This window comes from Helicoverpa armigera, chromosome 2 (genome assembly GCF_030705265.1).
Source record: "Helicoverpa armigera isolate CAAS_96S chromosome 2, ASM3070526v1, whole genome shotgun sequence".
NCBI lineage: Eukaryota > Metazoa > Arthropoda > Insecta > Lepidoptera > Noctuidae > Helicoverpa > Helicoverpa armigera.
This window is the reverse complement of record NC_087121.1, coordinates 8,960,253-9,104,431: the sequence shown is the minus strand read 5'-3', so window position 1 is coordinate 9,104,431 and position 144,179 is coordinate 8,960,253. Positions and strand designations below refer to the sequence as shown.

The following is a 144,179-nucleotide window of genomic DNA, read 5'->3' as shown; positions in this document are numbered from 1 at the left end:
GATAATAAATACCTATCTATCATACCTAATATACCGCGAAATATAATCAACATCAGTTCCTAGCATCTAATTAATGTTACTAACTAGCAAGCATGAACGCCAGAATACATTACCACAGAATTTTGGTAAAATTACTCCCGAACGTGAACAATTTACCTATTATTAACTAAAACTCGATAAATTTTAGTATCTATCGTATCGTATTATATCAGTTTAAATATAATAGAGCAATAGTTATAGAATAGCGTGTATTCATTTTGCGTTTTTATCTTATTAGAATATTTCAATATCCATTTGCATCCATCTGCATCTTTTCCCCAACTATTTTAGGGTCGGCTAAAAGTCTTAACCAGATGCAGCTGAGCAGCAGTTTTTACATGGAGCGGCTACCTATCTGCCTATAAAAAGGCGTGTTATCAATATCCTATTATTGCATACAATTTTGAAAGGCGAACTCAAAGTCAAGGCAAAAAAATATTGGTAAAATGTGTCTACTACACTTGCGATTTTTATTATTCTCACTGCAAAAAACAAAGAAAAAGGTTCAAATAAACCATCATTAGAAACAGCAATAAATTCAGTACGCTATCAAAAGCATCTGTTAGTAAGTACTTTGAATAAAATTTTTATTTAAATCTAGTCTCTTTTTGTACTAGGAATCCAGAGATGAAAGATGGCATTAAAGATAGTAGAAAAATATTTTATCCTATCTCTTGGAAGTTGCGATATGATTATTTAAGCGGACGGCGCGGCGGTGCGATGTGATTTCAGAAATAACGATGCTGGTTTAAGTAATTGGTAATCATATAAGTGATGAAATACGGGAAGGTTTTTTGCATTGATTTATAACAGCGTTAAGTAAATTAAAAGTTGCATATTAAATTTTATTTTGATTTGTTAAAGGTTTTAATATTTCTGTGAGGTCAATTTTAAGTTCAAACGTAGAGAACCTAGAGAACATACATATTCGTAAAAATCGTTGCTAATGAAGCGTAGCGTATTTAAAATAAGAGTGAAGGAATAGAGACTGCACCTGTGGACTAGTAGTAATGTCCTGCGTAGATAGCTGATGTCCTTACACGAGAACAGCCGCCGTGGCCGACAATTCCCTAGGAAGCCATTATTTAAAAATATCAATACTATCATAAGCAAGATCACTCATTTGTTTTGAAGTATCAAATAAGAACACAAGACAGCGACTACAAATAGTTATTCTGTGAACCAAAACAGAAGTGGGTATTGACCTCGCGTCCTGCTTGCATAAACAATGAGAGACCATTTATCAAAACTGATACCTACTGCTTTTGGCACGATGTCTAAGATAGTTATATGTTTATTTTGAATCACTTACAAAGGGTTTAAGGGTTGTCTTATAAACTGGCGTGGGTTTTGTGGTGTCACTCGCACACTTTATGTACCTAAGCAGTGTTTTATCCTAGTATTACTACTTACTTAAATACTTTAAGTATTTTCTGCGCTTTCCCTCGTGGTCTAAAAGAACTCCTTAGTTATGTTTTGCTGATGATAATATAAGATAGCATACCACTACCAAGTTTGATTAAAACCCGTTCAGTAGATTTTGTGTTTTAAATATCAAAAAGTGATACGATGACAATAGTATCATTGGCTCATATGTAAGCCAAATCAAGATTGAAAAGGTGGTAGTTCAGGTCATTGTAATTTGGTAGTAACTCAAAATCGAAAAGTCTGAATTATTTGACTTGACTTTTTTCTTCAAGATTTAAGAATTATACAAACATTTGAATAACCTCTGAAGAGACTTTCTATTTTCTTATCTAAAAGTTTTATCTCAAAAGCACACATTTCGCAAACCTTACCCAAGTGCATGATAAACATACTTATTAAGCCCTTTGTAAAGTGAAAGGGCGCATCAAATAAAAGTAACATAGTATCAAACACTACGAGTGTAAAAGGGTTTAATGGCGGTCATACGCCCTATCTTCACGACCTTTTTCCTCTGGGAGATGGGCAATTGAAAATTTTCAACATTATCAACGCAAAGTGCATTAGCATCACTTTGCGCCAAATGGAAATAAACATTCTTTACAAAAGTAGCATTTATCATTTAAGAAATTTTAGTGATACACAGCTTTTATTTTAAGATATTTTAGAGTTTAACGACACCTATGTATTATAAATATATTTTATAAAAGATTTATGACAGGTTACTGTTTTGGTGTAATGGATTTTTGATAATAATAAATTATTTGGCACCACTTATGATTTTATAGTTCGTTGCATAAAATATATATGTTACGGGTAATGCTAGAAGGTGGAGTAAACCTAGGTTTACCCGGGTTGACTTAGTATTACCCAAGCTTCTTGGGTAAAGTCCGAATAATAAGTAAAATAAAGTTTAATTCGGGGTTTACCCATGCTCACTTAGGTCTACCCAACTCTGACTGGGTAATGTTAAAAATTTGTCTAATAAATTAGTGAAATGAAAATCCAAGGTCATTTTAAACATTTATAATTTAAAAAAACATACACAGGCTATCGTAATCGCTTGAAGAGCGTAAACTTAATAGCTTTAATAGAAAAAACGAATAACGGTCGTTGTTCAAATTGAAATTATATATTTGAGCAAGATAAACTGCTGTGACATTTAGAATTGCATAATTTTCCTGCAGCTTTGCATGAACACTTCTTTGTGGCACATTATGTTTTGCAATTAAACCTTTTTAGAATAACGCCAAGTGCTCGAAAATTACGCAACCCCCAACATTACCCAGTCAGAGTTGGGTAGACTTAGGTGAACATGGGTAAACCCCGAATGTAAAATTTATTTTACTTATTATTCGGACTTTACCCAAGAAGCCTGGGTAATACTAAGTCAACCCGGGTAAACCTGGGTTTACTCCACCTTCTAGCTTTACCCGTAACATATACAATGTGACAAGCACGTAAAATAAATCGAAATCATTTAAAAGTATCAACGTATAATAATAATTGTATTTTTTTATTATGCTCACATTTCTTTATAGAAGAAAACTTGATGTCTTTGGGAATTAAATGTACAGCAAACTTTACAATGAGCCGCTTTTTCTTTTTATATAGGCGACTTGCTTACGCCCGCGGTTTCACCCACGTCCGTTAGAGAACTGTTGCACATGAATAAAGAAAAAAAAATGTTACTCTGAAAAAAAAAACTGCTGCCAACACAATTCGTTACAAACTTTCTCGAGCAAGAGAATAGTGACATGATATTCTATCGCATACTTCTCAACACCACTAAACCTATCAAACACCGCAATAATACAGCGGAATCTAAATAGCAAAATTACCAAGTACAATATCAAAATACCTGACAAATACTATCACTCAGCTATCTAGTTGAAACGTCAACACCACACGCCGACGATTCAAATCCACCACAAGAATTAATTATGCATTACTAATGAACTAAATTCATTATTATTTTGACGGCTCGCTAATGTTTTGATGCTAAATGTGTGATAATTGAATGAAAAAAATATTTGCATTGTATATTTGGAACTAGAATATCTTCAATTCTGGTGAAAGCGAACTGGCTGTTTATCTTTGTTTTTGTCAATTCTGTGACACATTTATTTTCTTCTGCATTTTTTTATTTAAGTATCATGCATGACTGTGCGCCGATTAAATATAGTCTATGTTCACCGGTGATAATATGTATAGCTTCCCAACAGTGACATAATTTCTCATCAAATAAAAAACAAACAATCAAATCTTTCCTATTAATAATAACCATTGTCCATACCTATATAATCTATTCTGTATAACCAGATAATGTATATAAGCACTCGTATATATTTTACAATGGAATAAAAAATCTGTTACATAGGGTGGACATAGGGGGACACACAGTCCTATCGCAAAAAGAGAATCTGTCACAGACAACCTTTGGATGGATTTATGAGCCAATTTCTTTGGAAAAATTCTTCTAGAATAAAAAGCTGCCTAAAATTAAATTGCAGTAGATCTTGTAGTCTGGGATCTTGTAAATACTATATCGACGTTTGATAGCTTTTCTATTCTTACAATAACAGAGAAGAAAACTGTTTTTAAGTATGAGGGCTTGTTATCTGTGGATCTACCAAACTGATTTTGAAAATCCTTCTACATATGAAATCAATGTTATTTGTGAATGTCATAAGCTGAATCTTATCCGATTACAGGAAAATTCCACGGGACAAGTAAAACCACGAAAATCGGTTAGTAAAGTAAATAAAGATTTATATCTTAAATATTAAACCTATTAAGTACAGAAACTTCAACTTATAACTTAAGTAAGCCAATTGTAAGCCCCCTCGACTTAAGTTTACAAGTAAAGTTACCGTAAATCATCTGTAACTAAACAGTAACTTGAAAGTAGACGTGTCTACTGATTTATCGCTTTGTTAAGTATGTAAGCGTTTTGTGTGTTACGCGTGCCTACCGAATTCTGTATGTCTGTGGATATGAAGATGTAGAATGGATGGATGTAAGTATATAGTAAGACACAGGATCTAATCTCATCTTTGTATTCCATAAAACTGTGTCTACCTCCTTGCTTGTTGCGTGCTTTATGACAACATATAGGCAGATGTACTTAATCTAAAGTTGATGTATATTGCGTGGACCTCATCAAGTCAACTTTTAATGAACACAAAGTTTACTATCAATCACTACTATTAAAATATACTCTCTATTAATTATTTCCATGTTATTTACTAACCTTTTTACAACATTTTGCACAGTAGCAACGTCAGGCGATGGAAGCAGTCTCTTCTATAAATATGAACTATTTCACGTACCTACCAATTATTTTCAACTACCGTGATAATGATTATTATTAATTAAATACTACTAAGAACACATCGATGGAACCACAACAATCTTCCCCCAGCGATGTGTAGGAGGCATGGCATTTGAACATCGTATCACGATACACATATAGGAATTGTGGCCTGCGGAACTATCGGATTTCGCGCGATGCTAGCTTATAATAATTTTACTTTATTGTGTCTATTATATTAACGAAATATTTTAAACCTATACAATCATAAGTTATTCCATTCTATTCTATTCAGATAATGCTAAAGCCTGTGGTCTGGCTCCCGAGAGAATTTATAGAGAAAAAATATTCTCTAGGTACTTAATTTTTTCTTCCAGAAACATCTGGTTTGCTTTCATTTTCATTCCATTTGTTTGTAGGTAGTACTTGTGATAATAATATTCTGAGTTCGATAGCTGCTAGATGTACCCACGCATTCATTCTCTCTTTGATGCTATTTCATCATATATCAGAGACGTACGGAAAAATAACTGAATGAACTCTCATCGCATTGCGTGTATTTGCTCTTTACTTCAGTCGCAATAATAATCTCCAGAGGTTCATATCTTAGTATTTAATATTCAGCCTTATTGCCTGCCTGGGTCCTCAAGATACGCACGACTTTTGATATTGTACCTTATAAGTATTTGTTTGGAAGTTCTAAGTGCCACTACAGTTGGTAGACCTAAGACTGAGGACTAAGTAAGCATTCGTCAAAAAAATTGCCTCCATTTTGGTAACAAGGTTCGTGAATCATTATTAAAAAAATGCTGTTTTGTTGTGCTTTAATAGGTTACAAACTGAAGTTTTTTTACAAATTTTTTGTCTTATAATTTCAAAAGAAAATTGCCTTAGTCTGTTACCTAATCTAGAAATCTAAAAATAAGCTCTAGACGTCAGTGGGCAGTAGATTATGAGATTAGAATTATTATTAGCCCATAATTTACCTTACCAGCATAGAAGTTGTCTTGTTGTTAAGTTGGCTTCAAATAATATAACCGACTAACTGGAAACATCTCGTAAGAACTCTCAGTTCATGCACCCGCACAAAGTTAACCTATATTCCTTGATAAATAAGCTATTTATCACTAAAATAATAATAAAATGGTTCCAGTAGTTCCTGAGATAAAAACGCAAAATAAAAACAGCCTTATACTTAAATATTTGTATAGGTATTATTATAGTAAGTATACCTTTTAAAATAAATCCTAATCAGAACTATAAACAAACCCTGTTTATTAGCAACATAATGGTATATTCTAGTCTAGAGCATAACGTCTCAATCTAGCAGCATCAGTCTAATTAATTAAGGCGCATACGGTTGAGCACACACAGATAAATCGACCGCACTTGAATACGACTGTATGTGTTGCTTATTAAGGCGAAGTAGGTACCTACCTTTATATATGTTATGGACCAAGTGATTAATTCGGGCATTATAAATAATGCCCGAGCATTATGAATAATGTCTAGCTTTATCGGGCCAAGTGATTAATATCTATCTTAACTTCATTATTTATCACATTGCACGGGCATTATTATACTGCTACATGAAAGTTGGGCAATTCGATAATAAAGCTATATTTCACAGTGGCAGTTGTTCTAATCAATAAATCCTGTTACTTGCTACATATTTTATGTATGTTCACCGATTACTCGGAGACGCCTGGACCGATTTGCAAATTTTTTTTTGTTGGATAGGGTTTGCCTCCCAGGTGGTCCCATAATCATCAAGTCAGGATCTGATGATGGAAACCCTGAGAAATCGAGGGCAACTTTCGAAAATTGTAGGCATACGTAAGGTAAAAACTTGATACTAAGGCGTATGTCTGATAACACTCTGCAATGGTGAAGGTTTGAAGCTGACCTGATGATGGAGACCAGAGAAGATCAAGGGAACTCGACAACTGAATACGTAAACTACCTCGTATTTAGGCTTATATTATTCGTATTGATGAGAACTTTTCACTTATGCGGATAGTGACAATGCTTGTCACTGAAAAGCTTAAAATAAAAAAATTTTAACAAAAAAATAAAACCGACTCCCAAAAACACTGAAAAGCAAAAAAAAACTATTCTTAGGTGCATCGGCCTAGAAGTCAGTGTCTATTGGATGTACCTGAAATTATACGCCACCGACTTATGGGCCGATGTAGCCTATAGCCTTCCTCGATAAATGGGCTATCTAACACCGAAAGAATTGTTCAAATCGGACCAGTAATTCCTGAGATTAGCGCGTTCAAACAAACTCTTCAGCTTTATAATATTAGTTTAGATTTTTAAGGCAGAAGTCCAAATCATGATGCTGATTATTTAAGTGGTTTAATATTTAGTTTATTTTAAGTTGAATGGCAATACCAATAAAAAAAATGAAATTAAATATGTTTGTATTACTTTGCCCAAAAGGTCACGGACAATATGTATAGTGCCCGGTCAATTTGATAATTTGAATAATTATTATCAAATTGCACTCTCATATTGGGCATTTTTCATAATGACCGGGCATTATGAATACTGCCCAATTTATCACTTGGTCCATAACATATATGTGAATGTGTTTGTGGGATTTTTATGTAGAGGTAGGTGCTGTAATAGCGTTGGTTTTATTGTGAGAATAACAATTTGTTTTTCTTTTTCACGATGAAACGAAGGTAAGTTTTAAGATTCAAGATAAATTAACATTTTTGTTTGTTGTTATATAATAAAAAAATTATAATTAGGGTTCTGACAAAATTTAGTTTAGTCTGACATGCTTTAGTTGGTTACTTAAGTAGTGTTAAAAGTTATTTTTTGCTTTTTATAGGGTTTAGCGTTTTTAACCTTTTGCCATACTAATTGCGTACTTTTTTTGGGTCGGGGATTTTTTTATATTACAGGTATGAAATTACCAAGGGTATTGAAACAAATATGCCCTTAACAAGTTATTCAAGATGGGATTTAAGATAAAACTGTTTAACAAAAAGTATGACTAATTAAACATTATCGCATAATTGATCTTATTTTAACATTATTTAAAAAAAGATGAAGCTTATAAAAAATAAGTCGTAATGGAGTCGGCTACCACAAAAAATTACTTAGGTATTTATGATAATTATATTCGAAATGAAAAGATTTCGTAATTAAGATTAGAATGAGTTTGTTTGAAAATGTAGATTTTTATGTAAGGTTCTACACGAAACAGCCCTCACACTAGTGTATTTTCCGCTCGATTCTGTCGGTGAACTTCCTGCTCGGTTCGGGTGAACGAGCAGACAATTGACAGGTACCAACATTATAGATTTATAAGTACTAAATAATATATCGTATGCTATGCAATGGGACACTAAAAATACTGATGATGATAATAATAACCATTTCACTTAAAATTACCAAAAATCAATTTATGTCTTTAATAATTCCGAACAAACATTACCTATCTATATTTATGTTACTTCCTATACTAAAATAATTCATGAAAATATCGAGCTATGGATAATATTCGAAACCATAAAATCCATTTTCGATAAAGCTGCACAAAATACATAGTTTAAAACAACACACAAACGGCTTTTAGTGGAAAATAAACGCGGTTTTTAAATAAGTTACTATGCTGATTTACTATTTCAAGCTATGATGCTTCTATTTATAGCACTTTAATGCTTAAACTACTCCAACAATTTGAGTGATACTGAAAATGAAGATAATCTAGAGCCTAAATAATATAAGCTCCTCATTATCCGAATGCAGAATGTTGTTAATGTACCATGCATGAACCGCGGGTACAACTATTAACAGTAATTAATGAAGCCACTAAAGATATTTAAAAATAGCTCAATGACAATGTGCCTGAATTCGATCTAAAACCGGTTTATCAATGCCACGCAAAATGCAATGAAAATAGAATAAAAATAAATGGCTCGTCGTTAATTACATACCGAAAAGCATGATACCTACTTGCTACAAAAATGTGGTCGAATATATTTTTTCCTTTTCTAGATATTAGGTACCCTAAATAAATACAAAGTTTACGTAACGTAATGAGACATTAACAGTGCTTTCACAATGGGACTTTTTTGGTCCCGCGTGTGTATCGCGCTTATACGCGCGATACACACTGAGTGGCACAAATCTTTCGTTCTGCTTTGAACGTCATCTTTGTACCAGTAGTTGTCAATTGTTTGCAATTACATGTATACGCATGCCACCCACCGCCTTGTTCGAACAGAGCGGTGTTACTCGTAAAAACCGAGCGGAAAATTCGCCAGTGTGTAAGCGCTGTAAATCGTTCTGTTCTAGTGGTCAAAGCATCAGCCTCTCGAGTACCTATGTAAGTAGGTATGTAGAGATTCCAGGTCAAGCAAGTACCGTAGCCACCTTCTAAGATACCACTAAGTAAAGGTGAAGGCTTGAAGAAACATGGATTTAAAATTTGAATTTACTCACCATGACTTTTTAGAGGCAATTTTAAAAACAATCATTTTAAGGCTTCGGACTCTTAATTGAAAATGGAACAATGCTATTTTATGAAAACAAAAAAAAACTTGGTGAAAGTTGTGAAATTCAGATAGCAACAGGAACGACCTTACATTTCTGTTTTTATCACATTCTATAAAACTAATTGTAAGTATTTAATTTAGAAGTCACTTTTTATGCATTTTCCACTTGATGCAAATAAAAACTTGTTTGTTAAAAGGACAATCACTTTTGATATAGATGTTCATCAAAAAAAGATGTTAATTTTATTTAACAATATACATATGTGTTCATTACCTGTACAGTGTATAGTACCTTTGTAGTACCTACCTACAAAATGTTTTGGGCCTGCCATTGCTTGTAATTTGTGCCTTTTTTAAAACGTTTGCCATAAAATGTTTTTCTTAAATAATAAGGTACAAAATTGCTTACTAGAAGAAAAAATAAAGTTGTGCGATAATTATTTAAATTTAAGTTTTGTGAGCCATTCAATTTAAATTTAGGTATTATCATTATGTTGCTTATATTAGAAGGTTTCATTCGAAGGTGTTTAGACGTATTTATTCTGCCTGCCTAGACACGACAGACAGTACAGTATTTTCGTAATATAGTTAAAAATATGTAGTTTTAACTATTTATTCAAATTAAATTAACATTAATTTTAAGATTGTATTATCGACAAAAATATTAACAAAAAGAAAATTGTGTCTACATGTTGGTGAAATTTTGAATAAAAAATGTTCAGGTATATCAAACAAAGTTTTTAAATTACAACTATATATTAATTGTTTGTTATGTCCTTGACCATGTTTGGTGTACAATAAAGAATATTCTATTCTATGTTTGATATTACAAATGCGGTTTGTTTCTTTATATAGTAACGAGGCTTGTATAACTCCAACGACGGGTGCAGGCCCAAGTACATTCTTGTCTGCTATTGAGTTTTTCTTGGCTGCACAATGTATGGTACAAACTAAGGATTGGCCTGTTGGGGCTGAACTTCAAGGTATGTAGAACAATGAAACCATTTTTTACTAATAATTATGTCATGAGACATTTTTTATATTCTTATTAGGTACAAAAAATGTAACTCAATTAAATTAAGATCGAGTTAAACAATGCAAATATCAAATGGCGAGAACAATAATTAAATCTTATAGTAATCGGCACGAATCTTGAGCTCTGGCCTACATCTGCGCAGAAGTGATTTATAAGCAAAGAACCAATCCCGAGTGACGGCTATGACGCGATGCACTGGCGGGCCAATCACCGCTTTAGCCCGCCCCCGCGCCTCACTTCATACCACAAAAGGGACCCAATAAATTACTTCTGCGCAGGTGAAGGTCAGAGCTCAAGATTCGTGCCGATAACTATACTACATTAAATACACTTTTTATACACATCATACTTTTGGTAAGTGAAGGATGTGATAAAATAATATTTTCCTTACAATTAATTGCAGACTCTGAAGAGTATGATTTCGTAATCGTGGGTGGTGGAACAGCAGGTAGCGTGCTAGCCAACAGACTGACTGAAGTTGATGATTGGAGTGTACTACTTATGGAAGCTGGAGGAAACCCACCCATAGAATCTGAGGTAAGTAAACTTATTAAGACAATAGAAATTTAGACACTGGTGACACAAAAACTGTCGTTACTGGCAGTCAAGAGAGTGACAAAAATTCTGATTACGTTTCTTACTCCATATAGTTTTGGTGCAGTTCACCCAGCTTTACCCAGTTGGACTTCTTGCTAAATTATATTTGCTTCCACAGGTTCCAGGTTTATCTACCAATCTATATGGATCGGAGTTTGACTGGAAATATGCGACTGTGAATAATGGAATAACGAACCAGGCATACAAGGGAGGAAAAGTACAATGGCCGAGAGGTAAAATGCTTGGAGGCAGCAGCGCTATGAACGTGATGGCTTACGTACAAGGAAACCCTCATGATTACCAGACTTGGTACGACGAAGGCAACACCGAATGGCATCCAGATATTGTCAGAAAATACACCAAAAAGTCCGAAAGTTTACAAGACCTTGTACTCTTGAGAAATCGCGTAGTTAAGAACCATTACGGTTGTTGTGGACCCGTAACTGTAAATACTTTTAACGTAACAAATACCACTGTGTATGACGGCTTACTCTCTGCATTAGACGAAATCGGTATGAAAAATGTAGCTGATTTAAATACAGTTGGTAATTTAGGTTCTGGACGCTTTAGATCTACAGCTAGTAACGGAAAAAGAGTTAGTACGGCAACAGCCTATCTAAATCCTATAGCAGGGACCAGAAACAACTTAAAGGTAGTTAAGAAAACTTTTGCAACGAAAATTTTGTTTCATGGTAAAAAAGCTTGGGGTGTTCGAGTAGATCACAATGGCACAGAGTTGACGGTAAAAGCAAAGCGTGAAATTATTATCAGCGCTGGTTCTATAAATACACCCCAACTGCTAATGTTATCTGGCATAGGACCCAAGAAACATCTTGTAGATAAAAACATTGAAGTTATACTTGATTCTCCAATGGTTGGCCAGAACTTACATGATCATACTTCTGTAATTATTCCAGTGTTTGCTGATGAGCCTGAAAAAAATGATGACGCCACAAAATATTTTGAAACTATAAGATACCTGTATGATCGTCAAGGTTATTTGGGAAGGCATGTCTATGGTGACATTACTGCATTTTACTCTGAGAAACGCAATGCTTCTTATCCTGACTTCCAAGCGCTTGTCTTAGTTAACAAGAAGAATGATGAAAGTATAAAATCCTTTGCTTCAGAATTTGTTGAATCAGTAGAAAAATCAATATTAAAGCAAAGTCAAAATAAAGCATTAATTCAGCTTAGGGCTACTGTACTGCATCCATTTACGAGAGGAAACATTTCACTGAAATCAAATAATCCAAAAGATCATCCTCTCATATATTATAACAACTATGATGATTCTAGGGATTTAGATCTTGCTGCAACTAGCATAGAAATGTTAGTGAAGATTGTAAATACGACTTTCTTCAAATCAATTAATGCAGTATTAGGTAGAGTTGACATAGATGCTTGCAATGATTATGAGTTTGGATGTACCGATTACTGGAAGTGTATCGCTATCAATTTTGCTACTACTGTTTACCATCCAGTGTCCACGGCAAAGATGGGTCGTGATATAAGTAGTTCTGTGGTTGACAGTCGTCTGAAGGTGCATGGTATCTGTGGGCTCCGCGTTGTGGATGCTAGTGTAATACCATCTATAATTAGTGGAAACATTCAATCTCCTACAATAATGATCGCTGAAAGAGCAGCTGATTTAATAAAAGAGGATTATAATAAGACAAGGCGAGTACACGATGTTTGAAGTGCAAATCCTCTTCAAATAAAAGCCACTCTAGCTTCATTTTGGATGGTAAAATTGTGAATAAATAGCATGAAGAGTTTAATTTTGTTTTCCGGATTAATTTATAAAGTACTTGTAATATACGTTACACAATATATTTCATGTAAGTAATTAAAATCATTTAATATTTTAGCAATTAATTTGGTTCGTAATTTTGTATAAAGCATTAAATAAAATAACAGTTCGGATTTTGCTAGTAGTATTGGTTAAAATATCTCGCATTCCGAACCCCGAGAGACCACCCAAACGGTTCGCTAAAAATATATCCAACTACAAACTAAAATAACTTAACCGTTCATTTAGAACTGGCGAAAACCGGAACTATAAAACAGAATTATCAAGCGAAAAACAATACCGTTGTTCCTATGGAATTTGACACGACAGTTTTTCGAGGTCTCATTTTTAATTACTTCCGTCATTTCGTCACAGGAGTCGCGGCGTGGCTTCGGCAAAATAAACAATGTTAGTACATTTGCTTCGCGTATATACAGATCCCACCCAAAACAAAAATGTGAAAGACTGCCAAGTTCGATAATATGGGAATGCTTCGCCTATAAAAGAAGTGAGATCTGAATAAGTACCAAGTTCCATACACATACCTCAATTAAAAATAGTTACTTTTTAATGATGTTACTTGGCAAGTTTTCATACACCTTGTTATAAATCTACTAAACGCAATGAATCAAGTATTTAATTTTCTATTAAAACTTGCCAAGTAACATCATTAAAAAGTAACTATTTTTAATTGAGGTATGTGTATGGAACTTGGTACTTATTCAGATCTCACTTCTTTTATAGGCGAAGCATTCCCATATTATCGAACTTGGCAGTCTTTCACATTTTATTTCATTTATTTTTGTAAGGTTGTTCATTTTATTTTTTCTTATGATGAAGTTAGTTAAAGAAATGTCTCATTTATACTATCTTTTAGATTTTTTTATATGCACTATGTTTCTTACAAAGAAATGAACTAGATTAACTAAATGGACTAGATTTACCAACTGACTGACATGACATGTTATCATATATTATGTTCGTGGATCAAAGTTACACATTCGTTATTTTCGAAAGTGATTCACACTTGGCCGTTTTCAGATTTTACTTTACTTTGACTAAATACAAACCTTTGTACCATTCGAAGATATATCATATAAATATAGATAAATTTAGTTCGTTTTAGTTCCTTAGGGGTATAAATTTACACCGGGTATAAAACACCTTCATTATTTTGAAACCGACTCACACTTGGCCATTTTCAGATTTTTCCCTTTACCTTGACATAAAGACCTACCTCCATGCCAAATTTCAAGTCAATACGACCATTGGAAGTGGTCTAGGTTTTTGATGAGTGAGTCAGTCAGTGAGTGTATAGTAAAAATAGCGATTTTCTGACGTCAATATCTCAAGACCTACAATAGGTACATTAATGAAATTTTGTATTTTAGATAAGTGAGGGGGTCTCAACAGATACTAGAAATTTGATATGCGTAAATAAAACAGATTTTGAGTTACAGGGGGGTCGAATTTGGCCCGAAATGGTTCGTGTAATATAACCCACGGCCGGTGTGTCGCTTTTTTTGCTCGAACTTGGCGGACACACTGCCGTGTGTCTAGATGTAGAAGAACAGAGCCGTATTTCACTTAGAAGACGGGAATTGTATCTGGGGAACAATTGTATTTTGCTTGCGCCTTTTTTCTGCGTTCTGCAGTCTTAGCTTCGAATAAACATCGCCATAAGGCCCTTGGGTGTTGTAAGACGAACTCAGGAATTAAATCATGATGATGAGTAGGAACACTAAATATGCCAGAGAGAACGCAGGGAAATAAAATGGAGCACTTTTAGACGGTTGGAGGAACCAGCCATGAAGTACAAGATTGATTGATGTCTATGGGGAGCTCTGTGTTCAGTAAGATAAATTGCCAGTTGATATGACGATTTTATAGGTCCAAAGTGGTGTTACCTATTTTCGACAGCGATATTTTTCAGCATCATACCTATATGCTATCACATCATATAGCTTATGTGAGGATTGTAGAATTTGATGAATCATTTTGACTTTCCTTCCTTATTTTGATATCTCATAAAATACTTTGCGCACCTGAATAGAACAGAAGAACATTTTATTGTAGATATAGAATAATGAGAAAACTTTATAGCCTAACCATGTAGAATTAATTGTGTTGTATTGTTTTGGGACTGTGTATTTATCATGCCGATCTACAACGACTTCTAAACTCATCTACCTCTAACAGTGGCCACAATAATGATGACCAAAAACCAACAAAACAAGTACCTATATACAAAATAAAGTATACACTAGAGCACTTGCAGCCCAAAAACACAGATGCGGTTAGCCAGGAATTGTATTTTACTTACAAGACGACAACTGCCAAGGGAGAGATCGTGTTTCGTGTCCTGAATGTTTTTTCCCAAGTGAAGCAGGATTTTACTGTTCTCCAAAAGTAGTTTTGGCTTTAGAATGGAGCTTTGCGTTTAGGATAACATTTTGTTAGTGTTTTGGTACATTATTATATTCAACTGGAACTTTATGTTTGAGTTCCATTCTGAGAATTCGTTCTTGTAGTATATCTATCGCAATATTATAAAATGAAGAGTTTGTTTGCTTGCTAATGTCGGGCACTACTAAGTACTGAATATCTCCGTGTTAAATAGCCCATTCGACGTCATCGCATTTATGTCTAATTAAATTCAAATCGGCAACAAGCAAAGTATCTTTTCCGTAATAAACTTCTTAATAAGGAAACTCCTAAACATTGTTCAAATTACATCTTCAACCACTGAATGATTTCAGCTATAATAAGCAGCAACAGTAGTTCACTTAATAAGATTCAAAATTATGCCTAATCTTACCCACTTGCGGCTCTGTCGTCGACATTGCGCATTACATAACTAGCTTTATTCCGAGGAAATAGTGGCGACATTTGCTTGTAGAGTTTTGACAGGCGCTAACGAAATGTGCCGCCAGCGATGCATGCGACATCGTCAGGGGAAATATGCTTGTTGATTCGTACAAAGAGTGAGACTTCATGATGAGCAGTTCGTATGCTGTTTTCGGTTACCAGAACGACGCGAGTAGCATGAAATTTAGCCACTTTTGTGTATTCCCATTTTTAGAAAACGCCTTTTCATTGACCTTTTTTAAACCCTGAGAGGACAGCAGGCAATTTTACATTCCACTTTTTTCCCTCTACCGCCAAAACTTATTTGGAGCCTAAAATGCTTTTTATTTTGAGCTCCCGCTGGTGTATTACGAGGAATACATAGCGGAGTGTAATTGGGTAACCGGCGAAGCCAAAATAACTGTGTACAGTACTGTCGTAGTTAGTCGTTGTCTTAATAATGTTGGTTTACACGAAAATAACTCGGAACAAAAGCTCGATGGCTCAGTGTCTGGTTTATTTTATTTAGTTTTACATTAAGGCGTGTTGGTTTTCGCTAGTAATTACTTAAAAATGTTGTTTTCGGTGGCCGCTACTACGAGGTTTTTAGGGATTATGATTAATTTCAGTTTAAAAGGTAATGTTTTACAGAGATTTATGTCGTAGTCTCCATAAATGCTAAAGATTAGTAAAGTGCAAATCCACGTTTCGGTGTATGTCTAGCAAGGCTTCCGTTAGACGTTTCGCCAAGAGTCAGGTGGTAACGAAATAGAGATTTTTTTTAGACTCATATAGCAGTAATTTTTCACATAATAAGGAGGATTAGCATAATAGAAGATATTTATATGACTCGACTTCCTTAAATACGTTCAATGAAATCAGTTCTCTATACAATGTTATGAATTAGACTTCATTTATATAATCGTTTGTTAAAAAAACTCCTAATGAAAATTATATGAACTTGAGGAAAAATGCGTAAAGGTTCATTGGCCTAAGTATTAATGATTCAAAAGTTTTTTTTTACATATTGAAAGTACCTAAAACTATTGATGTTTTTTATTTGTTAATGTAATATTTGGCTCACACAAATCACACAGTGAAAGTTTTGGTTACTCATTAGAGAACCATAACGACACCAAACTCGCAATTAATTCGATTACCAAAGCAAGAATGGCACCATAGTAGTGGCAAGTTTCAGTTTGCTCTTAATTATAAGGAAAGGAAGGGTCCATGTCGCCATAAATCAGGTTTCGTGACGAAAATGCGGCTTTCAAACAAACCATTAAATAATGGATAACGCAAACATTAGAGGAATCATTTACACAGTTTATGTAGTTCGAATACATTTGGAAAATTTAATGAACGGCATGGATTTACTGACGTCACATTAGTCTGTGTGAAATATGAACTCGGCGTGCTTTTACATTGCTATGCTTTAATATTGGGCCAAAGAATTTAGATTTAATTGTTGTTTATTGAAACGGAGGTGGGTAATTCGTTAATGAATGGTTATATATGGAGACTAAAGCATTTACTTAAATATGTAAGTACGTCATAAGCCATCATCGTTCCGTAGAAAAACACGACATAAGTTAAGCGCTACGAGACCAACCACTCTGGTATCATCTAGTTTGAGCTTCCACGCTCTTTTTTACAGTTACCAAAGAAAAATCCGGACATACATAAAAAATTGGCATGTCGCTAGAAGATAATAAATTGCACAAAAAATCTTTTTCCACACCTCGTGCGCATATTGATAAATTACTTTACGGCGTCCCACAAAATCTAGTCTGTCCCGAAATTCGTTGGTGTCCTGTGCAAGATTTATTTGAAATGGTGTTATGTCCGTAGTGAGAATTAAAAAGATGCTTTTTGAGAAAGGTATTACGTATCTACCAGGGTATTAGAATACGTTGGTAGTGGATCCCAAATGCCGAACATCGCCTGAATTCAAGACACCCGATAGATTTATGCTACCCTAGTACTTCTCCATGACAAATGGAGGTGCCCATTGCCGTGTCGTGGCTGTTACGTACATTCAGGATATATTGGTTGAAATGGGAATAAATAGATAGATGGACGGTAGAATAAAAGTATATTTATTGTGAATTTGTACCTAAGTATCGGCAAAATTGTATGCTAATTGATTTAGGTTTTAGCAGGTGCGGTTGACTTTTACTTGTAATATTACTTTGAGGAAAATAGGTACTTGTAGCCCGAACAGATTATTATTTACTTAAAGTACCGAGTTGTTTACCTAAAAATGATGAAAACAACAAAAAATAAACATATTTTTCAAAAATAAGAAAGCAATTTGCCGCCTTATAAGCATAAAACTAACAAGTGCAGAAGCACAATGGCTCTGACAAAATATTTTGCGCGAACAAAGTCACGTAATAACACAGAAGCTATGAGGCATGAACTATTGACATGAGAAAATGAACAACTCACAGCAGACTTCGGCACGATGCCAAATTTTAATGACGACCGACGCCTCCCGCGGTCGGAAATTATTTGCAAATAAATGTTAGCCTTGACTCTTCGCTTGCAAACTTAATTTATCCCTCCAACGCTGTAACTGACAACCCTACGCTACAACCTCCCCTTCTCCTCAAAGAATAAGGCTCAAAATAACTCAGCACTAGCGTCTCTTAGGGCTGTCAACGTAAATAAGTTCTTGTATCTTGGCTCCAATCTAAAAATCGATCAAATATTACGTTCAGATGATTGTACAGTACACCATTAAGTAAACGTAATAACAATTTTCATTATAAATGTGCGAAACGAGGTTCGTTTGTCCTTAGAGACCTTTCGGTGATCGTAAATGTCTTGTATTTTAACTCGGCGGGCCATAAAACGAATTTTATATTAAGTTTTCATGATACTGATAAAAGTAATGATTTTAGTGTTCAAAGTAATGGGTTATAGAGCGTTTAACGCGAGTCTAGAAAATAAATTTCATTTTTCGTCACCAGCGAAGAAAGATTTAACAGGTGATTTTTCTTTCGTCAAAGCGAAATTCTAATACCTGTAACTTTAGTACAAAATCACGTTTCTTCCCTCGTCTATTTTTAGTTCGAGTTTATTTCGAGCCCTCAAAGAAGCCAATCTACCAAGAAAAGATTTGTCTTAAAATATCCGCCTTAATCCATGGTTCATTTTGTATTGTTATTCGAAACGCCACCAGTACAAAAAGCGCAATGGACTGCAGATTTATCGAATTTCCCTTGTATAGTTTGGTCCTAAAGGAATCTGCAAACGGATTCGGTGACTTGCGAAATAGGAACATACAATTTATTCGTTTACACTTACGTACGTGCAGCGATTTCATGATGGCGCCCAACCCGGTATTTCTACGTTATTAAAATTGATCGCTCAATGGAATTGTTAGAACTCAATAAAGTAGAGTACATGAAGAAATATGGGCAAAAGTATTGTGAGAATTTCCTTTTGATGTCGAGACTGCTATGCGGGACAAAATGTTTTTTTTAACAGCATCCATAATTTCTTAGAAAGGACCTCCGGAGCTTTTTATATACAGCATGAATGCGCTTTTGTGTGTCTGCAATAGTTTGCGGATTTGCTTTTTCATGTCAGAATATGATTAAGCTTTGAACTAGGATAACAGGCTAAGAAATAGAATACTTAGCTATATTCCTATCTGTGGTTATGGCTTTTTACCATCCTTTGTTGGTTTAATGTTGTGAATCATAACTAGAGGGTCTATTTTTGTATTATACTCGTATAAATGTCTGAATAGTGAAGTGGCTTTTGCTATTAAATTAGATATAATAAGATACATGTAGCGGCAAATTGGAATACTCTTTCACCAGCGTTCCGCATAATTATCAGGAAACACACATTTTTATTTCCAACATAAAATACATAGGTAGGTACACAAAATGCTTGCTTTTTAGCTATTGTTTAAGAACACAAGGTATATTATTAAAAAAATGTTTAGGTAAATAGAGGTAAAAACTAACTAAAATGAAATATATTGTACGATAATCTACAGTGTAGATTCTACAATGATAATATAAAGCTAAAGAGTTTTATTTGTTTGGTTGGTTGACTGAGCTAACTTCAGTGACGACTGATGAGGTAAGATACTTTTCTTAAGTGATAGATGATTCATTTATTAAGGAAGCTTACTTTATTTTCAAATTCAAAAAGTTGTTTATACAAGACGCGAGAGAAGCTGCAGGCGGAAACTAGACTCGCAAATCACTGATACAAACAATTGCAAAAAAAAAGACTGGTAGTATTCCTAAAGTGCTATATTATACAGCGAGCGTTAGCACAATAAACAATTTATTAACAACAAACTATTGAAAAACACTATAAAAACCAAAAATATACGATTTCCAGTAGTAGTGAATAGAAAGTCGGTCAATGCAGTTAAGAAAAAATATTACAGCTATCCGCAGTCGCATAATGGCTTTACTGAATACCCAACTCTTACTACCGGATATATTTGGAACACCTAAATAGTAACTATTAACGGTTTTAACCCATCAGTATTAAACATTTAATTGGCTATATAGTACGAAATAAATGTTTGAAATTCTTCGTGAGCACGTGTTCTATTTGCCAATGCATAGCAAAAGAGTTGCGTAAAGGGTTTTTCTTATAAGAAGTACCTATATAATCTACTTAAGTAGGAATAGTCATAAAATAGCGTTGCCATCCCAAAGTTTGTGACTATCATTTTTGGTAATCAAACTGAATGAAAAATAATGCTAATATGTTAGGTTACCATAAGATTATCGCGTTGAGCTCCAAAAGGAAGATATAGATCGTTTTCTAATTATGTACTCAAACTACGGAGTATGTATAAATAATGGTTTGTAGCTATTATTAAGATTACTCAAGATTTAACTTTATTCAATTTTGACTTATTTATGTAGAGACGAGCCTTACATAGTGCTCAAACCATTTGCCTACAATATGATTCTCCTTGCAAGATCTATGAAAACCGCTGCTAAGCTCAAACCTGACTGTAAACTACTGTTAAAAATTCATGCTTACTCTGTCTGGAGCAATAAACGTAAACACTGTACAAATGCTGTATGCTTTTGAGTTAAGACCCTCTTATTTTACACTTGCGTGTAACTTTTAAACTTTTGAATAAGAGATTAGTTATATGAAACTAGGCTGCGAACTCATAAAGTCAATAATCTTAAGCTATAATTTAAGATCCTACATTTAATTTAAAAGCTCAAGCGGGTTTGACTCCAGGCCAGGTAAGATGTAGCTTTCTAAATTATCTATATTTTTTTATTTTCTAAGCGTATTTTGGACATCAATGATCAAATATTCGTGAAGGAAAATATCTTGATGAAACCTGGCATTAAAAGCCTGAAATCACCAACCTGCATTAACTCACATTAATTCTATGAGAATTAGCCCGCGTTAAAGTCTTATAGTAGTAAATGGCTTATAGGGATTTCAACTGATTATGAAATTATTATATGTAAATAACTATATTCTGCTTCGCAGTGAAAGAACTAATATTGAGAATCAGAATGGGGTTAGTTCAATAGTTTTACTTTAGGGGCCACTAGAGCAACGGTGCACTTCTGTTCTGTTAATTAGCTATTAACATAACTTTGCAGTTTTAATACAAAGACAGGGGTACTCTTGCCTTTATTTCGCCAATTAAGATTTCTAGCTGGTATGTAGACAAGAGATTTTATTAATTGGCACTAAAATAAATCCAGAAATCTAAGGCAGTAAGTAGGTACTTACCTATAATTGTGTATTGAAGGAATAAGACAGGTCAGGCAAAAAACACACAAAGAGAGTGCAGAGTACATACGAGGAGTACAGAAGAAGAGTACATAGAGGGAGTATATAAGAGAGTACATAAGAGGAGTACATAAGAGAGCACATGAGAGATCACATAAGAGAGTATATAAAAAGAGTATATAAGAGAGTACATAAGAGGAGTACATAAGCGGATTACATAAAAAGGAGTACATAAGCGGAGTACATAAGAGGAGTACATAAAGGGAGTACATGAGAGGAGTACATAAGAGAGTTCACAAGAGAGTACATAAGAGAGTACAATATAAGGGGAGCACATAAAATGTTTATTCATCCCTTTTTATATCACGTACTTAAATAACAACGTAAATACATTGATATGCATACAAAACAGTTCAACATTTAAACCAAAATACGAGTTTATATAACGTACCAACGTTTTGCAGTTATGACAGAGTTTAAGTTACAAACTGCTCGGTTTACGAGTACAACCACACTTACACGCTTTTTATTTTGACCAATAAAATGTAACAAATCAAATATATTCGATGCGTTCGTTCAACTGCTGTTTTTATGGCCACTATATTTTACATGTTCATATAAAACGTACTGAGTATACCACAAATGTATGTAGTTTGTCCAGAACTTTAGATACTGAATATATTGTTAGGTTTTGCTGTCTTTAAAGAACTTTATAATTTATTTTAGTAGCTGGCTTGCAGATTTTTGAAGTCAGGCCTTATGGAATTGACGGTGTCTTTCTTCACCATTACTTATTAATTCTAAGACATACTTACCTTAGAAAAGCCTTACCTACACATACATAAAAAAAGATACATTAGTAACTCTCCGGAATCAGACTCGCTTACTTACACTTGAGAGGCTGGCGTTTTAACCACAATGCCACCACGACTTCCTAGAACTGTAATATGTATTTACAATAATAAGATCCACAATAAATCCCTCTTCACTGCGCTAAAAGTTCGCTAAGTTGGATTTCCTTGAAATTGTCTTCAATTAATTCAGAGATCCAAAGAATTTCTGATCCTGGTATTAGATACACGTATTCTACATTAACATGAATTAGCTCTAAGCACGTTTTTACAGAGTTCTTCATTACAATTCGGCAGCTACAATTATCACTTTCAGTAATTGTGAAGGGTATCAGGCTAATTTCCTTAATGCAATTAGTTACGTAATTCGGAACATGTCAGTCCTTTGGGAGATCTAATTAACTTATATTCCGGGTTTTGCCAAGAGGAATTTTAATTAGATTATCTTACTTTTTTATTTATGTATCATTCCCTCCGTAAAATAGAATTTTAACCTTATTTTTGATATATTTTAAGCTCTTCGTACATTTCAGGCAACATTTATATTCTATTGACAGTAATACGAAATAAGGGCGAATAATTTAAATCCCTGAATAAGGATGGGACCATTTTGTACCACAAATAAGATATTTACTAAATCGGCTGACCCTACTTATCTTCAGATTTACCTACCGTGAAGGTAATCAAATCGCAGCGCTTGAACCCTTTGCACAAACGGTTTTTCTAATTTTATATTGGACCCCTGAAATTGCAGAAATCTATTAACTCGGCTTAGAGCTAAATTAGACCCTCAAAAGTTACTGAGAAGATAATTTTAAGCTCAAAACAATATATTCGTAGATGTAATTTCTGAAAGTTTGTTACAGGACATTTCGTAATAATTTTGTAGCCATACTTCTCCCAAGATGAGTAACAAAAATGCGGAGGTGTCAATAAATAAATAATTTTACGTGTCGGTACAAAAACCAGCATTTTATTTACCACGGCGATGACATTTACTTCATTAAATCGTCGCTGCATGAGGTTGTATATTTTTTATTTTATTACTTCACCCGCTCGTAAAAGTGAAACGAGGGCTTTTTGACCTTTCATTGCATTTTCGCACAGTGTTTTTTTTATTATTTTAAATTTTCTGTATTTAAAAAATGAGGCAATGTATATTAAATCTAACTCTAAAACGTTAACGTCCATTCTAATTGATTGTATGTCGCTAATTATGATATATCTTGACAAACAACTTAAGTAGGTACTGCTAGTCTAAATAAACAAGTTTTAGTTTTTCATGATTCACAGCTACTACTTTTTGCACTAGGAGGTAAAAACAGCTCTCTTCCCGGATTTTAATCTAGATTCCTTCACATCCAATCTTAACCAAACAGCTAATTATTTTAGGCTTAATTAACGGCCATTTAGAATAAAAAGTCCAAAACATCAGTATGTATAAAAGAAAACAATATAATACCGTGGCTTCGTTCATCAGGTTAAAATGTTCCTGAATAATGTAAATGACTGTAGACATTAAACTGTTTATATTTTAATATCAAATGTCCAATATACATTACCTTTGTTGTGCAATAGGCGGATAGAATACACACGATTTTATACCCTATCTTCATGAAGACAGAATCATATTTCGAATGTATTGTTTTTTTCTTTGCTTGCAGACAATACGCTGGACATTATTCCTGTTGTTTTATAGATATACGATACTGCAATTGGAAAGCTAATAAAATATTGCATAATTAGTAGTATTTTTATTAAAAATGGCAAAAAATATTTGCCACAGTCTCGACTAACATGCATTCTATAGTACTTGTCAAATAACCGTACTTATCCGAAGTTGGCTACTAATGACTTCAGGATAGTCAAAATAAGGTAAGATATGTAACCTTCAAGTGCAAGAGTGATCTCTAGAAAGACTTGTCTATGTCACACTTTATTCGAACTGAGACCAAATTGAATAAAGAACTAAATTCATTGTGACACTCCAAAATGCATCATGCATTCCAAAATTAAACTCTTCATTGTCCCCTTTGCCCAAAGTGTCTCATAAAGACATCTTCTAAGAAACAAATGAAAAAGACATTGAAATAAAGTGTACAATGTTTATATTACTGTGTCAATGACTAATTTTCAAACAGTTCTGAGAATGTAGTTAGGTATTGTAGTGACTAACTCGAGACGAGTTGGGAATATTTGTTCAACTAGCTGGAACGTAAATACACTTGATGACATTAAATTGGGACGGTTATGAGTAAGAATTTAACAATAACTATTTTTAACTCGTATATTAAGCACTTTGGTCACAATTATATTTAAGTTTTTCAGATAGGGCAGTCGCTCCTAAAGCACAGGTACTCAGCTACACCCGGTTAGACTGGAAGCCGACCCCAACATACATAGTTTGGAAAAAAAAATCGGAGGATGGATGATATTTAAGTTTTTCGCTCGCTTCAGTGAGCACATTTGTGTACCAACATTAGGCAGGTATACATACTTGGAAAAAAATGTTTAATTTTATGAACAATCATTATTTAATAGAAAGTTAGTCAGAATTCACAGTTTAATCGTTGAAGATGAATTCGCTAACTATTATACAGCTGTGCTCACCACGATTTGAACATGAATAGGCCCCACTAATTTACACATTAGAAGTTTAATCAGAACTTGGTTCATAGAGATTCAGCCGGATCAATTGAGAATAGGTCATTGATCCGTGTAGCTGGTAAAATATTCGTGATCGTCGTTAATTCAGTATTTGTGGTTTAGTTCACCTATATAGAGGGTTATTAATAGTGAGAAATTATTGAATTAATTGTCAAAACTAGATTCTACAATTTATTTACCTACGTCTTGAGTTCACCTCTGATAATTGAAACCTTTATTGAAAATTACAAAAAAATATCCATTTGCTTCCGAGAAAAAAAACAAACGTACTTATACTCATAAACAGTAGTATTATTAGTGTAACACTAATGCTATATGATCAAAGTACCTGTGTATGATAGGTAGACAACTGAAGGAGAGGACGAAAAATACTCCAGGACAGAGGCTACGTAACTGAAATTTTCAGCACCAAAAAGTTTTTACACCTACATAAAAATACATCAGCAATCGATTGGAGACAAACAATAATCAACCATTGAAAACAGAACATTGAGGAAAACATAAAGCCTTCAAAAGGAAAAAAAAATAAGCGAGTGTTTGACACAAAAGTATTATTGATGTTTGAGCCTTTTGTTAATGTTTGTTACCTCAGAGTTTTTTTGAGAAAAACACGAGTATCGGCCTATGGATGATTTTGATCTGCTCCGCCGTATTGATGCTTTGTTTCATCTTTCTTTTTTGGAATAAAATTGTTTCCATTTGGTGCCGATATATTTTTGACACAATACATACAGATCACTGAATACATAGTTATTTTATAATTGAAGTTGTAACCCCAGGAAACATACAAACGACTTTAAACCTTCAGAGCTTGTCGTACCTGCACAATATTAACACTTACTTGTATTGAGGCCATAGGTAGTGTTTGATATTTGATAATTGCATTTGTCTATATTCTGTAAGTCAACATGTAAATAAACATAATAATAGGAGACCCGTCACTTTACGCAAAGAGACTTTTATAGCACTTGTTTATTTTGGAGACTTACTTAAAAGTCAATGGAACACGGATTTACTCAAAACAATATCTGTATAGTCCTATAGTTAACGCCCAGTATAGCAAATAATCTGAGGATGAATTCAAACTATTCGTAACAACCACGCAGAGCATTTTATTAAGATGAGCGCCGCTTAGTTTCGGAACTATCCCCTCCAACTATGAGCTATGCGAAAAATGTTCCACTATAGGGGGTTATTAATTAACATACAGGTGATCAATTTGCTCGCCTTTTTTGTTCTATGCTCACATATTTTTCTGGTTAGTTTGATTTATCGAATTACCTCTTTAGTAAGTAATTTTGCTTTTAAGGAAGTCGGTTGAAAATAAGACGAATATTCTTTCGATTGAATCACAAATTAGACAAAGATTTTGGAGTTTATCATAAAAATCTCATACTTTTTAAAAAAAATCATTATTGCTAGCAAAACCATTATTTTTATTAAAACAAAATATCATTAAATTCTCCTGCTTCTGCGTAAATGCCGACGAACCACAAAGTACCGCGCACCTAAGTACCGTCTACGCCGCGTGTTTTGGCTTGGCTCCGGTTTGTATCAGACTGACCCATCAAATGGATAAGTGCTATTAAGGAAGCCCGTGCATGGGTTGCCTTAAACTAATTTGCTCGTTTATATATAGGTATGTTTTATGGGGTTGAAAATTGGTCCATTTAAGGTGGGCGGGATCTGTTTGTAAGTTAATTTTGCAACAAAGAATGTTATCATTTTTTTCGACAATTTATTTATTTAAAAATAATCTCACCCGTCCCTTATAAAATACCTACTCTTAGTTAGCTTATGTTGCAAAATATGTCAAGTTTGTAGTGACCTTAATACTTTACAGTTATACCTAAATAGAAAACGTCAACACAATAAACATTATTTAACTTAATTTTAGATGAGGCAAAAAATTTAGAGAGCATTTCTAAAATCATAAAAATGTTACTCTTGATTAAGTTACAAACACAAAAAAAAACAAAAACCAATGTAGATTATTATACTGTAGATCGAAAATCTACAAATAAATTGATGTTTATTGTAAGTAATAACTATTGACTTAAGAGTCGATAAAATATAAAACATTATTACACATTACATTGCTCTTCGATCATCTCCGCCATTTGTAAAAATAAATACAGAGTGTTGTTAACTTGCTTTCTGTTTTCGAGTTTCGTTTTAGCTGTTAGCGCGCGATTTATTAGAGGCGATCGCCTTTAAGACGCGGGTGACAATAAATAAAGAATTTATTTGGACTATTTTTCGTGGTACTTTAATCTTATGAATATAGATCTCTATTATCTTTAAGTATTGTATTACATTCTCAATTTTAAATTCTTATGAAAGTTGTGCTCAACCTATAAGGATTGTTGTCTCTAGTTTGAATGGTGAACAATTTTTATACCAATTTCAAGATTTTGAGAAGAATCATAAAATTAAATTAAAAATAAATAAATACCTTACATATTCCAGATCGAAATGGAATGAAAAAAAAAATACAATACTTATGGTCTTACAACGAATAACAATTTCAATTGGAAAGCTTTACATAAAACAGAAAGTGAAAAAAGAGAATAAGCAAAGATTGGTGATAAGGCCTTGAATTATGGGAGTCCCGAAATTCCGCAGTTTCATTGTATCCACCCTAACATTGTAAGTTGGGCGACGGAAACTGTTAGTGCCTCTGCACTGCCTCTTCTTGGAACCCAACGGTTAACTTATTACTTTTACTTCGGCTATTTATGTAGGTATTGGTTCCGGTTTCACTTTGCAACCCGTTTTATGGGTTAAGTCTTTGAGCCCACGAATTTTCGGGCTATTTTCGAAGTTTTCGGCGAAAGTTTTTTCATCATCCTGTATGTAATCAATCTGGCTGTACTTTATCAAATATTAGTACTTGGAATGACATTTATGAAATGTGATCTCAATGTATTTTATTTTACTTACATTTTTGTCCATACAGGAGCAAAATCAATAAACATAGTTATAGAATTTACTTAGCACAAGTAACAATTATGTTCCGACATCCTTAGGCTTCAAAATGATTATAGTATTTTTTAATAAACGAGTGTTCTCTTCCGATATGTTTAATCTTGCAAAGTTTCAAAGAAGTATGTCGTAGGTACTAACCTTAAATAAGGTTAATAAGTATTAAGTATCCATGACCTACTTATTGTGATTATGTCAAAGAAAACCTCTGTGGGAGTAAGTATTAAAAATATTTAATTTTAATACGACACTTTGCTCAGATGTTCTTAGAAGTCAACACCTTTTACAAGATCCGGATAATTACGTTTATAAAGAGAAAGTCTTTGGAGTCATTCCGCGAAACACTCAACTAACTATACAAAAAAATGTTCAGAATAAAACTGTTCGCTTGAAATTATTTCTTTGAGAGATTTATAAATTATTTTTCGCGCAAAAAAAAAAAAACGAAGACTTTACTCAATTCATTATGAAAGAAAAATAAATATTTCGTTTAAGTTTCATTTTAACTTTTGTTGGTAATTTTGTTTGCTTAAATACTGTGTAATTTAATCTCGAATCTCGGAGTGTTTATTTTTTAATCACCCGCTTTTTTAACGGATCTGAGTATGCTGCATAAATTATGTTTTGTTCAAAAAGTTTATAAGTTTCATAACTATTTTCAAATTAGATTTTTTAAAGCAGTCATAAAAATGATTAATTAATTTTGTTTAATCAAGTGTTATTGAATTTATTTAACCTTCATAGGAGAGTTATAACCTTACCTGGAATACCAATAGGTGTAAGTATTTATAAACATTATTTTCATCTACTTCACACAAAATTCAGTAAGATAAAGATATTTTATTTTATAAAACATAGGTAGGACGAAGTTAACTCTCATCCTACTAATAGTACAAAATTACGCACGCACCCATTTTCTTTTATTAAGACAGGCTCAAAGTGAGAGGCCCAAATTAAATTTTAAGATATTAAGTCAAACAATTGTTTGAAGAAATTCCAGTTTTATTATAAAGTCTACGTAACATGTTGCTAGGAGTATGAGTGAAGTCTAGAAGTTTCGTGTAAGTACTTACTTTAAATGTTCTGCTAACATATGACAGAATTGGAGTGAGGCGTCAGAGATTTTGAGTCTTTGGGAAAAATAGAATTAATCTAGGTATTTATTTGTGAAGGGAAAATCAGTACTTCAAGAAGGGATATTGAATTTTTGTTAGGAATCGATAAGGTACGTCGTTGTTCATGTTTCAAAAATAAATCTTGTTTTTATTTTTGTTGTTGTTGGCTAATGGTTTGTTAAAAAATAAATAAAATGCCTAACTAAAAATTTCATAAAATGTTACTTTTTCAAAATACAGTTAGTTTAGTTAGTTAATTTTAGTAAATTCTGTTAAAAACAGGAAAAAATCTCTGACCTAACACCTCTACAACATTCACCACTGCAACGAATCCAACATTCACAAAAAATATACAGACCCACTGAAAATAAACCAACCTTTACGGTTATCCTTGCCCATACTATACTAATGTGTTCCCCGGCCTTCGTTATGTCATGGCATTCAATAGGCCGCCTATACACGGTCAGTCAAGCCTGCCAGTTTTGTATGATGATGGCAGTTAGCCAAATGGGGTAGGCTTATTCAGAAACCTTGTGCAATATATTTATGGAAGTTTGCTGATAATTACTTAAGCGGGTCAGTGTGTTGGGGATTATTTGATTTTAATTGATTAATTAAATTGAGCTTAGCTTGTTTCAGCGGCATCATTAGTTTTATGGTCATGGCAAAGTCCATATTATCCGTATAATTACATAAATATGCCTTTCCATTAAAACTTAAGACATTTGCTGTCTTTTAAAAAACTTTATGGCACCGTCGTTTACCTACATTAAAATATAGCAATATCAATTCACCCAAAAATAAACTTTCGCATCTGTAGGAGCTATAAGTACAAGTAGGGTTGTTAAAAAGCATAATAAAACGTTTCTATTTTTAAACAACAAATAAGAAAGCTCTTGCAATATTATTTTTCAATTCGAACATAAATCTAAATTTACAATATCAAAGAAAATTCTAGATCAACGGTCCCCGTAGTCGTAAAATCCGAAAGCTAATTTCGAGTAAACCTTTTGAATGTCAAGAAAATTGATGTTTGCTGAGTATATCTGAATCCAGTGCCTCCCTGAGGGCCTGAGGTGTTTCCAAAAGACCCACGTAGTGCTACGTGAGATCTGGGGTAGGCACCCAATTTCTAAAGGTATTTTATAGTCGTAACATGTTAGTAAGTTCGGCTAAGAGGTTGAATTTGCGTATAGATATTTTCTGTTTTGGGTATACAGATTAGTATAAATTGAGGTTCGGGTTCGAATATATTGAACACGGTATTGCGTTCGTTTCTAGCGATATTCTTTGGAAAATTGGTAAGTTTTGAGAATGATAATAACACTCTTTCCAGGTTGTTGTTATGTAGCAGAGTCTTGTCTTAGAAGCGTGTTGTTTTAAGCAGAATTTTGTTCAAGTGAAAATTCCGTAGAACCAGGACTACAATTTACAGCTTCACGAATTTTCCAATTTCTTGTAGCTTGTAAAAAAACATTGGCAACATCTCAACGCAGATTTCGTTCTCTAAACTTATTAAGTTACTGCTGCTCAGTTATTCCAATTTCAGTGCAATATCTCAATATCAGAAATTCCTACAACTCGCATTTTGCATCACACAAACGTTCAAATACCAAAAACTTCCATATTTCAGAGCATTAAATTCATTTAACCCTGTCACAGCTCTGCTAAAAACCAGTTGTCACAAGCATTCGAGGCACTTTGAAAATTCCTGAAAGAGTACCCGCATACTGCAAACTTTTAGTCGGCCGATAGTTTGTTTGGGCTCATAAATCGGGATGCACTTGAATGGCACACATAAATACGCACATGACAAACATTAGGTATTTAGCCAGTATCAGACCGACCATTACTTTGATCGGAATCAAGATTTTCGTCGTTCTTTCGTAACAGCCTTTTTATCGTCGCACTGCTGGGCACAGGTCTCCTCTGAAGGTTTGAGCGTTTTAATTAAAAATGTTTTTTGTCAACTGTTGGCCGACTTTTTAGTATGCAGTCTGCGGGTATTCTAAGAGGAATAAGTTTAGAAACGTCAGGTGGTGGTAGATCGTACCGCGACCTCGTTCCTTGCAAAAAGTACAATGACACGATGAATAACGGTCTAGAATTTGCTTCAACTTAGTCTGGGTAAGTTCTTTTTAAGTTGCACTTCTGGGTAACATGTTTGATCAAATGTTTGTGATGGTGTTGGTTTGATGTGATGCTCATTTTTTTGTCTTGTGGTCGGCTTTTCTCGAGTGTACGTATACATGCGATACATTTCGAGCAGCAAAGCTCTGTCACTAGGTTTCAAATGTCATCTTTTTGCCGGGAGTTGTCAATTATTTGAGTACAATATGAACTGAAAATCCGCTGGTGTGAAAACGCTGCAAGCTTTTACGACCTAGCTTTCGTCCTATAGTCGATTTGAACTAAAATCAATTGTGTGTATAGTCCTTATTTAGGGTATACGTAAGGAAATAATCGTAATGTAATCGATTGTTATACCTACATTTCGTGTATTGGACTTTGAAATATTTGTATATCGTGGTCAGAATATACTGTGTATGCAAATATTGTGTATTAAATGAATAATTTATGTATTCCTGGGAATCAATATACTTATGGCACTATCAAAAAGAAACAATCGCATGAAAATGTACGCACATTGGTTAAATATAATATTAATTAAAATTGGTAACAAGAAGCAATAAAATCCATTCAACATTACTTCGAATTAACAAGTCCACCAGAAACAAGCCACAAATGTATTTTACATCAACATATTAAAAAAAACACTACAAAATTCTGGCTAGCCCGGGCGCCTTGCCAAATGGCTGAGACCAGGTGTCTTCTTAAAATGGACAATTCACTTAATAGCCCTCCCGAGCCAAAGGATTGCTGAGGTACACCCTTAAATTAAAAACCGGCTAAATGCGAGTCGGACTCGCGCATGAAGGGTCCCGTACCATTATTTAAAAAACGAAAAATAAAAAAATGTTGTATGGGAGCCCCACAAAATATGTATTTAGTTCTAGTTTTCAGTATTTGTTGTTATAGCGGCAACAGAAATACATCATCTGTGAAAATTTCAACTCTCTAACTATCACGGCTCATGACATACAGCCTGGCGACTGACGGACGGACGGATGGACAGAGGAGCGAAAACAGTAGGGTCCCGTTTTATCCTTTGGGTACGAAACCCTAAAAAGCATATGTTAACACTTACAGTGGAAATACAAGTGCTTTTAACAAAAGTTTTACTACCAGCCATTTGAATTCTTTAATGTAAAATTAATTGAATTCTTCGCAAAAGGAATTAAAGCGAGTAGTGAAATTAAAAAGACTTAAGTGGAAAAGGGAGCGTGACAAATGGCCACCGAGTAGTTTTAACCACAAATAGAATTGCATAATGAGTTCTGTGACGTTTCACTAGTTTCCGACATGTATAATTACTGCTGTTACTAAAACCGACAGAGTTCCAGTAGTTCTGAAGTAAAACTAGAATACTTTATGGACATCTTCATTTTTTTGCTAAAATTATGATGCATTAAATCAATTACTGTTACATAATATCGAAAAATACTGAATCGTTTGGTCCAAAAGAAACGTCGAATAATAAATCGTTCAACTGTTCTCACTTCGCGAGAAATATCGTAACTTCAAGACTTAGAAAAGCTAGATAAACAATCTTAAGAAACCATCTAACCTCTACAATACATGTGGTATCAGTTCTTATTAGTTATTAGTTCACATCTCGATCGAGAACTAATAAGTCTAACTAGACATCAATACCCTTGGCTTTTAATGAAATTAAGACACGCACATGTAGACAGCAAACATTCAAATTATAGCAGGGTCCTCTATATTGACAAATCTTACCACAGAGGTCAGTGAACCGTCTCCTGAATAAGGTCTAGTAGGCCAGACACCTTTGAATTCGTGATATGAATACACAGATAATACAGGTACATGTACATGTTTGAAGATGTCTGTGTCCCCTATAAATAAATACCAAGAAGGTCCCAGTTTTTAACCCCCGACGCAAAAACGACGGGGTGTTATAAGTTTGACGTGTCTGTGTGTGTGTGTGTGTGTGTGTGTGTGTGTGTGTGTGTGTATGTGGCATCGTAGCTCCCAAACGGATGATCCGATTGTAATGCGGTTTTTTTTGTTTAAAAGGTATGTCAGTCGGGAGTGTTCTTAGCTATGTTTGGTGGAAATCGGTTCAGGTCTTCAAGGTCATCAGCTCGTTTGCTAGATGTGATAGGAATGTTACACGCTCATTTTACTTGCAAGTATATGTGGGATCTGAAATTTGAAACACTAATGTCTTCTGGAACCACTGAGCTGGTCTGCTGTTAGGGCACGAAGGTAGGAGACGTAACCCTGAACTGCCTTTTAGTAAACCCATCGAGTTTGGGCTCGTTGAATTTGTCTTGACGAGTTCTCTTCATATTTCTGATTGACGAGAACCTGATGCTGGAAATGGGATGTGGCGGATGAATCCCTGGAATGCCGGAATGAAACGGATAAACCGATTTATATTTTTGCTGAAAATCTAGAATGTCCAAAGGTTAATCTTTATTGTTTCTCAATCTGTGCAATTCTCCCAGAGCCAGTTTGTCATGAGGATTGTTAAACAGCTTCCTTTGGCCGAGATCGCATATAGCGACCCCATCTTAAGATAAAATAAATTAAATGAAAGAAGGAAAAATTAAGGAGCTCCTTTAAAAAGCATGAAATAAAATTAAATTATAAATTTAAAAAAACCCCCGACCCAAAAAAAGTAGGCAATAATTATGACAAAAGGTTAAAAACGCTAAACTCTATAAAAAGCAAAAAATAACTTTTAACACTACGTAAACTAAATTTTGACGTGTCGGGGGACCGCTTTTTACCTTCATAAATACTTACATAAATCAAATGATACCTACCTAATTACAACATTCGTTTAAAAAAAAACACGTATCTAAAGTAATGAATTAGAGCGGTCCCCCGACACGACAAAATTTAGTTTACGTAGTGTTAAAAGTTATTTTTTGCTTTTTATAGAGTTTAGCGTTTTTAACCTTTTGTCATAATTATTGCCTACTTTTTTTGGGTCGGGGGTTTTTTTAAATTTATGTAGCCAGCAACGGGCTTGATTGAAGCTTTTGATTATCAGGTCTTGTTACTTGGTTCACATTTGCTTGATGATAAGTTTTGAGAAATGTGGAAACAAGAAATTAAAATCCATAATTTCGCCCTTTACAACTTCTTAAAAAAAAGGTAACTCACCTAGTTATCGAACTATGTCAAGAAGAATCACTTGCTATGTAAGACTACATACTAGAGCTAAGACGTCTTCTACATAATTAGCTACTTAATAACATAAGATCTAGAACAATATTTCAATGGAGGGAATAAGGTTAAGTACCTACGTTATTTTACTGTTTATAGGTACTGCAAACAATCCACTTAAATCTAATTGGTTATCAAGCTCAAAATAGAATTCTCGTCACAAGTGTATTGAAAAATTTACAAAAATAATAATCACCTGCATTTCTCATTGCATCTTTAGAGACTTTTTCTATACCAACAAATGATTCTTCACAAACAAAAAAGAGTCTGGAAGTGTCATGCACCCCATTACGTTTTACGAACTGCGCTAATGCCCCTTCACACGGTAACAAGCATGCATCCGAATTGCGTATTATACCTGACGGTGTTCTTGCTTCAGTACAAAAGCTGTGCAGTGTATAGTGAAAGGCACTTGTGTCTATTGGCATTGCTTTTTACGCGCAGCTCGTGTGAGTGATCCTTTACATTATTCCCTCAGTCTGGCTTTCGTGATGGCAGAGCCTGTGTAGACCATGACGCATGAGTTTTTACGGGATTTAAAAGTACAGGCCGTGCTTTGCTTCACTAACAAAATATTCACAAAAGGGAAAATATCTGTTACCTATACCCAATATTTTTTTGGGCTTGTGGTCTTGGTACATAATTATATTCTGTATAAGGTCAGTTCTGTAATTACGTCATAAGCAAAGTCTTGTACAGCCCACACTTTGATAAACACGACTCCCAAAACATTATCATCAGAAATTACTTACGTGTTCCTTGAAGACGAATGGCCGATACGTGTGGGCGTGTAGCATGTTATTATTCTGATTTTCTCCGGAAATTAAAGGACACACTAAAAGCTTTTGCTAGATAAAAATAGATAAAATAAATACCCATCTTTCTATTACAATACCACTAATAGTATGACATTAAGGAACCCCACGTTTCATAAAAAGGACAGAAAGGAATAAAATACATACACGTCTCATTGAAACTTTTGAACCTGCACGTTATACGGATCACATAACTACCCAGGATGTCCTCGAAAATAATGAGGAATTCGCAAAAAGCATTTTATACGATCCGACATTAAATATTCTGGTTCTTCCTAGCATATTGCGTTCCGTTCGTACGTCGGGTATACTGGTCAAGCGAAACCGCAATTTAATGATTTTTATTAGTCCGCCCTTCCTGCAAGGGACGGGAGAATTTACCTGACCGACCGGCCCGGTCACGTACAATCACATTATTGAACATTTATTACGTAGCGCATTGGAAATTACGACCCATATACGGTCAAACGTTTAATTTTAGACTGGGGACTGTTTCTATTTAGGGGCTCGTATTGTACATTCAATTTTCGATTATTCGTCTAGTCGACCGACTGTTTCGTGATTTCTGTTCAATTGTAACAAAGATGGCCGTTATTTGATTTCGATTGATGATTTGGAATGTTTGTAGGTACTATGAATCGAAATAGTTCGAACTGATTTTGTGATTAGCAATACAATCGCTTATTGTTTATAACAATTTTGATTTCAATAATTTGCTAACAACAACATTTTGTGGATTATGTAATGTACAAATTAATTATGCAAGTTAATATAGTTTCAATCAACAATACAATTTACTTGTTATTATTATTGTTTAGCTACTACAAACACGTTTATCGCTGGAGCCTATTTAGATGTTGTGCTATCTTTCCTAATATTATAAACCTGAAATAGACTATGTCTGTTTGTCGCGCTTGAACGCCAAGACGATTGAACCTGTATACATAAAAAAAATCCATTTTGACACAAATTGTAACAGTAAAATGGGGATCAGGGAGTACCTCATCTTTCTTTGCATTTTATTTTCAAGTCAAAATCTTCACAAAAATATAAAAGAAAACATACTTACGTATGTACTACATTTCATTAATATTTTCCCCGAAATCAAAATGAAGAAACTACCAGCTTCTATCTACTTAGTGTATTTAAAACGAGTGTTTTCGAGCGCCGGAGCTCTTTCCATAATTAATGTATATTCCCATGTGTTTGAGTTACTTTCATGTCACCGGCCAGATGATGTTTTACTTATTTTAATATTTAACTAGGTATATTTTGTCAACAGAAACTACCGCTTAGATCTGCATTTTCCTTTCAGTTGGTGTGTGTTTTAGTTATCAATAAAGTAAGTCCTATGGTATATTGAGACACTGTAATGTTTTATATAATTCAAATAAAACCGTGCTATAATCTGATCTATTAGTAATAATTCAAAGGTATACAATTCAATATTTTTTGAATTGATGATGATGATGACCTCCTAGCCGATTATCAGCAACGGCGGCTGTTCTCATGTAAGGAGATTAGCCAACTGCGCAGGACATATTATAGTGCACAAGAATTTGCGCAGACACAGGTGCACTCACTATTCTTTCACTCTCTCAACTTCCAGGCTCCGGGCTGCTTTGTGATACTCTTCTAAAACCCACAAAGCGATTTCGGCCTGACTCGGGAATCAAACCCTACAGCTAGACCAATGAGGTAGTATTTTTTTATTATATTTTCAATAAGCCTTAATAATTTTCATGAAACACACCCCATTTCTCCAACGTTAATACAAATTACTACGTATAATATTGTTAAGTACTCACTACCAGCATCCGTTTCAAGGCAGAGATAAACAGGATGCAAATCATATACATTGATTTTCTGAAGTAATTGCCTTGATGTAAGTGGTTCCTGAAAATCGGTAATTTAGGTCAAATGGATATAATTTTTTTTGTTTGATGTTATAGATGGGCATTTTTCAAAGACTATTATAGCCTGGTATCTGTTGATGAAATGTGATCGTAATAAAAAGTGCTTAAATGCTAGAATAAGAGCCGTAAGCTGCAGTTTTTTCACCACGGTTCATCGTTTTAACGTTCACGGTTCATCACTCACAGATCACACATTATTCTGCAGGTAACTGTGATATTAATTAAAACTATCAACCATGTCTCATTCATCACTATACATACTGATTTAAGGCCCCGATCAAACCACAGGTTTGGTTTCAGCTTTATCACGGTTTTGCTATTGATATTTTGATTTGACGACCGGTACTAAAGCTTTCATAACACTCTCAAAAAATAAACATTCCCACAAAAGAACCAACTTCTAACAGATCTCCGCCTCAAAAGTTCTTAATCAAGTTTGACAGGATTATTTTCTTCCCACTTTCCTGAAGCTATATCGAATTCAAATTACTTGAACAACAATAGGATAAAAACATAAAACCACCAGGTTTCGAATTTACGTAAAACACGAGGGATAATAAATAAAACAAAACATTTTGGGCGAGGAAGCGAAAATTGTACCACAGAACATTATCTTCGAACTCAGTCGATGAATATATTAAAATATTTTACAGAACAAGTTTACGAATTTTTTGCAACTTCCCTGCACGCTTCCTCGTAACGCATTTGATTAGTCACCATTGTTTTTCAAAACAAAGTCAACTTTTCCTTTTTTACGTAATCAGTAAAGAAACACTGACGGTCAATAATATTTTCGCTATTCTTTCTATTAAACAAGAAGACACACAATACAATCTAGAAATACAAGAATTTGGTGCCAAACATTTTTGTTTCATCAATTTAAAAAATAAACAAAATCTTTTGTCTCCACTGAAAAACACGCCCCGACTTCAGTGACCGCAGAAAACAATAAACCCTAACGCACACCGTACGCGTCACGGCTAATAAATTATAAAGACAAAGATACTAAGTTCAAAAATCGAGAACGATAATTTCACGCTTGCAAAATGCAGCTATAAATTAAGATAGCGGTGACCAAGTGATTTATGAGTGTGAAGCAAGCTTTATGTTTAAAGCTGTTTCCTGGCGCCAGGACAAAGAGTGTATCTTGTCGATATAAGTTACGTGGTTCGTGAAGTAGTGTACCTATGTGTTTATAGGTAAAAATATACGCGATATTTGAGGCTTTTTAATAGTTAAAATTTTTGTTTTCTTCCTTAACCTTATCCGTTCATTTTGACACAAAAGAACTAAAAATAGGTATAGCTACATTGCATTTCCCAGACGTGGAAAGAAAATGTATCTTCTACTCCACGTAAATTGAGCACAATAAGTATATGAGCTGACATTTCAAAACTGGAACAAGCACAGTCTAAAAATACAAAATGTTGAGAAAATCGATGTTGCAGCCAAATTCCTATGAGTATTAATACCTACAGCATTCTCACATTTGCAAATTGTTTGTATTTCTAGCTACTTTACACAATTTATACCTAACTGTCGCAATATTATCTATCAACAGTCACCACCTCTTTTTTCCTGCATTTGAATAAATATTAATTTCGAACTTATTACCAGAATCATACAAACCATCTCTAAAGCCGATAGAGGATAATCGCCACAAACATCAAGGACCTTCAAGTATCCTCACTCAAGCCCTGTAATGTTAGCTACATACCACAGCTCCTGACGAGACGGAGCAAACCTCCACCAATCGGTAAATTCCCCTTCCTCAAAACAATGCACCGTTTTACGGCAGCACACAAAGTATTTTCGTATCCAAGACAAGCATGTCTTGCTTCCGAATTCACGGAGAACAAAATGACTTGCGGAGATGTCATAACGCAAAATCTTCGAAGAAAGTAGCACGTAAGTGAATGCGGGTGTTCTGGGGACGAGGAACGTTACTAGCTCCATGTCCGTCAGCTACGTGTCTTCAACGGAAACCCCAAATTACTTTTTAAATAAAATCACCAATCCATCAAAACAATCTTTGATAGATTGCGTTTGATTTGTTAGTTCTATGAATTGATCACGCCTACAGCACGTTGTTCCAAAAAGAAGGCGCCTGACCTACCTTCCTCATGGCATCTCCGCTATCTTTCCTCCCTCTGTGTTCGGATCCTCAAATACTGGATGTGTCTCCGTTGCAAATACTGCAGTATACGGGTTTAAGTTATGGCTCATAACTAGTTTATCGACGCCACCGTTGAACACTGGATCAGCCGTATCCCTTTACGTATTCGTATCTTGTATCTCTTGTATACAAATATTGTCATCACAATCTGCATCGTAAATACATGTTACTGTTCCAGCAACTTTGAGTACGTTGCTCGTTTATGTTTCGTCGAAATTGTTGATGTTTGCTGCTGTGTATTGATCTGATTTGTTTATGTACTCTGTTGAGTTCGTTGTGTCTTAATTAGACAATACATTTCGAAGAGCCTAATAATTTGGATGTGTTGTTTCCGAGGATAGTGCGTTCAGAAAAAATAAACTCATCAGTTTTGAAATATGAGCGTACTACGTAGTAACTATTATATAATCTCTGGCTATACGTAGATTACATTTGACCCGTAGGTAGTATATTGAAAGCTCCATATGAAACAAGTCATCAAAAATTGCCTATCTTCATTAGGTAGGTACTAAATGAATACTTACGAGTACATTAATTATCTTAAAGCCATCCTTTTGGTGTTGTGTCACTTTCAGATTACTCGGGAGCTAAGAAATGGGATGTATAGAAGCCGGGAAAAGGACAAAGGTTAATTACTATCTCAGCCAAAATAGAAGTAATATCTTTCAGATTTAAAGGGAGTAGTTTTGGAAAGGAAGATATCCTATGGTTCCTGTGGTCTTGGTCCATAAATAAATAAAACAGTATTGTAATGTGCATTACTTTAATATTAAATCGATGTACGACATAAAAATTTATCTGTACACAGATATTTATTAGTTTTACAATTAAAAATATTAACTAACGTGATCTGGATAGGCTTTACAGTCAGTCGTTTTGAAAATAACATATTTTTCTCGACTGTGTTAATTTAGGCTGTAATTATATTACAATCATCATAAATACATAAAACATGTCTTACAAGACCTAGATCATAACATACATGACCAGGCTACTAAGAATAAAATAATTAGACTCAGGTGTTCTCGGAACACTCTAGAAGGAATTTAGTTCCTCCACAAAATCTACTAACTCATAACGGTATAATGCATGTGTTCAAATTGTCGTAAAGCAGAGCTATGTCGAAAAGTGATTGCCTATGTGGATTTATAATTATCTGCTTTGTTGTTTGTAAGACATATTTGCAAAAATAAATACAAAGACTAAAATAGTCTCAGCATTTACCGTAACCTCATGTGACAAGTTGGAAGATATATCTCACAATAAGTATTACAGTTTTAAACCAATATGCGATCACAAAGTTCGTTTCACACAAAAGACGGCGGCTGAGCCGAGAGCGGCAATAGGGGAGAATTGGATTTACAATCCAAGCGCTCTAATCCTCAGTATTATCTCATAGGTACGTTTTATCTCATACATTTATCATTCGCTACTTTAGTATGGAGAAAGATGGTTATACTGCGGTTTGAGTGAGAATTAAGGGGGTAGTTGCTCACATTTCAAATTGTTTGTGATTTTCGGAGACGGGTTTAACTACTGATACAAGATTTTACTACCCAATTGATGTTACAGATTTGATAAATTGGTGAATGTAAACATAAATCCGAAGCTAGACTAAAAAAGAAAAAACGTGAACCGATAAAATCTACCATCTGAAGCAGTACAGCTAAAGCAATTTCCTGGTTCCCAACAATTGGTACGGCAGCAAATCTCCGTTTAGAAATAATCCACTTATTCGGTACATCGCCGTCGTTAGAGTCACGGAGAACATTAATTGGTCTGTGAACACTGAACACGTCCAAGTCTTGTACGCTGGGCGAATCGGAGTGCCTCCTAATTTGTGACGTGACATCAACTAGCCGGGTTGTCGGAACTTTGTTGCAATTTACGAGATTTTAATTGGATTGTCGCGATAAAAAGCTGTATGTGAAATTGTTGAGACGGAATTTTCTTTTGTTGAGTAAGATTTTTGTTAAGTGTTAAGACTTGAACAGCGTTTCTTAATTGAATAGAAAGTTAATTTTTAATTGGGTCGACATGTTCTTTTTCAAAGAAAGATTTTTAGCTATTGAGCATTTGAAAGTTAAAGAAACAAGCTACTGTGGGAACTGTGTGAATCCATAACCGTGGTAATTTTACTTCACACGAATTTAATTATCAAGTTGCTAGCGTCAATGTCAGTTAAGAACAGTCAGCGCTGAACATCCAGATCCTTAATCGCATGACTGAGTTTACAAACAAACAGACCAAACCGAAGTTTGCAACAAGCGTCCACAAGACACATGATATAGTGACAACCAATACCAAAATGATCGTAGAACACACAACTGCAGATGTATCTCATCTCGTATTAAACCCAAGTGTACACTTGCATGTCCTTATGTCCACAGATGTAGAGTAGAGAATAGAATCTAAACATGTTACAGACAATGTAAGTGTTGTCCTTACGTTTTGTGTTTCTGAAAGCATGTTTTTGACTTTGAGTATTATCATCCACCACAGGCAAACAACGCCATCCTCAATTGCTCATTTCACTTCACACAAATTTTAATGATCAAGTTGCTAATGACAATTTCAATTAAGGATACAATTCTAAACATCCAAACCTTTTAGCCAATGACTAAGTTACAAACAAGCAAACTTAAACAAGGATTGCAACAAGACACATGATATTCTGACAACCAATACCAAAATGACCGTAGAACACACAACTGCAGATGTATCTCATCTCGTATTAAACCCCAGTGTACACTTGCATGTCCTTATGTTCACAGATGCCGTGTCGAGTTAGCGTTTAGTTAGAATAGAATCTAAACATCTTTGATCTATGTTACAGACATTGTAAGTGATATCTTTAGCTTGTGTATTTCTGAAAGCATATTTAGGAGAACTATTAAGTTGCAGTGTAATGAAAATGTTTGTAGTGTCTGTGTTATGTTATTCATCGGCTATGACTAACAAAGTGTATTTGACAAACAGTGTTGCAATGTTGCGTTGTAACTTGTGACAGACATTAATTATAAAAAGATATTTTAAAACATGGCATTGGCGATAATGCGGCTATGTAAAAATATCTTCAAAAAACTAGGACGTGACATCCTTAGAAATACGAAGATGCTTGTAAATTGTAAAAAAAAATAACATTATTTAAGCCCTAAAGCAGTTTTAATTTTCGAGTCCAAAATATAATGCATTCATCGCCCAAATATAGTCTACCACAAAACAGCTGTTAAACGAACCTTCTATCCTTTTTAAAGGCCATTTTACTGGAAGTGTCAAAGCAAATGTGACTGGACGTATTATCATAAATTGTCCTCTCACATTCCGCGTTAGGAGTTCACAGCTTGTCACTGCGGCTACTAACGGCTACATATCCGTGGTAAAATTAACAAGCCTTATTGCTTGCGTGTGAATTCATGTTTTAGTCTGGTTTTCTGATTTCATTGTATGCATCTTAACTAATTGATTTTGTGTGAGGACGTATCTGAACTATGAAAACAACAATGATGTTGTAAACTTTTTTAGTCATTTGAATTTTGTATTTGTATAAAAATCATAAAAGGAATTTAATTCCGAAAAATGACTTCTAAAGTCTAAAACAGGTAATATTTGCCTTACATTTTCAATGTTTAGGTACTATAACGTTACTTTATTATGTTTTTCACGGCTTACATCATACCACAAGAAAAGGGTTCTCTGTATGTTTAACCCAATTAACACAGTCGAGTAACTATTATAAAATCAAATACGTACAAACTATAACACTATATACCAACCAATTATAAATCATTTCCATAACTTTTACAACTCTTAGTCAATAATCCGTCACTGGTAGACACAAAAAGCAATTACCAATACTACGAACCAACAAACAGTATTTCATATAAAACGATAATTTCATTTCTAATTAACTCCCTGTTTGCACATACGCCATCTTTATAATTAGCTATTTGAGTGACAAAATGACATCGATAATTAAAACTATCAACATAAATATATCGTTTACTATAACTAGCAATGAGTGTTAAAATAACATAGGATACAATATTATTATTTTACATAAGACATTAAAGATTTATGCTACCAAAGCAAAGTGTTCGAAAAATAAATGTACACAGCGTAAACAATAAATAAAGAATTTTTGGCTTTTTAGCACGATCCTGACAGCTGGCAAGAAACCAAAGTACAAATATTCCGGCCAGGCTGTCCATACAGTTTCTATGTGTAGGAAATTCGTATAACTGAACGTATAGCTATTAATTATACAACGGCTTCAACTACGTGTAACTCCCAAGAGAAACAATGTGAATACATAAATGAACACACTGATTCGTTCGACATACAAAACAATGGGTAGTTATCAAGAGGTCAACACAGTATAACAAAGTTCTGCCAACAACGATCCATCTCTCGATTCACAACGGAGGAACAACCGCACTGTCTTTCTGTGTCTACAGTTGGAAAACTGTTCGCAGTACAATAGGAAAGTTTTCAATTAATATCACAGTTTCCGTATTTAAAAGTAGAACATTACAAACTTCACTAGTTAGTCCGTGAACTATATACACTTCACTACACGATTCAACTAGAAACAGTAAGTCCTGGATACGTCCGAACCCTGGCTTTTGTCTTGTTGTCACCCGAAGTAGTACTGGGCGTTGGAATATCGATATAAACTCCTCGTGTTAGGGTCTGTTTCAGTTTGTATTTGAACTCTTGGCAGAGTTTTGACCGCAACTCCGCGCCCTAACGTGCCATGCGGCATAGTTCGAAGAGGCATTTCTATAGGGAATTCGGCCACCTGTCCGTACATATTAGTGCTCACATGAGGATACGTATTAGGTACTGGTCTGCCGACATATTTATTGATTTTGGGACTAAGAGCAACGTTGGTGTACTGTATGTCTTGCTTGATTCCCGAGTCAACTGTGTCGACGGGGCCAGATAAGCTAGTTATGTTGATATCGTTGTCAACTTCGGATATGCTGTCATTGAATCCGTTGGGGATTTCTGTGGTGGCTGACACGTCTGGGCCTTTTGGCTGGTCGGAAGTTTGTTTGGTCATGACGCAGCGAATGATGCCCAGGATTATGCAGAGCAGTAGACTGACAGCCACGCCAGCTATGATGTATACGTACATCATGTCGAATTGATCTGTGGAAGAGGAAAACTATTAATTTCAGAACTTGTAATTCGAAGTAAGTAATAGGCTATTCTTATTTTAAGACCTTGAACCATTTATCACATTTAAGGGACCGCACAAAGTGCCTGTGGTATAAGTTTAGTATTAAGCCCTAAGCTGTGCTATTTATATTTTAATACTGATTGATGTGTTTTTGTTTCCCAAGATTGTCTTCATTGTCGTGTTCTAAAGTTAAAATTGTATCCATAAGTCAGAAAACCCCCAAATTCCAGCTTAGATTAATAGGGTCATCACCGCTAAGTAAATGGGAGATCATTTCGGCCAAATAAATTACCGGCTTACAAACGCTATTTACTTAGTTGTACAAAAGGTCACGGGTACTACAAAAGGAACATTATAATAATTGATTTGAGTAATATTAGCTTTTAAATTTTTGATCATCACTTTCCACTATTTACTTTAAACAAATCACAAAACCCGGAATTAATCATAAATACTTGGTCATAATTAATAACTGTTTGAAAAGGCTTATTAAACCCTCTTTGCTGATCTTGAGGCTGTATTTCGCGAAGTAATATCAGTTCAGCAGTTATCTTTGTTGACACAACTCAGGTAATTATGCATATACCTCCCTGTATGTAAACTTGGGCAAGTAAACTGCGGTATTGAATAGAGGTCCCCGGTATAATTCATTGGGTTGGCAAGAGGTATATATTATGAAGTGTTACCGCTTAGTCTGTATTGAAATTCTATTGTGATTGTGTATCCAGCGTGGAAATGAAGCGTCAATAGAAATTGTTGTGCGATACACAATATACATAGGTAATGTTTTTGATACAAAATTGATATTTGTACAAATGGTACCTATATTGGTATTTTATTACTTGTGAAGATGTTGGAAGCTCAAGATCGTCAGAATTGGAAGACTATGGAAGAGCCCTCCATACGAAATTTGATAGAAAGAGGCTGATATAAATATATAGATACTTGTGAAGACTAAGTTATAAGGAGTTCCTCCGTTCCTCCGTCTTTCGGAAGATACGTTATATTGGTCTGTTACAGCTGTTATTTGAACATCTTTCAGCCGTCTAACAACGTTTCACAAAGAGGTATCTGGTTGCTCGAGTTACTGGGTCGAGTGAGGAGGACAGATAGACATAGTCGCTTCATTTATAACACACATACTCAATTGCTAATATGTAAATAATACAACTAATTAAGAGTATCGATAAAATCAAAAGACAAACTAAATTACACTACAACTAGCTCAACTTAGTTTGTGGTCCTTTTGAAACTCACGTATCTATAGTTTAAAGGACAATGGGCAGATTGGTATACCCCACCAATAGCAATGTCATATATATCATTGGATAGGCCTTTTTATGTAGAACAATATTTACTATGACAGCTTTGCTGAAATGTTTGTCCGTTCTGAGATATAGATCAAAAACTGTGCAAAAGTTAGAACTAAGTAATCTATTGATAACTCAAGTTTTTAAAGGAAAATCGAAGAACTACTAAGTGTAAGTCTTGTATGAAAGAAAATCAGATTACAGTATTGATTAGCATCAGTTTTAAAATTGTTTGTTATCTATATCTCAGAACGGACAAACAATAGAACAAAGCTGTCATAGTAAATGTTGTTCCAGTTAAAAAGACCTATCCAATGATATGTATGACTTTCCTATTGGTGCGGTTTCTCACTACGCCCAACATCCAGTTGGTACAATAAAAGGTTGAAATGCTACATAATAGTAACAATTATGGATCCTAACGGGCACAGTAGTACTTACAAGACTTAAAGTTATTAGTACTTTGATTTTCCTTTAAAAACTTGAGTTATCAATAGATTACTTAGTTCTAACTTTTGCACAGTTTTTGATCTATATCTCAGAACGGACAAACATTTCAGCAAAGCTGTCATAGTAAATATTGTTCTACATAAAAAGGCCTATCCAATGATATATATGACATTCCTATTGGTGGGGTATACCAGGTCCCATATATTTGTGCCCATTGTCCTTTATGATATCAAATACCGTCGACGCGGTTTTCAAATTTCATTACAGTAAATAAGCTAGGATAATAGGTAACATGAATATTTACTTATACGATTTCTATTTATGATAATACCTATGTGCTTGCGAAGATATCGTGAATCAAAATGTGTAGTGCAAAAAAAAATGGAAAATATAAATCAATAGAAATTGATGTCTTTAGATAAGTGAAGTCATATTTTAAATTAGCTTTTCGTTACCGTTCTACAAAATTTCCGTAACCGGATAAAAAAGTAGCAGCTGTACCTAGTGCTATCTCAGGCTCAAAAATATGTATGAACAAATTTCGTTTAAAACTGTTCAGTAGATAGTTATGCCGTGATAGCATGACATACAGATAGAGTCATTCTCATTCTTAGTAAAGATTTTACTAAGACCAAATTAAATTCGCAATAGATGAAATAATGGAGATTAAACAATACCTGAGAGTTGTTTAATACCTAGGATTGCCAGCTTGAAAATTGTGGGTTTCAGACTTTACTAGAATATTGCTTTGTAATTAAATAAGGCCCTTATTTCAGAATCCGTTTATTTATTCCCGTAATCTGTCATGCAAAACTGAACATATAGTATTGGGCTTATGACTCAAATTCCTTCGACAAAAAGAACTACATAAGTCCTTTATTGGACTCGCACAATTAACTTATTCTGGAATTTAATACTTATGTTTTAAATGCGTACATAAATATCTCTGAATGATAAATTGTTGTATAATATGTTAAGCCCTCAATGGCAAAAACTATTCTAAGACACAGATTAATGATGTGACTAGAACGTTGATATTTTCTTCAACGAAAAGAACATTTTAGTTTATTTTGTGAATATATTTTTTCCCAATAGAGGAATACATTAATATATTACCAAGGATGACCATAATTTTGAAGTAGTTCTTGTGTGTTCTCAATTATTATTTTCTAGGCACGTTCCACTTGAATTTTGTGTACCCCTTTTTGCCTTACTGTTTAAAAAAAAAATTAAAAAGAAAATGATGAAAAACAGATAGACGAAAAATTAATTTACTTTCCTCTAAAATGGTGGAACAATACATGGCTCTAGAACTTTTTCATTTAAAGCTTGACCATATTTTTTTATAGAAACAGCCAAAACGAAATAGAAAACCTTTTTTTTACAACATTGAAAAGCCAAATAGAAAATCTCCTTTTTTACAACGTTGGAAAAGCTTCCAATTTAAAACTTATTATCATCATATACTTTTTTTTCTTTAGTCAGATAGTGTTTATTTTTAAATTAAGGGTAATACATGTATTTACATGACCTAAAAATAAACTTATTTATACTTTACTAAAAACAATTATAAAATGGCATCAAAAAGCTCCTCCTCATCGCTGCCCAAGAGGCTGGCAACATTGCCACGTTGGATGGCAATGCTTAATTTTTGATAAAAATAAAAACCAGCCTTTGGGGCATTTAGGTTGTTTAGACTTATTTAGGTTACTTTGGTAACAATTACTCAAATGCAAGAAAAGGTATGTTTTACTTACCATCTTTAGCCAGATGATGTCTGGGCGTTGACGGTGACGGCTCGTCTCTGCTGATGCTGGTGATGTTCAGGCTGGTGGACATGGAAGGTCGCTGGGGTGGGACAGCCGCTACTGCCGGTGCGGGCGGCACTGCTGATTCACCCCACCAACGGTCGTTGGTCTCATCTGAAAGAGTTAAGCTGTTGAGTATATGTTTGTGATGTTGCGAAGAGAAGGTCAATGAAGTGGGAATCTGATATATCTAGTGTTCTTCGTCTTGTATCATTAAAAAAATATTTATGGATACTTTGTGTTTATTTTGTAGAAACACTGCTATATCCGCCAGCAGTCTGTAGTGCTGACAAAGTAATGTCATCACCCAAAAATGACATTGTGTTTGTTGTGGAACCAGCTAATATAAACTATAGATCACCAAATAAGTGTTAGTCACTAATAAGAACTTTGCCCCACCAGATCACACTAAAGTTTCTTTATACTAACTTATTATACTCACTCAAGCATTTACAAAATATCCCGCCATTTTAAGTGCCAAAACAGACCATCAGAATACAATTTACCAAATAACTTTTGTCGAGCGAAAAACCCAATATTGTATTTCACTTCACAAATATAAAAGACGATCTATCCACAAAAGGGTTTTTTATCATCGACTCGAGTCCTTCAAAGAAGCGAAAAATAAATTGAGATATTGAGAAACAGGGGGTCAGATTGATACGAATGAAATATTGAGATATCGTTCAGTCAATACCGATGCAGAACTGAACAGACAAAGGGTTAGGAATGGATGCAAAATTCAATTTGTTTGCCAACTCAATATGTGAGATTTGAACGACAAAAACAAAGTACTGTCAACAATGTGCAATATTGAGAAGCGTGAAATATAAACACGGTTCGAAAAAATCTTTATTAATAAATGCTCGAAAGAACAGAGGTCTTCTTTTCAACTACATGAATACAAAGAGAATTTAATCTACTAACAATGAAAATGCAGATTTCCCAAAAGACAACAAACATTTCCAATCTGCTGAACAGCAAAGACTCCGGATATTAGTTAGATAACATAAAATATGAAGTTCACGATATAATACGATTGCTTGAGCTACTTTGTTAAAGTTTCCTTGTCAGACCAAACTTAATAAACGTCGATTGAAGACAGCAAGTTGAACATTTCAATGGAGGAAGAAAAGCAATTGCCTTCCGCACTAAGTTAAACTCAAAACGCCGCACCTTCAAGAGATACTGGTAATTCTACCGACAATATTAAAATTTCCATTTTGATCTTCAAGGAAAATGCAGAGAAGTTTTAAGTCGTTGCCGCTGGGCATCTTTGAGAGTATTAAGGGTTGCTAGATGAATAAATATAAATATGATGAAAAGATATTACTATTCGTACTTAAGTAGTTATATTAAAGTATGTAGGTACTTATTTTTACTTTATAGTCTTGGTGCTTGAGATATTTAAAAATATTTATACGCATGGCTTATACTCGTACTAATTATAGTTTTGAGGACGAAAAAAGGACTAGATTGACTTTATAGGTACGTAAATACATAGGGCAGTAATTAGGCGTACTAATACCGAGTCAAACTGTGAAACAATGTTCTCATTACATAATCAATTAACGATCAAGATGAATGTATGTACCTATATCCCACTTTAATGAAACACTAAATTTTGGGTGTATTTCAACGATAATATTCATCTAACGAGCGCGATAAACAATCAAGATTGGAGTATTAATGGAATTCCTATAGTCTAATGTTGGTACATTCGAGGAACGCTATTCAATTGATTATGACGTTTATTGGTGAACATAATGATGCACAATATTATAGAGAGTAGACAATCGGATGATTTAACAACAATCTAAAATTACTAAAATGTAAGGACAAAAAGACAAATAAATCTTCAAGAACTTCATTTTTTACAAACCCGCACTCACAACATTACTAATAGATTTAGAACATTATGAGCCGTCACGAGCGTCTGAGGAGAACCTTTTATCTTATAATCCGTTTTCACACTGACAAAGCAAAGAAGCGTCCTGACGCCAGCCAAACAAATCCTCGAGTCCAAATTAAGAGGAGATTAAGCAAATTTCTTCGTTTGTCCCGTTCCATACACTTTGGAAGTTGGATAATACACTTAGCGGGGAAGATATTGATTGTAATCTCATGCTCGGCCCATAATTCTTGGGAGCCCTTATAATAAAATGGATTGGTGAGCTTTAATCCTATTGGCCTACTTGAGTTTTGTTAATTTGAAGTGTTTTGTGTAAAATCGTAATTTTGTGCTTATTTTCCGTTAAAGTACGATTATGATGTTACCTTTATTTAGCTATGTAACGGACATAATTTTGAAGACTTTGTAGGTACCTACCGATGAAATTGAAAGATAAACTCAAAAAGGTAGATTTGTTTGCCACGAGAAAGAATTAAAATGTGCAAAAGTTACGAAAATTGCTTCAGTAATTTGTATTCAAACATCCACTTCCTTGAATTAAAATACTGAATTTCTTACACCCTACATGGGCTGTATTTAACTCAGTAAAATTTATTAGTCATAAAGTTTGTAGGTATATGCGAGCCTTGAAGGCAAGCTCTGAAACAATTTTATGTGTGTTACGAATGCTGTAATGAATAAGTGCTTCTACTTGCACTAAAAGAATTCTCACATACTGTAGACTTTTCAGTCGGCCAACAGTTTTATCGGGCGCTTGATAAGTAGTATGAAAACGCGCACATAACAACGATCAGATGGTATTTGGCCGGTATCATGCAGACTAGAAACTTTAAGTGAATTCACTATTAAAAAAAATATGTATCACAACCATCGGATCATCTGTCGATAGACCGTTTAGTTTGCAGTGTGCAAGTAGGCTAAATAGAATGGGACCGGATGAAATAAGGATTAACACGTTATCATATTATTTTTAGGTAGGTACAGCAGTATTTTTATTCTATATCGACAGAGGATATCAGGATGTTATGAACTACTTTGTGATAGTAACACTCAATGTGCGGATATTTTATCACTTCCTACAGTTTTTGTAGATTGCTATTTTTGCATAGAAATAATATTAATATAAAATTCATTTTTATTTTACCAATAACAACATACAAATGTTTATTTAATAACGCGTTTGCAAAAATGTATTTGAGTAGCTGATTCATAACACTTTTTTTATTGTACATATAAATAGAAAATTTAAATAATAAAGATCTTCACTTCAGATTTTCATTTTTTTGTGCCCAATGGACAAGACAAGAAAATTTTATATTACTTACAAAGAAAATAACGTACAAATTCTAGTCCAAATTCCATAAAATAAATATTCCTACGTAAAATAGTATTTTTTAAAAGAAACAAAAGAAAATTTCTTAAAAACGTAATGCTTTGTCTTCTTTAATATTTTCTAACTATTCTTTTGCACGACTAATTAAGTCTGACAGCTAAGTATGAAAAGTTTTGATGCTGAAATCCTTCAAGTTTTATGAATACGTAAAGGACATAAAATGCTCTTATATAAAGTTACAACGAACGCCAAGTTAGTGAAGAAAACAGTTTTAATACACATTTTTCATTCTAGTTTCATGTTTGTAAAAGTTTTATTAGTGTGAAAATATCTCTTCGACTTCTGAACAAGAATAGAAAATACTTTCGATAATACCTAGTATTATATCCGCGTCATTTATTCTTACTACAATAAAATTGATCATTTTGTTAATTATTTGTTAATCTCACACCACAACGGTACAATTTGTAAAATTTTCGAAGTATTTATTCGAATGCACGATGTAGTTCCATCGGGCCGCAGTCCAAACTATTAGCTGAATAAGTATAGTTTTAATTAAATTTATCATTTTGTCTTGAGTACAGCTTAATCCATCACAATACCAATATTCTCAAACAGTAAATTAGCAGTGTAAAACACTGACTGTGTCCCAGTATCAAAGTAACAAACACTTACCTTACACAGGTTTAGTTAAACGAGTCTCACCTATACATGACCCCACCCGAATTGTGCTCTAGATTGCAAAGTTTCACGTACACCGATAGAATTCGCTAACTTTACACGTTTCTAAACCTCACTTCAGTAGCTCAAAACTTAAAACCGTTGAACAACAGCACTTGACAGGCGTGAAATATACATGGTAAGATTATTTAACGTAAAATAAATATAAAGTTTTATAAATATATAGAGGTAACTAGTGAAGAAACACCGAGAGGGACCGGTTAATGATTTATGTGGACCTGGAGTTTGTTGGCCAACTACCAACCACGTGGGTTGATCGATTAAAGATTCAGAGCTGCATTTTACACGGTCGGAACGTAGATAGGTGACCATCTATGTATATAGCTAGTTCAGTTCCTTCATGTTTCGGAATGCGAGTTCAATTAGGTAGGTTCCAGTGGCCGATTGCAAGTATACCAATAACTGGTATACCAATAACTAAATAAATAAATTGAGCAATCCAAAAGCGTGCGTAGTGATTAACGCTCCTTTTCTGTGTCCACAAATGCAGTGGAGTGCAATAAAAAAGTTGATGATGCTGAATCGAGTTTTTGAAGTAGAGCCTAAAAGTACCTAACTCTCGACTATTCGCGTATCGTTGTGAACATTGAAATTTTATAGTTTTTCACTGCAAACTTCGGGCACAGCCCTGATGATAGTCATTTGTTTAAGTGTTCCGCGTCAAGGGTTTGTTGTGGAGCGATTATTTTGATGGCTCACGTTAGGTAGATAGTGTTCGTGATTGCGGCCGACTATATTGTAGGCAGTTCGGCGGTTTAAGCGATGTTCGGTTGATGATTAAAATTTATGGCTTCGTAACTTCGATCGTATGAGTGGCTCGAATTAATTAGTATGTGGATTATGTCCATAGTCGTATTTTTACCACGATTTGTATTAAAAGTTGCATTTCTATTGAAATTTATAACAAAACAGTGCACCTATTATGTTATCATCGAGTTAATCTTTAGAGGTTTATATTTCCAGTTTTACGATCACATCAAATTGTTCTCAGATACAATTTATATGTTCGTTTTAAGCCTTTTATTTTTAAGCAAAAATACCAAAAATAAACGCATCATTAAGGAGTCTTACTGTGTAATAGTATGTTATCTTTCTCGTCCAGGCAAAGTCCATCGTTAAAGTTATCAGCGAAATTCACAACTAAGCACGTTGCTTAAGTCCATTCATGACGATAAAAATACTCTGACATTAACGCCCTTTCTATTATGTCTGAGCTTTGCCGTCAGAACTATTCAACTGTATTTTCTAAAACCTTGTTATCTTGAATCTGATAGTATTACCTAAAAATACGAATACACTTGAAGTAAATATACTCTCAAGAACTGCCACCTAAATATAGTTTTGTGTAACGCTACTCCTGCCAAGTACCACGAGGCATCTGCTGGCTTAATAGGTTTAAAAAAATAAAAAGCACTTACCGACTTCATCGTGCTCAAGATCAGACACGTCGTGAGCAACCTCGTCCTCTTCAGGGGCACTCTCGTACCTCTCCTTTAACACCGTACGTGGAACTACAAAGAAAAATAAACTTTATTATAGTGCACGAAGGATTGTTTTACGTTAAAAAGAGTGACGAGGTATTCATTAGGGGATGTTAATTTTAGACTTTAGGGTGCTTCGTGTTTTGAGTATTTTTGCTTTTCAAGTGCGGTAGACAGTTTGTGTGACGGCAAGCAGTTTTTTACGGACGTGACCGGGTATCGATTCGCCTATTTTTCACTAAATCCCTGCCATTTTAGTCTGGAGATTTTATTTTGGAATCTTATTGAGTTTTTTAGACGGAGGTTTGACAGCTTTATTCGTTTACATTCGTCTATATTTTGTATTTAGACAGTATAAAAAGAAACGTTTGAATAAATTCAGGGACGGTGAAAGTAGAATTTTATTTTGGCGTTACGTCGAAATATTTTTGAAGCCGTTTCGTTTTACGCTAAAAGGCTAGTTGATTTTATCAAATCGAAATTGAAAACACAAAACTGCATAATAAACTGTCAATTGTGTCGCAATGGATATTTTAATTTTTGCGCCAGATTGTAGTTTATGGGAAGTAAGTATTCAATTTTGCAATAACGGGATGAACATCGATAACAATGTATCGCAGCTTATCGGGCTTTTTTACAAATAACATCCGAAATGTTATGAATAAAATATATTTATTCAGTACAAAATCACTGAAAAGACACTACATGAAGATTCAAAACAAAACCACAAAACGGATAACTTTATTGATCTTGTTTAAATTCATAATACATTTCTGTCAGACAGCGATTCCAAGTTTCCAGTTTAGCAAAGTTCTCACGATATACAAATGTTCGAAGTAAACGCGATATTTCTATGCACATTGTGTATGCAACTAGACTTAGAGGGTGCAATTCTTGTCGCATGTGCAAGGGAAATTGCAATAAAAGCCAAGACAAACAAAATTGTGTTGCCAGATGACACAGCGGTGTGCTTCGATGCTTTTTTATATGTTTTGTTTATGGTATACAGTAATTGAACCTAAGCAGATTATTTTTTATGAAAATTATATGTTTGAGCATTATCGCTAGTCGAACCGATAGCTATCAGTTCTTTAGGTTGATTTATTCATATACCTACATTTTAATCTGCTATTTTAAAAGTACTCCTACATGTGTAAATATTCGTTTTATTGAATATAATTTTTAAGACCGGGAAATCGCAAAATTTACAACTTGCAATATCACAGCTACTGGGGACCAATGGAGGAGTAAATGCTGATATGAATGTCGTAATATTTTTGATATTTAAATATAAATTTATTATAATAAAACTCTCATAATTTCGAAAGTTTACCTTCAAAATAACTACACTTAGTTGCTGACAACGTACAAGTTCAAGTTGTTAGACAAATATAATGTGCAATTAAGTAAGTTGCAGACAAAATGGCATTCTGCATACAGATTTGTAGCGAAACTACATTACTCCTCGTTATTTAGATAGCTTTAGCTTAACATGCATCATAATTAGTCCGACTAGGACCGCTGGATTAAGATTTGTGTTTCAATTGTTATATCATTTTGGTATAGAGAGTAATTATTTAGCATGTTTTATTACTTGTAAAAGTTACCTCTTCTAGGTTTGTTTTCAAGTAAAGAGTACGCTCATAGTGCATACTTTTAGTCGACCGATAGTTTGTTTAGACTCACAAGTCAGAATGGAGATGGATAGTAGAAAGCACATTACAACGATGATGGCCGGTATCAGACTGACTAAAAACTTTGATTGGAATCAAGATGTTCCTCGGGTTAACCGCACTCTGTGAATCACTATGTGTGATTTGATTCTCATATAGTAATCCAAAAATTAAGCCGTACAAAATGCTATGGTCACTACAAACTAAATAAACACAAGCAACCAGTTCGTTACGAAATCGCAAGAGACAAGCAGTAGTACGAGAACTGCACATTATGATAAAAAGGGCTCTTCTAAAGCATCGCTGAAAGGAATCTACCATACTAGGAAATAATAAAAGCTGGAAGGACCACGGACTTTCCGTACTACGCTCCGCATTTTTATAACTCGGATTTATTGCTAGCGAGTCGTAGACCAGTAATAACTTAACTGGAAGCGGTTTAAGTAAATAACTAAATCGATGAAAACAGTATTTATGTTTCATTTCTCCAGCGACAGTAATTTTACGCGTCAATAATTCTATAAGGACTTGTACTATGAAAACATTGGTTCTTGGAGTCTCGACTTGGCGAAGAAACGTCGAGCAAAAAAGAACATAAATTCTCGAGCAACTTTCCTTTAGATTTCATTGTTGTTTCCAGTATTTTACTAGATATATTTATTTATAAACAAAATCCGGAAATTCTGCAGAACTAAAAAATATATCTAGCCTATAAAATAGTTTAAAATCATTCCTAGTTTCGCTGAATTTGCAAACGATGCCACAATCGAGAACTAAGTTCGTTACGTTCGGATGCATTTATTCGGGAACAGCGCTATAATGTTGGAAATTTCTGATAAAGTGCGCCAATGGCGCAGCTAATGGCGTTTCAGATTTGTTTCCATGAACACCAAAAGGGAATTCAATGGCCTTAGTGTATTTGGCACTGTCATTAGGTAATTGTGTATTGTACCTATATATATATAGCGATTAAAGCGTGTACCTACTGTGTATATTGGCGATTGGTCTTTATAACGAGTGTTTAGTTTGCTATTTTATTCATCGTTAATTATTGTCATATTTAAATTCTGATTCAGGTTTTACTTATAATTAAAAAGCATTCAATCAATATAACAACCTTCATTATTATGGATAGATAAACACATTTTTTCAAGAACGTGATCTTATCATAAAGTATTGGTTAAAAACAAAGACTATAAACTAATGATTATTTACTTTATGGTTAAAAATGATAAAATAGCTTCAAAGGAAAAATCAATTCCTTTTTCTCATTTGAACATTTATAAATCATATTTCCTTATTTATTATTTTTATTTCGAAGAAATATTTCATTAAGTTTGATTAATTTATTACTTAAAACCACCTGACTCATTTCTTAAATCGTGATTAATTTTGATACTCCTTTCCTCGTTTTCAATTTACCTATATTTTGTAAAAAAATCGCCCATTATTATGTCAAAAACACGAATAAAATATATTACAGAAAAACTACACTTAATTTCTAGAATTTGTCTTTGAAATTCAAGGAGCTTCGGGTAACAGTAAAACCAGATTCATTTACCGACAGAAATTACCTTTTTTATATTTATTAGTTCAAACGTCTTCCGCTAGAAATGACAAAAATGTCTCGTATTTCCGTAATTTGACTTTACGAGATTTTTATTAACGAGATAGACGAATCTTCAAATGCTTCCATAGTCTTAATCCTGGAAACGACTCGCCCGAAGCTAAAATTTCGCAAAAGAGCTGAATCAACTGTTCACAAATCTTTGGGGATTTATATCTTTTCTAATTTACCTTTTTACTGTCCGAAGGGACTAAGAATGTTGCTATTTATGACGAATTTTGTGAAGCCTATAAAGTTTTAGGAAATTTTTGATCACTCGTCAACCAGAGAGTCTGTAACTCTTTTACGGTTCATAAAAGTAGGTTGATAAAGAGATGGCGGGATGACCTGGATGCCTGCAACCCTGATTGGTAGGAGGATTCAAAAATCGAGAGGTGTGGAGGCAAAATGGGGAGGCCTTTGCCCAGAGGTGGGACAGTACAGGCTAAGAAAAAAAAAGTAGGTTGTAAGTACCTAATCCGTTCTAGTGACTTTATATCTATGGTTGGTAGTGGGACACATAATCCGAATTCCCGTTAACTTGTAACATAAACAAGGTTAGGTATTATAAGGACTCCATGTCTCGAGTTACTGACGTGTGTTCCGAATCACAAATAGGTGAACTTTGTCTTCTGACTTAGTTTTGTGTAATGTAATTGTTTTAGTTTTCGAACCCAACGTGTATTTATTTGTTTATTGTTCGGCGGTTGTATCGATTCGTTTTCAAACTCACCTGATTCTCGATACAAATGTGAGAAAGAAGAATCCCATTCAAAATTCTGAATGTTTTTTTTTTACCTATATCTACACGAATTTTCATTATCTTCCTAGCCTTTTCCCAACTTTGTTGTGATCAGCTTCCAGTGTAACTGGTTGCAGCTGAGTACCGTTATTTTACAAGGAGCGACGGCCTATCTGACCTCATCAACCCAGTTACCCGGGCAACCCAATACCCCTTGGAGTATTGGTTGTATATATACACAAATTGTATTGTATTGTGATTAAAACCATCATCATCGGTAATTCATTAACAAAAGCTGGCGGTGAAGTTGGTTTTACATCAATTTATTGTGTACGCGAAAATCATACTTACCGCCATTGATTAATTTATTATTAAAATAACAATGTCCATCATATCATATCAATAATTTAAATGGCATGTTGCTTATTCTGTTTAAATCTATTTCATAGTAACAAAACAGTTTATATAGGTACCTATTCTATCTGTATTCTGCTTGTAAACGAATGATATCAATAAGTAAGTATGTAACATTGTCATAGCTCATACAAAATCTACGATAGATAACGTGATATCTTTATAAAAGAAAACAAACTGTTTCAATGTATTCTATGTATTTCTTTATCTTTCTCGATACTGGTGTGTATCTAATCTTGTATCTTCTGAATACATTTTTATTCTAGAACAATAACGTTCTTTCCGGCTCAAGCGATTTCACTTCGGTTCAGTTGCCAAATGCAGTTGGGATCTCTATAAAAATATTTTTGTTTGACTTAGGTATATTGTTATTATTATTTGTTTAGTATTAGGATATTGGATCATACGAACTGGGAGTGTTTTTTTGTGTCAATTTTTATTTATGATATTCAAACTTGTTGTGAACTATACTTTATAGTTCACAACAAGTTTTATTTTATTTCATTGTTAATTTATGTATTCCGATATACAAAGATATACTTTAGCAATAATTTTGATGTTATAATAACAGAGAGAAAACTGACGGTTTTATTCAAAGGATTTTCACATTCCTTTGTACACATATTCTTTAGCTGAAGAATAATAAGTACTTAACGGTAACTTTTGCGTATCGAATTATTTCACTTTTAATGAATGACATGCTGTACCTTTGTGAGATTTCTCTTCATTTACATATTGAGTATTATTTTTGAATAATAATGGTTTCATTATAAGAAACGATTTTATGTTGGACATACTTCGACAGTTTACTTCACTACACAAATCATCATCATTATGTGTTTTTTCCAAACCTCGTTTTTCCGCGGTTTCACCCGCGTTTCGCGGAAACTACTGCCCGTACCGGGATAAAGTATGGCCTATGTTACTCGGAAAAAGTGTAGCTTTTTAACAGTGAAAGAATTTTTCAAACCGCTTTAATAGTTTCACAAACAAAATGTTTTCTCTTTATTATATTAGTATAGAAAACGCTGTATTGTATTATTTTTGATACACTTTCAAAGGTAATAAAATATTATTAGAGAATTAACTATAAACGTACCCTCTAATAGTTTTGTAACCAAACAATGGACAATCGTTTATGAAAATTGCCGTTACGATCAAAATTTATGTTTCTAATACTGTAATTTCAAACATGAATGTACCATTTATTATTTTTATTATTCGCACTATTATAAAATATTATTTTTTAATGTTAAAATAATTTCTATATTTTACTACCTTTGTCATTGCTTTTCCAATTTTCGATTAATACATTAATATAAAAGCAGCAATTTATTTTGAATTAAATTCTTAAACGATTGAACGTTTCTAAAAGTGCTATTTAGAATTTCAAATCGCTTAAGAAGTTATTAGGAAAATAGATTTAATTTATGATTGAAATGGCCTTTTCACATTTAATGTTTAGACGAAATCTTATTTTATTTATTATTAATGGTCGATGCTTGATTTTTATCTCACCGGACCGGCTTAGACAAGTGGTTTTAGCATTAGTACTATAGAATATCGTCAATGTATGCGATTGAACATAGCGCATATTAAAACACTTATGTAGGACGATCGTTTAGGCGGCTGTCTTAAGAAATATGTGATAATCTATGTGCTCAAATGCTGAAAGTAGTATCCCTCGGGGCGTGGATGAAACCGCGGGACAACATCAAGTATCAAATAAATTAAGTCTCTTCATTATTTCAGTTGTACCAAAAACCCCAACATTCCAAGACCCTGGGCAGAATAATCATAATAGCAACACATACAGGGGTCCATGTACCATTACCCTGAACCTGGGAAATTGAGGCTTAAGCGTGAGTTGAGGCCATAAGCCCTAAGACACACGTTACAGGAGATTGCAGCCGATATTGTACACAACATGCCATGTGGACTTAGTCACGGAGGGGGGAAAGATAGCGGAGATGCCATAAGGAAGGTAGGTCAGGTGCCTTTTTGTAGGTCAAGGTAACGTACAGTAAAAGTGATCAGTTACTGGAACTAACACGTTCAGGTTGCTTTTCAAATTAAACACAATCTGTCAAGGATTGGTCTTGTTTGATTGGTGATTTTATTTTGAAAATGACGAGCGAGTCCTCTAGAAGGCATGTAAAGACGGAGCTAGTAACGTTCGTCGTCCCCCGAACGTTCTTCTTTCCTAGGAGATTTTGGGTTATGACATATCCGGTAGTCATTTTGTTCTCCGTGGTACTAGTGTTACGATTGCATTGTGGTGCTATGTCTGACTAAGGTAAATAAACAAAATGTTTCCATCACTTAAAATATGTTTGAGTGATTCATGTCTAATTTTCAATTTTAGTAAGTGTTTGACTTTTGTTACACTTAACTACATATTGTTCTATAAATGTTACGTATTTTTAGTTCCTATAATTATTTATGTTGCAAATATGTATAAACATTAAACGGTTTAAGTTAGATGAAAAAATATTGGCTACTGAATATTCTATCCTCCGAGGTTATGACATACATAAAGTATTCTTTTTCTAGAAATTTTGATCCAATATAATCAGGAAGTGCTTGAAGCCAGAAATATAGACGTTCAAAGCAAAAATCGTGATTGAAAAAAGTTCCGTAGGTTCGTTCCTGTGTCCTGAATAATCTATGAGACGGAAATTAGACTTTTATAATTGTACTGGCTTCCTTCTTTATTCGGTTAAAGTGCTAAAAATATTTTGGATAGTATAAATAATAATATATCGACTTCAAATTCCAGTGACTGCTGACCACATATGTAAAAAGTAATTCCGTTATTTATTCAAGAACCTACAACATTCGTGTAAAATTACGTGACTCGATCAGAAGTTCATATATTATTAACAGGATACCAAATTTTTCTCAATTCAATAGCTTTTGCTTGGGAAATAAGTATATTGCTTATAAGAAAATTCAAAATAAAACACAATGACAAAAGCGTGACAAAAATGATTTACGGAACCGCAGTTCCATTCGAAAAAAGCTGAAAGAAACACTTCCGTCAGCTGACCTCCAATAAATAAACATTTGACAAGGAAACAACGCGGAGAAAACACCCAAAAAATATTTTAAAAAACAGTAACAATACAGAACAAACTTCGTGACTGATCGACAAGAAACAACTTTCTTAAATCGAGAGATTTTGTTTCGGTTAAGTCTGTCGAAAAAAATACATTGTCTCGCGATCAAATTCAAAATAAATTCTCTGGAGTATTTTTCTTTCCAAATCGTTTAATATCTTGGGGAGACAATATTATGTACAAAATGGAGATAGCGGATTGAAATAATGTCGGCAGATGTTCATAAATATTAATAACTAACCAGGATTGACCCTGCGGTACTGTTTGCTTGTACACTTTAGTGGACCCTGGAGACAATAATGTAGAAAGCTTTAAAGCCATACGTTTGGCTGGGCCGTCTTCTTGTTGTTTGCAACTCTCCATTGTTGGGGTATATATCTTTCACGCTTTTAGGAGATATAACAAGGATTCCCTGAATTTCTGGCACTGTTGCTTTAGCTTTTGCTGTTCCTGTTAACACTTGCTTATTAATGGGGGCTCGTTTGCTAGTTGAGATGTTAAAGTTTCAGTAACTTAATAACTATTTCACAGTTGTGTTTTCCTACGCACGTAACGTGTTATGAAGGTCATCTTTCGCACTGGCTGCTGTCAATTGTTTTCTATCCCGCGCGTAAGCGTGGCATGCCCATAGGTAAGACACTAGCGATGCCGCGTTTAAAATCCCGCATCTGCCTACGTTCCAGTCCAACTAGATACAGCTGGGTACTAGTGTTTCACAAGGAGCTGCCTATCTGACCTCCTCAACCCAGTTACCCGGGGCAACCCAAAAGCCCTTTAAGACTTGGTATGACAATTACGACAACAAGGTCCACAATTTTCTACCACTGTGCAATAGTCTGCAGTTCCAATAAGTACTAAATGAGCGTAACTATGTAAGCTGTTCCTAAATCTGTGGAACACAAACGTCGTCCATAGATTAAGACGACAAACAGTCTTGGAGCAATATTGCCATAACGCTTGCCAGACAAATTGCGGGCAGTCCGCTCTGTGTAATTCCTTTGTCTATTCTGTGACCGCTATGGTTTATAAGTAAGTTTATTATGGTATTCCATTTATTTAGTTATTAATTTTACATTATTGATTTTTTTACAGTTTTGATGCTTTGTTTTTGCCATTTATTTTTTGAGAGAAAAGAGAGAGAAAAGATACATAGATAGATACTTTAAAATAAACTAAATGTGAGTAAGCATTTTTTTTCTCGTTATTTTAGAGCCTATCTAAGTACCAGCTTTATTTACTGGAACAGAATGTCTGAAAATACTGAAATATTTGTTTTATTAAAATAACAATTTCTTTACCTGTCACTAACACGAAACGGTATTCTTTTTTTAACAAATACATTAATTTTACTTATCAAAATAACCAACTAGATATGTATCCTCTGCAGTATGAATGATGCGTATATTTTACAGGTTTATACAAGAAATAAAACCGGCTAAGTGCGAGTCGGACTCGCGCACCGAGGGTTCCGTACAAATCCTGTATAGATAAAAAGTGAGTCTCGCGCCAACCTTTCAGTTTAGAACAATCATAGTTATGGTAATTTCGTGAGAGTCAAAATACCTAGTTAATATTTTTTATTTTATAATATAACTAAAATAGTAGGCCAGTACCTTCTAAAAGTTATTTTATTAAAGTTATTTATATACAACATTTTGTGTGTCTTCTTATTTTTATATACAACATGTCTTAAAGGCCATTGGGCATATCTGACCCGCTTTGTAAAAAGTGGCGGACATGAATCAAAGTAGTTTTAAATCGTGGAGAATGGTATGACGTTTCTTTGAATATAAATATTTTATTAAAATTCCATGGAGACGAATGTCCAGGATCGTTTGAAAAATAAAAAAGACAAGCAGTTTCAGAGGATTGTACAGGTTGCAATGCTAGTTTTTATTGTTAAAGACTTTTCACAAAGAAGGAAGATGCCAATTCGGATGACCAGGATCTGATGAGGATCTGGAAACCCTGAGAAATCGAGGGCAACTCTTGAATATTGTAGGCACGCATCGAGTCAAAACCAGACATGTGAGTGTATTTTTGAGGGTACTGGTAAACAGTGAAGGTTTGGAGCTGATTTGATTATGGAGACTACAGAGAGTCGAGGGAACTCCTGAATGGTATGTTGCAACTACCACGTCTTTGGGCTTATTTTATTCGTATCGGCGAAGACTTTCCACATAGATAGGTTTGATTGTCATTGTGGGATCGATAGCAAAGATCAGATATAGTTATGGGAACTCCTTTACAATTTATAACGTAACCTTGTGTTGGAGCTTATTTTATTTTAGGTGATGAGAATTCACTACTAATGGGATCTTTTATTTTTGAGGGATTAATCACCTAACGAGCTCCAGTTTCAGGTTTTTTTCGAAACTGCCTGACGACTTGTAATGATCCGATGAATCCGCCGTGGGTATGGTTTCCATACTAAGGTGCCCAATGACCTTTGAATGATTTAAAATTTTTCACAGTTTAGAGGCAATTATATTTAAGAAGTGTTTGATATGAATTTCAACTTTAATATCTCTACGTGTTCATGTGAAAAAGGGTAGGTAGTAAGTTTATAATCATTAAAAAAATATTTTATGTCATGTAAGCAAAAATAATATTTTAATATTTTATGTAACTTCAAATTTATCATTTTCGCAATTTTTCCTTTATCTGTACTATATAACGTCGCTTCTTGCCGAATTTCAAGATTCTGAGTTCACGGGAAGTACCTTGTAGGTTTTGATTCCCTAGCGTGTGACGGAAATTCGTCTAAGGTGTCGGTATAACTGCTGTATCTTTTGATAGCGTTAACTTAGAGGTTTGATTTTTTCACTGAATAAAGGGACAATAGACATAGGTATTTGGTATAAATTTCAATTTGATACCTTTATTCGTTCGTGAGAAATAAGGTAGTAAGTTTCATTTTATTAAAATATATTTTTTTATATTATATAACTAAAAAAATGAGATTTTCGGAATTTTTCCTATATTTGCATTATATGACAATGCTTCATGCCAAATTTCAAGACTCTGAGTTTACGGGAAGTATCCTGTAGGTTTTGATTCCCTTGCGAGTGTCGAAAATTTGTTGAAAATATCGACATAATCGGCTGTATCTTTTGATTGGCTTGGCTTAGAAGTTTGATATTTTCACAGCTTAAAGGGACAATAGACCTGAGTATTTCATGTGAATTTCAGCTTGATACGTCCACGCGTTCCTGAGATAAAGGGTCTTGACAGACAGACAGACAGACAGACAGACAGACAGACAGACAGACAGACAGACGGACAACAAAGTGATCCTATAAGGGTTCCGTTTTTTCCTTTTGAGGTACGGAACCCTAAAAAAAGATCTTGTTTAAAAAGTTATAGCGATAAAATTATCACCTTTAAAACGTTATTTCACTTTGTTTATTAAATCTCAATAACTACTCTCATAATTGATTTAAACCGCTGCAAAATCTTGCGTAAGGCGTGCACTTAACCGCTCACCATACACTTTCCTCCATAAAAACAACATTTAAAACGGCCATTAAACCTGCACGTTGTTTAAAAGCATTTTACGACTTAATTGCTGAACTTACGAGCTTTAAAACATTCTCACAGACTCACCACAAGTGTAAACAACTTTGAGGTAGGTTCGACTCCCAGATCGGCACGGCCTGCCGAACATGTTGCTGTCAGCTGAGAGAACACATCTTCTCTTGCCGTGGCACTCCCTCATCGCCGTCTCCGTAGCATATGGCTCCAAACAGGCTGAGAAAAAAAGTTTTATTACCCATAAAATCTTTTTCGTAAATATTTGGGCTCCTTACACAAGGAGGTCGCTTAACACAGTCTCAAAATTCTCCGGATAAATTCAAACTTCAAACATGGAACAGTGATAAAATTTCAGTACCCAAGCATTCCTCATTAATGTTATAGTAAGTACAAAATGAAGACTCCTAAAACGTCCTAACAGTGCAATTTCTACGGAAACTGGGGAACAAAATTAGAAAGACCATTACGAGGTTTAGAACTCTGCAGAGAAACTCTGACAAAAGTTGAATTCACACAGGCGTGGGTGTAGTGTTGTTATACAGCCAACAATGAGAAATATTCACCCTAGCACCTAATACTATGTAAAATATAAACGATAACTCCACGATTTCATCTCTTTCTAAACCCAGGTATATCGTGAGTAGATTAAAAAAAAAAAAAAAATGTTGCTGCCACTCTATCCTATGAAATGTAACAAATAATTATTATTTAAAACACAAAAAGAGTAACCGACACCACGCAATTTAAAAGCAATGCATCCGTAATTGCGACGCGCTTTTAGTTAAAATCGAAATAATTGCGGCGGCGATAGTCGAACATTATTCAACAAGGGAAAAGTATGATTACGTTAAACGAAAATTGTTAAATTATAAATCCATTTCAGTGAAATATTCATGCAATAACTACGGTTTAATTCCTCAAAGGTCTACGTTTCATAAATATCGAAGTTTTAGGTCCTTTGTGAGAGCAAGCCTATTGACACGAGCAGGCAAAAGCCAGACTTTGGGCCACAAGGGAGAATTTACACATGGAAAAATTCAATTACATTTTACCACGGACTAGTAAAAAAAGTAAGGACTCCGCGCCGCGATACTAGAAAGTGAAGCAACTTTTGTTCTGTCAATGTATGCGTTACGGGGATGCCAGCTAACAAATAATTCTCCCATCATTGTGTGTATCAAAGTGACGGGTTTCTGACACACACAGTTTAAATAAAAAGAAATTGGTGAGCCTCCAATCTGATATCGGAATGGCGATATAAATTACTTACCTATAATTATCTTGGTTGAGTTTCAGTTTTTTTGGTTTCATCTGAATGTAAAGAAAAGTAAAAGGAAGTAATAATATAATTAATTTGCTTCTTTGCCATCGGTGTGCAATAAATATGGAGGTAGATTTTAGAAAAAAATACAAAAAATACAATTAATAATAATAATACAATGTGCGTTTGAGTGATTTATTTTCAAAGTACTTATAAAATAAAATAAAAATGAAATTGAAAATTGACACGTAAGTAAGGTCATTTACCAACACAAAAAGAAACATAATAAAATAAGGACATTCGGTAATCCTAATCGTAACAATGTTCTACTATTCGCATCAACAGCTCAATATTGTATGAAGCTCGCGCAGCCCACGCGCCTCGTCGCGATCCGCGTCGAGCGCGGCGATCGTTGCACAAAAATGATCCTTATAGCATGATTCAGTATTCAAGCGCGATGGCTTACTACCGTATTTCATGTATAACTTTGGTCTTTTTTTATTGAATAGGTAATAATGTTAACTTTTTTAAATTAATGTGAGTGAGACTGTTATAAACGTAATAGTAGACAAATATAATCAGAAAGCTGCGAACTATGGTGATAATATAATTTAAAAACCTTTATGTATAGTCAATTTTTTATATACCTGCCTCTTACTTTCGGTGGACCTAGAAATTCCTTCCATTTTTGAAATATGATGAAATCTAATGCTCAGAAATTTTTCCGCAATACATTTAATCAAATTAATTTTATGTTCCAATCCAGCAAATGCGTGTTCTTCTTCTAAATTTAAAAATATATTGTTGTTCATTATAAACTTTTCTAATATTTTATTTAAAATATATTTATATTGAGTTTCACTATAAATGGTTATATTTTCTTTCATAAGTTTTCTAACCACCATTTCACAAATATAACATATTTTGTACATATCCTCAGACGGAAATATTAATCTGCCCTTAGATTTCAAACTTATTAATTTGTGAAAGTAAAGTCTTTCAGACGTCGATAGACGCGCTAAACATTTACAACAGTTTATGTTTCTATTTATAAAATGGACCACACTACCCGCAACATATCCGATTATTAATTTTCTAAAATCATTCAATTCTTCTACATCTAGCCGTTCAATGAGCTCGGCATCACATTCAGGCATTTCCTGAAGAAATGTTAGAGAGGAAATGGACTCATCTTCCTCCTTGTGGCGATATGACTGAGTAGTTGAGTTAATAATTTGAGTTGCAGAACTACAATTTAATATTGATAATTGTTCTAAAGGTACACAATTACCGGTACTAAAACATTTTATTTCCAAATGTGCAAGTAGTTTTCTGTACCCGCCTTTGAATTGTCTTACGTTTGGGTTGTCATTAGATCCACATTGCATTCGGATACAAGAAAAAAATATTTCAAGGTGATCCTGACTAAGTTTATACGTCGGTAAGAAAAGCAAACGCTTTTCACGCTCAATAAGGGTTTCATACATATATTTTAAACTTGATATATTAATTAAAATACCAATGAAACCCCTACTGCACTGTGCTTTTATGACCGGTTTATAATATCTGGTAATTAAATACCTATCTTCCTTTTTGATTTTCCTTTTGGTGCTCGCTTTTATTTTCAAATCGCATATATAATTTTTTAACTCATTTAAAAACTGAAATATTTCATTCTTGTTCTGAGAGCATATTGGTTTTTTAAAGTTGAATTCAGTCATAGCTCTAGAATTAAATACGTCAAACATGTCATTAACTTTAGTTACAAAATTTTCTGTGGCTACAGAATCGAGAAATTCGGGTAGTTTTAATTCTTCTCTACATATATTTAAAGCTTGTGCAACACTTGTACTAAAAATTTGAGTAGCCAGCTTAACCTTCATAATATTGTTTTTAAAATGAATGTGTTTTTTAGTCAATTTATTGGCTAAATGCAAGCCCTCTTCTTCTTGAAGCTTATTTAGTTCTCTTAATAAGCTCCATTTAATTTTGCTGCCATTGCCATTTAAAAATTCTCCCTTCGCTTCGAAATGATTCCTCAACAATTTAATTACATGACTGGGATCGAGAAAACATGCCACTTCAGACTCACAAAGTGGATGTTTAAAAGTTGTTTTTAATGTTTCTGGATCCAGATTACAGCCGAGTAATTCTAGTGCCGAAAAATTTGTCGAATGTCCATCACAAGTGAGAGACACGACATCAATATCCGAATCAAAACACTTAACTAAACACAATTTAATTAAGTTTGCCTTTTGTTCCCCCGTTGGGCTTCCTGCACACAAAAAGTATCCCAAAGGTATTTTAAACCGATGGTTTATTCCTACAAGAAGGAAAACTAACGCTTGAGTAGCTTCGGGAGCACCTTCTTCTACGCCTGTTCCCATATCCACTAGCCCAATATACTTTTTGCCATCCCATATTTTTTGAGGCTTAATGGCAACTTCGTCGAACACTAAAGAGCACAGTGTTCTATGCTGACTAACTTGTGCTTTCGCCTTTAATGCTCGAAATGATTCCTCAGTAAACCCTGGGGCCCCTTCTATATGCCCATACCATTTTGCCAGAGTCTTGCGATGAGGAAGGCAAGTATTAAACGATTGTCTTACGTAATCATACGCCTTTGGAGAATAAAAATTTAATGTTAGACAAAACTTTTTAATAGCTTGGGAGTATTTAATGTGTTTTTTTAGTTTCTTTCTATTATAATTATTGAAAATATTTACAGCAACAATGTCTTGGTTTAAATTATTATACAGATCAGTGTTAATTAAATTATCTTGTTTTAAATTGTGTAATATGGCTTTTAAGGATTGATTTCTCATCCGAAAACGTCTTACTTTTTGATTAAGATATTTAATTTTTTTCCTGTGAGTTTCAATCAGGATATTTTTCTTATCTATAATTTTTTTTAAACGTAGTTTCCTGGGCGAATCGTACAGCAATCCAATCGTTGGATGCAGGGGTACCTGAAAAAAAGTTTGATATATTGAGAATCAAATTGAGTTTTCTAAGTTGCACTGCACACTATTACACTTAAAAGTACTTATACATACTTGAGCTGACGGTAAAGGTGAACATGACCCTGTAGGCTGTTCAGAAGCACTTCTAGGGTTTGTGGGTGGCGGTGGTGCCTTAAAACAATCAGAATACATTTTGAGTCGAGTTGAATTAAAACAAAATGTAAGCTCTACTAATCAATCGACATGATTACAGCGTTAAGTCCAATTTTTGTCTACGCAACATTGTGGAATCAATAATAAACAAATAATTTATGAACATACTTGATCTGATCCTAATGACGATTGTTCACCATATACATATGCTTGAAAACTACTCGTAGTTTCGGGTTCAACATTAGGTTGTTCTTCTTGTATGGGCGGTTCAAATAATAGCTACAAGAAAACAACAATGAATACAGAAAGTCGCGTTAGCTCTTAAAGAAATGATAAGAAAGCAAACTCTATTTTCAAGTTTTAGACTAAAATATTACTTGACCACAGTGTACATTCTTGTATGACAAATAATATATATATATATATATATATATATGGCGTCCAAGGCCGATTTCGGCAACGGCGGCTGTTCTCACATAAGGAGATCAGCCAGCTGCGCAGGACATATTATAGTGCATAAGCATTTGCGCAGAGACAGGTGCACTCACTATTCCTTTACTCTCATAGCCCGATGGGACGGCAATCCGACACGACCGGAGAGAGATCAGGCGCAGGACCGACATTAACGTGCTCTCCGATGCACGGGTGAATCAATCACAAACTTCCAGACTATGGGCTGCTTTGTGAAAGTTTCTAAAACCCACAAAGCGATTTCGGCCCGACCCGGGAATCGAACCCGAGACCTCATGAACAGCATTCGCGCTTGCGACCACTAGACCAGCGAGGCTTGATATAATACAAACAAGAATACCTACCAACTTTGGAACTGCATAGGTAACTACTCGACGGCGTCCTTTTGACGTGGTATATAAATCATTTTGATCAAAATGTATGCTGCATACCACACTACTCTTGGTTGAGGTCCAATCTTCTTGACCTCTAGAGTTCCTTATTATTCTCACCCAATCATTTTTCCAAGGTTCATTTCCGGTAGGAAACCTACAAAGAAATAAAGAAAATGTATCTACCAAGAACATTATGGATTACCCACTTTTTCGGGTAAAGTCCTTATTTTTTTCGTGGCCACACTGGCTATTTTTGTGTTCCAAATATTGTTATCATTTTTATTTAAAAAAGGACAGAAAATAATGTTATTAGAACTGGCTTACCTGTGAAAAGTAATCCCTTGGCACTTTTTGTGTAAAGTGGTATTATTTTTGCACCATTTCACGACACATGACGGCATTATGACAATTTTTTATACGCGAAAAATATGAACTGTCACCGATGATGGTCGCGAGCGTAATGGCGGTCTATCGGCTTATGTTTATGTAAGTGTGTGCGTGTTGGTTCGTATTTACACGGAGCCGGCTTGTTTTGGGTGCTTCACTTTTATGTAGGTGACGCGGAGTCCTTACTTTTTTTACTAGTCCGTGCATTTTACATGCCTCTAGGGATCGCGCCAGTGAGCCTCGCTCAGCTCTCGCTAGCGACCTAGACCGTCAACTCAATATGAGCGTTTATTAATCGAATCTTATGCCTTGTTAACTGTTATATCAGTCGAATGATCATCTTATTTTACTCTAGGCATACAATACATACAAGAATGTCACTATTTTGCTGGCTAATATAATAAACCAGGAAATATTAACCGGTTATACACGTTGTTACGCAAGAATTATGTCAAAAATAATAACCTCATCTTACAACATGAAAACAGTCAGAAATGTAAGGGTCCGTAAAATGTTTCAGCTACATAAGATGGGCAGTATAATGAGGGCCATTATCGATTTGATGTTTTCCAGCCCCCGTTTATCGCTCACTTAGGGTGGCATTATATGCGGTAAGCACTTTTACATAGCATGGAGTGCGGTAAACCCAACTAAAATTAGAGAGACGCATTTAGAACGAACAATCGAACACTGTTTGGATGAATATCCGAACGAATAATTTGATTTATAATTCGAACGAATTCATTTATGGCGTTCGAATTTCAAATGATAGAATTCTATGCTATTTGAATTGCAAACGAATAATTTTTGCTTTTGTTTACATTCTCAATTTTAAAAATTGAATGATATTTTAGGTTTCCATCGAGTTACTTAGAAACATTCAATTGAGTTTTCATCTATGGGAGCCCAGTTACTGGACGTGGTTTGAATGGCTTCGATATTACTGAGCACAATCGCAACTTCTACATTGTGTTAGCCACAAATAAGTCGTAAGTGGGCCAAACACAATAAAACAGTAAAGTCGGTCATCTGCGCAAGCCCCTATTAGGTTTTATTCCTTTATACGTTAACTTCTGAGATATTTCTTTAAAGTCTCAACTTACACGTGCTACTAAAATAAACCTTAACTTTTAATATTGTTGTTGAAATGCAAATTTTCTTCTGAATAACCTACTTTCGAGGTCACCTTCAGAATGGCGTCTTAATAGATTAAATTGTATAATAGAATTTAATTTCAAAACAATTAGAGTATTATCCAAATCCGCTCATCCTTGCGTTTCTAAAACGTAAGAATCTAAATAATTTATTCAATAAACAGGCTTCAATGGGCTGAATTTACACGTTAAAATTATATTAGCGATTCCGACCGTGGAACGCTTTCATTTTGAAATTAGGTTTCCTTGCGAATGAATTTCAGATGATAAAAGTGCTAAAATGTGCTTATTAATTTTCTATCAACGTCTATTGTTCGTCGTAATATTATATTGCCACATTTTAGGAACGTTTAATTTTTATCTCCATTTATTTATGCAAATGCCAGGCTTTCGAACTGTCCATTTGGTAAGAGATTAGTGATATCAGACAGCTTTGAATATTGATGACAAGTTAATGACAATTGTGAAAAACGATCGGCGCGTCCGATTGGTTTGAAAATGCAGCGTCATATTTTTGATCAAAGAATTGGTATTGTAACTGCTTTCCTTGTGTGTTGGTTGTGAGCGCAAATACTTGGTAGATTCTGAATTTAAATTTCACGTTCTTCAATTTGTTTTTACCCTACTACACCAGCCGGAGGATTATGTTAAATTAAGTTTCCTGTCATCTTATTCTCCTTATCTCTAGCGTGTTATTTATTCCCATATTGCTTGTACAAATCAGAAAGTTCGAACGCATCATCAAATTTAAGCCTTTTATTTCAGTTCTACCAAACCACAACTCCCAGCAACAAAACGATAATTTGATCTATTTTCAACGGATTGCTTCTATAGACTAAATTGACAACATTTTCAGATAAACACGCCTTAAACAATTCCCAGCTACATCAAATAGAATCGATGGCTGATGACATTTCATCCATCATTCACGACACGAGCAAATGAAACAAAAATACGCGAACAAAAATGTCGACAGAAAGAAACAAAACAGATTAGAAACAACGTGATGAGTTTTCCAGGTGAATGGAGTTTGGTGACGAAAAGGAAAAAGTAGATAATGGATTAAAAAAGGAAGTTTCTAGACGTTTAACTGAGACATATTGTTGCTAGTGTCTCATCGTCCTGCGAGGAATGATACCTAGTATTCTTAGTCTCAATGTAATACTGACACAAAATGTTGATATGTTAGACTTAACATTAATATAACCCTGATGATTAAATAGAGATACTTAGTTTAAGCTTATAAAGGAGGATGACCATGTTACCCTACCACCAAACCTAAGACTAGTAGACACTTTCTCACTAGCGAATTTTAGTTCTCAACAAACAATTGACAACTACAGGTTCAAACAATGACATACTGAATGCGCGATACAAGATTTTGTCGCTCGGAATATGTCACGCGTCAAAACGCTGTTCAGAAAATCCACGGGTGATAAACAGAAGACAGTAGGATAAGTACTATAGTTGTACAAAATGTTGTTTCTACTTACTTTCTTCCTTCATTCCTCTAGGCTGTGGGCACTGGATGGAATCGTACTCTGTTCTGCCGTACTGGGCTGAGTAGATCGCCACCCTGGAGTGAGGGTTGCAGCTCAGGTGTAGGACGTCATTCTCACAACCGACTTTACTACGGAACTCATCTGTTGACAAAATAAATATGATGTAATACATTTATTTACCATATGTAACTAAGTATGCTGAACCTGTTGTATGCCGGAGCCTTGGTATATGCAAGACACAATAAAATAGATTTTCTATTGTTTTATAATTAGCGACATACAAGCGGTTAAACAATATTGAGTGAATAGAAGCTGAATTTTTTAGATTTTCGGTCAATCCATTTTCCTTATTATAACATAACACGATACAATTACAAATACCTACTCTTTATTGGATTAGAAGCGATAAATTTGTATTTGTTAATTGAAGAACACCCATCCCTAGAGAGGTTTCACTATGAAAAACGAAGTCTTTTTTCCCTTATTTTATTAAGGTTTGAGGCTGTTACTAAGACATGAACCACTCCTTGCCTCAAGAGTTTATAGGACTAATAATTTCATTCAAGATAATAAAAAAACAAGGCTGGGAAATATTTCTTTCATTCTAAGAAAAACAAAAGAAAACCTTTAGAAGCTTGATTCTTCGAAGGCCGACAATATTGTTGAAAATAAGAAGAAATTGGCCTTATAACAAAAGATATAGAAAAACGAGTTTGACGGTTACAAGAAGGTTTCAGTATTGTGTAACGGTATTGAAAGAAAATTTTATTTTAGAGTTTTGAAAAATCTAATAATATGGAGAACCATATTGATTTAAGTCACTCCAAATCTACATCTATAGATGTGATCTTAATTAAATAATATCTAATTTACAAAGTTATTTAAATTAAAGACAGTAGGTATTTGAATTAAGTCTCAAATAAAATCAAGCTTTTGGACTAAACTCAGTAAACAATTTCTTACTTACAACAGGCGAAAAAAAGTCTGAATGCCAATAACTCATTATTTTAGAGAATACTTTTTGATTAACTTAAGTGCACAAATTAAGATAATAATAATTTTTATTCAAATCGCAATAAAAAATATTTATTTTTAAATCTGAAAATAAAAAGCGCAAAAATATACCAGAACCTAAAATCTTCAAAAAGAGAATTTCAAAAGAATTAATAAATTCTAAATTTAAAAATCTGCTGCGTCAGCAGAATTTGTCTCTTCCTTATTCCCCCATTATTCGGCCAGCACCAATACGATTTGAGAGCTCAAACAAATAGTAGTTACACAAAGAAACCAGACAGACAACTCCGAAATAAATCGAATCGAATTGAATTCAAATCTCGTTTCACATTTCTATCAAAAAGGAATTTATCATCAAGAACGCTTTAAAAATGCTCTTTGGAGAAGATTATCGAGAGACCAATAGAACGTATTTGAATTGATAAATTCGTGTTGCAGTAATGAAAAATGTTTCGAATTTCTTAGTGCGTTCCTATGCGTTTATTTATTGCACTTGCGTACATAGTTGTCTGACATTTAACATTCTGTAATATCATTTAATTTAAATTATTTTCTAAAATATTGTTAGTTGAGAGTGTAATTTGTGTGTGAGTATTTTTTGCGGGGTATTTTCGATGATTAACTTTATAAGTAGGTACCTAAATACCAATAAACGATTAGATTATTTTTAAATCTCCATTCATAGGATATGACATCGTTGTTCTACAAATGTATTATAACAATAGTTACTCACAGGGACGGCATTTGTAGGCGACCTCGACGAACCTTCTAGAACCCGGACAGGGATCCACGCCAAACGCCTTGGGGCTCGTGTGAAATTTACACTGTCGCTTCTTCTGACAAGCTTCCACCACAGTCTGTAACAAGGAATACTGAGCACATTTGTTAGTATGCCTATTCTGAACAAACTTTAGTTCAAATACTTGAAGTAACTCTTAGCCTGAAGGTACTTAACAGTTTATAAGCAGGGAAGTTTAAATCAGTGAGTTGTGTCTATTTTGAAGGGGCTGTAAACAGAATTAATTTGATTGTATTAAGTACCTAGTTTCAGATTATTTGAAGAGTCTTTCAATTACAGAGTTTGGTTGGGTTTATCGGGATTCAATGACTGACGAGATATTAATAGAGAATAGAATAAATGTATTTAAGTGTAGAGAAATGAAATTAGGTACAAACTTTTCCACTCATTCGAAACAGTACCTATTACTAATAATAAATGTTCATAGATATAATTAGCGAAAATAGTGGAAGTTTTGAGAATGTATCTTCATAACAACCAAATTCCTAAAACCATATAATTCAAAATATTTATACAGCAGATTTCACTGCACCGTAACACTATTTTATATTTGATTGACGAATCAAATTATATTCATATCCAAAAGCAACTTCATTGAAATATCGAACATCACAGCGGTAAAATATGTACCTGCAATTTATATTAACAACACATATACATATTTTCACAGCGCCATATATTCCGCCAAACATTCTAAAGAAAACAAAATCTCTCGTTCTAACATTGGTACGTATAATAAAAAAAAACAAAAGCAAATCATAGCTACCTATATTTTTGTAAGCCCAAGTTGTGCGTAAGAAAAATATATAGGTACGTAGTGAAAATGTGGAATGAGAGCAATCTGGCATACAATGCTGGATTATGAGAAAGCTGACAAGATTGGCAGCTGCTCGTAAAACCGAATTATAGCCTAAACATATCAGAATGACTAATAAAATCTGCTAAAAAAGGAACAGGCATTTTACTGAATGGCTGTTTCAAAAGGCATAAAATTTAAACGTTCGCTGTTATGTTGGAATGCTACAGAATTGGTGCTTTTGAATCGAGTGTAGTCGTTTATTTGAAATCAATGTTCGTGTCCGATTGTAATGTCTTTGTATTCGACATATAGCGAAATATGTCACAGAATATATTGGAACAAGACTTTTTTACCTAAGTCATATTGACTAGACCATTTTAGAGATTATAGGTTCAATTGATACCAAAGCAAAAAAACTTCCAATTACGAAAGTTAATACTTTCACAATGAAAGAAAATATTATAGGAGAGCAAAATTATGCCCAAATGAATTTATTAAAAACTAAATCAAGCCAAGGAAGCACGCAAGTGGTTATTTTATAGCGTGATCAGAATTCAGCACGAATACTTAATTATTAAATTAGAAGCTAATATTTCCTGTCGGAATAAATTCGCCGTCAGTTTGTCAAATATCAAGATAAAGGCCACAAATTAATACAGAAAGAGTTTTTATTCGGTCTTGGTATGTACTTATTGTTTTAAGACATATTTAGGCACTTATATCAAATGTGTTTGCTACTACTGTTGTTGTGTGTTCTACAATATTGCTGTGTGGTCCATCTTAGCCCTACTATTTATTGCCCATCGATATCGATAATTATGTCTTAAAGGATTACAATGCAGGAAGAAGTGGCTGTATAGCAATCCATAAAGATCCTGCGCACACATTCAATGTAACAGAATGCATATGAAAATTAGTTAGCTTAATCATAGATAAAGATTTTCATGTTCAATAACATATGAATAGAGGCAAATGAAATAGAAAAAGATGGTTCAATTTTTAAACTCAATCCACTACTAAAGCGATTCAAATGTGTGACTTTTACCCTATAGCCTGAGAAAGGACGTAGAATAGGTACTTTTAATCCAACTGCCGAACCTATGTGCCTCGAAGCATGTGTGAACGCTTTCTCCTTTTCAACTTAAGTCATATGACTTATAATCACATAACATAATAATTCTAATTCACTTGTAACGAATCTAGTTAAAACTTAATTTCAACCAGTATTTACTCTTATCCGAGCCGACCCCAACATAGTTCGGGAAAAAGGCTCGGAGGATGTAAAATTTACTCTTATCATTCTATCTCAATAAGAACTTTATCATTATTTTGTTTTCGAATTAGTTGAATAATATTTCTCCAACATTTAGTGGTAGGCTTTGTGTACATTTTCAATATATTGCCACAAACATAATGCTAATTATAATTAACAAAGAAAATTGTGTTGTAACATTATTATAACTATAAATATATTGTATATAATTATAGAAGGTTAATTTTATGCTTACAATATACATTATTGTAAATGAAAGGGTTATAAACTAAACAATAATTGTGAATTATAATATTCACGTAAGTTGCAAAATTACTAACGAGCTACAATTTTATTACGAGTTTTTTTTTTTTATTTACGGTACTAAAAATATGAAACTATATGTTATATAAATAGTTTCAGAGGCAACTTCACGCATCCGGTAAAAAACAGACATGAGTGATCGAACTTTTTGTCATTGTAATAGCTATATGTAGTGTGATACATTACAGGATCTAGGTATGACTGAAAAAAATAAAGCTGCTTTAAACCCTGCCAGTATTATTATTACAGTTTGACTATACTATACTATAATGTATAGAGGTTTACTAGGCAAATGAAAGGGAATGACAAATGACAACTGACGGAACAAGAGGGAACAGAAAAACTCCGACCTCAATTAACAATGTGAATAGGGTTAAGGACTTAATCCTTACCATACTATTATTATGGATGCAAAATTAACTCTGTATTTATGCTGGTCTGATAAAGTAAGAATCAAACAAAAGATGTATTGTTCTTGTAAATTAAAAGCGCTATAATGATTTAGATGACTTTTGAATTGGAATTACAAAAGTGATTTTTGAATGAATCAAGAAATACGAAGAAAGTTTTATTAGATTTGTTTATCGTTTATCAGTATCATCAGTCTAGTCAACTATGTGGGGTATTTGAAACACTCATGACCTCGTCACGACTTACCGTCAGTTGCACATAGCTCCATTAAAGTCAAAGCTTCTTTAAATCTATTAAGATAAAAAATGTCAGCAATAGATTTAATCAAGCTTTAACTTTAATGGAGCTTTGTGGCCGATAAACGGTCACCCATCCAACGACCGACATCATCACGCGTTGCTTAACCTTATCAATCGACCCGTGAATCTCTTAAACTACAAGCTCGCTTACCAAACTTAAATGACTAATGTGCTCATACATTACATTCTACATATCTGTTCTTCTAAATCACTACTCGTGAAACATATTGGAATTGTTTAAGCTCTATCGGAAATTCGGCCGCAGTTTCAAAGGATTATAATCATGTAAAATGGATAGGCAAAGCAAACATTATCAAACTGGAGTTTGGAGGTTAAATTATGATTTTGCGGAGCTCGGTTATGATATCAGCAAAACAGTTTACTATCTATGTCAATACTATTACTTCAAAACTCAAATTAAGTCTTACAAGGCAAGGACTGTGACTGTAGAATTCTTTTAATCTTCCTAAAAAGAGTTGACAAAGTAAATTGTGACGTATTCTAAAGCTACTTAGATTCAGAATTCAACTAACCTGTAAGGCACTAGGCCAAACACAGGACGTGTCTCCAACGACCTCCACAGCTACGGGCTGATACTCCGCCAGGTCTGAGGCACAGGATCCTTGGGAAGCTGAAGCTCCATACTGCGCCACTTGGATACTGATGGTCGTGCCTCGAGGACATATGAGTGTGACCATCTCTTCATCACAAGCAGCCTTCTGGTGCGTTCGAAGAGTGCCTAGGAGTAGTTCTGTGAACAAAACAAAAAAAGATCAGAACGAGTTCTATACGTACTATCCAATATTATAAGGAACATTAAATAATTCTATGCCGAGGTTAACGTTCCAAATGTTGGTATTGCTATTATTACTTTTTTCTACTCATAGTTTTGAATTTAAATGGCTCCCAAATACCAGAAGCATGACAGAAATGAGAAGACACAAGCCACGTCGCGGGAGAAAATTATACGTAATAATCGCTTCAATAATACCTATATGATTGTTTCACTCGTTAACCATTAATTTGGGATAGAAATTCTATACCAAAACTAAATATAACGTTAATTGACCTCAATCTTTCATTCAGGGAACGTATTGCGATCAGCTAAGCAATTTAGGGTATAACGAGGCCGATTACTAGAAATAAAGCTAAATGCCCATTTTAATTAGATTGTAAGCAATTATCATTAGTAGTTATAGGCCTGACTCCTTGTTATTACCTCTAGTTGTAATAATAATTATTGGAATTATGATAGCTAGCATTAATCCGCTGTATTCTAAACTAGAAACAGAACTAAGACTGTGAAATTATGAGTTGACTATTTTTGTCCTGTAGGTAAGACATAATAAGCTCCGAGCTCGATGTACTTATTCATAAGTTGGACCACTTGATACGCATTCACATACAATCATTGAAGTTTTCACGAATTTAAATAAAAAATAAATAAAGTATACATATTTGCAATGATGATTGTAATAACACAAACAATCCAGCAAATGCACAAACAGAAAAGAAAAACAAACTCATACATAAAGCAACCGCGAAAAACGCAAAAGGGAGTCAAAATACCTCCCCATCGTTCATAAGCCACACAACATATTATGAAACGCCAACAACATAAGGTTTCTGTACAAATGTCAGATAAATTCTTCCATAAAACACATTCTGAGGTTTAAAGCTGCTGACAGGTCTATTTGCCTTAGAGCTCAGCTGCGTATTGAAAAATAAAATGAAAATACAAGAGGTCCCCCAAGGACTATGTTGGGCCCACCGACGATTTATCAATCTTCATTTTACTCTCAAGAGTCGGTTTGGAATTTTTGTTTGCTTTGGACAAGACGCATTATTATGGACCCATATTCTCTGTTGACACTTTTGTTTTGGACACTTTGTTATTATTAAGTTTGTTAACACTACTTATGTGGGCTGTTGTTAACAATCTATTTCATTATCAATAATGTAGTCTGTAGAATTAAGTGTTGCTATTTTAGCTAAAATATTTTCCAGGAATTCAATTACAGGAATTGAGTAGTTTACAAAGTCCTTACAGCTAAACCTGGTCAAAGGTCAAATACCTGAAAATATTCAGTTATATTTTAAAGCTTTTCCTTTATTAAAACGGCACGTGTATTTGATTAGAACTCAAGATTTTTACTTTAAGTAAATATTTTTCGAACGTCCTATTTTTCTTCAACAATAGAGGCTCCATAATTATGCTTAAGATCTCATTAGAGTCATAAGGTCAATAGTACAGTAATTTTGTATGTAATAACACTAATTGGGTTTTTATTAGGGACATAACAATTTGAAGGCTGTGTCGGAACCTCAAGACGTCTGCGTGAGTGGAGGAGTCGTAACGACGTAGTTATGAGCAAATGTGTTGTTATGGTCTTGCTTGAGTAGCGTGACGTCATACTATGTAGTTTGTTGTCTAAGGAGCTTAGAAGATGTAGATTGTATTCCATTTATGGTTTTTGTAACCTTAAGGGTTGATACGGAATTGTAGATTTAAGTAAAAACAATCATAAACTTCTTATAATTTCTAAATTACACAATAAACTATTAGTAAATGTACAATCCACTACGTAGGTACTAGGTAGGAAATTGAAACAAGATTTGAATTTACTTACGATTCCCAATTTACATTTGTCAAACTGATTCTATACAATTTATAAATTTTAATGTTCAAGTCCTGTTGCAAAAAAGCTAACCCTTTCGAAATGTTATTTGGTTTGACGAATAAGACCACGTCCAGACCACTTTAACACGCATTTTTTTGCCAGCAAAAAACGGTAAATTGAATTTGCCTTTAAGTTTTGCGACTTGAGTTTGTTTATGCATAGCACATGGCTTCAAGTGTTGCTACTTAAATATTTTTTTACTTATGGAAGGAAGAAGCACTTGACGACTTAAACCCGAAGCCCATTAACAGAATGGCAAGTTATTTTTAGGTAACGACTAAAAATGCAACGTAACTACACGGAAATAAAGTCTAACTTTCAATGTTTACGGTAATTAAAACAAAAACTTACTACCGGTAGTCGCATCTTAAGTAACTTTGGTATGAGACCGAAGAAGTTTTCGGTAAAGGAACTTTTTTAAGGATACCGTAAAAAGTACATAATAAGCAGTCCTCTATTTTTGCTTCTGATATCATCTCGTAAATTACAACTAACAGATCCCATCAAATAAAATCCAACGGCCTCTTCTAATATAATAAATAATAACGGCCTATCAAACGCATATCCATACTTAATACTAATTTATAATGTGCAATAAATCTAAAGAACTGTTTACCTTATCTTTATAAGGCCACACGTGTAGTTTAATATTGCTCCCAGATTATATTTTATGACTTTTGGTCTTCTCTTGTTTAACATTTGTAAGGGCCGATAGGATTTGGTTTTTATGGTGAATAGTATCCTCATAGATATTTAATCAGCATTTTGACTTTGAAAGTAATTTATATTATGAAGGTTTTTATACTTGGTAATTTAAATGAGAGCCCGTCTAAGCCGAAATGACTGACGCCACTACCGCATTTTGAAGTAAATTCGTACCAGTACCTAGATATAAATGGTCCTTTGTCTGCTTCCAAGGTTAAAACATTTTAAGGAAATAATAAAATTAAGAGATTTAAATGCAATAAACAAAAGCATTGAAAGTGTTATTAAAATCAATCAAATTAAAATATTAATTTGATAATTTTATACAAAGCTCCAATTTTTTGTTCGTAACTTATAGCTATAGGCTTTCGTACAAAATACAGCTGAGCAGCCTTTTCTTTTCAATAAGAAATCTATTGAATAAAATATTTTATTCATAAATAATACCAGACAAAGGTTTTAATTAAATTACAAGACGAAAAACGGGGGAGGCATAAAAAATAATGTGGGTATCAGAAAATTGCTGGCCCCATTTTTATAGCTCGACTTCGATTGCCCGAATCTTGGTTTCAAACTTGATTAGTCACGAAATTTATTATATTACTGTGTTTAGTAACTGTGAGATCAGACCAGTGAACAAATTAAAAGATATGTCTATCTATTGTAATGTCAAGCAATCTGGAAAGGTCTCGCTTTGATTAAAGTCAGCTCAAGTAGGACTCAACTTATTTAGAATTTTATAGAATTGTACCTAGCAATGAGTGTAAATACCTAATTATATGCATTTGAATGTCCATATTCTCTTCATGTCATCATATACCCTTGCACGCATTCTCATATCCCAATGGGACGGAAATCCGACGCGACCGGATACAGATCAGGCCCAGAACCGATATCAATTAACGTGCTGTCCCACGCATGAGTATATCACCAGCAATTTCCAGATTACGGACTACTCTGTGAAAGTTTTAAAAACTACAAAACTATTTACCCTACCCAACAGTTAAACCTATAAATAGTTTTGTAAAACTATTTATAGACATCATAATCAACTCTTTTATCTTCGCACTAGCTTCTGTCAGCGGTTTCACCCGCATCCCTTGGGAACTACTTCCCGTACCGGGATAAAAAGTAGCCTATAGCCTTCCTCGATAAATGGGCTATCTAACACTGAAAGAAATTTTCAAATCGGACCAGTAGTTCCTGAGATTACCGCGTTCAAACAAACAAACAAACTCTTCAGCTTTTTAATATTAGTATAGATTCATCCAGCCTCTTCCTCCTCAAGTACCATTATCTACAATTTTCCTATCAGCAACTTATCTTGTGTCCTTAACTAAACCTTTCAATAACTCAAGCTTATACAGAATCACGAACAAATCTGTGGGATTAACAAAACCCGTGAACTGTTAAATATTGGTCGGTGTAATCCAGAGGTAGCCAAACAACGAGCCATTAAGGGGATGGTCTATTTATAGTGAAGGAGATCGTATATCATACACAATGAGGGCCATGCATAGCTGTCAGATTGAAGGAAAAACTTGACGGAATTAGTTAAGCAGGGGTGTTTGTTCGTTGAAAATAGTTTGTTTGTATTTCTGGAGTTTTGTTCGTTTCAGGGAAGTGTGGGTTGTACTTGTGGTAACTAAAGCTGTGTCTACGCTAGACGAACCGAGCACGAGCGGAGCACGAGCCGAACACAATTCGGATCTAAGAAGCTTTTGTAAGCTTAAATAGTTGTCATAGAAATACTTAAAAAGAATAAGAAATTCGATCTATATTCAGCATGTAACTTTGAAATAAAATGTACCTAACAACAAAGTGAAGACAATGTTAAAGTATGTTTTTTTTCAGGACGAGTTTATTAACCGCTGTCATTATTACAGTTCGTTATCACATAATATAAAGATTTCGAACTGTTTGAAACAACTACATTACTCATAATTGAGTACCTCCACCACGGTTACCCATCCATATTATCGCCGTGTTAAGCACAAGTTCCAGCGGCGATCAATCAACACGCTTGTTTCGAGCCCTGCATACGTTCCCAATGTGATGTTATTTTTATAAACAATCTCATATTTCTCTCTTGATGAGAGGCGTATAATAAGTCGCACGTGGCACGCGTTTCGGATGGATGGTAAGCGGTAGACAGTAGCTGTGTAGAAATGCTACAGGATTTAATTTTTGCTGTAGTTTGTGTTGTTCGATAAATCTTATTGAAATGAAATTACGTTTGGAAATAAATAGGTGGTCCGTATGAGCAATCTCTCGTCTGGCAATTTGATGACAGCGGGAATAAACTCATCTGTGAAACCGCGAGAAAAGCCAGTGTTAAAAAAATATTATTTGTTGTTATTTTCTCGATTTTACATTGGTACCTATGTCTTAAAAAGTATATTTCTGTGGGTCTGTGTGTCTTAAAACTGAGCAGCTAAAAATATATTATCTTTATGACAAAATATGTAGGTAAAAAAGTCTACTAAAATATTTTGTAGCAAAACACAAAAAGATTTTATGTGTATGCTTAAAATGTTACAGAATGTAACAGTACGTTTATTCGCCCATAAAACGGTTAAAGTCCCATATAAGTGTTGTCTGTCATAAAACGAATGTGTGGTTACCCTCTACAAACACACTTCTAGTACTAGCGTTTAGGGTTAAATGTATCAGAAACACTATCATTTTGTACACTAGTTGTGTACCGCAGACACATAACACTTGGTTGAAATTCGGACTTAATATTGTGGCTCTTCTCTCAGTATTCTGTTCTATTTTTAATATGATCACTATGTCGTATTTTTTTATAAATATGCAAAATTCTATATGGCTTATTTTTTAATGTTTTGGCCATGATAAATTATCCAATCTGTACTTTATTTTAGTTACAGAAAAAAAAAACTCAAAAAACAACATTCCTATAAAGCTCCTCATTTATATTCTACGTGTCCCCAACACAACTCTATTAACACAATCATTAATTTAAAAACAGAACAACATTCAAAAAAAGAAGAATCGAACGCAAAGACATTCTTTAAAAATAAAGCTTCAAAAAAGGTCACTTATCTCATTATTTCTGTGCAGCATTATGTTTTAAATTTAGAACAGGGCGCATCTGTTCTGGTTAGCATGCGCTTAGGGCGTCGGGAGTAGTTGGCCATAATGAGAGTTGAACTTGATGAAGACAGCGTTAGTAGCTCATCAATCCTTGTCACTATAATGTTGGATGGCAACTGAACCGCGACGTGACATCGTAGTTTACGAGAAATGTGCTTATTTCGGGTTTTTGGTTCTGTTGTACCTGGGGATGTGTAGAGAGGTGATATTTTTACGTCAGCTTCAATGTTTTTGGTGAAATTATATTGTCTATTTTTGTTAAAGTAACAATGATCACAGACTATTAATTCTTGGTCGCAGGTGTGTTCTCTATGTAAAATAAAAATATTGAAACTTACAAACGCTCACAATTTTTAATAAAGTTCCCACAAACAAGACTGGCAGGAGCGAAACTCGTTAGCTAACGTAAAAAATATTCTTTATTGCCTCCAGTAGCATTTTAAGTGAGCGGGGGTAAATGAAAAACGAGATTTTTATTCCAACTACACCGTTACATGACGGAAAATGTAATTATTAATATTTAAAAAGCTGCGTGTCGCTGTAAAACCCTCAGACGAAGGGATTTTTCAAAGGGCCACAGATGAGGGTCCGCGCTCTAAAGTCCAATAAAATGTCAGACCTTTAAAAGAAAATAAAAGGGAAAAGAGAAATTTGGTCTAATTAATAGACACCTTAAAAGTATTGTTAGTAAAATTTGCTTTAATTAGTCTGGCAACCTTTTTTGGTTTCAGTCTCAGGAAACCATTAAATTCTTTTATGCGGCATTATTTTGATTACCCACTACATTTTCTTTTTTTCGTGGGAAATGGTTAATGAAATTGTCGGAAAGATACTTTTCTATTAAATTGAGAAGAGGCGACAGACTGTGAAATATTAAAGTAGGTAGATTATAGGTCAAGTGATTCTATTGTTATTAAAAAGTATACACTGTATACTTTTATACCTTAAACGTAACCAAATAACTACAACATCTATTCTGAGTTTTTTTTTTTTTACAAAAAAGATATATGTGTCAGTTGTAAGTCTATATAAAATCTACTGAAAATATTCTAACGTGTGAAAGTCAACCGCAAAACCCAATTTCAGAGTAAACCATAAGCTTTACGAGCGCGAAAATAAATAGCTGCTAAAATTGCCTAGACACAAAAAAATGAGGTGCTCAGTGTTCGCAATAAAAACAACGTCCCAAAACACTAAACAGCGAACGAAAGAAAAAATAACACGTGTGCCACCAAATACATGAACAGACAATCAAAAGAGACCACATTGAGGCTAAAATAACACCGTTTATTTATCCTTAAAACCGTTCCAAAGAACCGGCCAATTCATACTAATTAATGTTTTAAAAGCTCACTTGGATCTCCCATCTTCACACTTTTTTTAGTCTCTCAAACATCCCTTTGTATTATCCGATCCGTAAACACGATTCTCTTTGTACTCTTATTCTTAATTCTGACACCAGATGGGTTTTCTATTGAATGGAATTCTATTTTTGTTTTTATTTACTTCCTTTTTGATCTAGTTCGAAAAATGAGTTTGTGTTTTTTTCATGTATTTTTTGGTCGTTTCTCAATGAATGAGTGTCTGTGCAAACGGTTCTTCATTTGTTTTATTCGATTCGTGAATTAATACCACTGCGTATGGGGATTGTGATTATAGTCAATAATGCATTACCCGTTGTATGTCGGAGCATAGATATACGCGAGACGCAATTGATTTTCTATGGCTTTATAATTAAAGACATACAAGGGGTTAAAATGTATGTAAAATAGAAGGTCTTATTTCAATTTGTACGACCATGAGTACCTATTTTGTATCAAACTTCGCAAAAACGAATTTGTCAAACTCATCAATCCCAAATAAATAACAAAGAAACTTTTTAAATAACAAAACAGTAATTGATTTTAAAATGAAACCTTTTTGAAGGGTGATGTAAAAACAATATTATTTAAAACGAATTCAAAGACGTTGACGTTGGAAAGAAAATACAAATTCTTTTCTTTTATAATCGTTTTGTTATTTCTAGTTTTACATTGTTATGGTTATGGTTATGGAAATAAATCTAATTAAGTAAAATATTGAAGGATCATTTGAATAACTGCCAAGCAATGGCGTGGTAACAAAAAGTATATTTTTGTCAAGCTAAGTGAAGTAAGTAAAATACTAAGCATTATTATCCGTACTAATAATATAAATGCGAAAGTAACTCTGTCTGTCTGTTACGCTTTCACGTCTAAACCACTGAACTGATTTTAATAAAATTTGGTACAGAGACAGAGTTGACCTTGAAAAAGAACATAGGATAGGTTTTATCCCGAACTTTGAAGAGTTCTCTTGGAAACGCGATATAACCGAACTCGTAGCTACTTAGTACTTAGGTACTTATTAAAGAAGTTTAGCTTAAATATAGGAGAGGTAAGAAAAAGTGAATTTGAAGTCTTGTAGAAGTTCTTTTACAGAGAAATAAAAGACTTAAAACACTGCATTTGTCGACACGTAATCCCTAATCGAAAATAAACCTCGATCTCAGTCGAGAACGGGATTTAGCTAATGCCAGCTGAAGTTTCTCCTCCCCAAATACATTTGTGGTAAAAACATAGGAATATTGAACAAAAATATACTTGGTTGTTTGTAGACAATTTTTTAAGAAAAATTTACTGTTTTATTTGAAACCATGCTAGTGACATTAGTTTATTTACTTTTCTCTGATTAATTTTATTTTTCTCGTTGGCAACATACTGTATCCAGAATTATAAAATTTTACGTCATTTAAACCTTTTAACACGACCATATTATCAAATCATAATCAATAAATTCACATAACAAAAAATCTTATAAAGCTTTCATGTTACGTTTCTGAAACAATTTTTTGTTCAGTAACCTTTTACGGTTAAAGTTTTGACAACTTTAATGGGTAATATAAAATTGTTATTGTAGCCTTAATTGTCCTTTGAAAGAGTTTTATTTTGGACTCATACTGAGTTAAGATTATTTGTTTCTAAAACCTCTGCACAAATATTTTATTAAAAAGAGAAACTGGCCACTTATTTCAATACTAAACTTGTATCTGCATCACAAATTAAATTCAAAATTCAAATGCAACTTAAAATAAAATTCAACCAATTCCAAATCCATATTCAAAACAAGAATTGCGCTCGACTATCGTTCTAGAACACTGACCTCGATTTGAATTCTTACCGTAGAAATATAGGTGAGAGCAACGATCAGGTAATACATAGATACACAAGTACTCATCTTGCACAAGTTGTAGGAGTCAGCCGAGCGAAATGGGTCAGTGAAGTGTCGACGATGACACTATCTAGGTATAACGTATGCACTAGTGTAAAACTATGTTAGGTACGCCTTTATTCCCCTAAGGAGACGGCGCGCGTGAGTACGCATGAGGCTGGCGGGCGCCATTTTTGCGATTGTCTATGGAGTTACGATTGCGCGGGAATGATTCTATTTGTGTATTCATTTTTTCATGTGTTGTATAACTTTCTTTTTATTAAAAGCTCAAAGGTTTTATTACAAGTTAAAAACGGGAAAGTGTGAAAATATTTTTTTAATTTAATAAAACGAAAATTTAAAGCCAATTATGTACTAAAATAAACTAAATCCCGTTTTTCAACTTACCTCAATTAAACTTGGGATTACACGGTAAAAATACGGTAGTAAAAAAGTCCCCCGGCTAACAACGCGGCCATAGTAAAAAAATAAACTTTTCCACAACATAAAGTCCACGTTTTATTGCCCAAATCTTAATTTTCCTAATAATTAATCTCAGATTGTGGGGAACCCTTGCGAAAACGTTTCATTCGGAGGAAAAAAAAAAAAAGTTGTAAGTACAGTCGTACCTGTTCCATAATTCACAAGCAAATGGACCTGGACTTCTTTTAATTTGTTCCCCTTTTTTCACTTCCCTACTCATTATGAATAAAACATTCAAAGGGTTGTGATTGTTTTATAAACATTTACATTTTCGGAGATGTTTTCCGAACAATTAAATTCTTTGCTCGTGACAAACAAACCATCAGAAAGCTTCAAAGGATCTGTTCCAATCAAATTCATGTCCTTTTGAAGTCGGTCATTCGTAGAAGATACTCAAAGAGATAGTTTTACGATTAGGGAAGGAAAAAAACTGAGCGACATGGATGGACATTTATGTGTTTGAAATGTATGGGCCCAAGCCATGCGCCCATCAAAACGGTTTACGACTTACATGGCCAATAGGAGAAACTGCCCCCACCGACTGATTTATAGTGTTTCCGTTGAAAAACATAAAGAATACAGCTGCAGACATATTTAGCGGTTAATGGGACGTTTGACTTTAATAATGTTGCTTTAAACAATTTAATGTTGCTTCTTGGGGGCCTATTAACGTTCTTTTGCTTCGATAGATGATACAATCATGTGTTTTTAGTATTAGTTCGTGGTTTCTATATCCTAATTTCATCCAATTTATTATTTAAAGGAATGTAAAATGAAATGATCATTCTCCATGTGAGGGGAGGCCTGTGCCCAGCAGTGGGACGATAAAAAGGCTGTATAGTTATCGGCACGAATCTTGAGCTCTGACCTTCACCTGCGCAGAAGTAATTTATTGTGAAGTGAGGCGCGGGGGCGGGCTAAAGCGGTGCTTGGTCCGCAGTGCATCGCGTCATAGCCGTCACTCGGGGTTGGTTCTTTGTTAATAAATTACTTCTGCGCAGATGTAGGTCACAGCTCAAGATTCGTGCCGATAACTATAACAGTAAAATGATGTGCTGATGACGTATGATATGCTCCGTAATTTATCTACTACTCTACAATATTATATCTCTTGTTGGTCAAGTAATAACAAGCTGGAATACTAGACATAGGTGACTTCAAATGCCTCGTACCAGCAAAGCATTGTTGGCCTTAGAATTATGTAGCGGAGAGTCATGTGGAATTTATCAGAAACCCCGTAAACGGATTCCTGATTTAAACATAACAGGTAAACTAGGAACTCTAACTATTCCGTCGCAATGTCATGATTATGAAATATTATGAGCACGGGTAGTATAAAATATTATAAACTACTTTTGATATGTTTATCACACACACAGAACGGCAGGACGATTTGGAGAGTTCGGTTTCTAATAAAAGAAATGATAGTCTTTTCCCATTAATATCTGGAATCAATTTCAAAGTTGAAGCAGACATACAAAAGGTAGTTTAAGAATACATTCAAAGTTTTCACATACGATTCAAGTCCACGCAGTTGAACTAATCTGTCGTTTGCAATGACAGTTGCGTCAGTAACAACAAAATTGTTTACAATATCACCGAACTCAGCTTCGCCACAACTTTTTACGGCTTGAGCGTTAAAAAAATAAACCACACCAAATGCAGACTGTATATTTTGTCACGGTTTGACTGAAAAAGAAATAAATGATTGTTTTTTTTGGTCACCCGAAATATGAGTTGACAGATGGCTGTGGCTTGGTCATAGTCATCAGTCCTTTTACTGTTTCACTGCAGCATACATATACACCGCACATAGAGAAGGAATGAATGATCACACTTGTCTTACTCAAGGGGGATAGATGATTTCAGACTTTCAAGTCCATGCTTTCTCAACGATGTTTACCTTCACTGTCAGCTACTGATGTCTAAGACACACTTACGCACTCACACAGCATACAAATGTAGGTAATAAAGTTAACAATTTACAGTAGGTATCATGCCTGTTTTGGCTTACCTCTGGCTTTGTCCCCTCAGCACCCTTTAGGGCCTTACATGTGTATCTCCGACCGCAAAGCTATTCACTCGGGTGAGGGAACCGAGCTGTGAATAATCTTTGCAAAATACGTGCCCAAAATTATCTGGTCTGATGATTTTGATGTCTAATGCTTTATATTCACGGAGATTTGCGATATTGCGATTTATTTTTAGACTGAGGATGTAATATGTGACTTTTCATGAGCTGGCATTCTTATGTTTTATTTCTGTTTTTTATTAAAGGCCACATCTATAAGAAATATAAAGGTATTTTTGCCATTCTTAGAGACAAAGCTAAAATGGTTGTTATGTCTCCCAAAACCGTATATTATGTTTGCAGCAGTAACATACATATGTAGCTGTCCATCTCCAAGCTGGGTACAAAGAGCTTCTACTGTTACGCAAACGAGTAAGTACATATGTATAGTAAATGAATAATTTACCTAAAGACGTTGACACAAAGCTATCAAACTTCTATCCATTAAATTGAAGCGTCGCAAATTGAATATAGTAAAGTAATACTCATTAAGTCTACATTTCGTCCATTGAAATCTCGACTCTTTATTCGTTCCAATAAGCAAAAGCTTCTTTGTCTCGTATTTTTGAGCGTTAATAACAGTTCTTTCAATTTGTGATAATTGCAGACGTAGTTACGACGTATCTAGACTATAATTGGGACGATTCGAAAGTTTTACGTCATTATCCTCATCCTCCGAGCCTTTTTCCCAAACTATGTTGGGGTCGGCTTCCAGTCTAACCAGATGTAGCTGAGTACCAGTGCTTTACAAGGAGCGACTGCCCTATCTGACCCCTCAACCCAGTTACCCGGGCAAGCCAATACCCCTTGGTTAGACTGGTGGCAGACTTACTGGCTTCTGACTACAGGTAATGACTGCCAACGATGTTCAATGACAGCCGGGACCTACAGTCATTTGTAGATTTAAAAACCAGACTATAAGTAACCAGTCTGTAAGTAGAAGTAGAGTATGTATGTTATTTCCTTTTGTCTCAATCCATCCAAAGGTTGTCTGTAAGAGATCGCTTTTAGCAATAAGACCGCACATGCGTGTAGATACCATATGTGCTCAACAGTTTACCGGCAGACATCAGACAAGAAAATAATAGAAAACTCTTTAAAGTTAAGTTAAAAAAGTACTTTCATAAAATAATTGAGTAGCGTAATACCATTATATATTCTAGTAGTTTAAAAATTTATAAATGTTTATATATATAAGTTTATGTAAGGCAATGCGGCTCATCGCCCACAGTCAAACCGCTAAACCGGTTTTGTGGGAAAATGTTTATTTTAAAATTGTACATTTTTGAAATAATAAATAAAAAAAAAAATAACATCTTGTCAGCGACATCATTTTTTTTTTTCTTTTGTTCTTGTTGATTTTACTTTGGTGTGCATAATAAAGCATATATCTATCTATCTATCTATGTCATCTGAAACCTGACAATGCATGTTTGCAAATATAAAATGTTGAAATTACAATATGAAACCGTGGTGAGGTCAAAATTGGGTCCAAGTTCAGGTCAGATTGAGATAATAATTTGGTTCAATCGAATAGATTTAAAGGGTTTATCGCTAGTTAGAAACATTCGACCATAAGAAAGATAATCTTTTATACGGTTTACTAGCTACCGATAAAATTCAGATCTCAATCAGATTATCTGATGACTCAATACCGAGTTAATTGGAACTATAGAATCAGAATTGCTGAAAATTAGGTTTAGAGAGTTACGTTTAAAATCTGCTGACTTAATCGCTCTTGTAATTTAGGTCAGATAATTAGGAAAGATTTAGTATCTCTCTCTATCTGACATGAAATCTATTTGAAATGTAATTACATATTAATGTTGTACTGAAAGGATTTTCTATTGGTATAATCATAAAGACTAATGAAGTACATAATGTGTGCCCTTACTTCGGTCAAGGTCGTCTGAATAAGTACACGGCTTATTCAGAATTAGATAAATTTTCTCATTTATTTTTATTTATGCTTTTCTGTCTGTGTTTCATTGAGCATTTGTTTGTTTAATAATATTCAGTTATTCTTGTACTATTGCATAATCAAAATCATTTATTTTAATATTATTACAAGTTATCTAGCTAAAGACTGCAATATAAATAACTAAGAGGCATCTTTGATTTAGTCTGAACATTCGGTGTCCATCATTATCCAATAAATCTCCAGTAGCCCAAAACCTACATTTCTCAAAATCGATTACTGTATATGAATTCAAACCTAGATAAAATTACAGTTACAATCAGTTCATAATGGTATTTAATGACTTTAACACAACTGCCTAAATCTAGTCTTAATATAACCTCATGTAGGTAGCATATAACGTTAATTGTCGCGTCCCACTCACTGCGTATTCCACCGAAGAAAACTTAAGGTACTTTCCCAACTAAGTTACCTAAGTTTTGTGTATATTGAGCCAAGAACACATGGGCATTGTCAGGATCAACTTAGAAACTTGGAACTCAATCACGTTCTGAGCCTAAAGTACTTGATTGCCGGGGATTGAGTACGAAATGTAGGTATGTGATAAAATCATGGAGCACAAAATGAAAATCGGAGGTGCCTAAACAGAGAATCTCTTAAGAATGTAGCGCGCCAAAATGCGGATGTGCGGAGGACGAGGTACATTACTGTCTTCGCTCTTATACGCCATCTTTGGAACCGACTATTTTTTGGAAAAATCGTTGACAGATCAAAGAACGATTCGTTAGTTCACTCGGAACTGCTGATTTTGGTCATGCCTACCGTACCTATGTGACCTAGAAGAAGGCATTATGGCATGCATTATGGCATCTCCATTCATTTTCCTTACTTCGTAGATAAAATATTTCATTTGTCTTAGAACGTTCTTACGTCTTTTGTTACCAAATGTATATCTTATATTACGAAGGAATATTTGTAACGGAATAATGAAGGTTTTGTCTCTCGGAATATGTTCGAGCAATATTTGTATTTCTTTGTGTATTTTTCCACTGTTAATAATATAATATTTTGCCGTGTGGATTTCTGACGTTATTGAATCAAATATTGTAATTTGTAATCTGATGATGAGAAAGTTTCATAAATATACAATCTGCATGACTTTTTATATTGAGGTGTAAAAAAGACACCGATAAAAGAATACTTCTTAATAGTATCACTAGAGTACCTTCCAAAAAATCGAAACCCACCAACAGACTCTCAAATCTATAAAGAGGCACTGCAAAGGCACGGCAAAACATTGACCCCCATATAAAACATGAATGGTATTACCTTAAAACCCTTGTTTTTTATCACGCGGAGATAGCCTGCCCCTACTTACAACCCCGAATGGAAACTGAAAGAAAGCTTCAAAGAATACATTTGCGTACACTGTTACGCGACCCAGTTTACTGCCAACCTTACTGTACGCTCTGACCGTGTAAGTTTACACTAAGGCTGATTGCAAACTTTTAGTCGGCCGATAGTTGGTGTGGGCTCATATGTCAGTATGAAGATGAATAGAAGTACCTACATACATATAAACATCGATTAGGTATTTGTCCGGTAGCAAACTGACTAAAAATTTTGATTAACGAGTTTCTAAAAACAAAGTTTTCCAGCCACTGGGTCGGCCGACTGTTGACCCGATGTTTGGCATGTATTTTTAATAGGAAATCTTAATTTCAATCAAAGTTTTCAGTCGGTCTGATACTATCATTCATTTTCATACTGAGTTATGAGCTAAGGCAAACTATCGGACGACTACAAGTTTGCTATGTGCGGGTCTTAACGTACGCTCTGACCGTATAAGTTTACACTAAGGCTCACAGTGTGTGTCAAAAGCTGAGAGTTGGATATCCCATAGATATAAGTAATTAAGTTTTGTTTAGTGGTGAAAGTTTATTCGTGTATTGTGGGTTCGTTCCTAAGTTCAGGTGATAATTTGGGCTAAGAAGATTTTCCAGCATCTATACATATGTACCTAAAAAATTAGTTGGTTTTCCCTTCAGGGCTAATCAAGAAAATTACCTGCTTAGCGAGGAAACTTTAAATTTAGAAAACTTGCCTCTTACCTATATAAGCACCTGCTTTTCTTTTGTTCACTAAAAGTTATCAATAACGCGATGTTAGTTAATATTTTTCTTGTGTGCTTCTTGTTATTGTATACTTTTAACGTAACGTTTAAATAGATACGTATAACGTATAGAATGAATATACCTAAATCTACTTAACTTTTGACGGAAATGGCTTTATGTAACATAAAGACGCAATTAAGTTAAAGTTAATAGGAAGTTTGAAATAGATACTGTTTGCATATTCCTTCGCTATATAAAGACAAAATATATTACGGGACGTCTTTGAAGTTCCTCAAATGGATTTATGTTGAAATTGAACAGCTTTGTAAATAAAAACATAAATCATAAGAGTTTGCCTTGAAGATTTTTATGACGAAGTTGTTTCTGTAAACTAGTAAACTTTAAGTTGACGGCTGTAATTTGTCAGAGACCTCTTTGAGCATCTTTTTTTAACATCATTTTTTGTCAATAACTTGTTTAAAATTTTATCAAGAGATCGATATAACAACGTTACGAACTCTAGATATATTGAGAATAAACCATCTTTTGTATCGCTCTGTAAATAAAAAACGACGAAAAACACTACACCACACTAGAAAACGAACAACCAAAATCATTCGCCAAAACCACAAAAAACAAAACTACGCAAAACAACAGAACAAAGAAAACAAACAAAAGCGATTCGAATAAATAATACAAAAAATCGAATAACAAATCATTTTTCCACTTCAACAAATTCAAAATGTATATCCGCAATAAAGCGTTGTATTTTTTTACTCTACCCGTTCGGATTACGTGGCAACCAAGTGGTATTTATTGCCTACTTACACCGCAGTGGCAAGAAGGAACGATTGAAACAAACGATTGCTAACACGCTACACGTCATCCATCGCGTTCTCTTGTTTTAAATCCTTTGGATTTATATAAATCTTGCTGATGTGATTTTTGTTTTATCTGGTTAACTGCGCTTTCACAGTAGCGAACCTTTTAATAGAATTGTATCGTAAGGGTGAAAATGTATTCAAAACAATTGACAACTGCGGTAAAGAAGATACCTAAACAGCTTTCTTCGGCGCGCAATGTCTTACGCGTAGAAAAAACGAAAGTTTACGCGCGACAAAGTCCGCCAATATAAAAGCTTTTTTAGGTAAGGCATTAATCAAAGCAGGACATAATTATAACATATAAAATGCTCTAAAGATATGTCCATAAATATAGGAAAAATCTATGAATAATAAATGATGATTACTAAAGTACAGTACAAAAATGTATCGTCTACTCGTTTCACACTCTCTCACTTATCAAGCTGCACTCATATGCACTTTCCCAAGGGATGAAGGGAGGTATGAAGGTAATAACTTCACCAGGTAATGTATCGGAGGTCGATGAATGATAATCTCATGAGGCAGCCTCGTGGAATACACGTGTTATATCGGTTTTGGATTACAATGTCGCTTTTAAAAAACATATAATTATATCATGTGTATTATAAGCATCAATGCCTATTTGCGTTTTACAAAGAGCCTTAAAAGTTCAATATTAACAGTCGAGTTTTTTACCTACGACCATGAACATTCTCTCCAATTTAAACTGCGTTCGTCACCTGAAAATACTGAACTATTGGTTGCTTCCAAAAAGGTTTTAAAAGGAAATTGAAAAGCTGCTGGGTGTTGTATCAACGTTCAGAGCAGTCTATGTGTGAATGGCTAACGATTATTGCCGTTTTAGTTAGCTCCGTACTCAGAAAGGCACTCTAAGCAATTGTCCCGGTTGTTACTTGTACTTCTCAACCATCAACAGGTACCCATACGGTAGTGCAATATGACAAGCAGTCTACCAGGTAAGTGATCAACTCAATATACATAATAACAGGTAGAAGCGAAATAATTACATGTATTGAGTAGAATTTCCTTGATTCTACTATACCTAATCATTACTCATAAATTTCTTTTTTCAGAACATTAGTTGTAGAACTAGTAGAACCCCATCATTTCTTATACATTCACTTTGTCACAAAGTAATGTAAATACGCTAATAATTTCTGATATAATTTTAAATGTAATCTTCGAAGTAACAACAAAATTATAATGCATGTATTAGAAGTGGTTTTACAAAGTCTGGTTCATAACACGACACTAATGAACACGCAAGAAATAACATGTGGTTAATTATGGTAATTAGACTTGTGGTCTAGAAATATAATTCATGTTTTAAGATTCTAATTATTAGGTTTCGAATAATACACTGCTTTAGTAGTTTATGCAATTTGAATAAAAGTTAAGCAATTAAGTGTAATAAAGACTTCATTTTTATATTATTCAATAAATTGAACCGCGATTTAATTTAGATAGTGGTTGATAACATCGAGTTTTCTCTTTCAAATAAATATTATTTTTTCTTTGAAAGACATGAAGAGACAGCCAATTGAATTGGTGAAAAGATGGTGAAAAGTGACATGAATAAAATGCGAGTTAGAGTTCAATAAACGCTCTTATACGTCTTGAAAAGCTAAAAAACATCTGGTGACACCCTTACAATAAAAATATTATACACAAAGTGAAAGCTGTTAACACAAAGCTAATTAAACTTAAATCCTGTCTTTGACAACAAAATTAAAAACTTGTTAAGAAATAAACACTTTTTTCACCCTTCAAGGACTCAATTGTTTTTTTATCTGGCACGTAAAAAGAAGGGATGAAACTCACGAAACCCTATTATGAGTGACAAGAAGAAAAAAAAACAACTATTAATGGGTGCGTTTGACAAGTTATTTCAGTTTATTTCCGCTACGGAACCCGTTTCGAGCTGTCATCTTCACGACTATTAGTCGGGGCGCTTCTGAAACTGTCAGGCGCGCAAATGAAACTTATTCGTAGGGAATTTCGGCTTGTTTTATGAAGTAATTATTTTAATCCATTCCGTGGGTTTTCTGACGTATAATCGATAATTGGTTTTGTTGGGAATTACTTATTAATTTTCAGCCGATATTGTTTTGATTGTTTTTATAAATGCATTATATTTATGTCAGATTTTAAACAAGGATTTCAAATTCCAAGTTTCTGAAATGTCAAATTATAAACGTTGCTTTTGAAATAATGTTAACTTCATATTTCATTATATTTTGCCGATAGCTCATAGAAAGGTTATGTTCCCTAAAAAACGAGCAACAAAAAATGTTTGCCCATCTATTGTTATGTAAACTTAGTTTAATATTTTGTTGTGATCCCTGTTTACGTCCTTTCGATCAATCATCGCGGGACCCCGTGTCAGCACTACATCTTAAAAGATATACTATGCCAGACCGTAATCTCGACTTTATCTTATAACGTCGTTTTGTACAGGACTTTAAACATGTAAAGAAATATCGATAATGTTGATAAAAGTCAAGTTCTTGTGAACAAGACAGAAATCGTTTCAAAGTGTGCTTTAGAATCGCTATTAGTCCTCCTATTTTCCCTCGAAAAATATTAGAGAGTTACTACCTAATTGCTACCAGTTGCCATTAGTTATTTCTATAGTTCTGAAAATAATCTTCTAATAAAGATGACAGTGATTCCGAGTATCTCAGGGGAAAATAGGAGGAGTGACAGCGATTCTGATGCACACATTTACTTTATAAGTGGTAGCAAATAACATAGGAATATAAGTTAGCTTATTTTATTGTACTCCACCAAAAACAAAAGCCAACCTAGACTACAATATGACCACATTCCGAAACCAGGAGGTCTACTATCGAACATGTTTTCGAAACCATTTGAGTTCGACCAACAACGTTTTTCATTTCACAAAACGGCAGAACGAAACGGTACCTATATAAAGTTTAAATCGAAAGCGCGTTTCATTTGGAACTTGTACGAAGCTGCCGTATTTTAAACCTCTCCTATTTTGTGGGCAACTGCATGCATTCGCCGAATTAATTATGCATTTACGTTATTTATTGGCTGGCCTTTGTTTTACATAATAGTGAATTATTTGACAGCTATTCTGGTTTAGTTGCTCTAGCTTGTAAATTCATTAGTAGTTGTAAAACATAATATAAAGTGCGTCGTACAAAATTTCATATATTATTCAACAAAACTTTTGTCTAGTTCTCTGACATTCATATATCTGAAAAAATCAGTCGAGTCTAAACTTTACATAATCTATGGCAACACAAATTCCCTTAAATAATAAAACAAAAACGTCTAAACCGGAATGCACATTAATTGGCCGCTTTCGTGCCGGCTAACAAACGACCATGATTCTTGTTCTACAAAACAATTGCAGAGCTCATTAGCAACAGTGATGGCCAGAAATTCGACTGGCACTGCAAAATCAGCAACATTTCAAAATTATTATGTCAATTCAATTCCATGTTATTCTGAATTTTGAACTCGGTTTGGCATTTTACAGCGTAACAATGTTTCTGATTTTACTATTTTGTTTATTTTATGATATCGTTGAAATTTTCGTAATTCCATTTTTAAATGATTACGTACATAATACACCATGTAATTAGACATCAATTCAAAGTCATTCGCCAATCACATTACAGCTAAAGCACTCTAGACATTTCTATTCCAAAATTCAAATAAACCCTAAAAAGAACAAAAGAAAATCTAGAAAATGGAACCTTCATAAAGACGTCTTAAATCACAGCAGTCTTAAAACAATTGCTTCATACCCACTGTAAACGTTCGGCCATTTATTTTTTATCATATACGTACGTACGTACCTACAAAGCGAGCATAAAGGCTGGCTATAAAATATAAATAATGGCTGGTATGATAGCCCTGTCGACTTCACCGCGGGAAAACTCGAACACCGTATAGTGTTGTCTTTTTTCCCAGTACAACTAGATTATACTGCGAGTATCGTACTCATAAAATGTGACGTCATGGACGCAGACATGTTTTTGTGGAATATTATTAATGTTGGTCATACGTGACATTTAGTGAACGTATGTGTATATAGTGTATATAGTGTGGAAACTTTTAAGATATTATTTTAGTAAGTATGGCAACACTGATGATTACTGAAGAGAAGTGTGAAAACAAAAAACTAGGTCTAAAATATACAGTTCTTAATAAATAATATTTAGTTAGATGCGTACAAGAGCTACATTTCTTCCAAACAAGATTATCCTAAGTTCGTCGCAAAAGGTTTTTGACCCCAAAACATGTCACTTTTCTTAATGCAGACATCTTACAAAAGCTCGTGTTGGAGGCATATGAATATGTATTTTTTTTTAATATTCTTAAAAAAATTGTGTTCTTAAAATTATCTCCTAAGATTTTCAAACGGAAAAACACGGTACAAACTCCCGTCGCACACACGAGCAACTAAGAAAGGTGACAAATGCATTACAAACAACGGGGGAGAAAGTTGAAAACTTAACCGGAGCAGATAAATAAATAAGATGGTATTGACACGGTCAGGTTTTCTTCTTTTATCTCTTTACTTGTGCTTAGTTTTATTCTGAGACTAGCGACCCGCTCCGGCTTCGCACGGGATAACAGTATTTCCCTACTATTTAATGTATGTTATTGTACATGTAAACCTTCCTCTTTAATCACTCTATCTATCAAAAAAAAAACCGCATGAAAATCGGTTGGGTAGTTTTAAAAATTTAAGCGTACAAAGGACAGAAAAAGCGACTTTGTTTTATACTATGTAGTGTTTACTTTTGCATGTAACGGGTTAAAAAGCTTCTTATGACAAAATAATTTGAGATTAATGTTAACAGTTCCTAAATTATCTACATTGGGGCAGCTCTTTTTGTGGTGGTACTTTAAAAATCATCCTCCGAGCCTTTTCCCAAACTATGTTGGGGTCGGCTTCCAGTCTAACCGGATTCAGCTGAGTACCAGTGCTTTACAAGAAGCGACTGCCTATCTGACCTCCTCAACCCAGTTACCCGGGCAACCCGATACCCCTTGGTAAGACTGGTGTCAGACTTAATGACTAACTGACGTAACGACTGCCAAGGATTGTTCAATGACAGCCGGGACCTACAGTTTAACGTGCCATCCGAAACACAGTCATTGGTGTCTAAGATATACTTAGAAAGTACATACAAACTTAGAAAAGTTGCATTGGTACTTGCCTGACCTGGAATCGAACCCGCGCCCTCATACTCGAGAGGTTGGTTCTTTGCCCACTAGGCCATGTGGTGGTACTTTAAAAAAACAGTCGAAAACGTTACATCTCATAACCGTAATTGGCACAAGATGAAGTAGAGTTTCCAACAGTCAAAAATGTGTTTACAATTTCTAAATTGAAAAATTTACTAAGTGTAATGAGAATTTTAGATGAACGTCGTAATTTCAGATTAGCCTGTCAATCTGCCATTGCTTAAATATTTAAAGTTCCTCTTAAATTTTTTGACCTAAAAGGTTAAGAAATTTTATCTAGTAATATAATTTTAGAGAAAATTTCACTGCCACATAGGCTACAAATACAAGGACTTTCTCGTTCTTTGATAGAACATTTCAGCTTGGCACCTGGTACTACATACAAGCACAATTTAATGTCTTCTACTGAAAAATATAAATAATATCTACGAAGTAAGTAAAACATTTCAGTCATCATAATCTGAGCAGTAGGTACTTCAAATACAATAGAAAAATAACCATCCATAATGAGTATCATTAACTCAAAAATAATTAATTTTCTCATATCTCAATTTCGAAGCCATCCACATCATTTATTACATATACCTTCCATTTGGCAATTAGGCAGTTCATTCCAAATCAAAACAAACTCAGCTTTTCCATAATGAAATTATATTTAGAAAATTAATTAACTTTCTGGAAGGTAAAATTAATATCTGTTGCACGCAATATATTTTGCGAAGCCTATTAAATATCGCACTGTTTAGCGTCGGACCCAATCAGTTTCTAAATTTATAGTCATCATTGCTTTTAATTAGGTTCGGCACGAATTTGAATACGGAAAATTATGATTCGAATTTCTCGCTCTAATTTCATTTTAGTATGTGTGTTTGTGATTATAGATTTCCTTGATGATGAACTGTTCAAAATTAATGTTATTTGAGAACAGAATAATAATTTTGAACTGTTAAGGATGTATACAGTGACAAATGAATTGAATTTAAAGAGCTTTAAATATTTTTGTTTTTCAAGCACGTGGGATCAGCGAACAATAGATGTCTAACAAGGCAAGAAAAAATAATAAATTAACTATCCTTAAATACCTTTTTTATTTATGATGAGAGTTTTATGCACTTGATACTGTATGATTTTTTTTGCAACAGACATGAACTTCAACCACGCTTAAGTTAACTCTAACACGTTAAGTTAACGCTTAACTTAGTCAAGTTAGGTGTCATAACCACTTAGCTATTTCTAGTCTTAATGAATATTAATTATGCAGAGATGAATATAACATATGCTACTGAATATTACGAGTAGGTTTCTAGAAGATATTAATAGCACCCATCTGTAGATAATCTATTTATAATTATCAGACCTTATAATTAAACGCTCCTGGGAATCAGTTAATTTAAATTAGTAATACAGAGTACATAATCGATATATTAGACCTACCGATTCTGGTTTAGTTAGCTACGATATTTTAAGTCACTTTTGCACACCAGCGGATTTTATCTTGTTGACATACGGGTGACAAAAACCTATTGTGTGGTAGAATAAGAAAATTGTATGTATTTTTTTCAGTATGTAGTCATTTTTGATTAGGTAGTATTTCTTTATAATTGTCATGTACCATTAATATAGCAGTTAAAACTAAAACTGGGAAAAAATATGTACCTACATATTTATATTATTTACAAATTCACCCCCTTTCTATTGAAATTACATAATCTCCTCTTTTCTCTCCACATTTTCCCCCAAATATAAGTTCATACAATAAATCTTTGTACTCCAAAAAGGTATTAAGTATGTACAACATTATGTGAGCGCGATACAAATGATATTGACAAATCTCATTGATGTATTGTGTAGACGTGACATAACGCGAACAAGCTTGTTCTACCCTCGTATCTTGTGCATGGACGATCACAAGTATTTTATTCATTACTATGTGAGAATATTCTGAAATGGAGGCTAAATAAAGTCTTTTTGTAAGTGAGAGTATTAAAAAGATTTTTGTTTATTTTTTCGTCTCGAGTTATTTTGGGTTAGTTTTTAACCGACTTCCCAAAAAGAAGGAGGACTTGTGAACATACACTAGTTAAGCCCTAAACTGGTCGTCTTATAGAGATAGTTCACGATCTTCGTTTTCAATTACGGACCTATATCAGATCGAATGAGAAAAAAAGTTACAAAAATAATTTCCAGTAAAGAAAAACCCCATTGAAATAAAATAACAATATTTCCCCTGACGTCAACCAAGTAGCATCATGACGTATTTGGTTCTATAAAAAGCCTCCAGTCTATTTTTACCACCAAACATAATGTCACTGAAACAAAATATTCATACGAACGACCTTCTATCAAGCGCGTCTTACGGAACCAATTCATATTTGCACTACCATACACCATTCACCACGGCACTCGGTTTCCAAAGGTACTGAAGTGGGATTATCTTATCTATGTCAGGAACAAGATTTCCACGGACCTCGGCATTTTGACACTTAGCTTCCAATCCCCAACAAGAACACACATGAGTAGGGCTAATACTTTTGTCACGTGATTATCTTGTACACAATAAAAGGCTTTAAAATGTACTTCAGTATTCTGACAGGCGTTATCCATGTTTAATAACGTACTACTTAAAAGGGGTTGAGGATGTAAAACGTAATTTTCTGCAACCTTTAAATTTTAATCGGACGTGTAACGCTTCAACTTTTAGTAGGAGCAAGAATTTATAATATTCTCTGAGTAGGATGAAAGGGTTCAGCTTTTATTGTTTAGCTTTTGATTGAAATCGCTCCCTTACATTAGACTAGCTTCTGTGCGCGGCGTCGCTCACATTCTAACGTAAAACCTTTGGCTCATCATTTTGTGTCATAAAAACCAGTCACGTGGAAATCAAATGAACCGAGTATTCTGTTCTCTCTTTTAGAGAAAATTTTATCTTAATCTTTCTAATATTATAAAGAGATTATCTATTCTTTTGAGTTGTCATAGTAGTATCAGAACTGGACTAATCCTTGTATCGATCCACTAGTAGGAAACTATATTTTGCTGTGGGCTATATGATATGTGTAAAATACGTATAACACTATAGGTAGGCAGCAACTAGTTTTATACAGAGCCTCGTAATGTATACCTTTTACACAAACAACCGAAATAGAAAATTATTATTTATTACATGTTAACAGGAATCATAGTATTGTGTAGCCTACTTATTGGAAAAGTTTTGAATGAAACGTTACATATTATAGTACCTACCTACACAGTATATTTCCATGAATATTCAATTTGAAGTTCATATATCAGTTTTAGATGATGAATTTCAACGCACTGTTTGGAACAGTTCAAACGAATATCAGCATACAATCCTAAAGGTTAGGTATTCACTAAAACAGAAATTCTGTAGAACTACCGTGAATATTCCTATACAAATAAACCAGGTCTGTTTTCCAAGTACCTACCTACATCGTTATTTCGAAGCTAGCCATTAACTTTACGTAATAAGTGAATAAGCTGCCACTGCATCTAAAATCCTGCAAAGCGATTTCAATGAACATTTTGGCTGACCCACAAATTTAACTTATGACCTCCTTGATAGCGGCTGCAATGCAAATGGTTATTGGGCAGTTCAGGCCGAAAATATAGGCATAGATTTCGCTTCGAAAACATTATTGAATTGCTGTGGTTCGGTTGGTTTGATGCTAGCTAATGTTACTTACATAATCATCAGCTTAGACCAGGTAAATCTCTATAAATATTGTAAGGAGGGAAAGCAAAATTGTGAGGTTCTAGGAGGCTTACTAGGAAATTCCTGCACGTATTTTGAAATACTTTTTTTTAATAGAAAACCATATACGTTTTATTTTATCCTAATATGGGAAACAGTTCTGTAGTGTGAATCCGTGCATAACAGATAGTAATAGTTCACTTAATGTTCAAAATATATAAAAAAAAAGCTTTCAAAAAGACTTTTTGATCTTAGAAATACACATATAATATTAAAGACACGCCTTAGGCATAAGTTTACCTTTGACTAAAAACCTAAGTGAGAAAAGATAAAAACTAAGTAGGTACAATAAAATATACAAAGCCTTTGATTGAAATTTAAAAAGAGAATATTTTGTACCATAAAATATCTTTTAAATTACCAAATAAGTATAAATGTAACACGCAATCTCAACCAAATTATCCATTTCTAGGAAAAAGGTGTTTAATATGTAAAGTTAATGTACATATGAATACTGTGAATTTTCACGAGAGATTTCATTAAAACCTTCAGAGAAATAAATTTTTCTTTCATTTCAGTATGTTATTTATTTACTCTTTGTGACACCAATACAATATAATACAAAGCTTGACTCAACATCGCTCAAGCCTCATGCAGTAAAATTATTAAAAAAATATCTCAAATTAAAATAATAAAATAAACCACATTAAAAGAGCTACATCTTTTAACACTTCGTTTTAAGTAATTGAATGGCAAATTAAATACATAGGGTAAAGGCGGGATAGATGCCGCAGTGGGATAGATGCCCCATTTTTAAAAAACCTAACTTCCCATGCTCGCGATTAAGAAACAACTGTTTAACTAGAAGCCACAAGCACCCCGCACCTAAATTAGCCACGCGCCATCGAGGGGTGAGGTCGCGTTTCGCTGGTATGTGAATTCATCTCCACGGCGAACTTACAACGAGCGTAAAATTTTTAAAGGTGAGTATTTGCTGTTGTATAACTTTATAAGTAGATATTAATTACATTAATTTTTTTATTACGTATGTATATTGTTTCATGAAGTATAAATTTTGATGTAAATAGTTGCTCTATTGTATTTATTTATTTTAAAAAATACTAGGGCATCTAACCCTGTCAAAAAGGATAGTTGCCCTGATTTTTTAGGGTATAGGTGCCCCTAGGGGCATCTATCCCTCCATATACCACGTGTACCCTGAATGTATTATAGTGCTTTCAAAATATATTTTTCATGTGTTTATGTATTTACATTTTTTATTGATTACGAATGATTTACAGTTCAAACAGTGAAGATGAAGACAATTCACCTAAGAACAAAGTTAAGGAAAAGAAAACTAAAGGTTTGCCGATGAAGAAGACTAAAAGAGATGGACAGGATGAGCCTAAAGATACAAATAAAAATAACTGCATATAATGCTTTGAAAACTATGAACAAACAAAGTCTAAATCCGACTGGATTCAATGTGTAATGTGTCAGTGTTGGTTAGGCGATTATCACACTGCCCCGCATGATGCAGCGTAGTGCGTGGATGCGTTTTTTTCCGTTGTATGGAAATATCTCCGTTTGTATGGAAAACACGCATAGTCCAACACACTGAAAATGCATCCAAGCGCGTTCATGCGGATCACGCACATACATGCGGAGAAACACGCACCCCCGCGCGTAGGTGCGGGGCGAAACGCAAGGTATGGCACACTGAATCCCGCAGTGCCGCGCGTGATTTTGAATGGGCGTGTATATTTGAAAATGGAAGCCGCCGTGCGTGAATCTACTAAACGCACCTACGCGCGTGAGTGCGTGAAAAACCCGCACGATGATGCAGATCTGCACTCCCGCAGGAACGCGCGTAGGTGCGTCGACACGCAAGATGCAGCGTGATGCGGGGCAGTGTGAAGATCACCTTACATGGAAAACTTAAAGCACTGTCCGGTTAAATATTATGATGCTAAGTATATTGTGTTATTTTAGTTTTTAAGAAAGAATGATTTTTTTATGATTTTGCATGTTGAAACTAAATAATTATTATTTTATAATAAGGGTTTAAAATATAAAATACATTATTTTTGTTGAACAAATACTTTTACTTTTTGAATTTTATTGTGTTCATTTTAATTAATCTGATAATGAATATAAAAATATTTTAAAACTGCAAAATACTTTTCATTTCAAATAAATTAAAGTAAAAAAATATATAAATATTATTAATATAATATACTTAAACAGTATGAAAGGCATCTATCCCGCACCGTAGGCATCTATCCTTGCTAGTATTTTCAAGGTGGGGCAACTATCCATAGGGGTAGGCATCTATCCCCAAAAATTGAGGTCTACAAAAAGCTAAAATCTGCAAAACGTGTAGTATATAGGTCCAAAAAGACAAATCTCAAATAAACATAAAGGATTAAACTAGTTACATTCATAGGTGTTATTAATGTAGAACCAATATTTATTAAATTATACGCATATTTCAAAAAGTGGGGCATCTATCCCGCCTTTACCCTAGGTAGGTGCTAAGCGCGTTGGGACAAACCTTATGAGTAAAGTCCGAGATCCAAACCTAAGCTTTATTGTATCATCCATCCCTTATAGAACCTATTCTATCTATGATAGGTATAGACATGGAGAACAAACTGACTAGCGGAGGTGCCATAACGGAACATCTCCTAAGAAATTAACGCTCCAAAATGCGGATGTATGGGGGACGAGGAACATTACTTTCCTCGCCCTAATACGCATTCTTTGAACCCTACCATTTTTGTAATATCTCCAAAAAACCGTTGACGGATGTCTCAATGAACCTAAACGCCACGTTACTTAACTAGTAACTGATCGTTTTGGTCATTTGACTTAGAAGAAGGAGCCTGACCTTATAGCATGTTTACATTATAGCCTCTCCATTTCTCATATTTTGTTACTCCGTGGATATAGACGTAACTATCGGCCGTATTCATCTGGATTTGAAACTGACTGCAAACAATAGAGGCCTAATCCAACCGCATACAAAATCACGAAGTTCGCTACATTGCAGGCGATTTTTTCAATATTTTTGTTTTATAATACACGCAGCACAGTTTCCAGAAATGTCATTTTCTATTCTAGTTTCATCTGCATAGCCTTTTTCCAACTATGTTTGGATGCAGCTGAGTACCAGTATTTTATAATGAGTGACTGCCTATCTGACCTCCTCAATCCAGTTACTAAGACAAACCCAATACCCCTAGGCAAGACTTGTTGTCAGATTTACTGGGTTCTAAGTACCTGCAACGGCTGCCGAAGATGTTCAAGTGATCTACAGTTTATCGTGCCCTTCATGATCTTTGGTCTTTCTGTCCAAGATATACGACACGACTGTTATTTATAGGTCCCGGTAACTAACGTATTAACATTAAATAAAGAAATACTGTAACGAAGTAATAAAATATTCCTAAACTTAAATCCTCATCAAAAAAGATTAAATAAAAACAGAATCCGTATTATTTGCAAACGTTTTCCTACGGCTTTAAAATTAATTCTCATATAAAACCCTGAAGGTTTTGATCGATCCTAAATCAACATTACAAAAAACTGTTATAGAGAAAAATGTTATTTTAGGCTCCTAAAACAAGATTTCATCATCAATATTCTGAGGCTGTATTTAATTAAATACGTGACAGATGGGTTTATTAAGTAATTAAAACTTTTTTCTAAAAAGATCGCCTTTAAAAGCATAGATAAGTGTTTGTTCTCATCAAAGGGTATATTTGCTAACTGAACCTAATGAAAGGATAACGAAATTATTTAATTTAATAAAATCATAATAAAGCTAAATATGTTTTTAAGCATTTTTAATCAAATTCGTTCAGTTTAAACATATTCTAAAATAATATTGTAAATAATTTGTAGCTGAAAATTATGAAAAATAATTAAATTTGCAAACGTTTTCAAAGGCTTCATTAATTCAGCAGTAAACTAATATCACGTTCTACTTAAAATGTTAGTTTTATAAATTACGTTGACTTCAAAAATATGTTAAATATTTTACAATTAAGTATAATATCTAATTTTTATAAAAATAATTTTCGAAAAAATCTGGCATATGAACTTTTTTTGTGGCTTTATCTTAGTACCTACTTATTACCTAAATGATAACGCCACCAATATTTAAAAGTAGGTGCATTAAGTATAAGTAAGTAGTACATACTTTATAAGTAAACTACGCTGCAAGCTTCATCAAGTTTCACAACGAATACTCACATAAGTACGTCACACACAGCTTAAGAAAACTTCATAAAACTTACCCAAGTTATCAGCTCGGTACAGGGGGAAGATCGCCACCCACAACACAACCAGAAGACCTGTTCTTCTCGCCATTTTTATAACACTGTCAGTTTCGTAAACATGAAATGTTAGTAAATAATTTGGTTTTGAAAGCCATTATTGCACTGTCTTCAGAAGACTGCTTTTGAAGTCTCATGCGGAGTTAAGCAGGATCTGAAACAAAGAGAAATTAACCATTAGGTACTTATATTGGAAACCTGAAGAGTATTTTTGTTTACTGTAATTGATCGATAAAAAAAAAGATTTTAGTATTACAAATAAAATGTACTTAATAAACAAACTTTTAAAGTTAGGAAAATTATCTTTTAGTTGGCACTACATTTAATATTTTACTTTTACGGTTGTAATGTGTCTATAAAAGGTTTACATCAAATTATATTCTTTGAGAACAGGCTCGGGAGATGATTCTTTCCTATAATACAGAAGGAAATGGTTCCCTTAAGATGCGGGTAAAACCGCGAGAAACAGCTAATCAAAATAATTTTTACACTACAACTGAAAGAATACTTGATTTCTTTCAGTTGTAGTAGGTGTATGATTCACTTTATAAGTACTTATTTGCGCCAAGAATTATCTGATCTATTTTCAGCGGTTTTATACTTAGATGGCAAATAAGAGCCAACTGAAGTAAGTCTATTTCTGGCTGTTTTATACTTGGGTATGAAATATTTTCTCAAGCAGACAACTCAAAGGAAATAGTGTAAATATGGCAGATAGAATGTAATATATTTAAAGTCGTAAATAAATACTCTTTACAAAAAAATCAAGCGATCTTCGATACAATATACCTAAATCGTCCTCCTAAAATTAAAAAATATTGTGCTGAAAACCACATTAAAACCAGTTAAGCCGAACAATATCCACACAAATATATGTACATAGCTAAATACAGGTCAAACACACTTTTTTCAGTGTACTTAAAACACAATCAAATGAGAACCATCTCCAACATTTTTTTTTACAAATGAGTAAAGTCTTAATATCCAGCTTTCTCATTCTAATTTTCTTTACGTTAAGTATCTTTCCATGTACATCACTCACACTCACACACAGACAACATCTAACGCACACACTAACAATACTGAAGCATTGCAGATGCGTTGAACACCCCAAGAGACAAAGCTGAAATGTGTCATGAGCCAGTAATTACGGCGACACACATTCCTCTCTCTAAGCGGCAACGGAAGAAGTAGGTAGGTATAGGTGTTGGTCCCTTGATGAGCTTCTTTATAACGAATGCATTGTAGGTATCTTGGATCTTTTAAGTGAAAAATAATTAACACAAAAAGATCGAAATTTGGAAACAGACATTGTAGTGGACCGAAATTGCCTCAGAAATTAAGATGAATGGGTGAAAAGTATAAAAGTAAGGAAATAAAAGAAAGTCTTCTCCTATAGGTAACGTAACCTAACAAATTTTCCATATTTTTATGTATGGTAAACCCAGCAACTCGTGATATTACATATACCCATTTTCACCCAAAAATTCACGATCGGAAAACCAAACTGGTTAACCATAACATTGAAGCTCACCCACTTAATAGATTAACAGAAAACCCCAAACACAGAACTCCTACATCCAACAAATTGGAACAAAGTCTCAATTAACTACCACTAGGTACGTAAAACCTCAATTTATGCGTTAATTGCGCGTAAATTACTACTAGTTTACTTAAAAGCGTCAACACTATGTAAATTAAGTTAACTGTTCAGCAATGATATGTTGGGTCCCGGAATAGAGGAATGGGGCCAAGTTATTCCTCATAAATGCTTAAAGACTGCTCCACAATGTAAATCTCATGTTAATGGGCCACGCAACTACGGTTAATTGTTTTATAAAATTAAGAGCAGTTGCATAAATCTGAGATTCATTAAGTTCTGTGGTTTAAAGTTGTTTTGGTCTTCAAAGTAGCTGGTGGTCTGGTTTTCTCTGGAGAGCATATTAATGGCAACATTAATATAAATAGCACCTACTCTATGTTATTCACATGAAAATTTTGTTGTGGAAAAAATGTACTATTTCATCGATTTTTCTGTTGCCTACGTCTCTTATGGATACTTATCTACAGATACTAATCTGTAATGACTTATGGACACTCTCAGAGACATTTAATGGTTAAGCCGTTCCTTAGTGCAAAATTTCTATGAAAAGCTGTCACTAAGGAGTGCTTAAGTAATCTTTAAAATTCTCTGAGTGCGGAGGTAAGAAATAAAATTGGCTTTATACATCTTTAATTGAAACTGCTAAGGTTTATGCTAACCTAGTTTTCCTCTCCAATGAAATACTCTTTTATTAGATAAAACTTCGTTCTTTGGTACATATACGAGTCCTTATGACTGGCTAATTGGAACCACTGCTTGCTAATTCTGCGAGTTACTCTTTGCAGATACTTTCCCCAAGAGATAGTACAGAATAATCTTGTTTTGTAGCATGAGCATGATTTTTACAGAATTCTCACACAGACAGAATTTCCACCCTGTTTTTCAGCAAATAATTGACAACTAGTGGTAAAAATACTACTATCAAAACTGATTGTTTCTTGTCCTCTCTAAGTTTCCTATGAACATTATTGGTTTTGCTATTCAGGACAAAAATCCACCAGTGTGACAGCTCTGTTGTTTATAACCCAGTAATAATTTATCTTCAGAAATATCAAAGTCACAATAACGGTCATTTTTTGCAAGGTCTTCCAAAACTAAATTATTCATTCAAATACTTGCATAACTTTGTGACTCGTTAAGGAAAATAAATCTTTCAGAAAAACATCGTAGCGTTGCCCCCTCGCAGAAAATAAATGCGAATATGATATCAGCAGTTCCTTGAAACAGTAAATCTTACTATTTTCCTTATCCAATCTAATATCAAATCGCCATCAGTCTGAGGCAAGAGTTAAAAACAGTTCTATCCGTTTTGAAATAATATTTTTATACTTATCTTCTTGGATGTCTCTGGTGAATAATATCTTAGTATAATTCCTCTAGACGTTTTAGATTCAGTCAACTACGAATATTTTGAAATCTTTATAGGTATAGACGTTTTGTTATCTATAATATAAAAATGAATCGCAAAATGTGTTGGTAAGCGCTCAACAACGCCTGGACCAATTTGGCTAATTCTTTATCTGTTGTGTTTGTTATTGTCAGGAGAAGGTTCTTATGAAAAAAAATAGGGTAAAGTAGAGAAGTCAGTTGACGGGAGCGAAGCCGCGGGCAAAAGCTAGTTGCTTATATTTTAAAAGTTGCGAATCAGTGCATTGAACTCCGTTAAGGCGAGGAATTGGTCAACAATAATTCCATAACCGGCACGCGCATCTAAGGCGCCAAAAGGGGTCGGAGCGTCTGAGCGGGGCGAGGATAACAATACGCGCGCTAGCTTATAACTAAAAGTCGTAAGCGACAAAATGGTTTTGTAATTTTAATATTTAGAAATGATAATTTAATAAAAATTCCTACTACCATTTTAAAGAGTATGTATATACTCAACTACTAAAAAAGTTAAGAGGCTTAAATCGGTCCCGTTTGCCCATAATATGTGAATCTCTTTTTAAAAAGAGGTATGTTTGATATATTTTTCTCTGTTATAAAAGTTACCTAATCATGTTTCTACAACTAACAAAATAAGGCTTATATCATGAACTTTCAGGTAACCAAGTTGTATTTTGATCCGTTTTGTATTTACTGAGAAAAATTGACATCCTTGGCGCCAAAAATTCCAATTCGTCCTCTTAAAAATAGAACATTATAAACATTTTATTACAAATTGGAAAGCCTTCTAAATATAATTTGTTTTCCCCATACTAACATTTTACTCTCATACATATGCTCATTATTCCATCTTTATTTGATAGAAAGGTAATTTCCGTGACGTACTCTGAAATTCCGTTCTTGATCCATGTTTAAGGAAAGTAAGAACTCATTACACACTATAACTTGAGTAATCTATCACAATTATCACCGCTTCCTATTTTGGCACCGTTTCAAATAATACATTATATATTACTTTAGTTGACAGTAAATCTCGCTTGTTTACACTTCGTTATGTTGTTGAAAAACAAATATAAAGATAGTGTTTTATTTGGATGTCAATATAAACGGATACATTTTTTTTAGGATACTTTTCCAAATCAACAAATAAGGGTACCTATAATTAAATCAAATGATCAACTAACAAGAATAACAGATTTGTTGTTCTAGTAAACGAAAATGTACACAGTTATTTGAAAATTTTAACGGCCTTACTAATACGGTTCACAAGATACAGCCTGTTGAAATCTAAGAAATAGGGTCCCTTAAAATAAACCAAACCACAGCTACAGTCTACCTAAACCACAATGTCCGTACAATTCTTCGCTAACAGAAACACAACTCTTGGCAGCTGTAGGCAGGAGCGGAGATTTCCAAGAGATACCGATCACAATACAGTCACTGTTGCACAAATACTCTTGCTGGAAACTAGATAAACGGGAGCTAAAACATTGCCAATAAAATGGAGTAAGATTTATGGAAATAACGTTTATATTTGAGGAGTTAACACTGAACTTATGTATATCCTTTCAGGTAGAATAAAGTGAACTGTGTTGGTGCATAGATCATAACTTGTAAGTTTTTATGATTTTTGTCGGTCCTTAATAGAGAAGGGTTAAACTTTAGCTAACTTCTACATGAAAAATAGGTAAATAATACCATAATTAAATATTTAAAATTACATATTATCTAAGGCCATAACACAATGCTTTAAGCTATAGTGTTGTTGAATCCAAAAACTTATGGAACACCTTTGATGGATAACTATATAATTCGAACCGTCTTCTAACGTAAAATTTCTCAGGTAGCATTATGCAATATAAGCAAGCAATACTATTTTCCACGAAATACAATTTCCTAGCAAAATTCAAAACAAACTTTGCGGAATACCTTACCTGATCCCAATTTTGTATCTGTATGTTGTGTATCTGTATATGTGTATCTGTATGTGTGTACCTGTATATTGTATCTGGTTTACTTCGAGAACAAAAGAGGACATTTCTACAGAGTATTAAAAGAACAATTCGGTTTCAGGCAGTTAACTTCACAGATGTTTTCAGAAAGTTGTAGTCTTTAATGGACCTGGCCTAGTTTAAACAGACCTGGAATTCTTTTATGGTAATTTTATTCTGTCTGTTAGTAGTTTCGTTTGTTACGTGGATATTTTGGTGCTCGGCTGAAGTTTATCCCCTTTTACTTACAACGAAGTGTTTAACCGCGACTTCAGTGTCAGTATCGAGATAAAATGTAGCCTACGTTACACGGGAAGAGTGTCGTATTACAACGGTGAAATAATTTTTCAAATATTATTTACAGAAAAGTAAATAGAAACGTGACCTGTTCCACCAGCTAACGCTTTCTGCTCATTTTGAAACTATACAACATTAATTTGAGTAGCATGTTTATTTAGAGTTAACAAATCAATTTCCCAGAAACTATTTCAAGTTAATAAAGCACAAATTATACTCAGAAATGTACATACTGCACTACAATATAATATGTAATATAATTAAATATATGTATGGAACGGTGATTTGATTCGGTTCGTAAAATAAATATGTCTTTATTACGAAAAAAAAACAAACAGAAACTTTTGTTCTCACTGCAAAAACAGTCTTATATTTTCATATTATCATGCTTATATACCAAATATATTTTAGCAATTTCAACATAATTATTCTCATTGTGATAAGTTTTGATAAATTAATCACAAAAATAATATTTTTACGTTTAACATTATCCTAAGAAAATGTTGTCTTATGAAAATACAAAATAGCATTTACCTACTTATAGTATGTGTAGGACGTGTAGGTACATACTATAAGTAGGTAAATACTATTTAAGAGTTACTCTGAAGTACCTCAAATAATAATGTTCTACATGGTTCCAAAGGTCCCAGGTACACCGTATTCTCAATTAATGATATACATATTGAATAACTTCCCACTCGTCCTCATTTGAGTTTCCAAAGTGCTTCGGTACTCTTCGTTATTTATGCACCCTCATCCTTAAAGTATTTAATCCCATGAAAATAAAACTGCTACACGTTAAATTGGTACTGTAAATGTGGGGTACATTTTTAATTTTATCTGCTGAAGTTAGATAAGAGAAAATACATTTTAAATTTGGTTTGCAAGGTGCTACAGATCAACGTTTGCTCGTACACAAATCCAATCACAATTTTTTTGTTGATCGGTATACATAGGTGTTTTATTTTTGCATAAAAATATTACTAGGTGTCAATATATATGTGTTTTTAATACAGTAAAAAAACGAACCAAACAAAGCTATTACTACTCCAACTGGATGAAATGTCGAGGCCAAACAAAGCAATACTCCTTTTCATTTTACTCAATTTCCAAGAAAATAAAATCTGTGCATAACTATTTACTTTAATATAAAATACTTATTCAGACTGGCACTAAGCCTGGTTTTCTTTGAAGAGAAGTAACTAGGTATTACTGAAACAGCAGTCCAAAGCATTTTGAGAAAATTATTAACGTTATGACAAGCTTTTCAGTAACAAGCAATCACGAAACGTGGTACCTAGGTATTTTCTTTATTTTCCAGGTCTTTGAGCAGTCTATTACTTGTTAATTAGTTTAACAAAAATAAGACGTAGATTTTGCGTTCGCTAATATTAAATGCTGATAAAACGTACGTACTAACGTACCTAAGAATCTGGCAGGGCAATGACCTTACTCTTAAAAAAACTTCGGTTATTAACTCGCCATGATAAGATAGTCACCCATCCACGAATCGACCGCACCAAGCGTTGTTAACTTATGATCCATCGATAGAAGCATGGCAACTGGTGTATTAATTCTACATAGAAACTCAACTAATCTTACCAAACGCGTTTAACAATACATAATCTCATAATAAACAGTACTTTCTAATTGATAAGACACTTACTATGCCGAACACGTTTTCTCTAACCACTATACACGCTCCCTTCTACTTAAACAGGGAATCAACTTTAGAGAATACACTGCAGACTAAATAGTCGGCCGACAGTTGGCCCGTTGTTGTTTTTTTTAAAGAATGTCTTGATTCCAATCAAAGTTTTTAGTCAGCCTGATACTGGCTAATATCTTATATTTGTAACTAGCAGTTTTTACGCGGTTCCACTGGCGTCCCGTGGGATCTGCTGCCGTACCGGTATAAAATTAGCTTATAGGTACTCATTAAGAGAAAAACTTTCCAAGAGGGATTTTTTTTTTAATCGGTCCAGTAGTTTTTGAGTTTATCCATTACAAACTAACAAACCAAAATACAAATTATAGATGAGCGTACCAATCATCTTCATACTGATTTATAAGGCCAAACAAACTATCGGCCGATTAAAAGTTTGCAGTGTGTAAGTAGGCTAAATATAAACAAAAGAGAAGAGAGGATTTCACCCTTAATTCGTGGATATTTAATAGACTGTGATATTAGAATGTGTGGGAGAATGTGCTTAGGGCGTACAATTTATGTATGTACAAGGGTTTATTATGCATGAAAAGTGTATGAATATTTTTTTTGGTTGTAATAAGAGCTTGTAAGTAATTTATTTTTAAGTGTTCCTTGTTTTGGGGAGGGTCTGGGAAACGAACTGCTGATTATTTTAAATTTCTACTGTTACAAATTACAAAAAAAGACACACAAAAACCTTTGAAACAATAGCTTTATTCTCAATAATTGCTATAGTTTTATAAGGAATATATAAGCTCAAAAAAAACTTAAAAACCCTACGTAAAACTACGTTGAAACGACGAAAATAATATATCTTTTCATTTCCATCACTAACACTGTGAAGCCACTCTGGTAGTTCCAACAGTCAACTTATAAAGACAACCAACCAAGTTTATTCCCGTTCTCATTTTATTAACAGCTTAAAAAATGACTATGTTGACATAAACAAACAGTCCTAAAAAGAGTCCCCTCTAATCTCCACGTATATAAACAAAAAAAAACAAAAGCGAGGGGGACCTTAAATTAAACTCCCAATTCCTTGACATATAAAAAGTCATTCGTTGTGACCAACGTTAAACCGTTTCGTTCGTATAAAATTCAGTCGCGGCTCCTACGATTGCCTTCATTTATTTCGATGAGTTTTATAGGAGAAGTGTGTTTCGTAAACATCCCGGGTTCCGTAAGTATAAGGTGTATTTTTGGATGTTTATTTTACTTCAAGTTGTTTTTTTGTGGCAAGAAGTTGGTTGAATTCAGCGCTACTAAAGTTAATGAGTTGGTTTCGGTAAAATTCTTCCGGTAATCGTCGTTTTATAAAAGAATGTTTTACTTGTATAAGTATTAATGTAAAACGACCTTTGGACGAGGCAACGTTGCTAATTTATGATCTGCCTAGCCTTTTCCCAACTATGCTGGGGTCGGCTTCCAGTCTAACCGGATTCAGCTGAGTACCTACCAGTATTTTTTTAAAAGGAGCGATTTCTTATCTGACCTCTTCAATCCAATGTTTTAATTAAGCAAATAAAATAAAATTACGTAAACTAGGCGCATACTAAAGATCCCCATGAATTGAGAACCTCCTCCTTTTTGGAAGTCGGTTAAAAATAATAAACAGGAAAAATGTTGGTTTTCCCTATCTTCGTTAAAATAATGTAAATACAAAAGGTTATCAAGACATTAATGATTTATATGTCAGACGCAGAAATAAAAGACTTAGGTATACGTATCTAGTATTTGCGATACAGAGTCAAAACAAAAATAGATAACAGAGAGGGACCAACATATTTTTACTAGTGGTAAAACCCAGTACCTATATCGACCATACCTATATAGACTACGTATATGAATGTACCTTATTTTTAAATCGGTTTTGCACTCAGGATAAGTTGGCTTGTTTGCATCTGTCTAACCTTTTCCCTATTATGTTGAGGTCGATTTCCAGTCTAACTGGATGCAGCTAAATACCAGTTTTTTTATAATGAGCGACTGCCTATTTGACCTTTTCAACCAAGTTACTAAAACTGGTTGTCAGACTTACTGGCTTCTGACTACCCGTAACAACTGCCAAAGATGTACAAATGACATCCGGGACCAACAGCTTATCGTGCCATCTGGAGCACAGAAGGACTCCTTAGATGGTCACCCATCCACGGACCGATCGCGCCAAGCGCTGCTTAACCTCATCGATATCGAACCGACTTTGACTTAGTCAGGAGCTCTTTCTCTAAAAAAAAACAAAAGCAAAGCCATTTTGCCGAAAGAACCCCAAAGCTCGCGAATCTTTTATATTCCTTTACTTTCCTTGAAGAAATTAATGTCATCTCTCTGAGAAATGTTGTGATTCTTGATTTATATGTGAGAATTAAACTAGAGTGCAGTAAAAGACAAAAGAATAATATTATAATTTAATTGAATTAGCGTTAAAGTGCCAACCGCTGTTCATAAATATACTTAAAAGGGAGCTTTTGATGTTATTGCAGTACAATATTGTAACTTTACCTTTTATTTATGCACCTATTTTATAAATGAGCATTGTTAAAGCTACTCGCTAAAGCGCAATCATGGATACTGGTAAAGAGTGATCTTTGTGTACACTTCAAATCCATAATAATTCAAGTCCGCCTTTGATTTATTTTCATTTTTGTAAACTGTGTGCAAAAAGTTTGTTACGGCCTTTTTATCGTCCCACTGCTGGGCACAGGCCTCCACTCACACGGAGAAGGATTGAGCGTAAATCACCACGCTTGCTCAATGCGGGTTGGTTATTTCAGACTATATAGTGCAGGTTTCCTCAAGATGTTTTCCTTGTGCAAAAAGTATACTTAGTAAATAAATAAATGATTTTTGCTTTATTTGATTTGAAATTCTTCAAAGTAGCTGATCATCATTGAAATATTCACAACGTCGCTGATATAAAGCGCGGATGAACAGACGGACAGACAGACGTGGTGAAACTATAAGGGTTCCTAGTTGACTATGGAACCCTAAAATATTGTACCGGAGGGGACAAATTTTGTCCTGTCTACATATATTATGTTAATTAACATAAAGAATTGGAAATAAAAAACAACATTTATCAATGTCGATGATAAATGAGTTAGGTATCAATTTTGAAGGTTGTAGGAGTAAGTATAAAAGGAGTTGGTCATTCAGTAATCGTGTATATCGGTGTTGAGTGATTTAGTATCAACATGAAGCTGTATCTAGTATTGTTTGTCGTGATTGCTGCTCTTATAGCTTTTGTCAGTCCTAATTCTTTGGCACGCGATTCATGTATGAAGGGCTATATCAGAATAGGAGACAAATGTGTCAGTCCTAAATAAGTAAGTACTTTTGAAGCTTTAAAAGTGAAACTATCATTTATCTTATGAAGCCTTATGAACTTTTATTCAGTAATGCTTTAACTATCGAAACCTTTTTCGAGCCCAAACCCCCCAAAAATTCCACTAAAGTACTTTCTAAGTAATGCATTTTGTTTTTAATTAATAGTGTGATGTAATATTCAATAGCATGATGTTTTAAACAAATGTGGTTTATGTGCCGAAATGTACACTTCGATTAGTTTTTTTTTTGTAATATAAATTAATCATAGTAAAAACTGAATAAAATCCAAATAATATTTGGAATTTGGTAATTAGTATACCGAATCTAAACATTACTTATTAAGGATTTACCCACAGATAACCCCTAACGTTAGTATGAACAACACAATGTTTCTAAGGTCAAAGGTGTTTAGGGTTCCGTACTGAAAGGGTTAACCCGGGACTCGGGACCCGCTAATACTTTATTGTCCATTTGTCCGTCCGTCCGTTCATCTGTCACCAGATTCAACTCATGAACCGTCATATTTTTGTTGCTGCTATAACAAAAAAAACGCTGAAATAAGAATAAAATAAATATTTTAGACGGCTCCCTCCGATGCAACAAACAAACCTGATATGTTCGCTCGTTCTATAGATATTAAAATAATGATACGGAACACTCCGTGTTGGAGTCCGACTCCCATTTGGCCGGTTTGTTGATAATATTATGAGTAGATAAATCTATATAAACCGCCACAGACGTATATCCATATCATTTGAGTTATAAGTCAAAGTGTGTAAACATGAAAGTGTATTTGTTGCTCTGTTTGATGCTTGTTGCACTTGCATCGACAGCTTTCGCTGGTCCAATTAGAACAGGTGTATGTCCAACTGGGTATATACGAGTTGATAATCACTGCCTTCCGGTATGTGTATTTTGATTTAATCATATATATAAAAAATAATAGCTGTTAATTAGTCTGACTAAAAGTCGAGAATGGCTATACTGATTTGGCTTTTTTGGTTTTCAAATGTTTGTAGAGGTCCAGGGAAGGTTTAAACGATACGAAGTTCGCAGGATCAGCTAGTTATTCATAAATATAAATAACTGAAATGGTAAAACCAGTAACATTTTGAAACATACTTAGTTATATAATGTGCGATTTTTTTACTAGATGTTTCATCTTTATACACTGTTTGTTTTGTAAAAAAAGAGGCACATAAAAAACATGTTTGAAGGATTTTGTATTTGGTTTAATTGATATTAAAATAAATTATGTCTGAATTCTGTGGCCAGTAAGCCTGTATAGTCCATGTCATGTCCAGCAGTAAACTGCGATAGGCTGATGATGATGATGATGAAACCTGTATGGTTATTGATTTAATTTTTCGATGTCTTAGTTGACTTAATATAAGCCTAAAGTGACATAAAACATATTTTATTGTTACATGCATAGAAAATTAACGTAGGTATTAAATAGGTACAATGTGTATAGAAAATGTGATAAAATCTGTGTATTTTGTTTTGTTACAGGAAGATGATGCCGATGATATATAATGTTCAAGATGTCAAGTAGTTCTGAAAGCAAGATTTTTAATTGAAATACATTTAGAACCCACTCAGTTGTTTTTTTGTTAATTCAAAAATAAATCTCACAAGTATAGGTACCTTATGTCCAGTGTAAAAATAGTTTTCACTGTTTTGTTGGACATTATGTGCTTTATGTAACACAAAAAGTACCTTTTAATAGATAAATAAATAAGTTGTGAATTACCCGAATTTGTGACTTACAAACGGTACTCACTAAAAAGAAGCGGAAGAAAAAACACGTGTAATAGAATAGACAGACACTACAAATATACATTGAACCGCAAACCACCCATCCAATTACAAGACTGATTGACAGTTGCTTAACCACACTTCAGTGAACAAATAAATCCATGTGTATTATTAATTTTATCATCTGAATAAATAAACACAAAAATTAATAATTTTACTGCAATGCAATTAAAACAGATTGACGCATTTTTGTAGGTAACTACATTAAATATCAAGGTCTTTTAAAGTTGCTAAAGGTTTTATTATTCGATAAAAGTTTGTACCTATTACGAATGCCAAAAAGAAGTACCAGATATTTCTTTTTTGCCAAGCACAGTTATATGGCAGCGGGAAGAAATAGTTTTGATTCTCTTAGCAGGGCAAACTATATTATCATAATGATTGCCTTGCCTTAGAGGCTTGTCAACAACCTTATAGAATGCAGATTTAGAATATAATATCGCTTTCAATTTTATATCTGGATGCGTTCTTGAGGAAAAACAGCTAAAGTATAGGTAAGTATAGGTAAGGTTTTGCTAAAGTATAGGTACCTACTTGACTTTAATACATAGAGGTATGTTAATTAGCATAAAGAATTGGAATTAGAAAACAACATACAAATGTAGATACAGTATTTTCTTGATAAATGATTTAGGTGTCATTTTTTTTCTGTAGGAGTAAGTATAAAAGGAGTTGGTCATTCAGTAATCGTGTATATCGGTGTTGAGTGATTTAGTATCAACATGAAGCTGTATCTAGTATTATTTGTCGTGATTGCTGCTCTTGTAGCCTCTACAAGTTGTACTCAATATGTGCTAGACTCGAACAAATGTGTGCAAGGCTATATCAGAGTAGGAAAAGTCTGTGTCCCATCTGAATAAGTAAGTACTTTTGAAGGTTTAAGCGAATATACCTATCATCTGCCTAGCCTTTACGTTTTTTTTAGTCCTAAGGCCCGGTTGTTCGTACGTTACGGTAACGTTAAAGTTAAAATTTTACCGTTGTCAATTTTGACCACGGTTAATTTGACATTTTTATTATGAAATTTTGACGTTCAACAACGCTTTTCGAATTTAACCCCGGTTAATTTTACTGTAACTAGAATTTAACCCTAACCTTGACGTAACCGAGCTTCGAACAACCGGGCCTAAGTCCTAAACCTGTACTAAGTCTGTCGTATTAAGTAGAAGGTGCATAATAGACCACTAGGAGAAAAGTGCGTCGGTGAGTTGAATTAGGTATGTTAATCTCTTGTAATCATCTCTAAAAGATTCTTCGATGCCAAACCCCCAGAAACTCCACTAATGTATTTTCTTAACTATCCATTATTTATTTTATTGAAATAGAAAAAAGAGACTGACAAATATTAGAATACTATTACGAATTTGCAACTAAGATTAGTTTTTGTATGAAATATAAAAAAATAAAACTGAATACAATGCCTATTATAAAATCGAAATAATATTTAAAATTTGGTAATTAGTATACCGACTCTGAGTCTTACTGCATACCTAATAAGGGATTTCCCCCAGATAACCCCTAAAGTTAGTATAAACAATACCATTATTTCTAAGGTCAAAGGTGTTTAGGGTTCCGTACCGAAAGGGTTAAACGGGACCCACTAAAACTTCACGGCCCATTTGTCCGTCCATCCGTTCATCTGTCACCAGGCTGTATCTCATGAACCGACATAGTTAGACACTTGAAATATTCACAGTTTATGAAAGTATTTTTGTTGTAGCTATAACAACAACAACGCGTAAACAAGAATAAAATAAATATTTTAGAGGCTCCCATACAACTTGCAAAAATTGCTGGGAAGTTTGTTCTTCATCACTTCTTCATCCCAGCCATAACACTAGGAAGTGATGAAAGGGGGGCGTTTTGGGGTGCTGTCCTTTTGTTAATTTGACGTGAAAAAGTGCTTAAAACTAGCCTACTTTCAATAAACGTTTTTGATTTTGACAACAAACGGTTTATGTTTGCTCGTTTTATAAAGGGATATTATAAATTGCATATCAAATAAATAATCGCCTATCAATTAATACTCATCATTTATATTCTTTTTTACATCAAATAACTTAGTTCACTACAAATAAACTAAATGTTTAACAACACTCAAACTGCAGATAATTCGAAATTATACATCAATATGACATTGCTTTTTTTATTATAATGCAATACACTTAAATTTATTCTTGTACAAAAATACTACATACATAGCATTAATACTGACTGCACAGCAAATTTTCCATATTTCATAGCAAAATAACTATCCCAGTCGCATATTAACCAGTAAGTACAACAAAACCTGTTCATCATATTTGTCTTAATTTTCAAGAAGCCATGCTCGACAAATTAAATGATTATAATAACAAAAAAATCCTGTCACATTGCATTATTTCTAAAAACAGAACAAATTAACTGAAAAAGGTTCGCGGCTTCGCGCGCTTTTTCGTCACTGGAGTGCAGAGTGGCGCGAGTGAGTAAGATAGAGTTCAATTAAAAAATATTGTATTAAAAATTGAAGCTAGTAACGAAAACAAATCGCTGCAAAACCGACTCCACGTAGTCTTGTCTGCCCTACCCTAGAGTGCAATTCAAAACCGCGTAGGCGCGGAGGGGCGAGGCGGCCTGCGAGCTGAGGAGCAGGTAATTTTAACGCTCGCCAACGCGGTTGAGGCTGGCCGGCTCGGCCGGCCAGTAAGCCGAAGCTGCGGTGGTGAGCGTGAAAATCATCTGCGACGATAAGCTCGCATTTGACCGCCGGAGCCACGAAGCGCCGGAGCCGTGACAGAAGTGATGCTTGCTGCATGTTGCATGCTTACTTCCATGTTGCATGCCTGGTTACATGCTGCATGCCTGCTTTCATGCTTCAGGCTTGTTTGCATGCTTCTTACAGGAAAATAAAAATTCCAAAACTATGCCAAAAGATGATTCTGACTATAAACATTCTGAAATATGATATTATAGTAGTAGCCTTTTAATGACTACTTATATGAAATGTATGCCAAAAGGAAATACTGACAATGACTGACAATGCACCAGCCCTATTTTTTTAAAGAACTATAGTATGTATATGCAAGCATATCATCGGACTTGCGATCCGACTCAAGTACGTGGCGCCAGCTGCAGAAGCTAAAAATGTTGCCTATTATTATTAGGGCAAAAAAGGAAACGTGTACGCCCCGCGAAAGCAAGACGCGCTTTAATAATTCAATAAATTACAATTTTGTATTTAATTTTATATTTTTTTGCTGGTCTCATTATGCCGTAATTAATAAATAATAAGATGACTGAGACAAATAAAATGCTGTTTCATTCTGAAAAACTGCTGTAAATAATATAAAAATAGAAGCTATATTTAAAAGAAAAAGAGTTAACATGTATAATGTGCATTAAGATTATTAGCTGTGCATTGATGAAAAAGCTTTTGCTTTAGGAAAAATCGCTGTACGCTGCGAAAATAAATTGTAGTGTGTTTAGTGATATTTTGAGTTGAATATTTTGCTGTGCAATCAGTAATTTTGATGGGAATTCGGAATCTTATTGCATAGAAAAAGGATATTTTTTGATTTGCGTTTAAATACTACCCTTTTATAAATATCAGAATAATGATACGGAACCCTTTGTGCGTGAACCCGACTCGTATTTGGCCGATTTGTTGATAATAATATGAACATTATGAGAAGATAAATCTATATAAACCGCCACAGACGTATATCCATATCATTTGAGTTATAAGTCAAAGTGTGTAAACATGAAAGTGTATTTGTTGCTCTGTTTGATGCTTGTTGCACTTGCATCGACGGCTTTCGCTGATCCAATTACAGCAGGTGTATGTCCACCTGGGTATATACAAGTCGGGCATCACTGCCTTCCGGTACGTGTGTTTTGATTTAATCTTATAGGCGTATAAAAATTAAGTGAATTTTGTTAGTCTGACTAAAATTCAAGAATAGCTGAAGCGATTTAGATTCTATATTTATAGAGGGTCCAGGGAAACGATACGAAGTTCGCGGGGTCAGCTCAGTTATTTATAATTATTAGTAACAGAAATGGTGAAGCCAGTAACATTTTGAAACATTTTAAGTAATATGTTTTGATAATATTTACTGCTAATGCGTCTTTTTTGACCAGAACATCTTTATATGCTTATCTACTCTTTTGCAAAAACACGCAAATAAAAAAAACTTCGTTTCTAGACTTTGTATTTGTTTTAATTGGTTAATTTAAATATGATGTCTGAATTCTGAGGCAAATATGTCTTTATGCTTATTGAATTAATTTTTCGATATCTTAGTTGACGTAATATAAGTTTAAAGTCACATAAAACATATTATCTTATTGTTACATAAACAAATAACTAATATAAAAACTATGTATAAAAAATTATAAACTTTAGTAAAATAAATGCATTTTGTTTTGTTGCAGGAAGATTATTTGGATGATGCATAATGCTCAAGATGTCAAATAGTTCTGAAAGCAAGTTTTTTTATTAAAATGCTTTTGATACCCATTCAGTTTTTTTTTTGTTAATTTTAAATCGTTACCAATTAGGTAAGCTTTGGCGGCATACTTTATGTACTGTGGAAATACAGTTAACACTGTTTTATAAGTTATGAATTACCCGATTTTTTTATTTAGGTTTGCTAATCTATATATTCCTCTAATTTTACCCTAGTACATAATGTTTCTGTTTATTTGAATAAGTTATAACATGTCGGTTAGCACAAACAAAGAAATAAAATACGTAAAAATAATCAAAATATTTTAAAATAAAGTAAACAGAATAGAATTAGAACACCATATAAAAGTCAGTCATTACAAACAACGGAAATTCTCCCTTTGAAAACTGACAGCTGTCAACTGATCAATACATTGATACTCCTAACTTTATCTCTGCTTTACACAGGTAAGGCTGGTGTCAGACTTACTGGCCCCTGACTTCCCGTAACGACTGTCAAGGACACACATATAGTCATTGTGTCAAAGATATACTTTAAATAATTAAAAGTTAAGTTAAAAATAAAGTTTGTATGTACTTACCTTAGTAGTTTGTCCACAACCTTATAGACTTCGAATATAGTATCACTTTCAATTTTATATCTGGACGCGTTCTTGAGGAAGAACAGCTAAAGTATAGGTACCTACTTGACTTTAATACATATGTTAATTAGCATAAAGAATTGTAATTTAAAAATAACATATGATTGTAGTGTAGATACGGTATTTATTGATAAATGAGTTAGGTATCAATTTTGAAGGCTGTAGGAGTAAGTATAAAAGGAGTTGGTCATTCAATAATCGTGTATATCGGTGTTGAGTGATTTAGTATCAACATGAAGCTGTATCTAGTATTGTTTGTTGTGATTGCTGCTCTTATAGCTTTTGTCAGTCCTACTTCTTTGTCTCGCTTTTCGTGTATGCAAGGCTATGTCAGAGTAGGAAACAAATGTGTCAAAACGAAATAAGTAAGTACTTTTGAAGGTTTAAGTGAAAATATCATTTATCTTAAGAAGAAGTTTTATTCAGTAATGCTTTAACCATCGAAACCTTTTTCGAGCCCAAACCCCCCCAAAAACTCCACTAAAGTACTTTCTAAGTAATCCATTATGCTTTTTAATTAGCAGTGTGATGATTCATTACAGAAGCATGATTTTTTATCATAATGTATGTGTATGTGCCGAAATGAACACTAAGATAAGCTTTTTTTGTAATATAAAAAATCATAATAAAAACTTAATAAAATCCAAATTCCAAATGTTTTTTATTTGGAGTTTGGTAATTAATTAGTATACCGAATCTAAGCATTAAGTACTTCTTAAGGATTTACCCTTAGATAACCCTTAAGGTTAGTATGAACAACACAATCTTTCTAAGTGTGGGTCCACACTGCGAGCCTAGCGCGGTTGCGACGACGGGCGCGAAATATCAAACATATGAAACGCGCCTTTGCGTCCATATTGAAGTGACTAAGGCGGAAGCCTAGTGCGATGGGACTGAGCGAGTCAGCGAGCGTAAGTTTCAAACGCTTCTATCTGTGCGTTCTGGCCACACTACGGGCCTAGTCATCGAGCGACCCAATGCGCGGGCGGCGGGGGTAACAAACCAGTTCGATCTTGTCGTTCGGCGTATGTGCGTTTATATTTGTTTGTCTGAAAAATGGCGGTGAATACTGAATCGTTCATAAGTGCAATTCAATCTAAACCACCGATATGGCAAAGCAAACATCCACACCACAATAATTGCACAATAACAAGAAAGTTATGGAGTGAAATAAAATAACAATTTCCTATACCTAAGTCAAGGTGTTGCACTCCTGATGTACGTCACACCGCTACAAGAGCTCGCGCCTTCACTGTGGCCACCAAACGCCACCGCTCGCCGCGCCCGCCTATGCTCCAGTCACCGCGCTTGCAGTGTGGACCCACACTAAGGTTAAAGGTGTTTAGGGTTCCGTATTGAAAGGGTTACCCGAGACTCGAGACCCGCTAAAACTTTATTGTCCATTTGTCCGTCCGTGCGTGCATCTGTCACTAGGTTTTATCTCATGAACCGTCATATTTTTGTTGCTGCTAAACCAAAAAAAAACGCTGAAATAAGAATAAAATAAATATTTTAGGGGGCTCCCTCCGATGCAACAAACAAATGATACGGAACCTTTTGTGCGTGAACCCGACTCACATTTGGCCGGTTTGTTGATAATAATATGAATATTATGAGTAGATAAACCTATATAAACCACCAGAGACGTATATCCATATCATTTGAGTTATAAGTCAAAGTGTGTAAATATGAAAGTGTATTTGTTGCTCTGTTTGATGCTTGTTGCACTTGCATCGACGGCTTTCGCTTTTCCATATGTACAACTAGAGCGTAAATGTCCACCTGGCTATATACAAGTCGGGAACTTTTGCTTTCTGGTACGTGTATTTTGATTTAATTTTATTAACATTAATAACTGAAATGGCAAAGGGGATTCATTTATTCAATATTATTTACATTTTAATTACATCTATTCTAGTAATGCCAGTAAATGGTAAAGCCAGTAACATTTTGTCATCTAAGAAAGATTTTTTGATATTTTTTACTGTTAATGCATTATTTTTGGCCAGATTATTAAACACTCTTTTGCAAAAAAAGGAGCACATAAAAAACTTTGTAATCTGTTTTAATTGGTATATGTAAATTAAATAAATTACATCAGAATTCAAATATATGGCAAATATGCCTGTATGCTTATTGATTTAAGTTTTCGATATCTTAGTTGACGTTATATACCTAAGTTTAAATTCACATAAAACATAATATCTTATTGTTACATAAATATATAACGTATTTAAAAACTATGTATAAAAAATTATAAACTTTAATAAAATAGATGTATTTTGCTTTGTTGCAGGAAGATTATTACGATGATACATAATGCTCAGGATGTCAAATAGTTCTGAAAGCAAGTTTTTTTTATTAAAATACTTTTGATGTCCATTCAGTTGTTTTTTTTTTTGTTAATTCAAAATTTTAGTACACATAGTTGAACTTAATAATTATCAATTAGGTAAGCTTTGGCGACATACTTTATGTTCTGTGGAAAAATTGTTATCACTGTTATAAGTTATGAACTACCCAAATTTGAAACTTAGAGATGCTTATCTATATATGCCTCTAATTTTATCCTAGTACATACGATAAATATGATTTTTCTGTTTATTTCTACCTTTTGTACCCTTAAGGTTCCGAAACTACTCAACCTGTTTGAAAAGTTAATTTACTATTGGAGAGCTATCCTATTCACGATTCCTATTCCCTTTGCAAGTCCTAGTCCTGTGTCACCCTTGGAGTCACCCAGATCTGTGCAAAAAGCCTATGTCAGAATTAAAACACGTTCAGATTACTTGTAGAATAGTCCAAGTGTTCTTGTTTCCTCGTTCTGAAGATGAGGTAGGTTAACCAAATACAAAGGAAATACACTGTTTTTAACAAGTAATAAGCTAAAGTACTTTCTTAATAATGCATTATGCATTTTATGACTGACAAACATTAGCGTACAAATGTGGTATATGTTCTGAAATGAACACTAAGATTAGTTTTTGTTTATAATATAAAAAACAAAAACTGAGTAAAATGCCTATTATAAAATCGAAATAATATTTAAAATTTGGTAATTAGTCTACCGACTCTGAGAATTACTGCATACCTAAAAAGGATTTCCCCGCAGATAACACTTAAAGTTAGTATAAACAACACAATCTTTCTAAGGTCAAAGGTGTTTAGGGTTCCGTACTGAAAGTGTTAAACGGGAGCAACTACAACTTCACTGTCCATTTAGCCGTCCATCCGTTCATCTGTCACCAGGCCGTGTCTCATGAACCGTCATAGTTGGACAGTTGAAATACTCACAGTTTATGAAAGTATTCTTGTTGCTGCTATAACAAAAACAACGCCGAAACAAGAATATAATAAATATTTTATATAACTATACAACCATCGTGGTATGTTTGCTCGTTTTATAAATATCAGAATAATGATACGGAACCCTTTGTGTGTGAACCCGACTCGCATTTGGCCAGTTTGTTGATAATATTATGAGTAGATAAACCTATAGATAAATCACCAGAGACGTGTATTCATATCATTTGAGTTATAAGTCAAAGTGTGTAAACATGAAAGTGTATTTGTTGCTCTGTTTGATGCTTGTTGCACTTGCATCGACGGCTTTCGCTGGTCCAATTAGAGCAGGTGCATGTCCACCTGGCTACATACTCCATGCGGGGTTTTGCTTTCCAGTATGTGTATGTTTATTTAATTATTTACTAACAATAATAACTATAATGCTTGAGTATTTTTAGGTATAATTCTGTATCCTAGCCAACTTGTATTAAGTTAATATATAATTTTATTTTGACTGGTTCTGTATGACGTTTTTTAAGTTTGAGTTTTGAGTAATACATTTTACTGTTAACTAAAACTAATTATCGAACAATAGAAAATCAAGTGTGTCTCGCGTAGGTATATCTGCATCTTTTTTGGCCCGATGTGTTATCTTTATATTACAATCTTTTGCAAAAAAGGGACTCATAAAAAAAACTCGTTTCTAGACTTTCTTTTTTAATTGGTATACTTATTTCATTAAATTATGTTGTCTTAATCTATGGTTATATGGTATTTTCGATATCTTAGTTGACATAATATAAGCTAAAAGTCACATAAAACATATTTTATAGTACATAAACAAAATATAACTCATTAAAAAAATATGTATAAGAATATTATAAAATAAAAATGTATTTTGTTTTGTTACAGGACGATTATGAAGATGATACATAATGCTCAAGATGTTAAATAGTTCTGAAAGCAAGTTTTTTTATTAAAATACTTTTGATGCCCATTCAGTTGTTTTTTTTTTGTTAATTCAAAATGTAAGTTCACATACATGAACTTAAATTAATACCTATGCTATGGCGGCATACTTTATGTACTGTGGAAAAATAGAGTTATCACTGTTATAAGTTATGAACTACCCAAATTTGAAACTTAGAGATGCTAATCTATATATGCCTCTAATTTTATCCTAGTACATACAATAAATATGATTTTTCTGTTTATTTCTACCTTTTGTACCCTTAAGGTTCCGAAACTACTCAACCTGTTTGAAAAGTTAATTTACTATTGGAGAGCTATCCTATTCCCGATTCCTATTCCCTTTGCACGTCCTAATCCTGTATCGCCCTTGGAGTCGCCCAGATGTGTGCAAAAAGCCTATGTCAGAATTAAAACACGTTCAGATTACTCGTAGAATAGTCCAAGTGTTCTTGTTTCCTCGTTCTGAAGATGAGGTAGGTTAACCAAATACAAAGGAAATACACTGATTTTAACAAGTAATAAGCTAAAGTACTTTCTTAATAATGCATTATGCATTTTATTTAAGAGACTGACAAACATTAGCGTACAAATGTGGTATATGTTCCGAAATGAACACTAAGATTAGTTTTTGTTTATAATATAAAAAACAAAAACTGAGTAAAATGCCTACTATAAAATCGAAATAATATTTGTTTGGTAATTAGTATACCGACTCTGAGTATTACTGCAGATCGAAAAAGGATTTTCCCGCAGATAACACTTAAAGTTGGTATAAACAACACAATCTTTCTAAGGTCAAAGGTGTTTAGGGTTCCGTACTGAACGGGTTAAACGGAAGCAACTAAAACTTCACTGCCCATTTGTCCGTCCGTCCGTCCACCTGTCATCAGGCCGTATCTCATGAACTGGCATAGTTAGACAGTTGAAATATTAACAGTTTATGAAAGTATTATTGTTGCTGCTATAACAAAAATAACGCTGAGACAAGAATATAATAAATATTTTATATAAAAATACAACCATCGTGGTATGTTTGCTCGTTGTATAAATATCAGAATAATGATACGGAACCCTTTGTGCGTGAACCCGACTCACATTTGGCCGGTTTGTTGATAATAATATGAATATTATGAGAAGATAAACCTATATAAACCGCCACAGACGTATATCCATATCATTTGAGTTAAAGTCAAAGTGTGTAAACATGAAAGTGTATTTGTTGCTCTGTTTGATGCTTGTTGCACTTGCATCGACGGTTTTCGCTGGTCCAATTGAAGCAAGTGAATGTCCACCTGGCTATGTACGAGTTGAGAATCACTGCCTTCCGGTGCGTGTATTTTGATTTAATTTTATAGGCGTATAAAAATTAAGTGAATTTTGCTTTTAAAATGTTTGTAGAGGTCCAGAGAACGATACGAAGTTTGCAGGGTCTTTATATATTCTTTTGCAAAAAAGGAGCAAATAAAAAAAATTGTTTCTAGATTTTGTATCTGTTTTAATTGTTATATTTAATGAAATTATGTCAGAATTCTGAGGCAAATAAGCCCGTATGGTTATTTATTTAATGTTTCGATATCTTAGTTGAAGCAATATAAGCATCATCCATCATCCTCCGAGCCTTTTTTCCCAACTATGTTGGGGTCTGCTTCCAGTCTAACCGGATTCAGCTGGGTACCAGTGCTTTACAAGAAGCGACTGCCTATCTGACCTCCTCAACCAAGTTACCCGGGCAACCCAATACCCCTTGCTTAGAATGGTGACAGACTTACTGACTTGTGACTACCTGTAACGACTGCCAAGGATGTTCAATGACATCCGGGACCTACAGTTTAACGTGCCATCCGAAACGCAGTCATTGGTTTCTAAGATATACTTAGAAAGCACATACAAACTTAGAAAAGTTGCATCGAACCCGCGTCCTCACACTTAAGAGGTTGATTCTTTACCCATTAGGCCACCACGACTTTAAAAACATGTGTTGTTGTTACATATACATCTATATAAGTAATTTCAAAAATACAGTATGAAAATGTGATAAAAATAATTATTTTGTTTTGTTACAGACTAGTCGATGATATATAATGCTCAAGATGTCAAATAGTTCTGAAAGCAAGATTTTTTTATTAAAATACTTGTAATATCCACTCAGTTGTTTATTTTTATATCTGAATTTAAGATCATCTTAAATCATTATCAATTAGGTAAGAGCATACTTTATGTACTTTGGAAATATAGTTAACACTGTTATAACTTACAATTTACCCAAATTTGGTACTTAAAGATGGTAATGTTTTTATATCTATACTTTTATTCTATTCTCGAGTTATATAGGCTATATTATTATTATTCGGGTACGGGAAGAAGTTCTCCCAGGACGTAGATGAAACCTCAGAAAAGCAACTAGTAATACATAAAAAAATTACTCACAGTCACAAATGTACTAATTATATCATTAAAACATATATTCAGATTAGGTGCTCGAAGAGTCTCTTTTACGATACGGTAAGTTTACCAAATTACAAAGGAGTCTGAACTGATTTAAACAACTAGTAAGCTTATTGTACGCGTTCTCTGTGAATCTGTGCTAATAGTTAAGCTTCTACATATTACGCACGTAAGCTGTAATTATTACTTACCTATGTAATATGTACTATCTAGGTACCTATAGAGTTTCAATTTCTGACACACAAATTAGGTTATTTTTATGATATACCCAAGAGAGCTAGCTTTTCTTTTTGTCCAACATATAATGAAGTTAACGTAAATTAAAATTAGAATATTCATTTGTAAAAAACTGGGCCCAAATTGATACCAAAAATGTTTCTTACAAAAAACAGAAGAAGGAAAAACAGAGTGTAATAGAATAGCCGACTGTACGAAAATACGGTGAACCGCAAACCACCCATCCAATTACAAGACTGATTGACAGTAGCTTAACCACACTTCAGTGAACAAATCCATGATTAAACTCAGTCCTCCTACTCCGATATGTCTCGGTTCGGTTACAGATTGTTTAATTCAGAAGTATTGTTCCCAAAGCTTTTAAGTGATTGGACATCGAAAAACAAATGAGTGAAAAGCTGTTTTTTATTCGTCACTGTGAAACCAACATTTTGAGTGAACCAAGTGGAGTGAATGACTGCGTAATTTGCCTTTTACCTAAATTGAACATTGGGAAGTTCAATCGTGTCGTCTTCGAATATTTATCAAAGAGGCCCATTAACATTGTAAACTAAGGAACTATGAACTCCGCGAAATTTACAAGTTCGGTTGAATTATTACGTGTTATGTTCTAAAGCAATAAGTTTGCAAGGATCTAATTTTCAGTAAAGAGACAATTTGGGAAGTTGGTTACTGATACTTGAATAGTCCAATTAGGAAATTTTGAACACTATGAATGATAAATGCTTACCTTTTAGGCAAGACCACATTTAATTTAAGTTGTGGCGAGAAACAATTAACTCTTTCGGAGCTACATTACAGTTCATAAAGAGAGTTAGTGTACCATATTATATTTTACTAATAAGGAGATGATAAGGATAATCGTAAACTAACTAAAAAATAATTGACGACAAGTAATAGAAGACCACATTCAAAAACAAATCGTGTCCTAAAATAATTACGTCCTAGAAAAAAATACCGTCTATAACATCTACTGGAATAAACATAGGAGCTTTAATTATGTAAACCAACAAGGCAACTTTCATTTAGGCAAGAAGGGAAATAAACTACCTATCTTCATTTAGAGTAACACTTGGAAGTGCTCCATTATTTTTTACAACAGTTTTATAAAAGTCTATCTTTACCAGTCCTGTTTCACAATTCTGCTTATCCTTATATGTATTTACGACTAAAAGACTCCTTCATGCTTTATCTCCTAGGAATGAAAAGTATAAAATTCCCAGTCTCCTATTTCTCCCGTCTCATAAGATAAAAGATAATTCTCATGATGAGACAGCCAGGCTTGCTCGTGTGAAATGAAATTATAAAAGTGTTGTAAAAAGTGAAATAAAACAGACAGATAACTTCTTTCAGGTGACACCCAGTTTTATTGTATGGTGCAAAGTAAAATATAAAGGTAAATTCAATTAGTGCCTTTTGAACTAACTTTGCCTAATGAAGAATTGTATGCTGAGAATATTATATTAATTTGAAATATGATAATAGACATTACGAGCATGGCATGTTAAATAAGTTCAAAAGTTCTATAATGAAATATTAATAAAACACACTATTTTGTTTAAGTCCTAATTAGTAGGCATCTTACCGAAAATTTTGTTAGAAATGCCGGAGTATAACGTTTACTATTTCGTGAGTTACCGCGATTATAATGCAACCAAACGCCAATGACAGCATTATTAACAAAACTGTTCTAAAATCAAATGCTACTTAATTAAGTCGTATTATACTTTACGCATCAAAAAAGTCGATCTGCAGAACTGATACAGGGCACTCACCCCCGCACTCAGAAACATTAATGATTACTTAAGTCCTTAGTGACAGATTCTCATAGAAATTTTGCACTGAGGAACGGCTAAAGTAATCATTAAATGTCTCAGAGTGCGTCCATCAGTTCTAAAAGTACGAGTAAGTGATCCATAATTAAGTCGTAAGTATGATAGTTTTAGCATCGAGAAAGTTGACTTGCAATACACGCGCTTGGCACTCAACACTCATGACGTGTCGGTAATGTGGCATGCCACACAGTGATACTTGAAATATGACTGGCACATCACAGCTCGTGTGTCATCATGACACTCTCGCGGTTTTGTGTCTGCGTTTGAAGGATCTCGGTTTGTGGCCTGCCACAAGTCCTGGAACGGTGTCAAACCTCATTCCTGTCTAAATTAATTTGTATGAAAAAGGAACAGTTTTATAATGATTTTCGTAATAAAATTGTTTATGATGTTACCTAATTGTTTGAAACGTGAAATCCGTTAAATTGACTTCAATAATTTTGCAATTTGTTCATGTCGGTATTTGAGTTGAATCTCTAAATGCTTTCAATCAATGGAACAGCAGGTAAGAGCAGTCAAAGGAAAATTTTAAACAAATCTTACGTTTGAATCAAAATCAGAATCAGATTCTGATTAAGTTTGAAATTAGTTTAGAAAAGCCTAGCTTAGCTTAAATTTATTTACAAGTATCCTACCAACACTTTCTTTACTAATATTATTAATGCGAAAATATCTATCTCTGTCGCACTTTCACTCAGAACTACTGAACTTATTTTAATGAAATTGCTATGCAGATAGTCCAAAGTCTGAGAAAATGTTTCGTTTTATCCTAGTACGTGAAGTAAGTAGTTCCTGTCGGACGAGGTTAAATAAGACTTGATCATTTCTTTACAGGTACGCAATGATAATAAATACATTACAATAACTTACGATGTATTTATCATTCTAATAAACGAATGATCTTAAGTTTATAATTAAATGAAAAACATTTTATAAGTACATAATATTTTCAAACTCCTCCAATTTGAAATAAACTGAAGATTTAGAATATTATAGGCCTAAGATTTTCATTCAGATTAATGGTAATCAAAAGTTATAATCTGAGTCAATTATAATCCGAAATTCCCTCTGAGAACCATAAGCAGCCTTATTTTGTGTATTCAATAGAAAATAATGATTAAGTTATATAAGAATTATTGTTGTGTTATGAAATTAACACGCCTCACAAGTTACGCAAAATTTAAGCCCCAGCTTTGGCCGAACAATCGCGCATTCAAGCGTTAAGGAATTCCTGAAACTGCCCTAATTTAATGGAAATCTAAAATAAACCCCACGCTAAAACGAATTTTAGATAACCATTTTTGAACTTCACATTCAAAAGAGAAAAATTTTGTGTTGGAAAAATAATTAATTATGACTACTCAAGATAAACATTCACATAATTATTTCCTTTCAGATATGACTGATTGCGTTCATTATTTGCAGGAAATATCATCTCCAGTGGCCAGATGACATTTCCAAAAATAGCTCGGGTCTCTTTGATTCAAAGGAAAAGGGCGCTTTAGTCCCTCGCGTTATTGCTTGCCATCAGATAAGCCCAAACACAGTGACGACGGTGAATTTTAATTTACTCCGAAATTAGTTAAAATCTTGTCGAATAAACGCTTAATCTAAACCGTGAATTCGTCTAAATCTATACACAATTAACGTACCTCAACCACAGGAATTAATTAGGAAAATCCAGCCAGTCTTTAATTAATTTTCATTGAAACCAAAATTCAATTGAAAATCACACCACACTAATGAACGTGGCACATCATTAACCATATCACGTATTAAAGTTTCACATTTTAGCACTGAAGTTTAATCATACGTTCACGTGAAATACGCGATTGGGTAGTCCGGTGTTGGTGCGTCCCGGGCGCACGTGCGACGTCGAAGGAACCACGCGACTAACTGACACTCTCTGATGTTCGGGACAGGATCAACGCGGCACAACTGCGCAGAGACGCAACCACGGGATATTTTTATGGTGTTCTAATATTGGTCACTGGGTAAATGTGAATTACGCTGGTTAATTGAAACGATTTTCAGTAAATTACGGGATTTTTTGAGTAACGATTCTAAAGCAAATCCTGAGCTTTCTAATGATATAGGTAAGTTTAGAATCTGTAAGACAAAGCGACTAGAAAAGATTGTTTCCGATTTCTTACTTTGGGTTTTTAAGTTTTCAGAAGTAATTTGGTCCTGGTTCCTATGTAAGTGCGTATTCGTGTAAGTTATGAAGTAATATGAACTGCACTTTAACGGCACTTGCGTTTTTCGTAGCTAAAATTAAAGCAACATAAACGTGAATAATTAGGCTCAGCGTTCACAGCGGGAAATATTTCCCGAAAGTAAACTTTACTCGGAGCTTAGCTTCACAAAATAAAAACATTTTCCTTCTACTGTATAATATAATAGACGTGATCGTCATGAAACGATTTCATTCCGTTTTAACGGTTTTTTTTTTGTAGTAACTTACAGAGAAAGATGGAAAAATATAAGAGGGGCTTTTGCCCAGCAACGAGACAGCATTGGCTAAATAAATAAAAAGAGCATGCTCCTACTTACTTCACCTAATAAAATTCTACTTCTTTAATGAAAACCCTACTTAGCCACGCCTTTCAATCATCCTAGAAAATAAACCGCAGTCCTAGGCACCAGCTAAATTATTCAGTATTTCAAATTCAGTGAATCAAGCTTTGTCAGAAGTCAGAACAGAAACAACGAAGTCTACTTACCGAGTCGCGTGTGTTTTGTTTAATTAAAACTGTTTTCAAATTCTATTCATCCAGAATTCTGAAATGTTCTCAGTCAAACTATGTACCGTGACTTCTAAATGCGTAATGCATTGTTTGGGGTAAAAATAGCTGGAATTCGCAAAGTTGTGTTCGTTGATTCTGAGTTTAAAGTTGCAAATAAAAGTGGAGAAAACTTTTGGAATGGGATGATTTATTATTCATTTTTAAATTGAGATAATACTTTTAAGGCACCTATATCATAAATAGGTATTAACCACGACGAAAATTGACGAAATAAACTTACAAAATGAACGCCTATGAATCGGAATTTCTGATCGTGTTTGTTTAAACGAGATAATTCCATAAAGTTTTACATTATTCTAGTTAAACTTGTATTAAAACCACTCAGATTAACAGTTGATAAACATAACACGCAAACATCAAATCTCAGGCAGGAATAATTTGATCAGCGGTCAATGAACTCCTCTACTAAGGCATAACATCTTCCAAGAAGTGTTGGACATTGCTCACCTTTGACCAAATATCAATTTCATGCTATTGTATTCTAGATTATTGTTTATCCTCCTAACCATTGTTTGTCATCGATATTTAGGTAGTTACACCGATGACAGACGAAAATATTTATGATTTTTCTTGGCTCGGAAAAAAAACAGGACCCACCTGTCTCGATCTTCGAAAAACCATCTCATTAATATTACTAATCAAATATCAAAACAAAGGCTATTGTCCTTTTCACTTGTGTCTGCGCAAATGCTCATGCACTATAATATATCCTACTCAGCTAGCTAATTTGAGCTAGCGAAACGGCGAAAAGAGACAAGCGTTTTTTCGCTCGTATATTTTCGGCTTGTTCAATCGATGGGTTGTAAAACCTCTAAAAGAGCGTAGGAAAAAGTAGTGTTTGCCACATGTTGCACCTATATAAGAGCGCTTACAGGAGCTTACAAAAGCAAACGAATTCATACCATACCATACCTTTAAAATGCCAGTCTGAAACCGTTCTAAATCACCAACACCGAGCATCTACACTACCAACAGTACCACAGATCCTAGAACCAATCTCTCAAAACGTCACCTCACTATAAATCACAGAGCTTGTCTATGACGGCTTTCAACGGGCTCGGAACACCTATCAGGCCTTCACGGATTATATGCGATAGCTTCCGAAAAGGCCAGTTATAATTAATTATTATATTCGGCCTACGGTATGTAATTCAGTACGGATGCTCAAGATTATTAACGTTGAGTTATTAGCCTATAATAATGTTATGACGTGTGCTTGAACTAATAGTGATAGGTTGGCAAAACAAAGTAGTATTAGTGACAGTAATAGATTATAGTTGATTGTGTTTATGTATACCTACCCAATAGATCAATAACCAAGAAAATTGATAATGATGAAACGTTTTCATGACCAGCGTAGTGCAATCTTCCTGATATTTGTTCTCATAATTATGCTAAAAAATATTCAATTGTTAATTAGTCTTATCCAAAACCTGCGTCGTACAGAGCATAATTCTGAAACATAGTCCAACTATTTTGGGCAGCAACAATTTTAAAAGCGAACAGTAGAGATTAAAAACTATTTTGAAATATATGACAGAACCATAGACAGAACAAAGACACGACATTCATCTGTTTCACACAATCTTTGTCACGTTCCAAATTCAAGTCTATACCCAAAACAAATGACAATCTATGCCACGCCAACTGTCATTTTAATGACAAGCTATTGACTACCCTACCTCCTATTGGCACATATCCGTCACTTCTATTGCCAATAGACTACCCTCAGACTACCACAATATAAGTGGATTAGAACATGTATTGGTAGTTGCTCCTATCATCGATGCCTAAATAACAGCCTAGATGATTGATCAAGATTATTTTGATGGAATTGGTTGTAACGAAATTTGAGTTTGTGTTGTGAATTTATTGGGTGAATGTTAAAATTGTGTGTTGTTTGTTGATGTAATTTTGAGCTAGATGATTGTTTTACACAAGTCAAATTAGTTATCTTATAATCACAGCGTAAGCTACGATTCTAATGCATTGTATATTCGATGAAAGTCGTTGTGGGTAGCACCTATTTATTTGAAAACTTTGCCTTTTTTAAATTAAAATTAAGAAGAAGGCGGTATCCAACGTTACATCAACAAAATCAGTCCAATCTTGAACAAAAATACATTGCAATTCGTAACGCCAGCATATAGCTCGTACGTAAGGATATTGCTTACAAAGTAAAACAGAACCTACATACTCCGTGTAACTGTTTACGTCTAAACTCGTTGCAACATGAAAATTGTATGTACCTACTCATACAGCTTTCGTATATTTCCTTTTGACGGAACAAACAACGCAAGCTTGAAACTAGAGTGAAAATCTGTAGCAAACTGTAAGAGCGCGCGCACACTAAACTACTTTTAGTCGGCCTGTTTGGTAGGAAAAAGATACTTATTTTAAAGAAATGATATCAATCGAAGTTTCTAGTCGGTCTGATAGCGGAAAAATACCTGATCGTTGTTACATGTGTAGGTACTTCCATTCATATTCATACTAATTTATGAGCCGAAACTAAATAATATAACAAATCAAATAGGTAATTTATGGGTTCGATTGCTGGTTCGGTCCGAAATCGCTTTGTGGGTTTTCGAAACTTTCACAAAGCAGCCCGGAGCCTGGAAGTTGGTGATTGATTCACCCGTGCATAGGAGAGCACGTAAATGTCGATCCTGCGCCTGATCTCTTTCCAGTCGTGTCGGATTGCCCTCCCATCGGGTTATGAGAGTGAAGGAACCTGTGTCTGCGCAAATGCTTGTGTACTGTAATATGTCCTGCGCAGTAAGTTAATCTCCTTACATGAGAACAGCCGCCGTTGCCGGTAATCGGCTAGGACGAAATCATCATGAGCCCAAACCAACTATCAGCCGACTAAAATTTTGTAGTGTGCGCGCGCTCTAACTTGCAATGGGGAAAAATTGAAGAATTCTGAAACAAAAACATTGTTACGCCCGTTGGTTCATGGTGCGATCTTGCGGTTTCGAATTAAAAAGCATTGAAACAAAAAGAACATTTATATGCGGTTAGCCATGCACAATATTGTGGCTGCTTTATTTTTGTACCAACTAAAGAATTGTGGGATGCTGTTGATATAGAACTGACGGTTTTGCAAAAGCTAAGACTGATTGTGTGTTGTGACTGAGTCAATCAAAATTGGGTAAAGGCTAGGCAGATGCTATTATATTGTAGAAGAGTTGTATGTATTCATATATGTATTAGAAGTTGAAGAATTATTATCATCAGTTTAACCTTCATCAACTACCGATTTTGGGGCCGGCTTCTAGTCTAGCCAGATGTTGCTGTATTTACATGTAGTGACTGCTTATCTGACCTCTCAACCTAGTTAATCGGGCAAGTCGACATGCCTTGTTAAGACTAGTTCACCATACTTAGCTATAACTACTGCTAAAGATATGTTATATTTGATGTTAATGACAGCCGTGATTCTCAAAAATGTGTCCTTCGAAACATTGACGAAATCGGCTTTCAAGGACCACTTCGAGCGCAGCTTAACCATATATTCTATTGAGTCATGATGATGAGGATATATTTATTTACCTTCGCCCACCGAGAAACGTGTCAATAAATATAGGTAACAGTTTAATCGAAATTATTATTGAGCAATTATTTCAATAAACCTACGTGGATCCAATTAATTGTTCAATTAACTTGCCTACATTAATTAATTCGGGATTGTTCAATTAAGGGCGATGCCATCTGTCTTAATGCCGGTAGTAAACAGAATCAGTACGATATGATTATTGTTGACCTTAGACTGAAAAATACATAGATAGATAGAATATTCTTTATTGTACGCCAAACATGGACAAGGACATAACAAACAAATATGTGTTAGTACAATAGGCGGTCTTATTGCTCAAAAACACATTGTGTATGTTATGTAGATAGTTCTATCTAAAATTATGTTATCTGTACTATCAAGTCTATCCTTTTATACGGTCTATACTTCTATGGGTAGGTACTGAAATAATACACAGGAATATTTTAAAAAAATGTTAGTTTGTATCCTAAGCGTTTTGAATCAGTGATTTCCAATAGACGATACACAGATCACTTACTTACATTAAACACAAATACATAGGAACCGGTTGCTGTGTTCCCCCAATTACAGGAAACCACAGAATTTACTTAATAATAACTGTTTTGAAAAACAAAAATGACAGGAAGCTACATAATTTATTTCCAAGTCATATAGGCCACATTTATCCAGGTACGGGCAGTATTTTCCGGGGTGCGAGTGAAGCCGCGGGAAGACAGCTAATTTTAACTATGACCTTTTGCATCGATTTTTTAACAACAGAAAAATTATAACGGAATTTTGAAATTGGAAATTGAATGGCAATTGTTTTATTATTTTTGAATTGTACTGATGTCATAAATATTTGTAAACAGGTTGGTCGGTAATATAATTTGAAAGAACAAAGGATAATTAAAATAATTTATTGAATGAGTGCAACAATATGTTCATGGCAATAAAAATAAAATATAGGTATTATAATTTGTAACATTACAATATGAAACCTAATTAGGATTACTACAGATTTTTCCGCAAAATTCACTGTATTATTTGCCAAAATTATTTGCTTTTTGCAGCAAAAGTAATGCCAATAGATTCAGTTTATACTTACCTAGATAGTCATGTTTTAAACACCAAAAAAAGAAAATCAAATTTCGTGCAAATCAAGCTTTACTAACTGTTCCCAGTGGTTTCACCGGTTCCCAGTCTATTGGGTATTTTTTCACAAACAGTACCAACTTTTGTTACACATTAATTCACGTTGATCAGTTTATTTGTTTTCGCACTTAAAATGTTAAAACTATATCAAAACAATTACACATAGAAAGCGAGCTGTCTCTTGTAATTATGACGTTTAAAAAGTGCTGTTTTCAACCTGTTTTGAATAAATGCTTTTTGATTTTGATTACATATAATATAAGAACCTATTTTTTTTTGTTTTTATCATACAAAAGTACCTCTTCTTGGAAAACTACGTACATGGCATCAAATAATAACAAAAATCGTCGGAACACTGCCCGTAAAAGTTCAACGACGTTTCCCACATAACTCAATTTGACGTTACAGAAACAGAAATCCGATACTTTATTCATATAGGCAAGTAAAGCTTCATAGAACACCACAAGGTATATTACTTGTACAATAATATATCTTATTATATTTCGTGAATAGAAAAGAACGACCATTTTTGGAAGAGTCATTCACCTTTGTCCATTGTGCTAAATATTGTAATACATTTGCGTACAGATTTTTATCAAAAAGATAACCTATTTCTTAAGAAACCCTGTAAATTCCAGAAATAATATTTTCAGACTTGAAACCGATAAAAGTGAGAGGAGAGAAATACCTAAAGATAAAACATTTATGAACACAGTTCCAATGAACAGAAAATTAAATGAAAATTGTTGTACAGGAACAGACTCCAGTTCAGCATTTATGTCAGACTAGCTGTTGCCCGCGACTTCGTACGCGGATCCTGTCCCTTATGCCAGCGACTACGGGGTCAGCAAAATCAAAGATCTAAATAGTCTGATATTGAATTTTAAGGGCCCGAAGAGAAACGTTCTATATACTTAATTTTTGTACTTTAACAGCAAAAGCACAGCAGACTAAACAAAACGCTGAGAACTGAACCGCAATAGACGTGACCATAGGGATAAAAGTAGTGATTCTAATCCGCATTTGTGTGTGGCAAAAATATTACACAAGTATTATTACGTAAAAAAACATTAAATAGATGACAAAGTCGTGGTGACTTAGTGGAAGTCGTGGTGGTTTAGTGGGTAGAGAACCAATCTCTCAAGTATGAGCGTGCGTCTTTGATTCCAGGTCTGGCAAGTGCCTGCCAATGCAACTTTTCTAAGTTCATATGTACTTTCTACGTATATTTTGGATACCAATGACCGTCATTTGGAGGGGATGTTAAACTGTAGGTTCCGGCTGTCATTGAACATTCTTGGCATTCTATAGTCCCGAGGTCTGGAAGAGACATACAATATAATAATGAGATATAACGCAACAAAGTCGGAGAGTGGGGGCTCGTGACGCCACGTCTAGGTATGTAAAATTTGTACTAAGCAGTGAATTCAAGCGTTGTTGTATCTTCGTTATTATTTGTTTGTGAGAGAGAGAAAAGAAAAATACGTGTCTAAAAGACGGACTAATTACTTTTTTGATTTACCATACCTATTTCATAACATTCATTTCTATACATTTCAAGTGTAGTATTGCTCCTGAAGTTCCACATCAGGTGTTCCAGATTTTCGATGTTTATACGTCAATAGAGAGTGCATCAGATTGAACAACTTTTGCTAAAACGTCATACCTCTATATGCTATAGTCTAGCTGGGCCCCTGGAGTTCCACATCAGGTGTTTTAGATCTTCAATTTGTGTAAGTCCATAGAAAGTGCTTATCAAATTGAACAACTTTTGCTAAAACATCATATCTGTATATGGTATAGAGAAGCTGGGCTCTTGGGGTTCCACATCAGGTGTTCCAGATCTTAAAATTTATTATCTCAGCTGAAAATGCTCATCACATGAAACAATTTTTGCCATGGCACCATTTTTGTATCTCTAATAGTTTTGTTGGTCTGTAGGAGTTCTGCATCAGGTCTTCAAGTTTCGAAGATAAATTATAGCCTATATGTTGACCAGGCTTAATACTGATACAACAAAGAAAAAATCATTGAAATCCGTTCAGTAGTTCGGAAGATTAGCGTGTACAAATCTAAGAAGATGTATACAAACTTTCATCCCCTATTTTATCCCCTTAGGGATGGAATTTATCAAAATCCTTTCTTAAGGGTTGCCTACGCCATAGTAGCTTTATGCATGCAAAGTCTCAGTCCGATCGGTTTAAAATTGACAAAGTTTCATACAAACTTTCATCCCCTATTTTATCCCCTTGGGGGTAGAATTGATCAAAATCCTTTCTTAGCGGATGCCTACGTCATAACATCTACCTGCATGCCAAATTTCAGCCCGATCCGTCCAGTGGTTTCAGCTGTGCGTTGATAGATCACTATGTCAGTCAGTCAGTCAGTCAGTCACCTTTGAGTTTTATATATTTAGATAATTGCCTGACGCTGATTTTCGTCTCGAACCTACGAGGAGTTACGGGTGTCAATCAGCTTAAATCATTTACGATACTAACTTTACCAATCATTAACGTATTAATATTTCACTTAACGTATAAAAACAGTCTGCAAAGAAAGTGCAAAAATTGCTTAAGCTACTG

At 34.1% G+C, this 144,179-nt stretch overlaps 2 protein-coding genes and 4 long non-coding RNA genes across 7 annotated transcripts; 5 read left to right on the top strand and 1 right to left on the bottom strand.

The window, feature by feature from the left end:
* Positions 1-9,831: 9,831 nt before the first annotated feature.
* LOC135118150 (ecdysone oxidase-like) lies at positions 9,832-13,239 on the top strand. Its single transcript, XM_064039317.1, has 4 exons — positions 9,832-10,013; positions 10,147-10,274; positions 10,731-10,864; positions 11,043-13,239. Exons 1-4 carry the CDS (start codon positions 10,006-10,008, stop codon positions 12,621-12,623), a joined length of 1,851 nt encoding a protein of 616 aa, XP_063895387.1. The 5' UTR covers positions 9,832-10,005; the 3' UTR covers positions 12,624-13,239.
* Positions 13,240-39,904: 26,665 nt separating this feature from the next.
* Positions 39,905-136,010, bottom strand: LOC135118158 (uncharacterized). The gene is made up of 9 exons (XM_064039361.1): positions 135,750-136,010; positions 108,073-108,265; positions 78,163-78,380; positions 74,479-74,617; positions 72,723-72,872; positions 64,539-64,682; positions 53,316-53,408; positions 47,861-48,025; positions 39,905-44,312 (listed from the first exon to the last, which is right to left on the bottom strand). Exons 2-9 carry the CDS (start codon positions 108,143-108,145, stop codon positions 43,795-43,797), a joined length of 1,500 nt encoding a protein of 499 aa, XP_063895431.1. The 5' UTR covers positions 108,146-108,265; positions 135,750-136,010; the 3' UTR covers positions 39,905-43,794.
* LOC135118803 (uncharacterized) lies at positions 118,424-120,014 on the top strand. Its single transcript, XR_010277792.1, has 2 exons — positions 118,424-119,321; positions 119,930-120,014. It is a non-coding gene; the product is annotated as an uncharacterized LOC135118803 (long non-coding RNA).
* On the top strand, positions 123,914-127,903 carry LOC110378829 (uncharacterized). Of its 2 annotated transcripts, none has more exons than XR_010277390.1 (3): positions 123,914-124,097; positions 124,649-125,688; positions 127,620-127,705. It is a non-coding gene; the product is annotated as an uncharacterized LOC110378829 (long non-coding RNA). The 2 variants fall into 2 exon arrangements; XR_010277389.1 differs by lacking the exon at positions 127,620-127,705 and adding an exon at positions 127,776-127,903 and having other exon boundaries at positions 123,926-124,097; positions 124,649-124,774.
* On the top strand, positions 128,835-129,605 carry LOC135118887 (uncharacterized). The gene is made up of 2 exons (XR_010277830.1): positions 128,835-129,003; positions 129,521-129,605. It is a non-coding gene; the product is annotated as an uncharacterized LOC135118887 (long non-coding RNA).
* On the top strand, positions 130,732-131,724 carry LOC135117778 (uncharacterized). Its single transcript, XR_010277163.1, has 2 exons — positions 130,732-130,907; positions 131,644-131,724. It is a non-coding gene; the product is annotated as an uncharacterized LOC135117778 (long non-coding RNA).
* Positions 136,011-144,179: the final 8,169 nt, after the last annotated feature.

Bases quoted from the DNA above. Each gene is read 5' to 3' on its own strand.
- LOC135118158 (XM_064039361.1), bottom strand. From the start codon at position 108,145: ATGGCGAGAAGAACAGGTCTTCTGGTTGTGTTGTGGGTGGCGATCTTC. The intron at 74,618-78,162 runs GTTAGTTGAATT...AAATGTGCTCAG, and splicing joins TTTGGCCTAGTGCCTTACAG to TATTCCTTGTTACAGACTGT. The intron at 64,683-72,722 runs GTAAGTAGAAAC...TTTTTTTCTCAG, and splicing joins TAGAGGAATGAAGGAAGAAA to CCTGTTTGGAGCCATATGCT.
- LOC135118150 (XM_064039317.1), top strand. The intron at 10,275-10,730 runs GTATGTAGAACA...AATTAATTGCAG, and splicing joins TGTTGGGGCTGAACTTCAAG to ACTCTGAAGAGTATGATTTC. The intron at 10,865-11,042 runs GTAAGTAAACTT...TTGCTTCCACAG, and splicing joins ACCCACCCATAGAATCTGAG to GTTCCAGGTTTATCTACCAA.